The sequence below is a fragment of the Mytilus galloprovincialis genome, chromosome 6 (assembly GCF_965363235.1).
Source record: "Mytilus galloprovincialis chromosome 6, xbMytGall1.hap1.1, whole genome shotgun sequence".
Classification (NCBI taxonomy): domain Eukaryota; kingdom Metazoa; phylum Mollusca; class Bivalvia; order Mytilida; family Mytilidae; genus Mytilus; species Mytilus galloprovincialis.
Window position 1 is genome coordinate 64,278,648 of NC_134843.1, and position 123,587 is coordinate 64,402,234.

The 123,587-nt window shown below is 32.9% G+C and overlaps 1 protein-coding gene and 1 long non-coding RNA gene across 4 annotated transcripts; one reads left to right on the forward strand and one right to left on the reverse strand.

The window, feature by feature from the left end:
- Positions 1-9,716: 9,716 nt before the first annotated feature.
- LOC143080096 (uncharacterized) lies at positions 9,717-85,137 on the reverse strand. 3 transcript variants are annotated; one of them, XM_076255776.1, is made up of 17 exons: positions 84,968-85,137; positions 83,567-83,701; positions 82,382-82,561; positions 80,820-80,915; positions 78,421-78,528; positions 70,598-70,708; positions 31,300-31,392; positions 27,107-27,377; positions 23,608-23,729; positions 22,627-22,832; positions 21,492-21,613; positions 20,274-20,409; positions 18,870-19,127; positions 17,014-17,255; positions 15,986-16,122; positions 14,538-14,821; positions 9,717-11,933 (listed from the first exon to the last, which is right to left on the reverse strand). In XM_076255776.1, exons 5-17 carry the CDS (start codon positions 78,446-78,448, stop codon positions 11,895-11,897), a joined length of 2,049 nt encoding a protein of 682 aa, XP_076111891.1. In that variant the 5' UTR covers positions 78,449-78,528; positions 80,820-80,915; positions 82,382-82,561; positions 83,567-83,701; positions 84,968-85,137; the 3' UTR covers positions 9,717-11,894. The 3 variants fall into 3 exon arrangements, with proteins under 3 accessions (XP_076111891.1, XP_076111889.1, XP_076111890.1); XM_076255774.1 differs by having other exon boundaries at positions 82,088-82,561; XM_076255775.1 differs by lacking the exon at positions 18,870-19,127 and having other exon boundaries at positions 82,088-82,561.
- LOC143078260 (uncharacterized) lies at positions 35,939-46,493 on the forward strand. Its single transcript, XR_012979137.1, has 3 exons — positions 35,939-36,094; positions 37,182-37,289; positions 46,336-46,493. It is a non-coding gene; the product is annotated as an uncharacterized LOC143078260 (long non-coding RNA).
- Positions 85,138-123,587: the final 38,450 nt, after the last annotated feature.

Here is a 123,587-nt window from a genome sequence, read left to right on the forward strand (position 1 = left end):
GTTCTCATTTGTAAAACACATGGCTGTTAAAATATGGAGAAAAGACACATATCTTGAATAATTTTTAAATGTAGCGTTAATATTTGTTAATATGTTAATAAATTGTTAAAAACTATTAAAAAATTTGTCTGGACAGTTCAGGTAAAATAATTGTTTTTTAATATTTGCCACATAGAATATATCCAAAACAAATAACTATTTACGAGGCTAGGATATAGTTAAATTTACAAAGATATGAATCAATCAATTTGCCTTACAGAATAAAAAGATGTTTTAGGCTAAATTCGTTTCTACAATATATTCTGAAGTCTCTTTTTGAAGTGTTTCCCTGTGTTTAAGTGAAAGTTTTATGGTCCCAAATGAAACTGTAGTCAAGTTTACAAGGACAGTCAGTATGTTTAGAATGGAACGATGAACCTTGGAATTGATTGGCGTGTATACATCTAAATATTCAACGTTGATTGAACTTTCCAAGACTATAAAACATCCCTGTCATTGGACGAGCCGACGCTAAGTTGAATGTTTTGACAGTCTGTCACTATCTATGTACTATGTTTGTACTAATACATTTGATCTGATAGCATTAGATTGTACTCGGATTGATGAACAAGTAAATCTTCTAAAATAAACGCAACAGTAGTATACCGCTGTTCGAAATTCATAAATCGATTGAGAAAAAAACAAATCTTAGTGACAATCTAAAACTGAGGGAAACGCATTAAATATAAGAGGAGAACTACGACACAACAGAAACACAACATTAAAATACAACACACACAGAAAAGAACTTTTATATAACAACGGCCATTTCCTGACTTGTCACCGGACATTTTAAGAAAAATGGTTGGTTGATCCTGGTTTGTGGCATGCCAAATCTCCCGCTTTTATGGCAATGTTAAATATAACATTAAAATGACAACATTACATGATAGGACAACAAAACATATAAATGGGAGAACATATAGGATCGAGAAACACACGAAAAATGGCTAACAAAAGGTACCAGGTTTAAAATTAATATGCCAGACACGCGTTTCGTCCACACAAGACTATCCAGTGACGCTCAGATGAAAACAAACAAGTACAAAGTTGAAGAGCACTAAAAGTTCCAAAAAATTGTCTCTAATACGGCTAGAGTTTCCTGCCTGGGATAAAACATCCTTATTATTTAGAATAATTCATAGTTTTGTAAAGAGTACAATTTTATAAAATGACTACATAATAGATATACATGATAAAACCGAGGTAGTGACTAACTACAGAAAATAAAAACTGATACATTACAAAAAACAACCTAAACATAAAAATTCACAGCCGAGTTAGCCAAAGCCATCAACGCACAAAGTGACGTCAATTTAAATTTCTAAAAAAAAATATCCAAAAATAAGATAGAATTAGGATAAAATTCAAGATTAGATTTGTAATACTGATATAACTTTTATTGATAACAATGAAAATTACAATACTTATTAATATCAAATTGTGGTATTATATTATGACTTCAATAATGAGATCTACAGTCAATCAGTATATCTCCTTAGTACTTTTTTTTTTAAACGCATTTCATATATGAATGTTTATTTTCTCATCTGTCAGCTTAATGTTTTTAAAATCCATCAAACATTTGAATTCCTTGCTCTGTTGATTCAAACTTGTTCTATTGAAGTAGATGCTGCCGCATCATCTCATCACCAAATGTAAACAACATAAATGCTTGATCACTGTTTGAATTATAGTAAGGTTAAACACACATATGACTCCCTAAACCTTTGTCAGAGATGTCTTCTATAACCCAGTTGTAACCCTTAAATTATTTATATTTATATGTCTTTTGAATGAATAAACTCATCATAGATACTAGAATTGAATTTTTATATTTACGCCAGACCCGCCTTTTGTCTACAAAAGACACATCAGTGATGCTCGAATCAAAATTTTAAAGGCCAAATAAAGTAGGAAGTTGAAGAGCATTGAGGACCAAAATTCCAAAAGGTTTTGCCAAATACAGGTACGGTATTCTATTCATGAGGTAGAAATTGCTGTATTTTTCTGCTGACCCCAAAATGATCTTCTAGAATAATACATTGTATATGTTCCGGACCATATGAGTATTTGGACCATACGCGTATGGTCATGATCATATGCGTATACTCATATAGTCCGACCATACGCGTATGGTCCGACCGTACGCGTATGGTCGGACCATATGAGTATAATACTCGTTTGGTTTATTAACGGGCCGGACCATACGCGTATTTGGACCAAATAGCTATTTTTTAAAATTACATTATATAAGTTTCAATAAAAAAAAACTTTATATAAAAAAAAAAAAACAATGATGGTTACATGACTATGTATTATTTGTACTTTCCAGTGACTTGTTGTGTAACTGTTCATTACGAAATTTTTGGAATTTATTTTTTTAAGTCGACATATTGCCATTCACTCGTAATAACAAATCGGTAATGACCATCGGTATAAAATGTGTTTATTACAGTTTTGACAAGTAAGTAAAATTAAATATGTGAAACTTCTAATTTTTATTTAGCTAATCTTTTCATTATAATATAATAATAAAATTACCTATATGATAGCGTCTTTTTAATGAACGGTCATACAATATGGAGAGTTTAGAAGTATTAAAAGTAAACTGTTACAGAGTGTCAATTACCCCGACCATACGCGTACGGTCGGACCATACGAATATATACCCATATGATCATGACCATACGCGTATGGTCCAAATACTCATATGGTCCGGAACATATATATTGGACTCAGTTTGGATAATCAATGTAAAATGAACTATTCCATTTGTCAGTCTATTATCAATAACGATATTTTGAGTATTTTATATATTTTAAATTGCACTAAATGGTTTCCTAGTACCGTCCACAATTCTGCATAGATGTTCTTGCTCAAGGCGTTTTGATAAAAACACTTTTACATGCGTATGATTCGTCCAACTTTACCTTTAAAGGTGATTGTTAACGAAAACAAATAAATGAAGATACGACAGATGATGCATTTCTTGAATATAAATATACTGTTGGCTTTGTTTTATATTGTGCACGCATCTAATATCTAGAATCATATTTCCAGAACGTTGTTAGGTACAGTGTGTTCCACCTTAAAAAGTATAAATTCATTTACAAAGGTCACTTCATCTGAGACAATATTCGTTGTTCTTACTTGGACTAAACTATTTTGTAGTGGTCAATAGATGTTTTTTTTTTTTATAAAACAAGAACTTCCAAATTGTCGATGTCCCTTATTGTTAAAATTGAAATTACTGCATTAGATTTGGTCTTACATCTGTACAATATAAATTGTTATTATTCATATATATATATATATATATATATATATATATATATATATATATATAGTATCTGAATTTCTAATACATTGATTAAACATCAACGATGTTTTGATTAATGGTGAATAAAGATTTATTAGTTCATTGTTAAAATACTTTCTGAGCAGATCTCATGTTATTTCAATGTTTAAGTAAAGATTAAACAGGAATTTCGAGCTTAAATGTATATGATTTTGTTTCCAAAGCGGAAAACTTGAAACCAATCTTCTTATGGATAACATCAGGTTTTGATTTCCTGACCAAAGTTCAACGATTGTGTATGGTCTTGATTGTTCGACCTAACGTAGATGGCAATTTATCAAGTGACACCATGTGGATTGAGGACGGTGTTATCGTACTTAATATAACTTACTGTTTTCCGACTGGGTTATCTCTTTTAACATGTTCGTTGACAAATAAGATCCTGTTCTACAAGTTGCATCCATTGTGTTCCTGTAAATTTTAATTCGTGATTAGTGTTTTTCAAAAATGTAATCATATACCTTTAAAAGAGGACTGGACTATATAGACGACGATTGTAACACATTTGTTGTCATCTGTATTTATTACATAACGATCACAACAAATGTCAGCGTCGTCTGTAAGTAGTAGGCAAATAATACAAGAGGGACATTCTAACTCTTAAGAAAATAGTACACAAAACACTATGACTGTTGCATAAGTATAAATGTTTATGCACATAAATAACTCATGCAGCCAGGATCAAAAGTCTGGATAAATATTGAAAAAATAAGCATTCGTCAAGGATTGATTAAACAGGGATCTCACTTCTGTATATTTTCTTAGGTAAATGGGCAGGCAAATGTGATTCCAATATTGATTGAAAAGATATTGGTTAATTGCATTCTAGAAGTGATTTGAAATCGGAAACATTGATTTATGAAATAGTATGATTGAACAGTCATGATTTAACTCTTCGTTTTGTTCATTGATACAAGAAGCTTGATCTTAATATTTTTAACTATACATTATGTTAGGGAACGGATATCGCAAACTTAGTTCAATCTTCACCTGGATAAACATACTTATACATATCAATAAATTGTTACCATGCAAATTTGAAGATTAGCTTTTTTGGATAAGTATACAACTAATAAATCAAGTAACAAATAAGTTTATATTACGTGTAACGGACTGCAATAAATTTTGATTCACTGCAATTTTCATTCTCAAAATGGATTGTTTTGAATCATTGCAAAATGGTCAATGACTATGGATTTTCGCTAAAAATCTAGGAGTTTTATTCTTATACAATGTCATATCTGGAAATCTAAACATATCTCTTGAAGAACCATGTCATAAAGGAACAACAATTCACATCTTTTCGGAAAACCACAGTTTTGCTTATGTTAGAAAAATTACATTAGGCTTAAAATAATACCGCTGAATATAATTTTTCTATTAAAGAAAAACCAATGAAAATTCACAACAGCTTTCAAATCAACCTGCAATAAAAATAAAAGAAATAATACGCTTGATAAAACTTTAGCATTCCACTTTTTATGCCATATGATACACAATGAATGTATAAAACAAAACTAAACTTTTAGCTTATCGAAACTAAAAACTGAGGGCTAAAATTTTAGCTTTCAAACATTTTGGGTTCAATTTTTTCTGCTAAAATTTTAGCCATTAAAACAATTTTAACAAGTACATAAATTTTGTTTTTTTCATGATTTAAAATGCTAAAGTTTTAGTTTTTACAAGGATTTGTATAGTACTATACAAACCCTTGGTTTTTACAACAACATTTTAATTGAAAGTGAATGTTTATCTATTAAAATCAAATTTAACGGATTTCGCAGATGAGATTTAATGTTTGATCTAGACAAATTACGTGTACATGTATACATGTAATTACATGAAAAAGAACTGCATTTTCCACATTCATTGATTACTATGCTGAACATGCTGATTGGTAACCTCAAATTATATTAATCAACGTTTGGTGGATTGCAATTGCTTAATCTATAGTTGTTTAATATGTTGTTTCAGAGGACTTATTTGTTAGTCCTCATTTGTTAATCAACGCTTTTCGACACAGAATTGTCAGTTATTTTAGCTAAATGAATTTTGATGATGCTTCTGGTATTATTCACCTCTTGTATACTATAAAGCCATATACTGAACTAGGCAGTATTGTATATGGTGTGTCCATATAACACTATTATTACATGTATTTTATGACGTTTACTCTACGGACCCTATTTGAAGTCAAAAGTCATAAAAAAAATTATTTTTGGAAATATGAAATAATGTATACCTGCAAATGGACAACAACCAACTATTGGGCGAGCTGCTTGTACATATTCAACAGCTAATTGAACTCGTACATGGCCATCTGAATACCAAAGATATTTTGTTTACATATTGTCATACAAATCAAAAGTAGTAAAACTAGTCAAATATATAAAAATACTTATCTTAAAGTTTGAGAGTTTCTCCTCCTTTTCTGGTATTCCTCTATCTTTTAAATAACATTATCATTTCTATTTAGAAAACACAAACAAGAGATGTTTTTGATACGGCCATAGATTCACATAAATTTGCGCCATTTTGTAATGTTTATAATTCTTTGTCGTTCAAACGCTTTAAATATACAATAAATCTATACATTTTCAAACATTTTGGTGATTTATATTTTTAAAGCGCTTTTATGATAAAGATTTTGTCTCTAAAATGTTTGGATTACCTTTGGATTATTTTGTTTGTTAACATATTAAATATTGTTACTACATTGATGGCAATTCATTAACGTGATTTTTTTTATGTGAAATAATTATGAATATCACAGAGCTGAGAGGGTGATAGAGCAGAGTGCTACCACAAGAAAACATTGTCAAACGCGGTGAAGCCAAGCTTGACAATGCTTTTTCGAGGGGTACCAATATGCTGTATCACCCTCTCAGTTATGTGTTACTTCATTTATTATACTGAATGTCCTATCATTATTGTCTTTTACAGATGAATTTTATTTAAAAGTATTTTCTATGAAGTCACATTCGTAACAACGTTACGGGTATTAGAAAAATCAACAGAAGTGAAGTAAGATGTTTTATTTTTTTCATTTCGGACAGTTAAATAATAAAATCTGAGCCAAAACGTAGAACTTAAGCATTGTCTTTAATAACTTGATGTAAATTCCATTCATTGTCCTTTAAATTACCGATTTTAGATTGGTCTAGAGGAGAGGGTGACATTAAAAAAAAAATACCCGCTATTATAAGCCATGTGATAGACTAAATTAACACCCTCGTATTAGCCAATCAACATATGATTTTTAACGTAAATTATTATAAACTCGATTATTTCGCTTCTCTGTTGTCGTACAACAATGTTGTCGATAACGTTGTATCAATGCACATTTTGTGTTGTGTAGTATTTGCGAAAATCGTATTGTAGGTGAAAGCTTTAAAAACGGGTATTTGAAAAAAAAGGAACGTAAATTTGATTCATGGCACTATTGGCACTCTAATGAATGCAGTTAGTAGCTATAAATCTATTGTCTTTTTCACCACAGCTTAATAATTATAAAAAACCCCCATAAACGGAATGCATATGTGAGCCAAAATGTGTTCCTGTGAAAAAAAGTTCCAGAAGAATAAATATTACAGGAAATATTCATTGGCGGATTCAGAGCTCAGCGAACTTTAATACCTTCGCCCCCCTCCCCTTTCCCCTTTCAAAAATTTGGGTCCGCCCCTGAATATGACCTGAGAGAACCACCCTTAGTTGCATACCAGAAACACAAGAATTTAAAAGAATATCTAACATCTTCTTAACTAAAATAGAGTATTTGCAATTTAATATAAAGAAATATGATTCACCGAGTGTCGTGCCCCAGAATTTTCGTTTATTTATATCATGTAGCTATAAGGCTAGGTTACCTGATAAGAATAATACCTAGGTAATATAAACTTAACAGGAACACCTAGTGAAATTATATCATCAAATCAATTGTTTCTTACCAGCACATATATGCGTGTATTTTTGAATTATTCAAGTTATAATTAAATAGAAATTTGCCTACATATTTTTTTGGTTCAAAGTAAAACAAATTGTTATATTGACCGACTATTTCAAATATTCAAGAATATGAAAATATACAATGTGTGTATAAACTGATGAGATAATAAAATCTTATTTTGATTCTCTGAAGATATATACTGATAGAAAAACAGAAGATTATGTCCGAGAGGTAATATTAAGATGTTTGGATTGCTTTAAAGGACTCGTTGTTATTGCAACATCTCTGAAAAAAATGACTTCACAAGAAAAGGACAATTGTGTCTTTGGAATTGTATGAAGATATTTGGATTGGTTAAAGTATAAAAAAGATGTGGTATGATTGCCAATGAGACAACTGTCCACACGAGAACCAAAATGACACAGACATTAACAACTATAGCACATCGTACGGCCTTCAACAATGAGCAAAACTTATAACGCAAAGTCAGCTATAAAAGGCCACGAGAAGACAATGTAAAGACTTTTTTTTTTAAACAAAAACATTATCTGGTAAAAAGTAATATAACAGTACTTTTATTGTTGCTCATGTCAAACACAAAGTGTGGCCTTTAACACAGAGGAAAAGCTCACTGAAAGCTGCACGATTGATACAGCACAGGTTGGAGTAAATTCTACCTATCACCTATGTGTGAGTTTGCATCTTATTTTTTGTAACCACAAGAAAAAGTGCTTTCAACTCGCATCATATGTGAAAACGTTTTTCAGTGATGTGCCGAAGGTTGATGTTTGGTTTCCAGCACTCAGGTTTTCTCCACAAGAAAAAAAATGATCGCTATGAGATGGTCCATACAGATTAAATTGGCATGAAACCACAATTTAAGGTGGTAGGAAAATGACAAATTTTCTACACAATCACTCCTTGACTGTACAGATATAAGTAAATACAAATCATCTCAGAACTGGGGAACATTTGCAAAAGAGACCGACTCTAGCAATCCGTGAGAATTGAAGGAATAAAGTATAAATAGACACTAACAGAAACACACATATATATCTGCCGAGTTAAAAAGGAAAAGAGCTTTCTAGTGGTGATCTCTGTGGCTTGGTAAACAACTTTGTAAAACCTTTGTATTTCAGATTATTGAAAAGCATGTCATGTTTTTTTTGTATGTTGATTCTTTAGGATTTCTTTTTATGGCAATTAAACCTGCCCTATGCTAGCACAGCTGTTTTGTATATAGTTCTAGGAACTGAAATATGAGCCATTGCACTTCTGTAGAAAGTTGAAAAGTAACTTAGACAACTAACTGAACACCACAGATCTAAAAATGCTAAAAAAAACACCTTCAACTCAACATACATGTAACAGGTTCCAGACCAAATGTAAAATAATTCCCTTTTAGAATTCAAGAAAATAATTTTCCTTGTACAATCTACAGGTTTATTTTCTATTTTACTATTGCAAACAAGTGGCTGCATGGCAGACCTTAAATGTCACAACCTACCATTCATAAGCTCAACACCAAATATAATATACCCCTTTAATAGAAGCCAAAAAAAACTTTGAAAAAAGTGATAAACATAAGTCGATAAGACAGACGGAGCGGAGCCTTTACACGACTTGCTTTCAATCCTCATCTTGGTGAAGCAGGTAAACTATGCTGCATACTTTAATATCACTTCTAAAGAAAAATCTTTGATAAATATAGATCTTTATTCTCACAGACATTCTTGATACAAAGTTACAAAGAAACTCTAAGTAGTACAATACAATATGTGATGTTAGAACAATTGGTTACTTATATATATAATAATAATTTTGGCATAGTAGGATATTATTTATAATGTTGGCTATTTATTATACTATTATGCAAATGAGAGTTTCTGGGATATAATAATTTATCATTTTTTTTCCAGGATAGATGACACCAATTTCATTTTTCGTTTAGCCTTAAAAATATTTGCATTCTTTGTTTCACTGAATATATCAACTTTTTAATTAATATGAATTTTTGAATAATGATTTTTTTAAACTTCTTCCATAAAAAAAACTCAGAACAAGAAAGAACTGGGTTTTGAAATGATGATTTGTTGATAAAAAAGATTAAAATGAAACAAATTAAACAATGAAGGTGTCAGAAGACAGATTTCCACACACTGATTAAATGATACATGTATGTAGTTTCTATACATGTATTTTTACTTGAAAAGGGGTGATAATTAGCTAAATCTATTTTGGAAAAAGTTACTTCCAGTCTGATCTGAAAAAAAACAGCTGCGCCATGAGTGCATGATACGCCCAACGTCTTGTGTGGAAGTTTTATGCAATAATCATAAATAGTTTCTGAGAAAATTTTAATTTAAATTTTAATGTTTTTGAGACACAGCAGGACATGTGAAATCTCCCCCCCCCCCCTGGTTTTTTTTTTAAATATCACTAAAATGAAATTTTGAATCAATCCAAAAAATATACAGATCTTAAGATAAATATAACAAAGAAGTGTGTAAAGTTTCAAGCAATAATCATAATTTTTTTTTGAGATACGGCACGACATGTAAAAAAAAACATCCCCTTTTTTACAAAATACTCAATAACTCAAAAATAAAATTTTAAGTCATCACCAAAAAGTATACAGATATTAAGATTAATATAACTAAGAAGTGTGTAAAGTTTTAAGCAATAATCAAGAATCGTTTTTGAGATACGGTGCGACATGTGAAAAATGAAACACCCCTGTTTTAGTTACAAAGTGCTGTAACTCAAAAAGTTTAAATCTTATTTTCACCAAAAAGTATACAGATCATGTGACCATCATTAGAAACAACTATATTAAGTTTCATAAAATTTAGATAAGTTGTTCTCAAGTTACAGTGTGACATGTTTACGCCGGACAGACAGACGGACGGACACTGGACATTTGTATACCATAATACGTCCCGTCAAAATTTTGACGGGCGTATAAAAAACAACAATAGAAGTGATACAAAATGTATATGAAGAAAAAATTGGTACATTTGGTCCAAAGTCATAAGAAAACTCATAATAGCAAGCATAGATGAGACCATGGATTTTAAATTGAAAGACCCTATGTATCTATGTCTTATCGTTATAATGTTACACTTATATGTCCTTTATGTCATATACAGAAGAGGAAATAACTCATATAGTTTCTAAATGGTTGGTAAAATGTATGTGTATTTTGTGTAGTGACAAAAGACAGATCAAACCCTTCATATATTAATACCACATACAAATTTAATAACCAATATAACGAATTTAATACAAATATCAATTTTGCTAACTAACCTGCCAATAGAAATAAGATGTGGTATACATGCTAATGAAACATATAACAATCCAAATCATGTGTAAAAAATAAACAATTATATGTCCAAGTACGACCTTCAACACAGAGCTTTGGCTCGCACTAAACAGCAAGCTATTGAGTGCCCCATTATTACTAGTGTTAAACAATTCAAACATAAAAGCATATTAAAGGTCTTCTGTGTACACTTTAAAGAACAGCTAGATATATGATTACAAAAAAGGTCTGATTGGACAAATGACAATTCTTGTTTTTAAAACTGTAAAAACTGACATTTTTCTGCTATAACTAGACAAAATGGAGGAAATTCATATATGTTGCTGATATTGCATCTTTAAAATCTGCAAATGTAATTAACATTTTTGGCTGACCACTATATAATTAACATTTGTAAATACATAATCTTTATAACCTAATTACAAAAAGCAAACAACAAATCTTCTAGATTTAATACAGTTTAATATACTCATGCTTATGACTTCTGCTTCAAAGTAGGTCACTTATATTAACATGTGTATATCAATAGTGGTTAAATGCACATTATATAGACAAATAATTCCTTGTAATATTAATATGACAAAGCAGAGCATGTAATGATTATATAGTGGAGGCAGACACCTTGCAGGTAAAAAACAAACAGGAAGACATTTTTTATAAACAAAACAGATAGTACATTTTAGGTTCTAGAAATATTGTTGAGGAATTTTAACTTTAATTTTTTTAATTTTTATTCATATACACTTCTCAATTGCAAACAATATGAAGATTATATCATGCCTATATTCATTTCTTGCAAATGCAGAGTGCAATTGCTTCATACTGGCTAAACGCTAACAGTATGAATAACATTACAAGCCTTATATCTATATTCTATTCGATCCAATATTAACCTTATTTCTTGTTAATGGCCAAAAGCCAACAATAATAATAATAGCATGTTGATACAATTCAACAGTTACATAATTCAAAAGATAATCTCTTAAATTTAAATGCCTTCATTTGTTCTTTGATCAGGTATACTGCCGTTCCTCTTTTCTTAAGTATAAAAGGATGCATCATGCATTTCTATTAGCTCTATTGTTTCCAAGAAAAACATATAAAAGCTGTAAAACATCTTCCATCCTGATTTCAGTAGAAAATCCTGCTTTAGTCACTTTAAGCATCTCTGTAAACCAGCAATACTGCATAAGTTACAGATGAATATAGAAGTCGTCATCAGTTTACTCCTTTCTCTTTCTTTTTCCTTTCCTTGTCTTAATCTTAAAATAGAATATCCTGTAAATTACTATCTCACAAAAACTATGTTAAACCAAAAAAAAATCAATGGTTAAAGGAACATAATTTTCATAAATATCTTTGAGAAATGAAGGCTTGAAATAAAATGCAATGTATTTTGGGAAAAATTAATATTTTCAAGTGGCCTTAAACTCTTTTGAAAATATTTTATCTGCAATGATTTTTCAAATTGATCTAGACATTGCTCATATGAAACTATGATATAAGTTTTATAAAACTCTGGCAAGAGAGCACAAAGAATATAATTTTCCATCTTTACTACTGAAGGACAAGACCTATTTCGTTGAGTCACAACTCCTCTGACACCATACAAAGTCAGATATATTTGCAATATGATGAATGAATGTATAATGTTTGTACTTCCTAAATATGTTTTTAAAACCATCTGTTATACAGAACAAGAGTGCACACGCTGAAATGTCTCGCCTTCTTTACTAATCATTGATATTATGTTGATAGTCCTAAGTATAAAACTTTATTAAAAACTGTCACATAAACTTAACATTAACCAAGATAACTAAACAAAGACCAATGAACCATGAAAATGAGGTCAAGGTTAGATGAACCATGCCAGGCAGACATGTACAGCTAACAATGCTTCCATACAATAAATATAGTTGACCTATTACTTATAGTTTAAGAAAAATAGACCAAAACACAAAAACTTAACACTGAGCAATGAACCGTGAAGCTGAGGTCGAGGTCAAATAAAACCTGCACGACTGACATATAGATCATAAAATATTTCCATACACCAAATATAATTGACCTATGGCATATAGTATTAGATAAAAAGACCAAAACTCAAAAACTTAACTTTGACCACTCAACCATGAAAATGAGGTCAAGGTCAGATGACATCTGCCCGCTAGACATGTACACCTTACAATCATTCCATACAACAAATATAGTAGATCTATTGCATAAAGTATGAGAAAAACAGACCAAAACACAAAAACTTAACTATAACCACTGAACCATGAAAATGAGGTCAAGGTCAGATGACACCTGCCAGTTGGACATGTACACCTTACAGTCCTTCCATACACCAAATATACAAGACATATTGCTTATAGTATCTGAGATATGGACTTGACCACCAAAACTTAACCGTGTTCACTGATCCATGAAATGAGGTCGAGGTCAAGTGAAAACTGTCTGGCGGGCATGAGAACCTTGCAAGGTACGCGCATACCAAATATAATTATCCTGTTACTTATAATAAGAGAGAATTCAACATTACAAAAAATCTGAACTTTTTTTTCAAGTGGTCACTGAACCATGGAAATGAGGTCAAGGACATTTGACATGTGACTGACGGAAACTTCGTAACATGAGGCATCTATATACAAAGTATGAAGCATCCAGGTCTTCCACCTTCTAAAATATAAAGCTTTTAAAAAGTTAGCTAACGCCGCCGCCGCCGGATAACTATCCCTATGTCGAGCTTTCTGCAACAAAAGTTGTAGGCTCGACAAAAACACCAATTTTAAAGAAAATATTCAAATTTAGAGACCATTATTGATTGGTGTCTTAAACGCTTTTGTTCATGCTTAGTCGACATACTGCACACACAATTTAAAAACTTTATTGATTCAACACTTGCCCAATATTGTACCACTATTTTGCAGGCATCTTCTAGTATATTTAATGTTTCCAAGAGGCATTACTCAATATCATTATTAATCCTCGGCACTGATTTTTTAACTTATCCAAGACATTGCTGATCCTAACTTTGAAACGAGTTTTATATGATCAGGCAAGAATTGTAAACTAAAGACTTCATTATACACCTTTTCCCAGTTCTAGTAGAAAGTTATTCTTGACAAGGCTGATATTTGGTTTATGATGAGACTATTCTTTCAATATTTTTAAACGATGAATTGAGATTTGATACTTTAGAAAATGCCTGTACTTAATCAGGAATATGACAGTTGTAGTCAATTCGTTTGATGTGTTTGAACTTTTGATTTTGCCATTTGATTTTGGACTTTCAGTTTTGTATTTTAATCAGCATTTTTGGTGATTTTACTTTTTGGTATATTCTGAGTTCTGGCATTTTGAACATTGTCACAACCTTATCTAGAGACAGAAATATAGATTTCACCACTGCAACGAGTGTTATTTGATATTTCTCCACTCAATACAGTCACAGTTTTTAAAATATTTTTAAAAAAAATGAGGCCTGAAGAGAATTTTATATAATTACAATTCAACTGTTGAGAGTGGACAAATTTCATAATACACGATTTAAAGAGGTGAAATCTGTTTCTCTTATGATTTTTATCCTTCCATTTCAAAGATTTGTAGAAAGTTGTGTTCTTTATATGCAACATCATCAGACATAGTCATCTTTTAACATGACGCCACAAATACAAAAAATCAGAAGAAACCAAGAAAATTTTACATCATAATAAAATTTTGACCAGTCGTTCAATTTGCCAAGATATTTCACTAGTGAGGAAAAATATTTTTCTCACACCAATCAAGAAACATGAAACTATCACAAAAATTAGAGACACTAAGATTAATGTACTTTTAAGAAGTGAATGTAAAGGAAATCATACTTCTCTTATTAAGCCTTCACTTTCTAACATTTCAGAAATGCATGAAGGTTCAGGATCCTCTGTTTGCACCAGCTGTATTGGTATATCTATAATCTTGTGCATTTTCAGTAAATTTGTCAATGGCCATCTGGTTATTTTGGGAGTGGATTTAGTTGGATTGTTAAGAAATTCCATCCACCATGTATATTCTTGGAAATTCAAAAAATTCTTCATTTTCATGACGGCATGTCTGGCCATTTCAATCCTGCTATCATCATAGTGCTGTTGGCATAGTTTAGGTATACCTATTCAATGAAATTATATCATTAGTTTTATAACCTTAGAGCTATTTTTATAATGCTTTTAGTTTCAATGTCTGGTTGGCTTGATTGCTTTGTTTATATATTTGTTTGTTGAGGCATTGTAATTATAGATTGATATCTGCAATCAATAGATAGGCAGGACTTCTTCAGTTTGTATACTTTTGATACTTAAATTTTATTGGATGTTAAGTATAATGCAGATTATAATGTGTACAAGCTGAAGCTGTCAGGGGAATTTTCACAATTCAATTATACTTTACACAAGTAAAGCTATTGTTTTAAAACATCTGAGAGCCCAACATATTTCTTGATATTCCTAACCGGATGATTATAAAAACAAAAGAAGAAGTATACTTAGCAACAAAATTATTTTCATTTACCTGTGTATTATATAATGTAATTTTTTTTCCCAATTTGATGTTTTTCTATAAAAAATAACATTTCACAGCAGTTTTATACTTTGACTTTTAATAATTCATCCCTTATTTTTATTAACTCAGTATTTACATTGCAACATAGATCAAATTTATTTGTTCATTGTGTGTTTATTTGTGTCACTTCGTTTTTTGATTGAGTTAAGTCTTTCCAATTGATATTTTATAGTTTGTCTTTCTATGTTGTGATGTTATACTACTGTTTCAGAAAACGGAGAAGGTTTGTACCATTAAAATGTTTAATCCCACTGCAATTGTTTGCACCTGTCCTAAGTCAGGAATCTGATGTTCAGTGGTTGTGGTTGTTTATGTGGTTCATAAGTGTTTCTAGTTTCTCGTATTTTATATAGATTAGACCATTGGTTTTCCCGTTTGAATGGTTTTACACTAGTAATTTTTGGGGCCCTTTATAGCTTGTTGTTCGGTGTGAGCCTAGGTACTGTGTTTAAGACCACACCTTGACCTACAATGGTTTACTTTTATAAATTGCAACTTGGATGGAGAGTTGTCTAATTGACACTCATACCACCTCTTTCTATATATATATATTTGTGCTGTTTGGTCTTTTTTAACTATCTGTTTGGTTTCAATCAAGGTTATAAACATGAATGCACTCATGTTTTAAAATCAGTATACAAACGATTGCTTTCAAAGCAATGGAAATAAAAGAAATAGACATCCTTTTTTTAAAACCACCTAGGTTGAAACTTACCCTGAGGAATAGTGTTATTTCCTGTTATATCTAAATCAAACAATTCTATTTGGTTTTGGCCAGCCTCAGGCAACCAAGAATCAGTTGAAAACTTCCTATATTTCAAAGTAACATGGTTAGGACGGTCACAATAGAGCCTAAAGTAAAAAAATAAATATCACATGAGTAAAACAAACTAAACAAATGTTGCTCGTTTCTGGATCCTATTTGCTTATATTACATTATCTCAGGTAAATATATATCCTAGAAGTATGAAGTTAAAGTGAAAAGTAAAGGTTTCATGGACCTTTACTTTACTAGGTTGATTTTCTAGGCATTTAACTAACATGACTAAGCTATGAACATGATGAAATTATAGTCAAGGTCATGTCACATGTGACAAATGGAAACTTCTTACATGGCATCTTTATATAAGGTATTGAGCATGCAGATCTGCTGCCTACTGGAATAAAAGCTATGAACCATCACTTTCTGCAGATTAACATTCTATTATCTTGCAATCTGATACTCTTTTCCATGGAATACAATAATTTCTGGGAATTATTTTATTCATCACACTTGGCCAAGGTATAAGTGCGAACATTAATTAATAATGAAGATACTCTGATAAAACTGCAGGTTGTTACTGCAGTTACAAGTATAGATATGGAATATTCTAATATGATCTTTTCCAACATAATGGTGCCCTTCCTATTTTTTTTTCTGATTTTGTCTGTTGTTTCCCTTATTCTTGCAGCTCATTTGAAGAAAATCTGATCAAAAATGCTCTATAAGTATTAGAAATCAGTTTTTGAAATTTCAAAAAAAAAAACTTTCAAAAAAATGATGGTTCAAATCAGATTTTTCTGATTATTCCTAATTTTAATTAGAACTTCATTATCCAAGTGATAAGTGTGAGAAATGTACAATCATTTCTAAATAGTTTGTTACTTTTGCTAATGTTTTTCTTGCTATGAACTGTTACATTTTAATTATGATTAATTTATTTATAAGAGGCTCTAAGCTGTATGTCACTATAAAATACATACCAAAACTGATGTTGGAAGGAATGGAATGACATCTCACAAAGAGAATTGTCTAACCATGATTTGACATCTCGTACACATGCTAACACTTCCTGGTGTGGTTTATCATGAAAACTTGATTCTATTTCCTTTTGTAGCTGAGGAAGTGTCATGGCATTAACCCGTCGTAATCTGTGTGAAATTACTGAAAATCGTTGATCAATGTCCTCATGTGTATGTCCCTTCAGAAGGAAGGACAGATAAGCCTAAAAGTATGCAGAACACAAGAACAATAAATTGAAATTTATCAAGAACTAAGACATATTCTACATATGTATATATAGAAGAAGGGAATATTTGTCTATGGACAGCAACCCAGCAACAAATAATAAAATCACAAACAAACTTCTTTCCTTAGTGACTCAACAAACCTAACAGCGCACCATACACATGTTTTTGAATTCAAGGATCAAGAGTACAAAACTATAGGTTAAATTAAACAGAAATTTTAAATTTATGTTGTACTGCTGCAAGCTTATCCTATTTGACCTTCAGATATTTTGGGACTTGGCATAGATAAACTTGTTCTTACAAGCATGTTGTGTGCAATAAGTTTAGTATGGTCAAATAATTTTTCTATTATCATGATTATGCAATGCACCAATAGCAATTACTGGTATATATATAACAAGAGGCTCACAAGAGCATAAATCACTCACCACTAATATTTTGTGTTAAGGGCATACCATACAGTTACAGGGGAGGTAATGACATTGCTAACGTAAAATGTAATTTTCGCGACATCAAACTATGACATATCGGGAAAAGATGCATTTTTCAACTATTTTTTATCATTCAAACTGATTTAATTTGAAAACGAGTGCATGGACCCCTATTTTTTAAAACGACATGTTGTTTCATTTTGCAGGGAGATTATGTGGACCAAATTTTATAAAACTGTAAATAGAGGATTTTTTATTAATTTTGATAAATATACAGCAAAAAAATACGATTTTTTCTTAATTCATGACCATTTGATAAATATGAGTTATTTCTGAATAAAAAATGCATAATTTTTTAGGATACTTATAAAATACAAAAATTACAAATTATCTCACAAAAAACAATTTGTGTTTATCTTTTAAAACAAAAAAGTGATGGCTTTCTATCGAAAGGAAAAATACGGCCACAAATTCAAATTTTGAGCAAATATACAAAATTTCGACCTCATTTAACTCAAAAAGTAGCACATATTTTTTTTTACATATTTGATTTAATCAGGCAAAAACTAGCCTACATGGAAATTTTCATCAAACTGTAAATTCAGGACCAAAACTGTATTGTATGCCCTTAATCAGTATCATTAGTTATTTTGAAAGTATGAATGTGCATTTAAACATGCCATTTTAAAGTTATTGCAAATTATAGTGTCTGCAAACTAGATCTATCAGCAAATCATTGAACATATCTTTTTTTCTAAATGGGCCAACAAATATTTAATCTTTTTGTATCAGACTATCAAAAATATTTGCCTAAAGTATATCTGACATTTGCCTGAATACACAGTGTTAAAATTTGCATATCATACATATAGACAGCCAGACTAACAATTTGCAATGAATTGCTACATTTACCTGATTGTACACAAATCTAAGTAATTTTCACATCTACACACATCCTTTCATAAACTTTTCTCCAAAATTCTTTTCAAACTTGTTTTAATATTTCATCGATCTATTTCAGTAGTGTGTTTTCCATATTTTATTAGGACACAAATTCCAAGAGTGTGGCATTTTTTTCTCAGATTTAGGAAATTTAGTTTCAATTTGATAATTCATTGTCTTAACTGTACATACATACATATAAACATATATAAGTACCTCTTTGACATATCCACTCAAGCAAAGGTAACCAAGGAATCCTATCACATACTTGTTTTTATTTTCTCTTCCACAATTGTCACATTGTACATATAGTTTTGGGGGTAGCACATTTGTATTACTGGTTATTGCATTAACAAGGCAGGTAATAGTTAAGTTAGGATCATGTGGCCATTGTAGTAAATCTGTATACAGATAGAGTTGACTGCCATGAACTAAGCATCCCGTGATGTGGGTTTTTAAAGCTGGTGCTCCACACTTCAAAAAAAATGTTTGGATTTAGTGCATGGACATGTTGAACTTCTGTACATATGTGAATCCTATAATCAAAGCTAAAAAATTAAAAAGAAGAATGTATCTATAGTACATGGATTCCCCAACCACATTATCATTTTCTATGTTCAGTGGACTGTGAAATTGTGGTAAAAACTCTAATTTGGCATTACAAATAGAAAGATCATATCATAAGTAACATGTTTATTACAATTTAAGTTGATAAGTCTTCATCTTCATCAAAAACTACCTTAACCAGAAACTTAACCGTGAAGTGGGACAGATGGACAAACAAACACACAGACCAGAAAACATAATGCTCATAAATGGGACATAAAAACAATTTTTAAGCCAGATTCCTTTACAGAACAAGTGTCTTAATCACTACTGTTGAAGACAAAGTGTAGAGGTTTCAAACATATGATATTTCTAGAGAGAGAGAGAATATTACATCAGTACTGATTTTTATAGCCAATCTGTTCATTTGTTTTATCCTCTATATCAAGAGAATACTAAATTCTATGTTGTTTCTAAAATATTAAGCTTATTCAACCTCTGAAAATCTGCAAATAGGACTCTATTCTAATGTCAATTAACAAGCTCATATCTGTAATATTAATGGATATTTTGGAATTTCAACTTGTCAAATATATTGATCTTAAACCCACACATTTGTACCATTTGTATCTACATTATCAATGATTATAAAACAATTGAAAAATGGATAATAATTATTATTATGAACATCAATTTAGTGTTATCATTTTTGACACAATTACCCTTTCCAGATGTCACACTACTTACAGATATATGTCAATAACTTTTTAAAGTTGTGCATGCCTTATCAAATGATCAATATTGTTTAATTTGATATATTTTATAGTTTTGGCAATTTGGTAGAAATATTGAACATTATTGTAGACCATAACAATCGCTATGGTGAATTCAATGTTTTACCTTTTACTTTAACCTAACAATTATCAAACCAAATTTAAAATCATCATTATGAGATTTGGTAGTTTCTAATCCACGTAAATTTTAAAAGAAAAAAACCTGATTAAAACTTCATGGTGACTTACTGATCATCTCATATCTTATTACTTGGATAATTGACAATGTACAACTGTATACCTTTGGTTTAGTCCATCCCTTAAAGTGTGGAATGTTAGTCTTTGACTGATCCATTCCATCAATGATAATACTCATCACTTCCTTTGACTTCATACATGCTTCGTCTTTCTTCTTGTAATAGTCTCTTCTTTCACTCCTATAAAAAAAATAAGCATTTGCTTCAAAATATTCATGATATCGGATCTTCACTATTTGGCATTTAGTTTGGTTTGTATGCTGTAGTTACAAAGAAAGTTGAATCAAGGGAATGTACTACAAAATTGATGGCAGCATACAAATATATTGCTAAAACACATCTATAACAAAATATTGGAGAGGAAAATAACAAATGTCATGTGTAAACAAATTAAAGTAGAGGCTCCGCCATGTTGCATTATTTGTGATTGATTGTATAGTGTTCTCATTGGAAATCGAAAAAAAAAATAAAAGACAAGAGGCTGTCAGAGTGACAGCAAAGCAAATTTTTTAACAGTTACTTGTGTCCTGTCATTTTCAATATCACAAAGACCATATCTCATGAACTGTTAAAGTGGAAATTGCCTATATTAAACTTGACATCCATTTTGTCATTAGTAGCAACATTTTTGAAGAAGCTTTTTTTGTCAAATGTAGTACAATTTAAGAGACATTAATATACTTAAACGATTCATTCTATTTTTAAAGTAACACAAGTGAAACTGCAAGCTACTGCTCAATGACGATACCCCCACCGCAAGTGTATATTATTAATAGTGTAAAAATATGCAAGTGTTTGGTAACCAGGAAGTTATTGAGTTATGAATCTGAAAAAGCATCACATGGTATAGCTGACTTATATGAACCCTGAAACCAAATTTCAGAAATCCTTGTATTGTAGTTCCTGAGAAAAATGTGACGAAAATTTTCAACTTGGCTATCTTGTGTAAAATCATACAAGTATTCGGTAAACAGGAAGTTGTCGAGCAATGAATCTGAAACACATCACACAGTATAACTCACTTATATAAACTCTGAAACCAAATTTCAGAAATCCTTGTATTGTAGTTCCTGAGAAAAATGCGACGAAAAATATTCATGGGACGGACGAACGGACTGACGGAAGGATGGACAGTCACAGAGGTAAAACAGTATACCCCCTTTTTTAATGCGGGGGCCGGGGGTATAAAAAGAAATGTGAATTGTATCATATAAGTTTTGGTTCAAGGGATTCAGATTCAATGTTCAGTTGAATAACATTACCTTTGTCTATCAAGGTGAACTTTTAAATCTTTTTTCAGCTGATCTTTTTTAACAGCATCTTTTAATTTATGCATCTCCATTTTAACCTTCATGCATATGTCACAAGGATTAATATTCTTTGTCTAAAAAGATAAAAGTATTCTAAAAGCAGATGAGATTATTGATCAGATATGTCCAAGTTTTGGAATTGAAGAGCCTGAATCACTCAACTGTAATATTTTGTATATCAATGATTATTTTTTTGCTATTTAATGATTACAAATATGCACACGCTATTTCCATTTTCTTAAAATTATAATTTTTAAAGTTGTTTTTTATAATTAGCCTTCAATACACTGTTCAATGACATCTGCCAGCTACACGTGTACACCTTACAATCATTCCATAAACCAAATATAGTAGACCTACTGCATACAGTATAAGAAAAACAGACCAAAACACAAAAACTTAACAATAACCACTGAACCATGAAAATGAGGTCAAAGTCAGATGAAACCTGCCAGTTGGACATGTACACCTTACAGTCCTTCCATACACCAAATATACAAGACATATTGCTTATAGTATATGAGATATGGACTTGACCACCAAAACTTAACCTTGTTCACTGATCTATGAAATGAGGTCAGGGTCAAGTGAAAACTGTCTGATGGCCATGAGGACCTTGCAAGGTAGGCAAATACCAAATATAGTTATCCTATTACTTATAGTAAGAGAGAATTCAACATTACAAAAAATCCTAACTTTTTTTTCAAGTAGTTACTTAACCATGAAAATGAGGTCAAGGTTATTGGACACGTGACTGACGGAAACTTCGTAACATGAGGCATCCATATACAAAGTATGAAGTATCCAGGTCTTCCACCTTCTGAAATATAAAGCTTTTAAGAAGTTAGCTAACGCTGTGCTGTAGCCGCCGTAGCAGCCGCTGGATCACTATCCCTATGTCGAGCTTTCTGCGACAAAAGTCGCAGGCTCGACAAAAATCATAATAACTCAGTTTAAATATGAGGCATATGTTTATAACAGTTTGTAATTTTCCTTTATCAATAGAATAATCAATTTTTTTTTTTTTTAAAAGGTTCAAATATGTATTCTTTCCTTCAAATTTATGAATAAAAGATCAATTATTTACCTTAACAAAACTAACAATTTTCTCAAAATTTTCTGAAAAAAGTTGATAAAAACGTCTTTCTTTTATGCAAAGTCCAGGTATAGTTCTGTACTCATCATACATATACTTTATATTAATGCAATCTGGCAATAACATTACATCTCTTTCAGGGCTTGGATCTCCGTACTCATCTATAAAATTGTCCATAAATGCTACAGCGTGAAGACCTATAACAAAATAAAATACAAATTGTTGAAAAATTGATATATCTATTTTAAGTATTAATCCAAAAAGCAATATTCAACTAGTTCATTGTTTTATATATTACTTTTAATCAATAATTTACAATGGACAAAACGATATAGAAATCTTCAGAAAAATTCAGAAAGGTTAGCATGGATCCTTGCATCATATTACTTAAAATCTAACAGAAAAATCATTTGAATGTTAATACTTCACTTTAATTAATAATAATATTTTAAATGGCTGACATTTCTTTTCTTTTCAAAGAAAACATACCTACAATCAAGGTGTGTTCTTGTTTCGTAATTTGAAATTGTATGCAACTGAAAATATGAGTTTTAAAAGCTATATATATGTCGTGTACAAGTTGCAATTTTGTTCAGGTTATAACTGGTACAAAATTTGAAAATAAAAATATATTCTTTTATCACAACACAAGCATTTAACCGTAAACATTTTTTTTATCATTTTTTTGTTATTGTCCATTAATGCGATACCATTTCGGTACAGTTAAAGAACCCCTTTGAAGCAGTATAAATTATTAACAGCTGGAACCCTAGAAAAATATGGAATTGAACAAGTTAAAACCATGTTTAAGCAATATTTTGTACATGTTATAACTTGTATTTTTGCATTGTACCAATTATAACATGTACAAATTTTTGTACATGTTATATCCTGTACAAAATCGCAACTTGTACACAACATATTTATATATTTATAAAAATAACTATACATGCTATATACGCAAAATCAAACCTTTGATATTATGGTAATGGGTTTTCCTCACTTTCTCTACCACCATTATGTCTTTCTTCAAAAGTTTATATATCCTGTAGTAAGTGGCAATACTAATTCCCAACAGATCAGTCCATTTCCTCCTGTAAAAAAAAATCACCATATAAAAAGCTGATACATTAATCAACTAATACTTAAATATTTTTTTTTTATTTCAACCACAAATCTGTATCTGTCATGTTAATGGAATCAGTATCTGAAGGAAATGTTATCCTTTATTTGTGATTTTTTACAACAAGTTATACCCTGCAGCTCAATACCAAATAACACCTCTGCTTCAAATTAAAACAATGAGGAAGTCTAAAAAATTAGCCAAGGGTTGCCCCAATATTCATTTGGATCATAAAAACAAACAGGTTGATGCCTAAAATTGAAATGTTAGTAAATTAAACAGTTAGAATAATAGTATTTAGGACTTTATCCAGAAATAAATGCAGATTACATGGCAACTTCATTAATAGTTCATAGTAAAACATACAAAAGCTTTTGGAAGCCAAAGTGTTGATTGGATTGTAAAAAGTCATTTGAACATCTGAACTCCTCATGGAATATCTTCAGATCAATAGTCTGTTGTACTACATTATAATTTATTATACTTCACATTAAAATGCCATATTTTGATTGGCTAATACAACAAGGGTGTTAATTTACTCTATCACATGGCTGAGCGGGTGACAATTTTTTTTAATGTCACCCTTTTGTCTAGACCAATAAACAAGAGGCTCTCAAGAGCCTGAATCGCTCACCTGAATTTTTTTGGTTTAATCTCATATCAATGATTATTTTGGCTTTTCAATTTATTTAAATGTTCTTTGAATCGTCCTATTTTCTTCAAAAGCAAAAAAAAAAATCATTTTCTCCTATGTTCTATTTTAGCCATAGGAGCTATGTTTCTTGACATACAAGGAAATGAAATATAAAATTTATACTAGATACTCTGAAACTCTAAAACTCATTTAGCCTAAGTTTGGCTGAAATTGATACAGCAGTTTCAAAGGAGAAGATTTTTTAAAGTAAGTCAACATGATGAACAAATTGTGAAAAAAGTCTTTAAAGGGCAATAACTCCTTAAGAGGTCAATTGACAATTTTGGTCAAATTAACTTATTTGTAGATCTTACTTTGCTTAACATTTTTGCTATTAACAGTTTATCTGTATCTATAATAATATTCAAGATAATGACCAAAAACTGCAAAATTTCCTTAAAATTACTAATTAAGTGGCAGCAACCCAACAATGGTTTGTTTGATTCATCTGAAAATTTCAGGGCTGATAGATCTTGACCTAATGAACATTTTTACCCCATGTCAGATTTGCTCTAAATGCTTTCATTTTTGAGATATAAGCCAAAAACTGCATTTGACCCCTATGTTCTATTTTAAGTAACGGCGGCCATGTTTTTTGACGAATCAAAAATCGAAGCACACACTTTGTGCAGGATACTCTAAGGAACAATCATGCTAAGTTTCATTCAAATCCATTCAGTAGTTTCAGAGGAGAAGATGTTTGAAAAATTGTTAACGACGACAGACGACGACGACGACGGACGCCAAGTGATGAGAAATGCTCACATGGCCTTTTAGGCCAGGTGAGCTAAAAATCGACAATTCAAAGGACAATGAATTGAATTTACTTCAAGTAACTAAAGACAATGCCTAAGTTCTACATTTTGGCACAGATTTTATTATTTGACTGTAAAAAAATTTTAAAAAATGAAACATTTTGCTCCACTTCTGTTGATATTTCTAATACCTGTAACGTTTTTACCCCTGAAAAAGCATTGTCAACCTTGGCTTCGCTGCGGTTGACAATGTTTTCTTGAGGTAACAATCTGCTCTATCACCCTCTCATTTCTGTGTTATTCATATAATGACATCCTTATTTTTTTTTGTAATCATTGCTGTGTTCTAATTGGCAAAACATAGATTGACAATCAGGCCTCTACAATAACTTTTTTTTCAACTTGTCCAGTCGGACAAGTACATACCAAAACTTACTTGTCCGAATGAAATTGTTACTTGTCCAAATTTTTTTTACTAAAAATAACCTTTTTACATCTTAAGTTGATTAAGGAACAAAATGAATTTAAACAATAGAACAGAATTTGATGTTTTTCTTTAGAATACTTTTCAAAAATATGAGTCAAGTACAACTGAATCTAGTCATGTCACAGGACTTACATGACTTAGGTTCTAGTTTTCATCAATGCTAGTCTCATCAGACTCTGCACATGAGGCACCATCTGATAGGCCTGTACACTCATTTGACATTTGTATCCTATATTTTTCTAAGTTGAAAAAAGTGTATTCAAATACTATCAATAAAAAGAAGATAAGGTCTGATTGCCAATGAGACAACTCTCAGCAAGAGACCAAACGACACAGAAATTTACAACTATAGGTCACTATATTGCAAGTATTGTTTTTTTCTACTTATGATCAAATATGATTTTGTGAATTTTTTGGTAAATAAAAAAAAATATTTTTGTGAAAAAATTACTGGTATGGTATGTATTATATGGAACAGAATAAGGTAGCAAAATGAGGTGCTGATTTGTTTTGGTCCCGAAATGTCTCCTGCCTTGCCAAACTGTCTATCAATCATGTCTAATAAATATGTCTCCTACGCCTACGGTGCCAAACTGTCTATTAAACTTGGAGCTAAACCTGTCGAGGTGACGAACTATCCTGTAAAGTTACCTTATCTACAAAGCGCATCATTGATTCGGATCAGTTAGACTGGTTTCCGAAAATAGTATACCTTTTACCTTTTAAAATGTACTTGACAAAGAACCAGTTAAAAATTATCGATTGCAATTAGAAAAAGAAGAAGAAAAAAAACGGTTTTGCATTTGAATAAACAGAATACAGACACATGTCAAATAAATATTTGTTTTCTTGTTTTTTGTTTATAATTACTTTGTTCATCAAAGTTGGATTATTAAAATTTATTTTCTGAAAAATAATTGAACTTGTCCTGACGGACAAGCTTGATACAGCTTTTACTTGTCCGACCTTTTTTCCCTCTGGTACCGGACAATCGGACAAGCGTTATTGTCGAGGCCAGGACAAATGCGCACAAACTTACTGTTCTATCTGGGGTTTATTCATTTGTATCCTAATAAATTATTTATTTTAGCTAAATTTTATTAATATGAAAATAATATGTTCATAATTCATAGGGAGGAAACAGGAACAGCCAAACATACCTAAGGAATTTTGTATACTTCGACCTATAAAGATATCATATTTGTCCTACTAGAATTAAAATAATCCCTTTACAACATGCTTAATGTTCATTTAACATGGGAAGACATTATATTTTATAATATTTACACACCACTTATGTCAAATGAATGTTCAGTGTAATTTGAGTAAATACCGACAAATATAAAGCCTACCCATTTTTAAATTAGCATAGACCTTGACATAAAGGAATTATTTCTTAATTATCAACTTACATACAAATTATTTTTCCATGGAAATTGTGTTTCCTTTCCTTTTTTTTATCTTTATACATGGTATTCCTCATTAATTCAAGGATCTTTGTTGATCGTTTTTCACCTTGTCTATAACCTTGTAAATCAGATCTTATATGTTGGACTCTATAAATGATATTTTCATCTTGAAATAATGCTTCACTGCACTGCTGTTTACATAAACATGGACTTTTAAGGTCTCCTCTGATTTTGTCAGGAAAAAGTTGATAAGCTTCTCTGTTAACTGGAATTTCTGCAAAGTCACAAAAAGTCAATTTATAAAGTACTCATAATGTCAATATTCATCCTTTCATCAAGATTCAAAAGAAGTGCAATCTTAAATGTAATACAGTTTAATTTTAACAATGCTAATCATAATATCACCATGATCACAGGAGAGGGAAGGTCTCTTTCTACATCAAGGAATACACAGATATGTGGAATGGGTCACTTTTTGGATATGCCAAATATTTGAATGGAGTGCAATTTCCCAAGGTGAAATATTTATTAGTAGTAATTGCCAAATTTAGGTGATTTATCAATGGGTATAATATTTTAATTTTGATATTATTAGTTACTTAGTGTGCTAGTGACCTAATATGATATATATGGGGTCAGTAAATTCCATTAATGGGTTTCAAACTTCATGACGTGTTCTTCATATATGAAAGTGTAATAATAAGCTTATACTGTGGTTTTAATCATTATTTGTTGGATACCATTTTTCGTGGGTTTCTTGGGTACATGTGTTCCAAGAATTCCAATGTTAAACGAATAACAAATTTTCTATAGGCTTTTTAATGTAGAGATTGGCAAAACCACGAAATCCAATACCAACGAAAATGCAAGTTTTCCTCAATCGACGAAAATTGATACTCACGAAAATAAATGAATCAACAGTATCATGTAAATACATGCATAAGGTATTGTATATAATTTTTCAAATTCTTAAATAAATATCCCTGATTGAAAACGACTTTTCTACATATAATTGCCGCTTTAGAAACCTATTTGATAGTAAACAGCAAAAATGTGGACAAATGCTGTCTTCACTTAGACTACCTACATCAAATATATTTTGCTTTCTAAGCAACGGTTTGTAGTCCCAACAAATTGAAGCAAATGCATTGGTATGCAACACAAGTATTAAAAGTACAGAATAAAATGAAAACTCAAACAACAATGTTGAAATAATAGGGTTGGTCCTATGTAAGATGCAAATACAATTACAATGTAGAACATGAAGTTTTTTAATGACTATATCAAGGGTATTTGGACAGAGGATGTTTGCTGTATGTCAACATTGGGTATATCTAAATCAAAGAGCTTGCTATAAATTAATAAAATGGGTATCTTTGTCAACTTTTTGAACTCAATATATGGTAATAAATCTAACAAGTTCATGCTTGTGTCAATTTCTTTATTCCAGTTATGATTTTTTTTACCAATGTGTTCCACTATTCTTACACTTGGGAATCATTCACAGTCCAAATTTCCAGACACAAATCATTGTATAAATAAACAAGAGGCTTTTAAGAGCCTGAATCGCCCACCTATTATTTTTTATTTGCTTAAATCTTTCATCAATGATTATTTTTTTTATTGTTTACCCATATGTTCCATTTTAGCCGTAGTGTCTATGTTTCTTGACTTGCAAGGAAATGAAATACAAAATTTATACTAAATTCATTTGAGAAGATTTTTGAAGTTAAAAAACATAAAACAACTTGTGTAAAATTTTCCTTAAACATCTGTTAAAGGGCAATTACTCCTTAGGGTCGATTGACATTTTTGGTCATATAAAACTATTTTGTAGATCTTACTTTGATGAACATTTTTGCTGTTTACTGTTTATCTTCAATAATTTTCAAGATAATAACCAAAAACTGCAAAATTTTCTTAAATCAACCAATTTAGTGGCAGCAACCCAACAATGGGTTCTTCTGTTTGCATGATCATTTCACAGCTGATAGATCTTGACCTTTTGAACATTTTAACCCCATTTCAGATTTTCTCAAAATGCTTTAGTGTCTGAGATATAAGCCAAAAACTGCATTTCACCCTTATGTTCTATTTTAACCATGGTGGCCATGTTTGTTGATGGATCAAAAATTCGATAAAATTCATAAACTAGATTCCTAAAGGAACATTCATTCAAAGTTAAGAAATATTAGGCCCAATAGTTTCAGGAGAAGATTTTTAAATGTTAGCAATCTATGAACAAATTGTGTAAAATTGTCTTTAAAGAGCAAGAACTCCTTAAGGGGTCAATTGACAAATTTTGTCATTTAACTTTTTTATAGATCTTACTTTGCTGAACATTATTGATGTTCAAGATAATAACCAAAAACTGCAAAATTTCCTTCAAACTACCATTTAGTGGCAGCAACCCAACAATGGGGAAGTATTGAATGAGACGAAATTATTGAGCGTTAGGCCTAAATTAAAATATTGTTTGTTTGCCCTTTTCCGACCCTATGTTTTGAAACAGGGTAGGTAGGTAGGTAAAATATTTTATTTTTTTCCCAAAAAAAAATAACTTGGCTCGGTATATTTTTTTTCATGGGTAGGCAGGTAGGTATAATATTTTATTTTATAGATACAAAATCTGCATAATGTCATTTTTGTCTGTTTTGCTTTTGCTAATAAGTTTCTGGGACTACGCTTCGAAAAAAAGTATCATGTAGAATGTGAAGTTTATTCATATGCACTACTATTTTGTTTTCAAATATCAAAATATAGAGCTGTGCCGCATATTTTCAACGTTTAAATATGCCTGGAACTTTGAAGAGTTTTCGCTTGCACTAATATTCTGTACTACGTACCTTGAACGCTTACCTCTACCTAAAGGTTTTCTGTAAGAGATAACTTTGTCCTGGTAAAATATGTCCGGGCAGACATACATTACTAGTAGAAAAAGTCCCTAGAGTGTTTAAATTTTCGTGTGTGCCTATGTTTCTAATAAAAATGCTACAAGACTTAAACTTAATTGTCACATATATTTTACATCGCATTTATAAATGATCTGTATGGAAAACTTGGGCGATTTTACTGCCAAATATTCTCCACTTCACAGGCTTTTGTCATCTTTGGTTCATGTCAGATATAAATAATATAGCAATGCTGGTCGAAGGCATCGTTAACATAATCTTCCTGATCTACGGATCACAAAAGGCCATCCCTACATAGAATACAACGTCCGTTTACACAAAATACTACGGTTTGTACACACGTTGATAATTTTGTATTATAATAAACGAACTTTTTTGTAAATGAACCCTGCTCTTCAAGTATAAAAATACAGAGTTAACGTACGTCATATCATGATTTCAAAGCGTTCAACATCGATTTCAAACAAATGCTTTGAAACTTTAAATGCAAGTGTTCATTTCAAACGCTCACGTGATACCAAACGGACTAGACCTTTCACGATAAAGATAAAACCCGAGGATTCCGGTAAAAAAGTTTTGAGCGGGAAATACAAATAAAAGATTTTTGGTAGGAACGAAAAAATAAAATAAAATAAAATCTTGCTGATAAATACAAATAAAAGATTTTCAGGCGGAACGAATTTAAAGGGTCGGTCGGTAAAGGGCAAACAAACAATATTTTAATTTAAGCCTTAATGTATGGAAATGAACAAAATCCTGAAATCGAAAATTTTTCAAGATAACAAAAATTGGGGCTGGCGAGGATGAAAATCTATCAACTAATTTTAATTGGCCTTAGTTAAAAAGTAACCAATAAATGTTTCATCCAATTACCTTTAATACATAATAAAAACCAAATTGATCTATTTTTTAACAAGAACATGTGTCCACAGTACACTGATGCCCTTCTTTCAGTATCATTTTTCATGTTCACTGACCAATGCAAATGGGGTCAAAACCCTAATTTTACATGCAAATTAGATAGATCATATCATAAGCAACATGTTTACTATGATCAAAGTTTTGTGACTTCAACTTCACCCTAATCTACCTTCACCAAAAACATTAACCTGATTCAGGATCGTGAGTATGGATGGATAGAAGGACGATCGTATGAGCAGATAGACACAAAGACTTAAGAACCATGATTTCCATGTTCTACATGTATTTTAGGCTGAGTATAAAAATTGGTGAAGCTATAAATCCAGAAAAGATCATGACATTATTACAAAATGAATGTCTTACCATCTACATAAGACTGCACACAAGAAGATGTATTACTATCATCCTCCTCATCATCATCCATGTCATCATCGTTATTCTCATCAATGCTATTATCTGTAAATGGAAATGAAATACAAAAAATATATTTCAAAAGAAATCTTTTTGTATTTAAGAAAATTACATTAATTACATATATGGAAAGAAGGCAAGAATGTGTAGATTGACAAAACTGTTTAACATATCCATGGTCACTGTGTTAAAATTCAGTTCTCATATGAAAGTATCCTAGTGATGTGGCAGTATAAGATAATAGTTTTAATATGTTTGTGAAAAGTATTTTCATGAAAATTCTGAAGTGAACAGAAGGGATTGAATTATTTCATCCTAAAAAGAGTTCTGTTATGAATAGTTTACAGTCAAACCTGTACATTATGGTCACCCTCAGAAGAGAACTTAAATAACATAAAGAAAGGTGGCCTATTGAAAAGAGTTTCAAAATGCATAGTTGTAGCTAACATTATCATGTAAAAAACCTAATTTTTAAATCCTTTCAAATTGATTTGAACTAATGAAACAGGAACTTGTCCAACTATTTAAAAAAAATATCTAAGAACATCAAAGTACATTTTATACTTGATTAAACTGAAAATTTGACTCTTCTGTTTTGAAGTGTACAGAACAATTCAGTTTTTAACCTATCTTTTCCATAGGACATGGGGTTCTCAACTGACCTAAGTTTTTTACCTTGACCTATGACCTTCAGAGTTCTGTATAGTGGCCGATCCAGAAATTTTCATAAGTGGGGTCCCACTGACTGCTTAAAAGGGGGCCCACTCCAGTCATGCTTCAATTATTCCCAATATAATCAACCAAGTTTTTACCACAAAAAGGAGGGCATAACCCTTGACAAACCCTTTAAATCTGCCTCTGCCTGCATACATATTGACGCACCCACTGGTGTTAGTGAATAAACATGTTAAGTATAAACTTTAAAAATGTAAAGGTTTTCAAGAAATGAGCAGACACAATATTTTATGGAAGGATAGACTTATCACTGTAGGGCGACCGAAGTGGCGGACCTTAATAATTGAGTGGAAAGAGAACAGAGAAATGGAAGAATTGCAAAGTCTAATTGTACTGTGACAAGACCATTTAATATATAAAACAAGTATGTGTCCACAGTACACGGATGCCCCACTCGCACTATCATTTTTTATGTTTAGTGGACCGTGAAATTGGAATAAATTCTCTAATTTGGCATTAAAATTAGAATGATCTAATCAAAGGGAACATGTATACTAAGTTTCAAGTTGATTGGACTTTTACTTTATCAAAAACTACCTTGACCAAAAACTTTAACCTGAAATTTGCACTATCATTTTCTATGTTCAGTGAACCATAAAATTGGGGTCAAAACTATAATTTGGCATTTAAATTAGAAATATCATATCATAGGGCACATGTATACTAAGTTTCAAGTTGATTGGACTTCAACTTCATCAAAAACTACCTTGACCAAAAACTTTAACCTGAAATTTGCACTATCATTTTCTATGTTCAGTGAACCGTAAAATTGGGGTCAAAACTATAATTTGGCATTTAAATTAGAAAGATCATATCATAGGGCACATGTATACTAAGTTTCAAGTTGATTGGACTTCAACTTCATCAAAAACTACCTTGACCAAAAACTTTAACCTGAAGCGGGACAGACAGACGAACGAACGAACGAACAGACAGACAGACAGACGGACGGACAAACGGACGCACAGACCAGAAAACATAATGCCCCTCTACTATCATAGGTGGGGCATAAAAATTATACATTATCATTGAATCAGTTTAATTGAGGTCTGGAGCTGGCATTTCAGTAACTGCTAGTAGTCCTTTGTTAATTTATGTATCATTATCATTTTGTTTAGTTTCTTTTGTTACCTATATAATTCTGACATTTGGCTCAACCTTCTTCTTTTGAACTGAGTTTTACTGTATGCATTGTTGTGTTTTGGTTTTTCTACATTGGCTAGAGGTATAGGGGAGGGTTGAGATCTCAAAAAACCTGTTTAACCCAACAGAATTTTTGCGTCTGTCCCAAGTCAGGAGCCTATGGCATTTCTTAGTCTTCTACGATTTACACTTTTAGTTTCTTGTATATATTTTCGAGTTTAGTATGATTTTCATTATAACTAAACTAGAAAACATTTTTGTTTAGGGGCTCGCTAAAGCACACCTCTGGGTGCGGGAGTTTCTTGCTGCATTAAAGACCCATTGGTGGCCCTTGGCTGTTGTCTGCTCTTTGGTTGGGTTGTTGTCTATTTGACACATTCCCAATTTCCATTCTTAACTTTACAGAGATTTGTTTGCCTGTCCACATGAAAATCAGAGAAAGACAATCTGATGGACATCAAAATTGCTTATAAGTTCAAATTCACTGGACCATGATCTTGTTGGCAGGGCCTAGAAATGGTAGACAAACTGAGATGTACTGTAAGTAATGCAACTTTAAACAATATATCAGTGATCAGTAGATCCTATTAAACAAATTTCACTACAGTTGACGCCAACGTCAAAGCTGTCCCAGCAGCTGTCACCTGAAAAGAAATCCTTTCATCACAGTCAAGACTAAAATCTGTATATAATGAGTGCTTTTAATATAGAAATGAAACTGATTCATAGCAACTATTTGTTTTGATTGCCGGTGGACAAGATAACCATAAGAATTTAAGTTAATTAGTTTATCATACTGTTTTTCTATTTGATAAAATAATACTTATTGTAACATAATACAGCATTTTTCCTTTAATGTTTTTACATGATAATTTGCTTAATAGTTCGGTTTTTGAAAAAAACATTTTTAGTAATAAATAGATTGATTTGTCATTCCATTAAAAAGAATCATGGCGTACTTTGTCCTTGCAACTTTATGTAGATAGGCAGAGCTTGGACTGTGGTTTAATCTTATATTTTTTATGTTAAACCTTGATTTAAACTCCGCCATTTTGTTACGTCTCCATTTGATTGACAATTAAGTAAATGCACGAGGACAAGAATTTCGTTTATTTTACAAATAGGATTTCTACTTTCCGTAACTGACTTAATTATTTTAACAAAATTTTTAGACACACCTCTTACAACTAGGGGTGGGGAGGGGGCGGCGGTTAATACGAATATTTTTATTGCAATTAAATTTTGTTGCAATACAATTTTGTCAGGGAAAATCTTTTTTTTAAAGATTTTTTTTTATGACAAATCAGAACCGGAATAATTTGCTCTAAAATTTCATAGGCCTCCAAAAAATCAGATGGTATGTGCCTTAGAAGAACCCGAGTCGCTCAATTCAGAACAAGAATGTGTCCATAGTACACGGATGCCCCACTTGCACTCTAATTTTCCATGTTCAGTCGACCGTGAAATTGGGGTCAAAACTTTAATTTGGAATTAAAATTAGAACGATCATATCATAGGGAACATGTGTACTAAGTTTCAAGTAGTTTGTGACTTTAACTTCATCAAAAACTACCTTGACCAAAAACTTTAACCTGAAGTGGGACGAACGAACGGACGAACGAACGAACGGACGAAGGCATAGACCAGAAAACATAATGCCCCACTACTATCGTAGGTGGGGCATATCTGATGTACTGTATTCCCAACTGGATAGGTTTCCTCGTGGGTGTGCTAAGCAGCGGGCTCAAACGACACTTCCAATGGTTTTTTATTGGATAATATATCACCAGGCCACTTTTGAATGATGTTACAAAACATATACACCATTAGTGTTGGATAATCGGTTGAAATCACCAACCGATTATCTATTACAATCGGTTGACAGCAACCAACCGACTATCGGTTATAATCGCATCATAATACCTTGCAATTTTTTAAAATGAAATCATGCATTTAGTCTCATTGTACATGTCTAATGTGTATATTCCATATCATTGCAGAGTTTTATATATTCATATTTGATCTTTTGTTTCCTTTTCATATTTCATTTAGCAATTGAAACAATGAATTAATAAGAATCAAGATTCAGATTGAACATATTTTATCCCATAATTACAACATTAACTACCAACAGTGACACTTAACATTTCTAAATTTCAATGGTGTAACTCACATTACAATTTCAATAACATAGCTGTATAAACATTTGAATGCTTCTAATTAAGAAAAGATATATAAAGTTTTGAACTTTAAGAAATTTAAAATTAACAGAAAAAAATAAAACAATGCATTTGCATTGTAATATATAGGTAGGCACTTAAAGTTAACCATCGAGAGACGTTAACCACCGAGAGTCGGTTTTTAGACCCGCCCAGTGCACCTAAGCACGCCTACTTTTGGAGCTCTTTAGTATGAAGATAAGAAAAATATACGAAATTACGGAACTATGTACCCTGTTTTATCCTTGTTGTTGGTGTTTCTTGCGCATGCGCACAAAGCACGGTGATAGTTACGGTTACTGACTCAGTAGTCTGTTTCCCGGCCGTTATTGAAATTCTTGACAATACTTGTATATTCTGTATATACTGAATGTTTTACGGAGGGGACCAACCTACTGACTCAGGAACCTTGTATATTATATACCTCGGTTTACAGACGTTTTAATAAACTGGATCCCTGTTGTGTTCACTTATCGATACACTACGATGGAATTACGGACCAGTTTAACATAGACATGGTAAATAGATAGACAGCTGATAATCATAAGAAATAACCTGGAAGAAGAAATGAGTTAACTATTGATTATAACAGAGACGAGAATGCCATCGTGTTTGTTCTGCTAAAAAAAGCAGGAACATTGGAGTTTATGGTTAGATTTTAAATATTTATTGTCTCCAAACTGGGTAAATTTGATATGGTAACACCCCCCCTTTTTTTTAATAACTCGAGAACCACACATCGCGCTCGCTTAACAAAGTAACAATAAGAAATAATTATTGTTAGTTTCAAGAATAATTAATAGTCAAAACTTATCCCCTCCCCGACATCAAAGGAAGTTAAATGTATTATCCCAAAATTAGACCAAATTATTATGATATAAGGCTATTATTTTATTTTGTTTTGTTGGTTTTTTTTTTTGCTTTGACGTCTTCCTCCTGTATGAAAAAAAACATAATAGACCCCCCCCCTTTTTTTCCCCATAATATAGATTTTTAAAAAGTCATAATTATTTGGACTACCCCTGAATATATTTCAGACAGACTCTTCTCTAAAAAAATGTAAACATGATTTGAGAGAAATCTTTGGAATAGTTTTTTAAATGATTTAATTATTATGTCATGTATATAATTAACATTAACATAGTTATAAACTGAGACTACTAGTATAACACATAGTGTTATAGTAGTCTCAGCTATAAACTTTTCATTGTATTGACCAATATGACTAACTCATATGCTCTTTCCCATAAATGTCACAATATCAATATATTACAGTAAAACTGATAGTTTGATGAGATTGTTTAAGATTATTGACCTCAGGTCAGCCTAAACTGAGTTTAAAACTGTAATTTATTCATTAAAACAGTTCAAGACATGTACCTTCTGAAATGTGATTGCATCAAAATTAAACCTAAGGCATAACATACTTAGTGTGCAGGAAGTGCCACCAAATAAATACTGATTTGTAAAATTAGATGATGATATTTGTGAAGTCAAAGATATTATAGCTAGTTATAACTGGTTTTAGATATAAATCTGAGTAAAATGTGCTCTTTCATGTTTAGATTATAATTTAAATTTAATCTTTTGAAGTTTTTCTTATAATATTAAGACATTAAAATCACAATTATTTATTTATACACAAAAAATAATTTTTGTCCTTTTTTAGTTGAATGACTGTACACAAACATTATACACACATAATTTTGATAATTCTGTAATGTTTTTTTTCTATAGCCCCAGAATGTGACAAAAGACTTATTAATCCAGATTTACAAAAAATAGAAATAGTTCAGCTACCATAAGACTGCTATGACAAAAATTCTGCAGTTTCCAGAATTTGAGGTAGAGTATAGTTAGGAATAGTTTGATTATGCAGATGCTTAGTTTGCCATAAACAATTATGCCCTTGATACAAAAGCAGAGGAAACAAAAAAGTATGACAATAGTTGAAAAAAGTAATCATTATTACCTAGTCATATACTGTAAATAGAAAAAGAGAAAAGCACTGGTTATGATTTGGTATTTTTAATAGCATTATCATTTGTCCATAACTTGGAATATATACTGGATTGAGCTTGACATTTATTTAATATCATTGACACATGGTTGCAAGAAATGAAAGATGGTAATTTAAACCTAGCAATTTTATTAAGATTTAAAAAAAGTTTTTGATTTGGTAGAATATGACTTTCTTTGTTTAAAGCTCGACATGTATGGATTTAGTGAGACTACTGTTAGTTTTTTTAAGTCGTACCTGAATAACAAAAGGTATACATTTGTAATGTTAACTCTGAACAACAACATGTAAAATTTGGTGTTCCCAAATGTTCTATACCTTGTCCTCTATTGTTTGTGCTATTTATAAATGACATTCCCTTATACATTAAAAATTGTGAAACAGACCTATATCGTTGTATATGCTGATGACACCACTATTCATAAATCAGGGGGAAACATCTAGAAAATATAAATGATGATGTTCAAGAAGATTTATACAGGGTTGAAGAGTGGTGTAAAATGAATAACATGTTCATAGATGTAAATGAAACAAAATGTTTGATTACTGGAACAAAGCAGAAACTATTCAGACTTTTCAACCAAACTTGATAATAAATTAAAGTATTACAAAATTCTTCATGTTAAAATATATTATTTTAAAAATTGACAGCCCACTAAGTAACTGGAGAAATAAAAATGACCAAGGTTGTGCTAATATATAATCCAGAATATACCATCTTTCTTAAATACATTTTTTTTTATATAACTGCAAGAAAATATAATACAATGGGTGTTCTGCCCCTAATTGACTACTGTTGTATTATTTGGGATGAATGTAAAAATTGAGGGATAACAAGAATTTTAAAAATCCAAAAAAAGGGCAGCATGATAAATTCTAGATGCAGATCCGTTATCCCTCTTAGTATATAGGAGCACTATATTCTATGTTAACCTCCGACAGTAGGTATAAACAAATACTGTTGATAGACGGTATATAGGAGCACTATATTCCATGTTAACCACCGACGGTAGGTATAGACAAATATATTATATGTTAACCACTGACGGTAGGTATAGCCAAATACTGTTGATAGACGGTATATAGGAGCACTATATCTTATGTTAACCGCCGACGGTAGGTATAGACAAATACTGGTGATAGACGGTATATAAGAGCAATATATTGTATGTTAACCACCGACGGTATGTATAAACAAATACTGTTGATAGACGGTATATAGGAGCACTATATTGTATCTTAACCACCGACGGTAGGTATAGATTAATACTGTTGATAGACGGTATATAGGAGCACTGTATTGTATGTTAACCACCGACGGTAGGTATAGACAAATACTGTTGATAGACGGTATATAGGAGCACTATATTGTATGTTAACTACCGACAGTAGGTATAGAAAAATACTGTTCATTGACGGTATATAGGAGCACTATATTGTATGTTAACTACCGACAGTAGGTATAGACAGATACTGTTGATAGACGGTATATAGGAGCACTATATTGTATGTTAACCACCGACGGTAGATATAGACAAATACTGTTGATAGATGGTATATAGGAGCACTATATTGTATGTTAACTACCGACGGTAGGTATAGACAAGTACTGTTGATAGACGGTATATAGGAGCACTATATTGTATGTTAACTACCTACGGTAGGTATAGACAAATACTGTTGATAGACGGTATATGGGAGCATTATATTGTATGTTAACCACCAACGGTAGGTATAGACATATACTGTTGATAGATGGTATATAGGAGCACTATATTGTATGTTAACTACCGACGGTAGATATAGACATATACTGTTGATAGATGGTATATAGGAGCACTATATTGTATGTTAACTACCGACAGTAGGTATAGACAAATACTGTTGATAGACGGTATATGAGGGCACTATATTGTATGTTAACCACCGACGGTAGGTATAGACAAATACTGTTGATAGACGGTATATACATTGTTGGAGCACTATATTGTATGTTAACCACCGACGGTAGGTATAGAGAAATACTGTTGATAGACGGTATATAGAAACACTATATTGTATGTTAACTACCGACAGAAGGTATAGACAAATACTGTTGATAAACGGTATATGGGAGCATTATATTGTATGTTAACTACCGACGGTAGGTATAGACATATACTGTTGATAGATGGTATATAGGAGCACTATATTGTATGTTAACTACCGACAGTAGGTATAGACAAATACTGTTGATAGACGGTATATAGGAGCACTATATTGTATGTTAACCACCGACGGTAGGTATAGACAAATACTGGTGATAGACGGTATATAGGAGCACTATATTGTATGTTAACCACTGACGGTAGGTATAGCCAAATACTGTTGATAGACGGTATATAAGAGCACTATATATTATGTTAACCACCAACGGTAGGTATAGAGAAATACTGGTGATAGACAGTATATAGGAGCAACTACCGACAGTAGGTATAGACAAATACTGTTGATAGACGGTATCAAAGAGCACTATATTGTATGTTAACCAGCGACGGTAGGTATAGACAAATACTGTTGATAAACGGTATATAGGAGCACTATATTGTATGTTAACTACCGACAGTAGGTATAGACAAATACTGTTGATAGACGGTATATAGGAGCACTATATTGTATGTTAACCACCGACGGTAGGTATAGACAAATACTGTTGATAGATGGTATATAGGAGTACTATATTGTATGTTAACTACCGACGGTAGGTATAGACAAAATTAATACTGTTGATAGACAGTATATAGGAGCACTATATTGTATGTTAACTACCGACAGTAGGTATAGACACATACTGTTGATACACGGTATATAGGAGCACTATATTGTATGTTAACTACCGACGGTAGGTATACACATATACTGTTGATAGATGGTATATACGAGCACTATATTGTATGTTAACTACCGACAGTAGGTATAGACAAATACTGTTGATAGACGGTTTATGGGAGCACTATATATTTAGATTTAGATTTTATTTTATTTAAAGTGCAACCTGATACAATATACATGAAATTACAATTACATTTCAATACATTAGCTGTAGTATACCATATCAGCGCCAGCCTTTAGAGGCTTATGAAGCACTAACAATATTCATTGTATGTTAACCACCGACGGTAGGTATAGACAAATACTGGTGATAGACGGTATATAGGAGCGCTATATTGTATGTTAACTACCGACGGTAGATATAGACAAATACTGTTGATAGACGGTATATAGGAGCACTATATTGTATGTTCACTACCGACAGTAGGTATAGACAAATACTGTTGATAGATGGTATATAGGAGCACTATATTGTATGTTAACTACCGACAGTAGGTATAGACAAATACTGTTGATAGACGCTATATAGGAGCACTATATTGTATGTTAACCACCGACGGTAGGTATAGACAAATACTGTTGATAGATGGTATATAGGAGCACTATATTGTATGTTAACTACCGACGGTAGGTACAGACAAATACTGTTGATAGACAGTATATAGGAGCACTATATTGTATGTTAACTACCGACAGTAGGTATAGACACACACTGTTGATACACGGTATATAGGAGCACTATATTGTATGTTAACTACCGACGGTAGGTATAGACAAATACTGTTGATAGACGGTATATGGGAGCACTATATTGTATCTTAACCACCGACGGTAGGTATAGACATATACTGTTGATAGATGGTATATACGAGCACTATATTGTATGTTAACTACCGACGGTAGGTATAGACAAATACTGTTGATAGACGGTATATAGGAGCACTATATTGTATGTTAACCACCGACGGTAGGTATAGACAAATACTGGTGATAGACGGTATATAGGAGCACTATATTGTATGTTAACTACCGACGGTAGGTATAGACAAATACTGTTGATAGACAGTATATAGGAGCACTATATTGTATGTTAACTACCGACAGTAGGTATAGACACACACTGTTGATACACGGTATATAGGAGCACTATATTGTATGTTAACTACCGAAGGTAGGTATAGACAAATACTGTTGATAGACGGTATATGGGAGCACTATATTGTATGTTAACCACCGACAGTAGGTATAGACATATACTGTTGATAGATTGTATATAGGAGCACTATATTGTATGTTAACTACCGACGGTAGATATAGACAAATACTGTTGATAGACGGTATATAGGAGTACTATATTGTATGTTAACTACCGACAGTAGGTATAGACAAATACTGTTGATAGATGGTATATAGGAGCACTATATTGTATGTTAACTACCGACAGTAGGTATAGACAAATACTGTTGATAGACGGTATATAGGAGCACTATATTGTATGTTAACCACCGACGGTAGGTATAGACAAATACTCGTGATAGACGGTATATAGGAGCACTATATTGTATGTTAACTACCGACGGTAGAGATAGACAAATACTGTTGATAGACGGTATATAGGAGCACTATATTGTATGTTAACTACCGACAGTAGGTATAGACAAATACTGTTGATAGATGGTATATAGGAGCACTATATTGTATGTTAACTACCGACAGTAGGTATAGACAAATACTGTTGATAGACGGTATATAGGAGCACTATATTGTATGTTAACCACCGACGGTAGGTATAGACAAATACTGTTGATAGATGGTATATAGGAGCACTATATTGTATGTTAACTACCGACGGTAGGTATAGACAAATACTGTTGATAGACAGTATATAGGAGCACTATATTGTATGTTAACTACCGACAGTAGGTATAGACACACACTGTTGATACACGGTATATAGGAGCACTATATTGTATGTTAACCACCGACGGTAGATATAGACAAATACTGTTGATAGATGGTATATAGGAGCACTATATTGTATGTTAACTACCGACGGTAGATATAGACAAATACTGTTGATAGACGGTATATAGGAGCACTATATTGTATGTTAACTACCGACAGTAGGTATAGACAAATACTGTTGATAGATGGTATATAGGAGCACTATATTGTATGTTAACTACCGACAGTAGGTATAGACAAATACTGTTGATAGACGGTATATAGGAGCACTATATTGTATGTTAACCACCGACGGTAGGTATAGACAAATACTGTTGATAGATGGTATATAGGAGCACTATATTGTATGTTAACTACTGACGTTAGGTATAGACAAATACTGTTGATAGACAGTATATAGGAGCACTATATTGTATGTTAACTACCGACAGTAGGTATAGACACACACTGTTGATACACGGTATATAGGAGCACTATATTGTATGTTAACTACCGACGGTAGGTATAGACAAATACTGTTGATAGACGGTATATGGGAGCACTATATTGTATGTTAACCACCGACGGTAGGTATAGACATATACTGTTGATAGATGGTATATACGAGCACTATATTGTATGTTAACTACCGACGGTAGGTATAGACAAATACTGTTGATAGACGGTATATAGGAGCACTATATTGTATGTTAACCACCGACGGTAGGTATAGACAAATACTGGTGATAGACGGTATATAGGAGCACTATATTGTATGTTAACTACCGACGGTAGGTATAGACAAATACTGTTGATAGATAGTATATAGGAGCACTATATTGTATGTTAACTACCGACAGTAGGTATAGACACACACTGTTGATACACGGTATATAGGAGCACTATATTGTATGTTAACTACCGACGGTAGGTATAGACAAATACTGTTGATAGACGGTATATGGGAGCACTATATTGTATGTTTACCACTGACGGTAGGTATAGACATATACTGTTGATAGATGGTATATACGAGCACTATATTGTATGTTAACTACCGACGGTAGGTATAGACAAATACTGTTGATAGACGGTATATAGGAGCACTATATTGTATGTTAACTACCGACGGTAGGTATAGACAAATACTGTTGATAGACAGTATATAGGAGCACTATATTGTATGTTAACTAACGACAGTAGGTATAGACACACACTGTTGATACACGGTATATAGGAGCACTATATTGTATGTTAACTACCGACGGTAGGTATAGACAAATACTGTTGATAGACGGTATATGGGAGCACTATATTGTATATTAACCACCGGCGGTAGGTATAGACATATACTGTTGATAGATGGTATATACGAGCACTATATTGTATGTTAACTACCGACGGTAGGTATAGACAAATACTGTTGATAGACGGTATATAGGAGCACTATATTGTATGTTAACCACCGACGGTAGGTATAGACAAATACTGGTGATAGACGGTATATAGGAGCACTATATTGTATGTTAACTACCGACGGTAGGTATAGACAAATACTGTTGATAGACAGTATATAGGAGCACTATATTGTATGTTAACTACCGACAGTAGGTATAGACACACACTGTTGATACACGGTATATAGGAGCACTATATTGTATGTTAACTACCGACGGTAGGTATAGACAAATACTGTTGATAGACGGTATATGGGAGCACTATATTGTATGTTAACCACCGACAGTAGGTATAGACATATACTGTTGATAGATTGTATATAGGAGCACTATATTGTATGTTAACTACCGACAGTAGGTATAGACAAATACTGTTGATAGACGGTTTATGGGAGCACTATATTGTATGTTAACCACCGACGGTAGGTATAGACAAATACTGGTGATAGACGGTATATAGGAGCACTATATTGTATGTTAACTACCGACGGTAGGTATAGACAAATACTGTTGATAGACGGTATATAGGAGCACTATATTGTATGTTAACCACCGACGGTAGGTATAGACAAATACTGGTGATAGACGGTATATAGGAGCACTATATTGTATGTTAACTACCGACGGTAGGTATAGACAAATACTGTTGATAGATAGTATATAGGAGCACTATATTGTATGTTAACTACCGACAGTAGGTATAGACACACACTGTTGATACACGGTATATAGGAGCACTATATTGTATGTTAACTACCGACGGTAGGTATAGACAAATACTGTTGATAGACGGTATATGGGAGCACTATATTGTATGTTTACCACTGACGGTAGGTATAGACATATACTGTTGATAGATGGTATATACGAGCACTATATTGTATGTTAACTACCGACGGTAGGTATAGACAAATACTGTTGATAGACGGTATATAGGAGCACTATATTGTATGTTAACTACCGACGGTAGGTATAGACAAATACTGTTGATAGACAGTATATAGGAGCACTATATTGTATGTTAACTAACGACAGTAGGTATAGACACACACTGTTGATACACGGTATATAGGAGCACTATATTGTATGTTAACTACCGACGGTAGGTATAGACAAATACTGTTGATAGACGGTATATGGGAGCACTATATTGTATATTAACCACCGGCGGTAGGTATAGACATATACTGTTGATAGATGGTATATACGAGCACTATATTGTATGTTAACTACCGACGGTAGGTATAGACAAATACTGTTGATAGACGGTATATAGGAGCACTATATTGTATGTTAACCACCGACGGTAGGTATAGACAAATACTGGTGATAGACGGTATATAGGAGCACTATATTGTATGTTAACTACCGACGGTAGGTATAGACAAATACTGTTGATAGACAGTATATAGGAGCACTATATTGTATGTTAACTACCGACAGTAGGTATAGACACACACTGTTGATACACGGTATATAGGAGCACTATATTGTATGTTAACTACCGACGGTAGGTATAGACAAATACTGTTGATAGACGGTATATGGGAGCACTATATTGTATGTTAACCACCGACAGTAGGTATAGACATATACTGTTGATAGATTGTATATAGGAGCACTATATTGTATGTTAACTACCGACAGTAGGTATAGACAAATACTGTTGATAGACGGTTTATGGGAGCACTATATTGTATGTTAACCACCGACGGTAGGTATAGACAAAATTACTGTTGATAGACGGTATATGGGAGCACTGTATTGTATGTTAACCACCGACGGTAGGTATAGACATATACTGTTGATAGACGGTATATAGGAGCACTATATTGTATGTTAACCACCGACGGTAGGTATAGACAAATACTGGTGATAGACGGTATATAGGAGCACTATATTGTATGTTAACTACCGACGGTAGAGATAGACAAATACTGTTGATAGACGGTATATAGGAGCACTATATTGTATGTTAACTACCGACAGTAGGTATAGACAAATACTGTTGATAGATGGTATATAGGAGCACTATATTGTATGTTAACTACCGACAGTAGGTATAGACAAATACTGTTGATAGACGGTATATAGGAGCACTATATTGTATGTTAACCACCGACGGTAGGTATAGACAAATACTGTTGATAGATGGTATATATGAGCACTATATTGTATGTTAACTACCGACGGTAGGTATAGACAAATACTGTTGATAGACAGTATATAGGAGCACTATATTATATGTTAACTACCGACGGTAGGTATAGACAAATACTGTTGATATACGGTATATAGGAGTATTGTATTTTATGTCAAACATCGACGATAGGTATGGACAAAATCCGACAAATACTGTATACAGACAGTGTATAGAAGTACTGTATTGTATGGTAAACACTGACGGTTGGTATGGACAATTTCTGTATCATGCATCAATTGTAAATAAAAGTATCATATGAGTGACACAGGCTCATTGAAGACTCTAGTTTTGATATTATTAATGTGGAGATCTGGTCTAATTTATCATTTTCTCTATTACATGCATGATAACTGCAACAATTGAATTGAAATAAAAGTGATAATATTTCTGTTGTAGGTTATCAAGATTTAGTGTTTCCATACAAGTGACAAAGATTGAACAACAAAAACATCTCAAACTTTACAGGACAGAGTAGACTTTTTCACTGTGCTTAGTTTTGTCTTTATGTCTAAATTATGATACCTTTAAAAAAACCAATAAAATATGGAATAACATTTATTTCTATCTTATAAAGTGGAGTGAAGACGTTAGGGGTCATTGAAAACATAAGAATATATTGCTATCATATATGCAGATCAGCAGCCCATACATTTGCTATAGCACATAAATATGGGACCAATAATTTCAAGTTGCCTTTTAAAAAGGACCTTATTAATGTTATGCGAGATACCACCAAAGACCACTAGGTGTTGATCAAATGATATTGTAAATAAGAGGGTTGTCCAAAATATTTCCAACAGCTGTTTGATATACACTACCTTAATCAAACCACAATGGTAAAAAAACAGTTTTGGTCAGTCTTAAAAGAAGCAAATATAATTTAGAAAAGTGCAAGCTGTTGATAAAAACTACAAATAACTTCCAGTCCTAAATGTGGGTGGAGATTACCATTTAGCACAAATGAGTTTCTGGACTAAAGAAAGTAATTTCGGCACAAACCGATTATACCCTTTCAAAAACTATGTGTAGTCCCTTTTATAAAAGTGGCAGATTATCTTTCTATCTAGAGTATCTTTGACAACTAACTGCTGCTCCTAGTGACGTTAGTCTTTGGTTTTTGAAAAGATTGGATATATTGTCACAATTCTTTTCTAAGGTACCGGTCTGATAAACAGGAAGTAGCTAGATTAGCTACTAAATATATGCACACTGAAATATAGTCCCTTAAAATTCCCATGGCTGTGTACATGTTCAGATACGAACTATGAAAATTTTGTTTATATCTTTAGAGAAGTAAAATCAAGTATGTATGTCTTTAGTTTTGTCAAATTGCTGTCTTGTTTTGTCCTGTTATTAGGTAACAGTACTGATACAATACTGTAAAAATACGGAGATGTGGTATGATTGCCAATGAGACGCCTACATGTATCCACTCAAGTTCAAATAAAGTGGATGTAAGCAGTTATATGCAACCATACAGCCTTCAACAATGAGAAAAATCATATCAAATAGACCCTTGTAAATAGGTGTTGATCAAATGATATTGTAAATAAGAGGGTTGTATATTTCATGACGGTATAATACTAAACCCCTAACAGGAGGGATTGTGCCTGATATTCATATGATGAAGACATAATCTTTCAATCAGTTTAATTAAAGTCTGGTTCTGGCATGTCAATAACTGCTAGTAGTCTGTTGTTATTTATGTATTATTGTCATTTTGTTTATTTTCTTTTGTTTCATATTCTGACATCGGACTCGGACTTCTCTTAAACTGGGTTTTACTGTGCGTATTGTTTCGCGTTTGTTTTTTCTACATTGGCTACAGGTATAGGGGAGGGTTGAGATCTCAAAAAACATGTTTAATCCCGCCGCAATTTTGCGCCTGTCCCAAGTTAGGAGCCTCTGACCTTTGTTAGTCTTGTATGATTTATAATTTTAGTTTCTTGTGTATAATTCGGAGCTTAGTATGACGTCTATTATCACTGAACTAGTATACATATTTGTTTAGGGGCCAGCTGACGGACACCTCCGTGTGCGGGAGTTTCTTGCTACATTGAAGATCTATCGGTGGCCTTCGGCTGTTGTCTGCTCTATGGTCGGGTTGTTGTCTCCTTGACACATTCCCCATTTCCATACTCAATTTTATAGTATGATTTACATCTGCAATAATCACGAAACAATCAGAGACAGGTTTGGGTCTAAATCTGTATGTCCCACATAATCAAATTGACCGAAGAGAGAGGCGAAAGATACTAAAGGCTTATTCAAACACATAAGTCAATAATAAACTGACAAAACCACGGAAAAAAAAGAGAAAGATTAAAAAACAAACAACAGAATGCAAAACACAACAAAGAACATCACAGACTGAACAAAACGAACCTCGCCAAAAAACTGGTGTGACCAAATGACTAATTTATCTCAGCCTTACATTATTTAGCAGACCCTTTATTAAACCAAACCAAACAAAGTTCTTTATGGTACAATGTTTTTGATCCATCGGTCTGTCAGTCCTGTTCTCGTTATTGCAACTCCTCTGAAACCACATAACAGAGTTTTATAAATCTTTGTAGATAATGAGGAAATTATGAAATTATCAATTCATTGATTTTCTATATACTCCTACAACAGTTTGTCATAAAATCTGTCTAAAGACCACAACAGAGTTTCATGAATTTTTTAGATAGTTAGGACATGCTATGTAAATGTGCATATTGGCAGAAAATCATGATTAATTTTTTTTATGCCCCACCTACGATAGTAAATGGGCATTAGTTTTCCGGTCTATGCGTCTGCTCCTTCGTCCGTTTTCTCGCTTCAGGTTAAATGTTTTGGTCAAGGTAGTTTTTGTTGAAGGTCAGGTCCAATAAACTTGAAACTTAGTACATATGTTTCCAATAATATGTTTTTTTCTAAGCTTAATGGCAAAGAAGGTTTTTTCCCCCTATTTCATGGTCCACTGAACAAAGAAAATGATAGGGCAAGTGGGGAACGGTGTACGATGGACACATTCTTGTTTTTGTCGAGCCTGCGACTTTTGTCGCAGAAAGCTCGACATAGGAATGGTGATCCGGCGGCGGCGGCGACAGCGTTAGTTCACTTCTTAAAAGCTTTATATTTTAGACGGCGAACGACCTGGATGCTCCATACTTTAAATACAGATGCCTTAAGTTTGGAAGTTTCCGTCTGTCACATGTCCATTGTCCTTGAACTCGTTTTCATGGTTCAGTGACTACTTGAAAAAAAGTTAAGAGTTTTTGTAATTTCTCTCATATTATGGGTAACTATGTTTAGTATTTGCGTACCTTGGTCAGCATGCCCATCAGACAGTTTTCACTTGACCTCGCCATCATTTCATGGATCAGTGAAAAGGGTTAAGTTTTTGGTGGTCAAGTCTATATCTCAGATACTATATGAAATATGTCTTGTATATTTGGTGTATGGAAGGATTGTAAGGTGTACATGTCCAACTGGCAGGTGTCATCTGATCTTGACCTCATTTCCTTGGTTCAATGGTCAAAGTTAAGCTTTTGAGTTTTGTTCGTTTTTTCTAATACTATATGGTCAACTTTATTTGGTGTCTGGAAATATCTTATGATGTCAGCCTCGCAAGTCTCATTTGACCTTGACCTAATTTTCAAGATTCATTGTTCAGTGTTTAGTTTTTGTGCAAAGTGTCATCTGACCTTGACCTGATTTGTATTGAATGATTGTAAGGTGTAAATGTATTCCTCATTTTGGTCATATGACCTTGATCTCATTTTCTTTGGTCATGTTATTAATAAGTTTATGTGATAATTGTAGTAAAACTTTATATTTAGGTCTATCAACATAAATAAGGCGAGAAATTTCAACGTGTGTACTCTTGTTAGGAATTAGGAACTATGCCTTCTGAACTTAGAATTTCGGCCTAAATATACTTCTGCATATCTTCTGAAATTACACAACAGAATTTCATGCGTGTTTGAACTAAATAATCTGTTGAAATTTTGTTTGCTTAGTGACAATGTCGGGCTGTGAAGTATGTGAGCGTGCTCACAAAGGTTCTTTGATTACACACAGTCAATGCATTGTCTGTGCTTCCCAGATACAGTCTGTATGCATTTTCTTTGTTGTAAATTAAATTAAGTTTATGTATTGTACGTCGTTCTTAGTCTTTATACATTGTTTATATGCTTTGACTATGAGTCTAAGATACTTCTATTGTCGGTATATCTTAGATTTAGTCGGTTAACACTGTCTATGGATCAGAGACACAGTATGTATGCATTGTAAGTTGTTCCAAGTTGAAACAAAAGTCTGTATGTTTTGCCAGTTACTGCAAGATAAAGTGTTTCACTGCCTGTGGCTCTTATATACAGTCTGTATGCATTTTCTGTATGCTTTATCTATGGTTGTAATTTTTAGATACAGTCTGTATACAAACTGTATCTCTGACCCATATACAGTGTCCAAAAAAACTCTGTTTTAAGATCTCAGTGTGAAAATGATCTTTGGTTCTAAGATGCATTTTGTTTGATTGGCTGAATGCTTAGTATATATTGGTTTCGATATATGGTCTGTATGTATTGTATGGATCTTATATATTTGTATTTTTTTCCATCTGATGAGTAAGCCTTTTTCAACTGATTTTTATAGTTCGTTCTTATGTTGTACTGTTACACCAAAGTCCCAGATTATTGGAGGTTTGGGATCCCGCTAACATGTTTAACCCCGCCACATTCTCTATGTATGTGCCTGTCCCAAGTTAGGAGACTGTAATTCAGTGGTTGTCGTTTGTTTATATGTTACATATTTGTTTTTCGTTCATTTTTTGTATATAAATTAGGTCGTTAGTTTTTTCGTTTAAATTGTTTCACATTGTCATTTCGGGACTTGTTATAGGTGACTATGCGGTATGGGCTGTGCTCATTGTTGAAGGCCGTACGGTGACCTATAGTTGTAAATTTCTGTGCCATTTTGGTCTCTTGTGGAGAGTTGTCAGTAGTGTTTGTGGGACAGAATGAACCCATAAAGGTGGACGTCGGACGCTAACGCTATATTTGGACCTGGGTGTGAACGCCGACGCCATATTTGGACCTTAACGCGGACGCCATGGTCGACTATGAAATCGGGACGCAAATTTGAGGTTGGACCGTATGATTCGGACATCGAGACACTGACGCAATATTTGGGCTTTAAACTTGGACGCTATACCTTAATGTTGCATCAGACTACCCTTTAAAGTGACGTCATACCCTTAAAAGTGGACGGTATATTCTCGAAAATGGACGAGAATTTGTCTTTGATAAACGCTTACCCAACCCCTACGTAATAAGTCTGTGATAATTCTGAAAAGAATCTTCTACCTCTTAAATAATTAACTGCTTATACATGTTTATAACAACTGTAAGAATTCTCCAAGATATGCTATTTATATTAATCAGGAAAACTGTCACTCAATGCAGTAGGCGGAACTATTCCCGTGAAAAAAGAATTGGATTAAAATGTTTGATATCAATACATAAAATATTTGTCTTTATCTTTTTAATTTTTGGATTTCTTATCTTATTAACATGACAATCGTGAAACATTCAGTAGTATTGCTTTCTACGGAAGCCCATTTAGGACCTCCCAAAAGTATAAAATTATTTGAATTCGAAATCACGAATTTAAATTGTTATCTCGAATTTTATAATTCGTTTTGACAGATTAAATTTGTGATAATGAATTGGTGAAAATCGTTATAACAGATCTTGTAATTCGTTATTAAGAATTAAATTCCTTATCACAATTTTTTTGTAATTTGTGATAACGATAAATTCGTTATAACGAATTGTAGAATTTGTTTAAACTGATTAAATTTGCGATAACGAATTTGTGGAATTCGTTATCACAGTTTTTATTGTAATTGGTAATTTCAGATTAAAATTCATTATCACAGATTTTTAGCTCACATGGCACACAGAATTAAGAGAGCTTTCTTCCTCACTCTGCACCCATCGCTGTTTATTACTTTTACAAAAATCATTAAAACCTTTTTGACAAAGTGAAACAAACTTGACCGCAATCAATTTAGTTTTAACGCATTTTACACTATACCTAGAAATTTTTGTCGTGTAAACGGGTGGGTTTATTAGCCAGCGACCCAGTTTACACACCGAAACTCTCCGGGGGAAAACTTGTCTAATTCTCATATTTCTTGACCGAAATATTTTTATTTTTTATTTTCTACCAAAGTTTTTTTAAGCGGTGAATATCATTAGTGTGTGTACCTGGATACATTTTACATAGATGCAACGGAAATAGTTTCGCCAACATGGTTTATCGAAATGTAAACCTAGGGATGAAAATCTTAGGTTTTACACTTCGATTAACCATGTTGCCGAAACTAATTCTTTTGCTTCTGTGTAAAATATATTGATTGGCGATACACACGAAGGAAATCGCCTGTCTAAGAAGACTTTAAATTAAGAAAAAGGAATATAAATGTTACTGTCACGAATTATGGGTATCAAACACATTTTTTATGCCCCCGCCGCTAGGCGTGGGAGAAGTTTAGTCTAGCCCTTGTCCGTCAGTCCAGTCCGTTTGTCGGGTACGTTCCCAGAAATGGTTTCCGTTTGCCTCAACCAAATGTTATAAATTCAACTTATACACTATGCCAATTACTAAAACACACAGATAAAATTTGAAATTGAAGGGCGTCTCTTTTATAGTTCGTGAATTATGCCCCTTTACAAATGGTCAAAGACGTAGTGCTTATTCTGTAATTTCCGCTCTCTACATTTAGTTTGCCTCAACCAAATGTTATTGAATTAATACACAATGTTTATTAACACAAAACACTGAGTCTGATGATCAAGTTTGAAATTGGGTGACGTCACTTTTACCGTTCTGAACTTGTGCCCATTCAGCGCTAATTTACAAAAACAAAACAAAACCAACAAACAACTAAATTAAGTGTCCAATCAATTTTGCTAATTTTTAAAATAGAAATCGTTAAAACTAAATTGCTCGTGGTCAAGTTTGTTTAACTTTGACCAAAAGGTTTCAGTAAAGAGAAAAAAGCTCACTTAACCCTGTGTGCCAGGTTAGGTAGTTCAAATTTAGGTGAAAATGTTTTTAATCTGGAATCACAAATTACATAAAAAAAAAATGTGATAACAAATTCCACAAATTCGTTATCACGAATTTAATCCGTAATAATCATTTATACAATTCGTTATAACGATTTTCATTCGGTATCTCACATTACAAAAAATTGTGATAACGAATTTAATTCGTAATAATTGGTAACGAATTACAAAATCTGATATAACGATTTCCAACAATTCGTTCTCACAAATTCAAGCTGTTATAACGAATTATAAAATTCGTAATAACGATTTAAATTCGTGATTTCGAATTCAAATTATATTTGTGGGAGGTCCTATGGGCGTCCGTAGCTTTCCGACTTATTTGAACCACTTAATTAATATCCTATGGTCCTGTTTAACATGACATCTCAAATAATTAGATTAAGAGATAAAGCACATCTGGTGATTAAAAATAAGTATCTTTATACAATTTCTTTCAATAACATGTTTACAGGTGTACACTTTTTTATTTGGTTCTAATTAACGGACACCAATTATAGAAATATAGTCTGTGACATTAAATAATTATCTTTATCTTTTAGATAAGCATGAGAACCGTAAACATTGAGTAGTATTGCATTCCAACTCATTTCAACCACATATAATTACTATCATATGATTAGGATTTCAACCCAAATGATTAACTAAAACCACGTCTGGTCATTTAAAATTGTTTCTCATTTAACATAATCTTAACTATATATTTGAAAATTCCACGGTCGTAGTTGTTTTTTATCTTCAAAAATACACGGATAATATATTTAATCAATCAATATTTATATACCAGGAGTTTGGATTGGGTTTTCAGAATAGAGAATAATGGACGAAAAAATAAATAAAGAATGATATGGGCGAGTTTTGTTTATTTATTAATAGCGAAAACTCGCTTTCATCCATCGTTTGAAAATAACGTACGTGGCAATTTCAAAGTGCGCCTTGCAAAACGCTATACGTTGGATGGATCGTGGGAATGTGCATTGAAGGTGTCGTTCATACCGGAATTAGAAGCCTAAACGAGACGTATGTACTTCTGTTTCGATTTCGTGCACCAGTCGTACGTTAGGGAAAATCTCTTCATATTCTCCAGTCGATACGATTAAATGAAGATATCACGGACGTGACGTTTGGGAAACCAGTCTATTTCACGGTAACCAGGAATGAATTGTATCACATCGAATTTGTTTTTAGATACGATCATCTTCAAATATGTCGTCTAAAAGATGACCATGTATTTCTCTTGCTATATTTTCGAAGGAAGTGAAGTAAATCTATAAGAGGAAACTACTCACTGTCATTTGGGAAATTACGAGTATGTTTAATTGCAATATTTGCTGTAAAGTGTATGTGTGGCCGCACGATCTTCAAAGACATATAAGAAGTAAGCATTCTTCCGATGAGCCACTATACCAACCAGGTGTTACCCAGCAGCAGCAAAAGCAGCAACAGCAGCAGCAGAAAAAGAAGCAGCAGTAGAAGGCTTTCGTGTTTAGACACCCTTTCACCATGATTGTGTCCGGTCCAACCTCCTGCGATAAAACTTATTTTATTTTATTTGTTTCAACACATAAAAAAACTGTGGAGTCCTAGTCCAGACAGGATCGTTTGGTTGTATAAAAGGTGGCAACCTCATTACGAGGAAATACAACGAACATGCAGTGCTTCCACGCGTGGAATTCCTTTTGATTTCGAAAGGGACGATTTTTTTTTATCCCAACATTCAAAACATGATCCTATTAGATGACCTCATGTCGACATCGGACAAAGACTCCAGAATAAATGATTTGTTTACGGAAGGGTGTCACCATAGGAATTTATCGGTCGTCGTTTTTAATCAGAATTTATACTTTGGCAAAGACCTCACCCAGAGACGAAACTGTCATTATCTCATTCTCTTTAATAACCGCATTGATCGACAGCCCATCGTGACTCTTGGCCGACAGATGTATCCTTCTCGAGGGGACTTCTTTCTCTGGAAATTTGAAGAGGCAAAGAGGACACCTTTCGGGTACTTTCTTGTTGACCTAAAAGCTAGAACCCCAGAAGCCTCCAGATTGCACACAGAGGTCTTGCAGGTCGGTCAAGGAGAGACACCAGACGGACAGAGGGATGACGACCGTCCCTCGAATACTTTTGAAGACGATAGTTCGGTCTCATCAGACGAAGATATTGCCGACGAGACAACACATAGTTCGTCAGAGGATGCTGAAATACGGAAAGATCTCATCGCCTGTCAGGATTGCGGAGTACTTAGTGTTTGCTCACCTACGTGGATTAGAAGCCCAACGTCAGCAAGGTTGTGGGAATAAAAACGGCATTGCCCTTAACGATGACCGGGAAAGATGTAGAAGATGCTTTGAGTGGATTGCCCGTGACCGTTTGCTGTGCAGAAGACTTGCCTAGAAGGTTTGTGGTCAATACGGACAACTGTGATCAAAAGGGGAGTCATTGGGTTGCATTTCATTTCCCCGCATCGGGTCCATCAGAATTTTTCGACTCCTTAGGACGATTACCGGAAAAGTACCAACGCTATTTCAGAAATGTACTCATCGTCAATGGACCGAAATACTGTGTGGTTTGCAATCAAATCCAACCCGATGATTCAGATACATGTGGTCTGTATTGCATTTATTACGTCAAATTGAGATGTCGGGACTCGAGATGAAGGACATTATCAACAACTTTTCATCCACTGAGACGATTCAGAATGACAGTAAACTCGTAGCTCTATTTGGTTAAATGAAAAATAATGATACAAAAAAAAAAAATAATGAAAAAAGAAAGAAAAAAAACAGAAGAAAAGAAAAAAAAATCTTAAAACACCTACATGGATGTATAGCAGGTCTCAAGTCTTGAAAAACTCTTTCTAGGGTCACTAAAAGTATCCACCCTGGAGGGTAGCCTGGTCAAACATTAAGATATAGCGTCCAGGATTTAAGCCCAAATATGGCGTCGGCGTGTCCGAGTAACATGGTCCAACCCGAAGTTTGCGTCTTGATTTCAGGGTCGACTATGGCGTCCGCTTTAAGGCCCAAATATGGCGTCGGCGTCTGCGCCAACTTTCGAATATGGCGTCAGCGTCCGACATCCACCTTAATGGGGGTCATTCTGTCCCACAAACACTACTGTTGTCTCATTGGCAATCATACAACATCTACTTTTTTATATTATATATATATTATCTATACGTATATATTTTCTATATACGAATTTTACATGTTTAGATAATGCAATAAAAATTCAGAAGATATGTGGTAATATTGCCAATGGGAAACTTATCCACCAAAGACAAACGAATGTGAATCAGTCATGAGTTACACATATGTTTTCATGTAAAATGCTATTAAAACCCATTCCTGACTAGATGTGACGAAAAACGAAAACTAACAGCCCGATGAATGCTGAAACGATAAACGTAAAATCAATATCAAAGACAGCAACCAATAACAATACAGTGCTCCTATATATCGTCTACCAACAGTATTCATCTATACCTACCGTCGGTGGTTAACATGCAATACAGTACTCCTATTTGCCGTATATCAACAGTATTTTTCTATACCTACCGTCGGTGGTTAACATACAATATAGTGCTCCTATATACCGTCTATCAACATTATTTGTCTATACCTACTGTCGGTAGTTAACATGCAATATAATGCTCCTATATACCGTCTATTATCAGTATTTTTCTAAACCTACCGTCGGTAGTTAACATGCGATATAGTGCTCCTATATACCGTCTACCAACAGTATTTATAATGAAATTCAAAACAGTGTGGCTGTGGCCATTGATTGACACATTAAATTCATCCATTGACTGGGACAATTAAGGTGAACGTTTGTATGTACCTACCACTGCTCACTATGTACTTTTTAAAGACACTTAAACTATGGGGTCACCAAAGGTTCTCAACAACTTAATAAAGTAATTCGAAAAACTAATCAGAAATAACACGATGTTTTGATTTATATCAATTATATAAATCAAAACATAAAGGTTATTCCTGATTAATTTTTTGAATTATTTTATAATTAAAGGCGTTAAGAAACCTTTGGTAACCCCACAGTTTAAATGTCTATCGTAGGTACGTCGTGAATAGTGGTCGTTACAGACAAACGTTCATGTAAATTGTCCCAGTCAATGGATGAATTTAATGTGTCAATCAATGGCCACAGCCACACTGTTTTGAATTTCATTCTATCTATACCTACCGTCGGTGGTTAACATGCAATACAGTACTCCTATTCACCGTATATCAACAGTATTTGTCTATACCTATCGTCGGTGGTTAACATACGAATTAGTACTCCTTTACACCGTCTATCAACAGTATTTGTCTATACCTACCGTTGGTGGTTAACATGCAATATAATGCTCCTATATACCGTCTATCACCAGTATTTGTCTATACCTACCGTCGGTAGTTAACATACAATATAGTGCTCCTATATACAGTCTATCAACAGTATTTGTCTATACCTACTATCGGTAGTTAACATACAATATAGAGCTCCTATATACCGTCTACCAACAGTATTTATCTATACCTACCGTCGGTGGTTAACATGCAATACAGTACTCCTATTTACCGTATATCAACAGTATTTGTCTATACCTACCGTCGGTGGTTAACATACAATATAGTGCTCCTATATACCGTCTATCAACAGTATTTGTCTATACCTACTGTTGGTAGTTAACATACAATATAGTGCTCCTATATACCGTCTATCAACAGTATTTGTCTAATACCTACTGTCGGTAGTTAACATACAATATAGTGCTCCTATATACCGTCTATCAACAGTATGTGTCTATACCTACCGTCGGTAGTTAACATACAATATAGAGCTCCTATATACCGTCTATCAACAGTATTTGTCTATATACCTACTGTCGGTAGTTAACATACAGTATAGTACTCCTATACACCGTATATCAACAGTATTTGTCTGTACCTACCGTCGGTGGTTAACATACAATACAGTGCTCCATTACACAGTCTATTGACAGTTGTCTATACCTACCGTCGGTGATTAACATGCAAAATAGTGCTCCTATATACCGTCTATCAACAGTATTTGTCTATACCTACTGTAGGTAGTTAACATACAATATAGTGCTCCTATATACCGTCTATCAAAAGTATTTGTCTATACCTACTGTCGGTAGTTAACATACAATATAGTGTTCCTATATACCGTCTATCACCAGTATTTGTCTATACCTACCGTCGGTAGTTAACATACAATATAGTGCTCCTATATACAGTCTATCAACAGTATTTGTCTATACCTACTATCGGTAGTTAACATACAATATAGAGCTCCTATATACCGTCTATCAACAGTATTTGTCTATACCTACCGTCGATGATTAACATACGATATAGTGCTATTATATATACCGTCTATCAAGAGTTTTAGTCGATACCTACTGTTGGAAGTTAACATACAATATAGTGCTCCTATATACCGTCTATCAACAGTATTTGGTATACCTACTGTCGGTAGTTAACATACAATATAGTGCTCCTATATACCATCTATCAACAGTATTTGTCTATACCTACTGTCGGTAGTTAACATACAATATAGTGCTCCTATATACCGTCTATCAACAGTATTTGTCTATATCTACCGTCGGTAGTTAACATACAATATAGTGCTCCTATATACCGTCTATCACCAGTATTTGTCTATACCTACCGTCGATGGTTAACATACAATATAGTGCTCCTATATACCGTCTATCAACAGTATTTGTCTATACCTACCGTCGGTGTTTAACATACAATGAATATTGTTAGTGCTTCATAAGCCTCTAAAGGCTGGCTGATATGGTATACTACAGCTAATGTATTGAAATGTAATTGTAATTTCATGTATATTGTATCAGGTTGCACTTTAAATAAAATAAAATCTAAATCTAAATCTATAGTGCTCCCATAAACCGTCTATCAACAGTATTTGTCTATACCTACTGTCGGTAGTTAACATACAATATAGTGCTCCTATATACCGTCTATCAACAGTATTTGTCTATACCTACTGTCAGTAGTTAACATACAATATAGTGCTCCTATATACCGTCTATCAACAGTATTTGTCTAATACCTACTGTCGGTAGTTAACATACAATATAGTGCTCCTATATACCGTCTATCAACAGTATGTGTCTATACCTACCGTTGGTAGTTAACATACAATATAGAGCTCCTTTATACCGTCTATCAACAGTATTTGTCTATATACCTACTGTCGGTAGTTAACATACAGTATAGTGCTCCTATACACCGTATATCAACAGTATTTGTCTGTACCTACCGTCGGTGGTTAACATACAATACAGTGCTCCATTACACAGTCTATTGACAGTTGTCTATACCTACCGTCGGTGATTAACATGCAAAATAGTGCTCCTATATACCGTCTATCAACAGTATTTGTCTATACCTACTGTCGGTAGTTAACATACAATATAGTGCTCCTATATACCGTCTATCACCAGTATTTGTCTATACCTACCGTCGGTAGTTAACATACAATATAGTGCTCCTATATACAGTCTATCAACAGTATTTGTCTATACCTACTATCGGTAGTTAACATACAATATAGAGCTCCTATATACCGTCTATCACCAATATTTGTCTATACCTACTGTCGGTAGTTAACATACAATATAGTGCTCCTATATACCGTCTATCAACAGTATTTGTCTATACCTACCGTCGATGATTAACATACGATATAGTGCTATTATATATACCGTCTATCAAGAGTTTTAGTCGATACCTACTGTTGGAAGTTAACATACAATATAGTGCTCCTATATACCGTCTATCAACAGTATGTGTCTATACCTACCGTCGGTAGTTAACATGCAATATAGAGCTCCTATATACCGTCTATCAACAGTATTTGTCTATATACCTACCGTCGGTAGTTAACATACAGTATAGTGCTCCTATACACCGTATATCAACAGTATTTGTCTGTACCTACCGTCAGTGGTAAACATACAATACAGTGCTCCATTACACAGTCTATTGACAGTTGTCTAAACCAACCGTCGGTGATTAACATGCAAAATAGTGCTCCTATATACCGTCTATCAACAGTATTTGTCTATACCTACTGTAAGTAGTTAACATAAAATATAGTGCTCCTATATACCGTCTATCAAAAGTATTTGTCTATACCTACTGTCGGTAGTTAACATACAATATAGTGCTCCTATATACCGTCTTTCACCAGTATTTGTCTATACCTACCGTTGGTAGTTAACATACAATATAGTGCTCCTATATACAGTCTATCAACAGTATTTGTCTATACCTACTATCGGTAGTTAACATACAATATAGAGCTCCTTTATACCGTCTATCACCAGTATTTGTCTATACCTACTGTCGGTAGTTAACATACAATATAGTGCTTCTATATACCGTCTATCAACAGTATTTGTCTATACCTACCGTCGATGGTTAACATACAATATAGTGCTCCTATATACCGTCTATCAAGAGTTTTAGTCTATACCTACCGTCGGTAGTTAACATACAATATAGTGCTCCTATATACCGTCTATCATCAGTATTTGTCTATACCTACCGTCGGTGGTTAACATACAATATAGTTTTCCTATATACCGTCTATCAACAGTATTTGTCTATACCTACCGTCGGTGGTTAACATACAATATAGTGCTCCTATATACCGTCTATCAGTAGTATTTGTTTATACCTACCGTCAGTGGTTAACATACAATATAGTGCTCCTATATACCGTCTATCACCAGTATTTGTCTATACCTACTGTCGGTAGTTAATATAGTGCTCCTATATACCGTCTATCACCAGTATTTGTCTATACCTACCGTCGGTGATTAACATACGATATAGTGCTATTACATATACCGTCTATCAAGAGTTTTAGTCTTTACCGACTGTTGGTAGTTAACATACAATATAGTGTTTCTATATACCGTCTATCAACAGTATTTCTCTATACCTACCGTCGGTGGTTAACATACAATATAGTGCTCCTACAATGTATATACCGCCTATCAACAGTATTTGTCTATACCTACCGTCGGTGGTTAACATACAATATAGTGCCCTCATATACCGTTTATCAACAGTATTTGTCTATACCTACTGTCAGTAGTTAACATACAATATAGTGCTCCTATATACCATCTGTCAACAGTATATGTCTATACCTACCGTCGGTAGTTAACATACAATATAGTGCTCCTATATACCATCTATCAACAGTATATGTCTATACCTACCGTTGGTGGTTAACATACAATATAATGCTCCCATATACCGTCTATCACCAGTATTTGTCTATACCTACCGTCGATGGTTAACATACAATATAGTGCTCCTATATACCGTCTATCAACAGTATTTGTCTATACCTACCGTCGGTGGTTAACATACAATGAATATTGTTAGTGCTTCATAAGCCTCTAAAGGCTGGCTGATATGGTATACTACAGCTAATCTATTGAAATGTAATTGTAATTTCATGTATATTGTATCAGGTTGCACTTTAAATAAAATAAAATCTAAATCTAAATCTATAGTGCTCCCATAAACCGTCTATCAACAGTATTTGTCTATACCTACTGTCGGTAGTTAACATACAATATAGTGCTCCTATATACCGTCTATCAACAGTATTTGTCTATACCTACTGTCGGTAGTTAACATACAATATAGTGCTCCTATATACCGTCTATCAACAGTATTTGTCTAATACCTACTGTCGGTAGTTAACATACAATATAGTGCTCCTATATACCGTCTATCAACAGTATGTGTCTATACCTACCGTTGGTAGTTAACATACAATATAGAGCTCCTTTATACCGTCTATCAACAGTATTTGTCTATATACCTACTGTCGGTAGTTAACATACAGTATAGTGCTCCTATACACCGTATATCAACAGTATTTGTCTGTACCTACCGTCGGTGGTTAACATACAATACAGTGCTCCATTACACAGTCTATTGACAGTTGTCTATACCTACCGTCGGTGATTAACATGCAAAATAGTGCTCCTATATACCGTCTATCAACAGTATTTGTCTATACCTACTGTCGGTAGTTAACATACAATATAGTGCTCCTATATACCGTCTATCACCAGTATTTGTCTATACCTACCGTCGGTAGTTAACATACAATATAGTACTCCTATATACAGTCTATCAACAGTATTTGTCTATACCTACTGTCGGTAGTTAACATACAATATAGAACTCCTATATACCGTCTATCACCAGTATTTGTCTATACCTACTGTCGGTAGTTAACATACAATATAGTGCTCCTATATACCGTCTATCAACAGTATTTGTCTATACCTACCGTCGATGATTAACATACGATATAGTGCTATTATATATACCGTCTATCTAGAGTTTTAGTCGATACCTACTGTTGGAAGTTAACATACAATATAGTGCTCCTATATACTGTCTATCAACAGTATGTGTCTATACCTACCGTCGGTAGTTAACATACAATATAGAGCTCCTATATACCGTCTATCAACAGTATTTGTCTATATACCTACCGTCGGTAGTTAACATACAGTATAGTGCTCCTATACACCGTATATCAACAGTATTTGTCTGTACCTACCGTCAGTGGTTAACATACAATACAGTGCTCCATTACACAGTCTATTGACAGTTGTCTAAACCAACCGTCGGTGATTAACATGCAAAATAGTGCTCCTATATACCGTCTATCAACAGTATTTGTCTATACCTACTGTAGGTAGTTAACATAAAATATAGTGCTCCTATATACCGTCTATCAAAAGTATTTGTCTATACCTACTGTCGGTAGTTAACATACAATATAGTGCTCCTATATACCGTCTATCACCAGTATTTGTCTATACCTACCGTCGGTAGTTAACATACAATATAGTGCTCCTATATACAGTCTATCAACAGTATTTGTCTATACCTACTATCGGTAGTTAACATACAATATAGAGCTCCTATATACCGTCTATCACCAGTATTTGTCTATACCTACTGTCGGTAGTTAACATACAATATAGTGCTTCTATATACCGTCTATCAACAGTATTTGTCTATACCTACCGTCGATGGTTAACATACAATATAGTGCTCCTATATACCGTCTATCAAGAGTTTTAGTATATACCTACCGTCGGTAGTTAACATACAATATAGTGCTCCTATATACCGTCTATCATCAGTATTTGTCTATACCTACTGTCGGTGGTTAACATACAATATAGTTTTCCTATATACCGTCTATCAACAGTATTTGTCTATACCTACCGTCGGTGGTTAACATACAATATAGTGCTCCTATATACCGTCTATCAGCAGTATTTGTTTATACCTACCGTCGGTGGTTAACATACAATATAGTTTTCCTATATACCGTCTATCAACAGTATTTGTCTATACCTACCGTCGGTGGTTAACATACAATATAGTGCTCCTATATACCGTCTATCAGCAGTATTTGTTTATACCTACCGTCAGTGGTTAACATACAATATAGTGCTCCTATATACCGTCTATCACCAGTATTTGTCTATACCTACTGTCGGTAGTTAATATAGTGCTCCTATATACCGTCTATCAACAGTATTTGTCTATACCTACCGTCGATGATTAACATACGATATAGTGCTATTACATATACCGTCTATCAAGAGTTTTAGTCTTTACCTACTGTTGGTAGTTAACATACAATATATTGCTCCTATATACCGTCTATCAGCAGTATTTGTCAATACCTACCGTCGGTGGTTAACATACAATATAGTGCTCCTATATACCGTCTATCACCAGTATTTATCTATACCTACCGTCGGTAATTAACATACGATATAGTGCTATTACATATACCGTCTATCAAGAGTTTTAGTCTTTACCTACTGTTGGTAGTTAACATACAATATAGTGCTCCTATATACCGTCTATCGACAGTATTTGTTTATACCTACTGTCGGTAGTTAACATACAATATAGTGCTCCTACATGTGTATATACCGTCTATCAACAGTATTTCTCTATACCTACCGTCGGTGGTTAACATATAATATAGTGGTCCTATATATCGTCTATCAAGAGTTTTAGTCTATACCTACTGTTGGTAGTTAACATACAATATAGTGCTCCTATATACCGTCTATCAACAGTATTTGTCTATACCTACCATCGGTGGTTAACATGCAATATAGTGCTTCTATATACCGTCTATCAACAGTATTTGTGTATACCTACCGTCGGTGGTTAACATACAATATAGTGCTCCTATATACCGTCTATCAAGAGTTTTAGTCTATACCTACTGTCGGTAGTTAACATACAATATAGTGCTCCTATATACCGTCTATCATCAGTATTTGTCTATACCTACTGTCGGTAGTTAACATACAATATAGTTTTCCTATATACCGTCTATCAACAGTATTTGTCTATACCTACTGTCGGAAGGTAACGTACAATATAGTGCACCTATATATCGTCTATCAACAGTATTTGTCTATACCTACCGTCGGTGGTTAACATACAATATAGTGCTCCTATATACCGTCTATCAGCAGTATTTGTCAATACCTACCGTCGGTGGTTAACATACAATATAGTGGTCCTATATACCGTCTATCACCAGTATCTGTCTATACCTACTGTCGGTAGTTAAAATACAATATAGTGGTCCTATATACCGTCTATCACCAGTATTTGTCTATACCTACCATCGGTGGTTAACATGCAATATAGTGCTCCTATATACTGTCTATCAACAGTATTTGTCTATACCTACCGTTGGTGATTAACATGCAATACAGTACTCCTATATATCGTCTATCAAGAGTTTTAGTCTATACCTACTGTCGGTAGTTAACATACAATATAGTGCTCCTATATACCGTCTATCATCAGTATTTGTCTATACCTAATGTCGGTAGTTAACATACAATATAGTTTTCCTATATACCGTCTATCAACAGTATTTGTCTATACCTACTGTCGGAAGGTAACATACAATATAGTGCACCTATATATCGTCTATCAACAGTATTTGTCTATACCTACCGTCGGTGGTTAACATACAATATAGTGCTCCTATATACCGTCTATCAGCAGTATTTGTCAATACCTACCGTCGGTGGTTAACATACAATATAGAGCTCCTATATACCGTCTATCACCAGTATTTGTCTATACCTACCGTCGGTGATTAACATACGATATAGTGCTATTACATATACCGTCTATCAAGAGTTTTAGTCTTTACCTACTGTTGGTAGTTAACATACAATATAGTGCTCCTATATACCGTCTATCAACAGTATTTGTCTATACCTACTGTCGGTAGTTAACATACAATATAGTGCTCCTACATGTGTATATACCGTCTATCAACAGTATTTGTCTATACCTACCGTCGGTGGTTAACATACAATATAGTGCTCCTATATACCGTCTATCAAGAGTTTTAGTCTATACCTACTGTTGGTAGTTAACATACAATATAGTGCTCCTATATACCGTCTATCAACAGTATTTGTTTATACCTACCGTCGGTGGTTAACATGCAATATAGTCCTCCTATATACTGTCTATCAACAGTATTTGTCTATACCTACCGTTGGTGGTTAACATGCCATACAGTACTCCTATATATCGTCTATCAACAGTATTTGTCTGTACCTACCGTCGGTGGTTAACATGCCATACAGTACTCCTATATACCGTATATCAACAGTACCTGTCTATACCTACCATCGGTGGTTAACAAGCATTACAGTACTCCTATATACCGTATTTCCATACTATTTTTTATAGACAGTATTTGTTTATACCTACCGTCGGTGGTTAACATGCAATATAGTCCTCCTATATACTGTCTATCAACAGTATTTGTCTATACCTACCGTCGGTGGTTAACATGTAATATAGTACTCCTATATACCGTATATCAACAGTACCTGTTTATACCTACCATCGGTGGTTAACAAGCAATACAGTACTCCTATATACCGTATATCAAAAGTATTTGTCTATACCTACCGTCGGTGGTTAACGTAAAATATAGTGCTGTCTATTAAAATTATGTGTCTATACATACTGTCTGTGGTTAACATACAATGAAGTGCTCCTATAAACCGTCTATCAACAGTTTTCATTTATACCTTCCGTCGATGGTCAATATAACGTATTATATGGTCCGTATATAGTGCTCATATATACCGTCTGTCAGAAGTATCTGAATTTACCTACCGTCGGTGGTTAACATACAATATAGTGCTCCTATATACCGTCTATTAACAGTATTTCTTTATACCTACCGTCGGTGGTTAACGTAAAATATAGTGCTCCTTTATATACCGTCTTTCAATAGTATTTCTTTATACCTACTGTCGGTGGTTAACATAGAATTTAGTGCTCCTATATACCGTCTATCAACCGTATTTGTCTATACCTACCGGCGGTTGTTATCAAAACAAACTATTTTCAATCGACAGTCCAAAGTTTCGTATCTATACTTCACTCTGAATGACCGATGACATTTATTTGACCAGTAACATTCCCTATTGTATTCATTATTTAGTTTTCTCCCTGAACTTGTCTGAAATATTTGCGGCTGTACTGATGGCAAACAACAATCAATTAATTTCTTAAAGTACTTCTTAATCTAAATAAAAAATAATTTTTTATCTAACCAGTAATATGTGATCGGTGAATGTACGTATGACAATTACGCCAATTTTGAAAAAGCATATTTTTTTTCATTTGCGCACATTGACATTTTTTAATTTGCGCCAAATTGATTCGAAAGGTTAGGTCTGATAAATTTAGATGATCAAATTAAACTTGTTTAACCAAACGCAGCAATTCAATGAACACAAGCTACAATATAGATAAATGTGTGTATAGACACATGTTGAGCTCATGGGTATCATCATTTAATCACACTTCTGGTACCCGAACATTTACTTTCATATATGGAACCGATGCCATAAAGAAAAAAACAGGCTTTAACTTATAAAAATTTTGATAAAAAAGGGGATGCTTTATTGTAGGGAAGATATCACAAGGTTGCAGTTCAACAGAAGTGTTGCATGACAATACTCAGTTAAAAAAGATTTGTGCATATGCAAATGTGCTTTTTATGTCAAACTGTTACAATCTTATTTTACAAAGTGCTACTTCAAGTGTGATGTACACTTGCAATAAACTTATCCTGCTTTCAATCCCCCTCCTCCTCCCCGTCACGTGTGAGCAAGTGGCAGGTGGCAAAAGGCCAGAAGGAATATTTTTGTTATTATATAAATAAATTCTATACATCTTATATGCCTCATGACTTGTGTTTACCTGTTAATTTGTGCAAATGAAGAAATAAATTTGGCGCAAAGAAATAAAAAAAAATAGGCGCTAATTAAGTGCAGATTGGCGCAAATGGAAAAAGCCGAAGCAAATATAATCTTTTCTCGTATCAAGATTTCAAGATTTTATTCATAACCTCAGACACATACTTGTGTACAAGAGGACAATAATATATACAACCATATTAAAATAATATATAGCGAGACAGGACAAACGAAACACAAATACATAGTATATTTTAAAAGACAATTGGTATAATTAGATTAAGTATTTTATGATTTTCTTCACGAAAATTGATAATTTCCTTTGAACTTATACGTTACATCTAGACAACAAGCCAGTGAATTTCTTCTTGCTTGGATTCATTACATAGTAATTTGGTACAAACTTTGATCTAAGAGCAGAAACATCAGCATTTTTACAGGTAAACAATATATGAAACTCATCCCCTATTCCCTCATTACATAATGTACATATTCTATTTTCCCTCGCGATCCCCGCCCATCTACCCGTCTCAATAGGTAACTTCAAATTCGAGCATCGAAGTTTAGATATGTAATATCTGTCCTTGGGTAGTAATCGCAATAGATACGGTTCCAAACCAAACTCGAGTTTGAATAAAGAATAGAATTCACCCCTATCAGATCAAATTGGTGTTTTCTTTCTTTTTTTCGTTCAGTTTCATCTAGTCCATTTGTTCATTTGACTCTGTCTCCATCACGACTAGGATGCATTTTAATTTATAATGTAAAGTCGTTCAGGTTTTTGTTTTATTATATAAAAAAAGAAGATATGGCATGATTGCCAATGAGACAACTCTCTAAAAGAGACAAAGTGACACCGGAATTAACTATTAAAAAAAACTTTAACAGATCACGGTACGCTGACGGTACAGATGTCTGTAAATTCAGAAATTAATGCGAGGTTTTTATTATTGCGACAATAATTAAGACTCGCATTTTGAAGTATTGCGTTTGAATTAATCAGGATTTTTTCTTAATCGTTGTAATCAAAATCTCATTTCAGGCTATAATGACACTCATCGCATTATATATTTAACAATTGCACGCAACAAATTTACATTCAAAGACTATGAATTTGATGTATATTTCATTTGACAAGATTAGTTCGTTTAACTTGCCAAAAATTCTATAATTAGTGTATTATTCTCCCAAGTTTATTTGAAAAGGTATAATTCCTCTATACAAATGGCAAAATCTTTCATAAAATATCCAGTAAGTTGGATAAACGTTTACCAAATCATCCCAATACAGTTTGATTTATATATTCACCTTGCTATTCCGTTCTTGCACAGTGATATAGTTCATTTTGCGTCATCCCATATTCTAGCAAAGGGAGAGTATCTAAGCATCACCGTTACATTAGTAATTATAGCTCTCGTACATAAAATAGTTAGCTCGAACTGTATGATCCTGTGTGAATCTGATCTTTATATTAAAAGTGCATAAATGGTTCACATATGGGTCTTATTTAATCATTAAACAGTATCAAAACAATTAGTGCATTATAATATAACCAAATAGGCATGCAAAAAAGAATCAATAGGCAAAATATGCTTGTCTACCGTCTAATTCTAATTGCTAATATTTACTGTATTGTACATAGCTCAATTCCATTCCATTCCATTCCATTCAATTTTATTTATTTTTTAATTTTCAGCAGAAAACAGTATTTCTATAACAATTAAATTGAAGTAATTTGATATGACGTTGACACACGGTAATCACTCTCATGTTTTTATTTACATCGCTGTCAATCATCCGGTAAAGATGAATATTCATTACTACCCTCGGTAGTTAACGTCCCTCGATGGTTAACTTTAAGTGCCTACCTAATATATACAGTAAACAAAGGGGATTAAGCCAATGTCTGTAAATTCGCGTAGAATGTTTTTATTCACTTTTGTGATCATTATTTTTCTGTAAATTGTGTCATTCGTGAGTCTGAACTTATAATTGCAAGAATGCGGAATTATTACATAGCTGAACCGTATCCGATATGTGATTTTTATATTTTTCAACGGCGGACAAATTTCAGAAAATTTACAAAAATAAACGATGTCTGACAAGCAATTTGGAAAGAAATATGATGTTTTTGATACTACAAATGGATGAAACATTAATAAAAGGCAATTTGCAACACGTTGTAATGAAGCAAAGAAATTATTTTGTCTAAAATCAGAAGGATTTTATGTACGCTCTCAAGTAACAAGTACCGGTATTGAAAGAAAGTATTTCATACAAAGTTATTAATTTTAAATAACATTCCATCAATCTGTATATATTTATAGTCAATGCTTTTGTCACGTTTATAAAGAAGGAAATTGGTTGTCTTTTAATTATAGGATGTTTGAGATTGTTATTGTCATCGACTGATATTTTTTGTTATTATGGTGGCACGGTAGTATTTGCTTCCAACGTTTTAGGTTGCTCCTTTGTGTACCCTACTTAGGTGAATACTTATGACACTGTGATTGGACATTGAAATGGATTATCAACCAGAAACATTTTTTTCAAGTATTTTAACCATTTATGAGTCTGAAAAATAACAATTTTTAAATGTAACTTTTGAAATAAATTTTTTACATTTTTTTTAGAATATTACATTTACTGCGGTCAAATATGATGTAAATGACTGGTTCCCTTAGACTGGTGACAATAGCTAAAAAAGTAAACGGTCATGATGGTGTTTCTCATTTATTTTTGAATATCTGAATGAAAGTCCTTGAAGTTTCAGTAGGTTTTGGATCTTGGGGAGTGTTAGAAAGTCATGAAAATCTGAAAAATGTTAACATTGTCGCCTATGGCAGGGAAATACTACCGTGCCACCTTATTTGTTTGACTGCGCATATAAAATGCAAACCGCAAACGGACCGGAAGTTGATAAGCTAAAGGTCCGGAAACTTAAACGACAATCGATTGAACAAAATCCCAATCGATTATCGACATCACTAGGCTAAACCAACTGATTTCCGACTTATTCCGATCATCGGAACAACACTATACACCATGCCTTACTCATTAACATATTTAAACGAACTCATCCTGCAGTTTCATCGTTTAAATATGTTCAACTCGTAAATAGCGTGGTATATATAATACTTACCATTTGATAATCCACCATCCTCAATCATTTCTGAACATGCTGAATCTGTGTCATCATTATCATCATTACCAATGTTATCATCAGAGTCCAAAAATGGAGTTAAATCAAATACTTGAAAATAAAGAAAAATAAAAAACTTAAAATTTAACCATTCTGTTTAAAGTGACATGAATAAGTAAGCAAAATTTCCATTATGCCATAATATAGACAAAATATTGAGTAATATTCATTTTCTACTTTGTAAAATAAATTTATGATAGTAGAATAGTCACTTCAATGCAGCTTTTCTCAAAATATGACATACAATTAAACAATTCTATTACATGTATAAAGCTTAAGGATATGAATATATTTGTAACATTTATTAACCAATTGTTTACAATCTTTACAGAATCTAAACATTACATTGCTATAAAACCAAAAAAAGAGTGCAGACACTGAGATGTCTGGCCTGCTATGCTATACTTTATTAAATTTTAGTGTTTTTTAAGGTCTTGAAGATCAATGTGTATCTGTATAGTTATTCATCGTCTTAAAGACTTTCAGAAAATCTCATTTTGGGAGTAGTAAGCTAAAATTCATGTATATAAAATCATTTTTAAAACAAGAATGTGTCCACAGTACACGGATGCCCCACTCACACTATCATTTTCTATGTTTAAAGGACTGTGAAATTGGAATAAATTCTCTAATTTGGCATTAAAATTAGAATGATCTTATCAAAGGGAACATGTATACTAAGTTTCAAGTTGATTGAACTTCTACTTTATCAAAAACTACCTTGACCAAAAACTTTAACCTGAAATTTGCACTATCATTTTCTATGTTCAGTGAACCGTAAAATTGGGGTCAAAACTCTAATTTGGCATTTAAATTAGAAAGATCATATCATAGGGCACATGTATACTAAGTTTCAAGTTGATTGGACTTCAACTTCATCAAAAACTACCTTGACCAAAAACTTTAACCTGAAGCCAAAAACTTTAACCTGAAATTTGCACTATCATTTTCTATGTTCAGTGAACCGTAAAATTGGGGTCAAAACTCTAATTTGGCATTTAAATTAGAAAGATCATATCATAGGGCACATGTATACTAAGTTTCAAGTTGATTGGACTTCAACTTCATCAAAAACTACCTTGACCAAAAACTTTAACCTGAAATTTGCACTATCATTTTCTATGTTCAGTGAACCATAAAATTGGGGTCAAAACTCTAATTTGGCATTTAAATTAGAAAGATCATATCATAGGGCACATGTATACTAAGTTTCAAGTTGATTGGACTTCAACTTCATCAAAAACTACCTTGACCAAAAACTTTAACCTGAAGCCAAAAACTTTAACCTGAAATTTGCACTATCATTTTCTATCAGTGAACCGTAAAATTGGGGTCAAAACTCTAATTTGGCATTTAAATTAGAAAGATCATATCATAAGGAACATGTGTACTAAGTTTCAAGTTGATTGGACTTCAACTTCATCAAAAACTACCTTGACCAAAAACTTTAACCTGAAGCGGGACAGACGGACGAACGAACAGACGAACGAACAGACGGACGGACGAACGGACGCACAGACCAGAAAACATAATGCCCCTCTACTATCGTAGGTGGGGCATAACAATCAGTGAAGCATAAAGGCCAAGAACAAAGATCATAGATGCCAGCAGAAATGTCTTAACATAAAGCACCTGTACACAAGATATGAAGTACCATTTGACAGAGTTTCTGAAAATCTGTTTTTCCCTGGTGGTCCTTCATGTCCTTAATGAAAACCTGTTGGTCCTCATTTTTAATTCAGTCTCCTATATTGGACATGTTGGAATTCATATAATTATTTTGTCATATTAATAACAAGAGTGCACATGCTGAAATGTCTTGCCTTCTCTACTAATCATTGATATTATGTTGGTAGTCCAAAATATAAACCTTTACTACAACGATCACATAAACTTAACATGATCCAAGAAAATGAGATCAAAGTTATATAAATCAAACAAGAAATACATGTACACCTTACAATCTTTCAATACACTAAGTATAGTCCTGATACATGTGATAGTTCACCTATTACTTGATAGTTTCTAAGAAACAGACTTAACCATGAAAACTAAACATTGATTAATGAACCATGAAATTAAGGTCAAGGTCAGATGAACCATGCCAGGCAGACATGAACAGCTTACAATTCTTCCATACAACAAATATAGTTAACCTATTGCTTATAGTTTTAAAAAAACAGACCAAGATACAAAAGCTTAACACAAAAGCAATGAACCGTGAATATGAGGTCAAGGTCAAATAAAACCTGCCAGACTGACATACACATCATAAAATATTCCCATACACCAAATATAGTTGACCTATTGCATACAGTGTTAGAAAAAAAGACCAAATCTCAAAAAGTTAACTTTGACCTCTTAACCATGAAATGAGGTCAAGGTCAGATGACACCTGCCAACTAGACATGTACACCTTACAATCATTCCATACACCAAATACAGTAAACCTGTTGCATACAGTACATGCAGTATAAGAAAAACAGACCAAAACACAAAAACTTAACTATAACCACTGAACCATGAAAATTAGGTTAAGGTCAGATGACACCTGCCAGTTGGACATGTACACCTTACCATCATTCCATACACAGAACATACTAGATCTATTGCTTATAGTATCTGAGATATGGACTTGACCACCAAAACTTAACCTTGTTCACTAATTCATTAAATGAGGTCGAGGTCAAGTGAAAACTGTCTGACAGGCATGAGGACCTTGCAAGGTACCCACATATCACATATAGTTATCCTATTACTCATTATAAAAGGGAATTTAACTTATTGTTCAAGTAGTCACTGAACCATGAAAATGAGGTCAAGGACAATGGACATGTGACCGCAGAAACTTTTTAACATGAGGCATCTATATTCAAATTATGTAGCATCCAGGTCTTACACTTTCTAAAATGTTAAGCTTTGAAGAAGTTAGCTAATGCTGCTGCTGTTGGATCACAAAGGTCGCAGGCTCGACAAAAATCTTGATTAGATATACATTTATATAAACTGTTATCACAGAGATATGTCTCGCCTTTTTGTAATTTTGATAATGCAAAAGTTGAAATTAAAAAAAGCTATACCTAAACATGTAAATTATGCAAATATTGTAAGTCAATGAACCATGACTTGAGGATACATGGCTAAACACATGAAACAATCTCAACCGAAATGAGATGTACCAATGCTAATAGAAATGCATACTAAATACCATGTAGGCTTACCTGAACACAAATATTGTAAGTTGGGAAATTTTGGCGGTTTCCCCTTAAAAGGCATGTGTTTTATTTTGGTGTGTGTAATTTTGGTGCCTCGCCCAATTGATGTGTTTGATTTTGGAACAATAGAAGTGTGCGAGCTCATTCGTACTTGCCCTTATTAACCCGTTTATATATATTGACAAAATATCAATGATACACAAACTAGAAACACGACACAATTAACTAAATAAATTAACGAATCGGATTTGAATGCAATTGCAAAATAATTCCGTATGTCGGGGGGTTGAACGCTAAAAGAAAGGGATTTTAAAAAGATTGATTAAAAAAAAAAATAATAAAATAAATTTTAATCATTATCTCTATTGCAACTACATGAACTAAATGGCAGTACATGTTAATTAACAGAAGATAAAGGATTCGAAGGTGTTTTCATATTCTAATTACAAATAACGGTGTCTAATCAGCAATAGCTGGGCATATTTATGACATATGTGAATACAAATTCATATTGTGTTTTGTTAACAATTTTAGAAAATTGACAATTAAATAAAAATTATATAGTGTTGTTGTCAAATTATACCCGATATTTATTTGCAGATTTGGCTATGCATAGAATTATTGGAAATACGGAAGACATGATAATTACATAAGATATTTCCCCCAACAATTTACATTACGATATCGTCGTACCAGTCCTCGATTTTGGCGTTTCAATATTTAGTGTTTGCTTTATTTTTGTGTGTTTAATTTTGGCACTTTCATTTGAGGCACCAAATAAACCAAAGTAAAACTACAACCAAAATAACCCAATTTACGATAATGTATAATGGGGTATACCTGTCAAATTGGGACAAAGGATTAAATTAAGATGTAATTATTCAGTTGTTGGTAATGAGGTTTTTATCAAATATGAGAGAAAAATAAGTTAAGAACTGTAAAATAAAGTAAACTTTATTTGATTCCCAGAATGATAAAAAAAATGGTGTCTTCAACCTATGCCAACATTTGATAAAAATATATTCAACCTATGCCTACAAACAAAATACAATAGGTGTTGTTATAACAATTATCAATTAATAAAAGGTAAAATACAGTCAGTATTTTTAAGCATTAAATATTACTCTTTAACAATTCACAAACAAAAATGAAGTACATATGTATTTGCAAAATTGTGTTGTGGTAAAAAATGGAATTATAAACAAATTCTAAATAGATAAAAATTGTAAAATAGAACCCTTGATACTAGCAAAATTGAGTTGAAATAAATATTAAATTATTATAAAAATGAAATAAGACTAATTTTCTAAAATTAATCACATCCAATACTTAAGAAAAAAAGTGACAAAAAATTTCAATTGTACAATTTGTTTTTTAAATTTTTTTTCATTATTTTGTTGTATTAAATACGAAACATACTCTAACAAGCAACATAATATACAAATATAAGATACTTCAACAGAAACTTTTTTTTTAAATCAAATTTAAAAAATTTAAAATAAATATAAAAAAAAAAATGATTGTTTGGTTCATTTATAATAGGCAGCAACTTTCCAGTTGGACATTGCACTTTTGTTTTACGGATACTGGTTTAGAAAATTCAAGTACTCTGTGTTTGTTTTTATTCATTATATATTGAGTTGTGAGCTTCTGTCCATGTTTGGTACAAATCCATGATAGTTTAAGAAAGTTATTAAAATTTAAAAACTTTGACAATAGAGTGAATGTATTGTATCCTGGCAGAAAAACTAAGTCCTTTTATAAGTAAAATACTGGAAAAAAAATGATCTTTTCTTTTACAAAATTTACTTCTGGATACTATCTAATGATCATGAACAAGCTTCTGTCCAAGTTTGGTACAATCCAGGATAGCTGAAGAAAGTTATTCAAATTTTTAAAACTTTAACCACAGGGCGAATGTAATGGATTACAAAATTTACTTCTGGATACTATCTTATGATCATAAACAAGCTTCTATCTAAGTTTGGTAGAAATCCAGAACAGTTTAAGAAATTAAGTTATTATTAAAATTTCAAAAACTTTAACACAGAGTGAATATTAAATTTTGTGGACCGCCGACGCCTACAGAATATAGGATCGCTATGTCTTGTTTTTTTTACGAAAGGATAACAACATGACACCAGTATATATCTTAAATTATGACTTTTGAGTCAATCGTATTAGTGAAATTTGTCTTATTCTCTGAATGTGTTGGAATTAATAGTGAACATTTAAAACATTTCAGGTCTTATGAAATTCATGAGTTTCAATAGTGGTGTATGCCATTGTATTTGAAGGAATATATTTTACATAAAATTGAATATTTTTATCATATATTTCTATATTATTTATGAAAATGACACTCATAGATATTCAATATGACTAGATGATTGTTCCTTAAATAAAATTCATAAAATCCCTCCCCCCCCCCCCCCCCCCCCCCCCATTATTTCATTTATATACAAAACTTATTCCTTTATGAAATAGAGATCCTCAACACACACAATTGCCTACATTTTCACTAGTAGTTGTAAAAGAAATTGTATATTGAATAAACATCAACGCTAGGTTTAAACTGGTTGTAGATTGATTAGCCCCTAATTAATTTATGTTTTTATAACACTTAATCTGTAACAAATTATTCAACCTATGCCAACATTTTTTCACACAATTTTATACCAAAATTTAAAAATGTTGGCATAGGTTGAATGAACCAAAAAAATAACTTTCACCATTAACTTAAGACTGATATATATCATTATCAGTGCTCTAGCTAGAAATCAAAAGGGGCAGGGTGCCAGTTGAGGGCAGGGCACTTTTTATGATAAGAAAAGGCACTGCTCATTTTTTGTCAACGTTTCTGTGTGTATCACAAGTTAACGAATCTCTTTTTTTTCTTACTGTATATGTTGTTTTTTTTAAATAAAGATGCTTTTCAACTATAGTCTTTATTTCATTGTTTGTGTAGTTATGAATGATATAGTACATCGACATCAACATATTATGTTTTTACAGTTTAACTTCACTCTACCCATTATCAAAGAATATGTGGTTTTTTTTTTATCTATATAGGAATTATAGCTTTTAATACATCATATGATCTGAACCTGAGAGCATTACTGATTTACCAATGTTTAGAACATGGATTGCTAAAAGTATAATTATCAAGTAGAAATTGCAATATATATTTTTTAATATGTTCAAAGACAATTAATATCTTTAAGGTAACATTATTATGTTATTATATATTCAATTGGTCATTTATTCCTTTTTTTGATACTAGATAATATTTTTAGAGCAAAAATTTGTAATAAGCTAAAACAGGGGAAGTAACTCCAAAATCAATTTCCACCACGTTTGAGTTAATTAAAAACTGTGCTTGTCGCTAACAAGTTGAGATGGAAGGCATTTCTGTAAAGGCATAGTTTTATTTTGATGACTTAAATTCAATTCTAAAGTCATGAAAGTCTTCATTTATATACGCTCTTCCATTGTGACTTGGAGATCGATAATGCCGACCAAAGCTAAGACCAAAGCTAAACACACTCGTTGACACATTCATGAAAAGTATGACAAAAAGATACATTGTTCTAATTAAATTACCTAGTTATTAACACCTATGAAGTCTTAATCATTGTAATTGATTGTAATGACATGATTAACCTGGGGGCAATCACACAGGTGTCATATATGTAATTAACTTGGAGATCAGAAATCGATGAAACAAAATTTTACCAAAACGGCACAAGCTAATTTTGGAAAAAGACGTCAGGGCAGAAGGGCGCGGCTGAGGGCACCCAGGGCGCGGCGCCCTTCTATTTTGGGCTAGGGAGACCACTGATTATAATCTGTTAATGCTTTAGATCTATCCTATCTAGAAGTTTTGGGGGGTTTTTTTTAAAAGAAGTCAACACCTCTACAAGAAACTCTCAATCCTCTTTCAAATAAGTTTAAGAAATATACTCCATTTTGTGAATTATGTAACTTTGTGCTTTCAACAGTTAATTTTTTTATGAGCAATCCCTCCCCTGCAATCAGAAAAATATTATTTGGCACAAAAACATGTCAATTTCTTTTCAACTGTCTCCCCTCAACATACCTTGGCAATATTCTTGTCATTAATACAACATACAAACGCTCTACATTTACATGGACTTTTAACAAAGAATAAACTTAAATATTTAACAAAAAATCATGAATTAACTTTAGGTGGTGTCAGGCAAATGTCTGTTTAACTGTAACAAACCATATGTAGGGAAAGTTCCATGACGGACACCACCCCAACCCCCAGCCCTTGCTTGAAGCTCTGGATCAGCAATTCATATATAAAAGTTTATGCAAAGGAGCTTTCAATGCCACAGGCTGATTAGCAACCCTATGTTTCACACTTTGAAACTTTTTTCTGAAGGCAAAACAAAAAGAACATACCATTCATGCCATTATATACCATTCTATTCTAAGATATAAGAATACACAGTAAACAATAACAAGTGTGTCAATTTTACATAATATCACATTTTCATGAACATAAAATAGTACCACACTTACCATTTGATAATCCACCATTCTCAATCATTGCTGAATCTGTGTCATCATTATCATCATTATCAATGTTATCATCAGATTCCAAAAATGGAGTTAAATCAAATACCTGTCCTGTAAATAAAACAAAAAAGTTCATTTAAACAATTTTATTTTCATTGACACGAATGTGTGCACACACTGATATGTCTCGCCTTCTTTACTAACCATTGATATTAAGTTGATAGTCCTAAATATAAAGCTTTACTACAACAATCACATAAACTTAACATGATCCAAGAAAATGAGGTCATAGTAATATAAACCAAAAGAGAAATACATGTACACCTTACAATCATTCAATAAACTAAATAGAGTTGACCTATTGCTTAAAGTTTCTAGAAACAGTCTTAACCAAAAACTAATTTTCAACACACTACATATTACAACATTTGTATAAACGTAATGCTCTAGCCATGTCAGTTTATCTTCCTGTTTCAATGTTCAGCTTTAGTGTACAACTATGCAATTTAGTTAAAATGTGTGAACTATAACACTAATCTAAATAATGTTTAAACATAAATTCTAGCTTTATACATGTATTCTTATAAATACTAGGTTTATCACTCCTATCTACAAATGCTAACCAGACACTGGTTTCTAGGTCTGTATGAATGTTCCATTAAAATAAAACATCATACATGTCATACTAAGAAACATGCATGTAATGTAATTATATACACAGGGGTCACCACACTTCAAAATTATAGGGAGAAGTCACTTCTCCCTGGCAGCCAAACAGGGAGAAGTGAAGACCCAACAGGGAGACTTCAGGGAGAAGTGAAGGCCCAACAGGGAGACTTCAGGGAGAAGTGAAGGCCCAACAGGGAGACTTCAGGGAAAATCGACAGATCACGTTTATTCTTTTTATGAATAAAATTTTTTGTTACTTTTCTAATAATTTTTTCATGATAATTGCTAAGGAAGTACATTTTGTAAGTCCTTGTCTTGCCATGCTTGTAGTCTGAAATACTTTTTTTATTTACATGTGGTCCTATGCAAATTGTCAAAAAATATCATGACATAAGGACCACAAGTTAGTGGCACAAGAGCTATATTTATTCTGGTAGGTCTGAATGAATTGAAGATTTGACCTGGATCAAATTATGCTGCATAAGATTTTAAAATTAAACCAAGTCCAAGAACCTTTTAAAACAAAAATGATAATCAATTAAGAAAAGTTAAAATACGGTTTCACTGTCTTTCATAGCTAAGATCATGATTCAAAATGCATTTGTTCTGACATAAAATATTATTTAATAAGAATTCAGAGAGAAAAATGTTTGACATGTGTTGAAAACGTAAAGTAAAACTGTTAATTTCAAATCGTGTACATGAAATCGCACACATTTGCGGTATTTTCATGGAAATGCTGATTTCCAAAATCAAGTTGCCGTTAGAAATGTATGTTATTGATTCTAAAACACTTCACGAGTGTTTAAATATGACTAAATCACAAAAAGTAACATCGGAAAAGTCGTATTTTTCATAACCGATATTGTATAGGTACTTGTAAATCAAAAACAAATATGGTGCAATCCACGTCAAAAATTTTCACTTTATATTTTTCAAAAATATACGACTTTGGAAGTAAATATTGCCGTTCCTTATCAAATTAATGAGCAGATATTCATTGAAATACTGTTTAAAGGACCTTTAGCTGAAACAAAGCACATGTATCAGTCTGTAAAACAAAATCCTGAACAAAAAACCGACTGTGTTTTGTAGTTTATAATTGTTGTGCTGGTTCCCGGCAGTGTACTAAACTACATACGTAGTAAAAATACAAGCGAATACCGTTTTTGAAAAGAAATCTGAAATTTTTCATGGGACATCACAGTTTGTCAGTAAATATAAGAACATCAAAATTAATAGTACATTTCAATATGGATAAGGTAAATGATGAGAGATAAAAAGATGAAATGGCGCCATCTACAATTTTCAACAACAAAGATGGCGGACAATAAACAATCAACAAAATCTAGATTTTTCTTTTTTCTTGCTTATACATGTAGTACATCCGGGCATGCAATTTTCACGTTGATGTATGATACTATCGCAGAGAAATCAGTTCTGAATTTGGCGAAACATGCTTTGTATTTCTATACCTATCGGTCGTTTAACTTTACGTTTCAATCGAGAATTTCTCAAAAATCATGAGGCGACATTGGGGAATTTTACTGAAAATCGAGGGCGACATAAACTTCTCCCTGGAGCTTCTCTAGAGCGAAGTGGGGAGACCTAGAGCGACAAATAGAGCGACTTTGTCGCTCACTTCGCCTGTTGTGGTGACCCCTGTTAATACATGTACTCACCATGCTAACGTTCAATCAGAGTAAAATAATACTAATCATTTTGCTAATTACCATTTGAAAATTCATCATTCTCAATTTTTCCTGAATCCGAATCTGTGCCATCATTATCATCAGATTCCAAAAATGGAGTTAAATCAAATCCTTGTCCTGTAAATATATACAATACAATTTTAAATCTTATTCAGTACATCACATACTTTTTCTGGGGTACTTATTTTTCGTGATTTTGGTATTGTAGATATATTTGCATGTACATGGTGTAGGTATAGGCCAAGTGAAAACTGTCTGACAGGCATTATTACGGATCATGTAAGACACATGTATGCAAATAGCTAGTAAAGTTATCCTACTACTCATGATAACATGAACATTAACATAACAAAAAATCTTAACTTTTTTTCAAGTGGTCAATGAAACCATTTAAATTAGGTCAGGCACAATTGACATATGACAGAAGGGATGTTTTTAACATAAGGCATCTTGTACAAACATGACAAAGTAAAAAAAGTTCAAAAGACATTGATTTTAAACTAGATGTGTCAAAGCAACACGAATGGCCCCGTCCCAAAAAGTTGAAAAATCTGCAGATTCAATATAAACACATGTTGACACAAACATGATGGTAGCCTCACATATCAAAAATCAGCTCAAAATCTGGAGGGGAATAGAGAAAAAATCCGTATAACTGTGATTTTCAATAATTTATCAAAGTCCAAAGCCTGTAATTTCAACGAAAATTAGCGGAGCAGAACGAAACTTTAACTTGACCTATAACTCATCATGGTTAACTCACATACCAAAAATCAGCCCAATATCTGAAGGCTTTTAGAAAAAAAGTCCGTATAACTGTGATTTTCAATAAGTTCTCAAAGTCCAAAGCCCGTAATTTAGGCAAAAATTAGTGGAGCGGAACGAAACTTAAAATTGATCAGTAACTCATCATGGTTAACTCACATACCAAAAATCAGCCCAATATCTGAAGGCGTTTAGAAAAAAACTCTGTATAATGGTTAGTTGCGGAATGACAGAATGACGAATTACGGAAAGACGGAATTACGAACAAGGGTAAAACTATATGGCACTGACAACTTCATTGTGAGGCCATAAACATGTATATCCCCTAAACAAGTCTGTTTTTCTCGCCCGATGACGCTACGTACATTAACATGATTAAGGTATGTAAGGTGTTAATTTTTTATATAGCTGAATATATAGACTAAGTAATACCATATGCACCATACACATGATAAGCACTAAAATAAATGTATATCATCTCTATTCTTTTGACAGAAATAAAAGAGAAGCAAAAACAGACAAACCTGATTCTAAGTTGGAAGGTCTGTGTGTCAAAATAAATGTAATAGTGCCATGAATTAGACTTGGTACATCAGGGTGTTGCAAGGTGATTTGTTGAAAATTGTCACATAAATATTTTGTGAGTGATGATCTTTGCTCCTCAGTCAAATTCCTAGTTTCATCATTGTAGTCCTCACAACTATCCAAGGGATCTCCTATTTTTGGCATTAATTTAATGTTTTTTGAACAATTTTGAATATATTTCAAAATATCTAGATGCATATTGCTTATATCCAGCATTAATTTTGAAAAGTCACCTTTAGTAAATTTCTCTCCTTGCTCTGACGTATCTTTGGGACAACATAGAAAGGTTTTTGTGTTGTTTGTCCTTTGTTGATGAGTTTCATCAATCTTTTGAACATTAATTGATTTTGTTTCAGAATTGTCTCTTCTTTCAGGGGGGTTCCTTTTTATGTGAATTTCTGATGATTTCTTCTCTACAAATAAATTTAGATCTTTAGATAAAGTAAAATTGGAAAAAAAAATCAAACTATTTATAAATGTAAAATGGAACAAACATTAGTATGATTGTTCATGTTGTTATGACTTGATGTAGATCTTTAGAAGTCTTATGTTTAATAGTGATGTTGGGTTTCCTCTCTCATTCATTTAAACTCGCATACAAATTTATACATGTTATAGATAACACTTACAAGTTACATCCTTATATTCTGATCATAATGCAAATCATCTGAGAAAATGAAATATTGTTGAAGTCCAGCATAAAATAAAATGTGAAGTATATCAACAGAATTTGTGAGAAAGTTTTTAAAATTTAAAAATTTTCCGATAATAAAAATAATGCAATGTTCATTTCTGTAATCTGAATGTTATTCTTCTCTTGTATGATTTTTTTCATAATGTTGTGCTTCAACATATAGATTTGAAAACAATACATTTATTTTAGTATTTCTGTTCTTTACCCTGTAAATGGTACAATGTACATGTATATTATAACACAATTTCCTCCATACATTGACATACAAATAATAGGTTTTTTTTATTAAGAGGTTAACACTGTAAGCTGTACATGTAGGACTGTTCTTTCCTGAGGACCTCAAGAATATACATGTATTATTTAGGTGTACACACATTTTAAGATCAATTTGTACAGTCAATTTTCAGCTCTTTCATTTCAAAGATTAGTGCAAGAATACTTTAAAATAGACCAAATTCTTTTGTCACTATAATGTATATATTTACTAATTTACATTTGCTTTTTATTGATTTTGCTATTTTCTAATTATTTTTTTTAAATTTTGTGCAATATATATATCAGTATACATGCACAATTTTATTTTTTTTTAAATTAGAAAATAGCAAAATCAATAAAAAGCAAATGTAAATTAGTAAATATATGCATGATAGGAACAGAAGAATTCGGTCTAACTTTAAAGTTCATACCAAACTACATATATACATTCTCATATCATTTACACTACCTTCAAGGCTATTTCTATTACTTTCTTCTGCATGACCATTGCCATGAAAGTTGCTTGTGGAAAGTATGCAGAGGTCACAATTTTTCACATTCACATTGTTGTCATTTGTCACTGTACATGTACGATTTATAGCCTCTGAAAAAATTTTCCATACTGTAGTATTATCATTTACATTTATTTTACATACCTAGTACGCACATACATGTATTTTGAACATAGGCTAGCTTAATATATTAAATATAAACTTAACCGTGACACTAAAAAATCCATGGACATTGATGGAGGTCCACAAATAGTAAACTTTAAACATAAGGCTCACCTGATTTTTTTTTTATTTGCATCAATGATTGTTGCACTATTTCAATACTATACACATTATCAATGTAAATGTACTGCAAAATCAGAAATTATTGCAAGGTTTTTATTAAATTATGAAAAATGTGACAGAGCTGTAAAAGCATTAATTTGAACTCTCATTTTGAAATATGTCATATTTATCATGTTTATAAACTAAACAGGATTTTCTCAAAATCGTAAAAATTTAATCGCATTTAAATCTAAAATGACAAAATCGCAATAATAAATGCATGCAATAATTTCTGAATTTACAGTACATCATGTTTCATGAATTAAATAAGAAAAATTGAAAAATCATCTTCCAGAGGAATTAAAAGTTTAACTCCTATACTTCAAGGAGGGTGGTAAAGAGTTATTTTCGTGCACATGTTTTGCCATTTTCATTTCACATGCAGCCGTGCAAAAGGTTCGTTATTCACCGTGTTTTACTGAAATTGGTAAAAAGATCAACGTGCAAGACATTTTTAATTGTTCACCGTGAAATGGCAATTTTATTTCGCATTCTTTCATGCAGATACCATCCCTTTAGGCCCCTAATTTAATAATCAAATAAACAGCGAAGTGTCCCCACCCCCATTTTTACTCCGTGATATCGTAGCCCATTACAAAATCACCAAAAATTAGAATATATATAAAGAATATACATTGATATAAGAATACAAAATATAAGTTTACTGTGTCATTCATGTCATTGTAAAAAACAATTTTATTGAGGATAATGTTTACCTCTAATCTGCTAATGTCTCTAATACATTGTTCACTCAGTTGTTCACATCCTTATTTATCTGTTTATAAAATTATATAGATAAAAGGTATTCTATTATAGTTTTAGACTACTTTCGCTTTCCACTTGTCCATATTTTACTTTTAGGTAGACCAAATAATAATGACTTCTTGAAAGGCTATTATATTGTTTTTTTCTTTGACGCCTTACATAGGAAGGCGTCAAAGCAAAAAATTAAAATAGCCTTCCAAGACGACATAATTATTTGGACCAACTTTTAGGATGACCACGAAGTCGCTTCAAATGTCAATTTTACTTACATTGTATTCGGTCGGTAGTTATATCCTGCATTCCTTGATTGTCTATACATGTATTAGTCCATCTTGACATGTGTGGACCCTCATAGAACATCAAATTTGTTGTAATATTGTGCAGAAGTCCCCAGCGGATACAAAGGAAGGGCACCATCTTGGTGCAAACTTGGGGCGTGTTTTATTCAATCCGGGTCTGTTCGGGGCACTTAATTTAATTGATAATTATTTATCAAATAGGAAACAGTGTGTAAAAGTCGGTGCATATTTTAGTACCTGGCAAAATATCTATAAAGGTGTACCGCAGGGCTCGATTTTGGGTCCTGTGCTTTTTAATATTTTTCTAAACGACATTTTCAATTTTGTGAAAGAAAATGAACTGTATAATTATGCAGACGATAATACATTGTCACACTCAGGACCAGACCTAAATGGATTAGTTAAATCTTTGGAAAAGGAAAGTGCTGTTTTAATTGATTGGTTTGCTAATAACAAAATGAAAGCTAATCCAGATAAATTTCAGGCTATTGCTGTTGGGAATAAATCAAAAAGTGGGAATATTAAATTCAATTTGGATGGGAATGAAATTTTATGTGACACTGAGGTAAAGCTCCTGGGGGTGACAATAGATTATCAACTCAAGTTTAAAACTCATATCTCTGATATTTGTAAAAAAGCATCAAGGCAGTTAAATGTTCTTAAAAGAATTGGAAAACATCTATCTAAATTGGGAAGGTTAACTATTTATCATTCATATATCATGTCTAATTTCAACTATTGTCCTGTGGTTTGGCATTTTTGTGGGGAGGGTAATACTAAAAAGATGGAAAAAATACAAGAACGTGCCTTGAGGTTCATATATGAAGATTTTGATAGTGATTATGAAACTCTGTTGTTAAAATCTGGTTTACCATCTTTAAAAATAAGACGCCTAAGAATGATTGCAATAGAAACTTTTAAAATATTACATAAAGAATCACCGGTGTATCTCCATGATATCATTAATTTTAAAAATGTATCTTATACTTTTAGAAAACAACAAACTGTTGAAATTCCACAGGTGAGAACCACACATTTTGGCCTTCATTCATTAAGATATGCTGGAGCTACACTATGGAATGAGTTGCCTGACACGATCCGTGCACAGACAAACCTAAACCAGTTTAAAAGTATGATCAACAACTGGAATGGCAACTCATGCAGGTGTGGCTCCTGCAGATCTTAATACCTTTATTTTATTGTGTTAAATGTTTGTTCCATGTAGCTTATAGAAATTAGTTTGCTTTATTTATTTCATTCTGCTTTGCATGTGCTTATGTTTCAATTTTTAGTGCTTTGCTTGCATGTGCTATGCTTTTTATTTATGAACTTTTTACTTGCAATATAGCTATCATAATTTGTATGTCTCATATGTGTGTTTTATGTATCTTAATATGTGTGTTGTTATTGTTATTAATGTCGGCAAAAAGCTCTACAGAGCTTATGTTTGTATTTAATGTAACCCGACTTGAAATAAAATTTCTTATCTTATCTTATCTTATCGGGGTTACACTAATGACTGGACCGAATGACCGGAACGAATGACAGGACTAAATGAAAAATGCTAATAACTTTTTCATTTCTCAAAGGATCAATCTCAAATTTGAAATATAATAAGATTTAATCATTTAATATATACTAGACTAAAGAAAAAAATTATATATATTTTTTTAAGAAGCTTTAGAAAACGTGACCTGACCAACGCTGATAATGACAGGACCAACATCGACATTGAGAGGGGATAGGACCTTTATCGGGACTCCGGGATTGGGTGTTTTTAAGCTCGGGATTTCGGGATTGACCCTTTCGGGATCCGGGAATTCTTTTTTTCTAATTTCGGGACTTCGGGATTTAGATTTTTTTAAATCGGGACCTCGGGATTTCGATAGTGTTTTTTAGCCGGCCGTGATTTCGGAATCAGGACCCACATCCTACCCCACCCCCTCCCCCCTCGACAATGCCAGGACCAAATAAAAATGCTAATAACTTTTTTTTATTTTTCAAAGGAATTATCTCAGATTTGAAATATAAAATAAGATGTCACCTTTAAATACATAAATTTTATAAAAAATCCTTTATTGGTATTTATTACCAATTTAAATAATTTTATTCAATCAATTTATGCAGTAAAATAATACATAAACTGAAGTTTTGTAAACATACACGTGATTGTTTAACATTCAATATAGTCACTCATTGCCAGTTAAGTACATTTTATACACGAATTTTTTTTTAATATTATTTAAGGAATGAATGTAATATTTTTTTTCTGTCTATTCGAAATAAAATCAAACATGTGGTGCACACTTCAAATAGATAGAAATAAATATCACAGTCATTCCTTATAATTCAATTCTTGAAACTTGTGCGCAGAACTTTAAAGCTTGTGCCCGACGCGCTAGCCTGACCACTCGACCACCTACCCTCTAGGAACAGTATATCTAAGTTAATCATGTTAATATATATGTTCCTGCTACCCTCTAGACAAATTTTACCAAACATTGAAATTGAATATATAAAATGAATCGATGAATTATTTTATACCTCGACTACTTACTTACCCATTGATAATTGAGATTTGACATGTAATATAGAAGCGAAATAGTTATCCGGTCAACCAAGGGTTCCCTAGAATCCTATCTCTCTTGGTCTCTCCATAGTCCCAAACCAATTCTGCACCTTTTGGTATATCAACTTTAGACACCAAGAAAAGTTTCTTATAACTTTGTCCTTTATCATGCACCACAGATATAAGTTTACAATTCGGAAACTGTTTCGAATGGTTGAAATATCGTGCTAAATTTTCTTCTTCCTTAAACAAATCTCCGAGCTTATTCCGATTAGCATCTAACACTAAACTCTTTACAGGATCAAATACTGCTACTGGAGGCAAATTGTTCTCTGCATATTCCTTCTCGCGATCTTTATTTTCGGATTGTGTGATCCATTGTCCTTTGTATTCTGTTAAATGAAAATTCGATGGAATATTGCAGAGAGCGAAAACGCCACATCCAACGTTCTTGTTCACAAATTTTCTTTCATAAAATTGTCTCCCGGAAATTGATTCTGTTGCAGAATGAATTGTTTTTCTGGATATTCTAGGCAAGTCTACATAATACCCCCTTGGTTTTGTACATTCTTTAATCTTGTGTATAATTGCAAGCTTTTTGAATCTTCTATAAAATCCCGAACTTGCTTGATGATGAAGGTCTACAGCCTCAGTTCGAGCACTTACGTATCTAAGGTAAATACGCTTTAAATCAGTACTTTTCACTGCAATGTCAGACGACTTCAGTAATTTCACAAAATCTTCAATATATGGAACAAATGCTCCAACGTCCCTTGGGTGTCGATTTGTTCCTCTTAAATTGGGATTCCTAGGCATTTAGCGTGCAGATGTACAACATTAGGGAATTCAAATTAGGCATTTCAAGTGTTATGTAACACGTAGGTTAATTGACCATGTTGACATATCAAATGTAATTTAGTAATTGTATGTTGAAAAGTTTACACAGTGCTGGCTATATAGTTTCATTGGGATAGCGGTATTTGTGTACAATTGATAAGGTCATGCATATGCTTTTCCTTTGAAAAATTATTATGATTAATACAAAGGTGGGTTTACGACAGCATCCCGTTGGCCTTCATTTAAAAGAGAAGCAGAAGATACCAAAGGGACATTCAAACTCATAAGTCGAAGACAAACCGACAAAATCATGACAAAAACGAAAAACGACGACAAGGCAAAAAGCACTACACAAAACACAACATTGAAAACTAAATTATAAAGACTAAGCCACACGAACCCCACCAAAACCAGGGGGATCGCAGCTGCTCCGGAAGGGTAAGCAGACCCTGCTCCACATGTGGCACCCGTCGTTTTACTCATGCATATATACAAATTAGGTGATCTCATATCATTTGTAACGGTCAACCAACTCGTGATGGCGTCCGTAAAATTTTCGCAGGGATTACTTCAACTTTACCACTTGGAACCCTTAGTTTAGTAGCTTCCTGGTAAGCAGCAACCCTCTATCAAGAAAATCATGATAGGAAACGCAAGCCTCTGGAATATCGTATCAACTGTGAGATATATTCTCCATATGCAGGCGCTGCTGGATAGTAACTTAGAAATTGCAGTATAGAAGACAGCCTGCATAAAAGCAGACCAACTCTAAATTGACTTGGAAGCAAATATTTACCAGCGAAACTACTGTATTCTAGCACGATCAGCACAATTAAAAACAAACAAGGTTGAATGAAATAAAAAGCATGAGTTGCGTAATTTTTTATTTTTTTTTTACTAAAACATGAAACAAGTCATGCAATCGTGAGTACTAATTTAAGAAACGGAACGAAACGAAAAGAAAATAGTTCGTTCCATATTTTAGGAAAGCACAATAACATTTCTAAAATAAGAAACGGAACTGTTTCGTTTCGTTTCGTTTCGTTTCTTGCTATAACATCACCCGGTTTTCTCGTTTGAGAACTTTGTGTAACCGGAGAGCCAGATTTGTCTCCAAAATTTGCAACTGCACCAGCCGGGACCCGGCCTTGCGCAGTGGTAGAGAGATGGTTTACTTTGCCAGGGGTCCCGAGTAAAGACCAAGACTGGTACAGTGGGAATTTGTGAGGCAAGTCATTATCTACATGTTAAATATGGTGCTTCCATTGAAAAATCTACGATGAATATCAGGGAATAAATAGTTTATCATGAGTTTGATGTTGATAAAGCCTCTTTAGGTTGGGAAGTGTCGTTCCCTTGACCTAGTAGATATATAACCGCCCTCCAAAAGCTGCGCCAGTGGTGTCTCCCTTATCTCAATTAAAGGATGGCTTACTGTGCCAGGGTTCCCGGGTGCGAACCCCGGAAGGTATATAGTGATAATTTTGGAAGACAAATCAAGATCTCCGGCTACATTTGTTTTACATTTTGTCATACTCGGACATCCTATAGCTTACAATACGGAATGGGTTTTGCTCATTGCTGAAGGCCGTACGATGAACTATAGTTCTTTTCAACCACATCCTTTGGTCCTGGTGAACAGTTGTCTCATTGTATCTTTTTCTTAAGAATTGAATGCTTCTTTTTATCATTTTATTGGGGTGTAAAAGCGTGGACCGAAGCACATTTTGTATGTAGCGCGGAAGCGCTTCATTTTAAAAATGTGCGCACGATTAACGCTTTTACACCCCTATAAAATTATAAAAAGAAGCATTCAATTCTTATAATTATATTTGTATGCTACAACCATGAATTCGAATTAAGAGTTATATATAAAGCTTTTCATTTGTTTTTTCTTTGGTATTGTTTTAACATTGTCACGGATAGCACGTGCAATAAGAGCTGTAGTATTTTATACGGAAATAAAATTTTGACATTGGAGTGCCTTAATTTGCGATTGTTGTCAGCCAATCAAAATTACGGATTCTTATGAAACATACATGTAATGTAATTATTTACTAATAAAGACACAACAAGAGGTACAACTGATACAAGAAAACATAAATATAACCTATCACAGTCTACAATATTAGCAGAACTTCATTAGGCTGGCTAATTAAAACAACTGCAAATTAATGATCGCCCTTTCCTATCTTTTACAACACGATAGTGGAGTGCATCAAACATATAAGCTGGAAAAGCGGAATACAAAAATGATCTTAATGTTTTCATTCTGTCATGCATAAACTCCTTACTACGAAAATTTTAAGTTGTGACGATAGCGCTTTTCTTCCTATAAGACGATCATGGTACAGAAACACAAACATCACAGTATAATTAACAAAGGGGAAGCATTGTAGTTTCCTTTTCAGTATTTCAAATATATCTTGTTAATTTTCAGATTAAAAAAAAGAATCACATAATCCTACCGATTTCGACACAAGCTCATTAGGATCTATAATTATAGTGTACGTACAATCAAACAATCAAAAAACACGCTTACATTTAACTTTCAAAGTAGCACTGCTAAAAACCTTTAGAATTAATCATTCAAAAATTAACCATCGCTTTTCCTTTCCGACGGTGATGAAACCAAAGATATCATGTGATAAGGCGGAGTACATAACGACGCTAAAAGATGGTCGTCTTGTCAATAACACCATGCACAGTCCACGCACTTAGCAAAACTGCATAAGGCCTGTTCAAAAAGATATTTCCACTAAGATCAACTTTATGCCGCACAATACATGCCTAAGGAAGTTCTGTTAATAATGTAGACATCGTACCTGATTTTGTTTCGTAATTGGTAGAAAAGTGCAATAGTAAGTTGTTGATCTTTTTCCGGCAAGTAAAAAATGACTTTTAGAATTTAAACGTGTGAAGGTAGGAAAGAGCGATCTTCAACTTAAATTTTTCAAAGTTAGGGGTTTATGACAGAATGAAAACATAAAGATCATTTTTGTATTCCGCCTTTTGTTAGCTTATATCTTTGATGCATATCACTATCCTATTGTTATGGATAAGAAAAGGCGATCGTTAGTTTGTGTTTGTCCTTACCGGTCATATGACGTTCTGCTAATAATGTAGACAGTGATATAAAAAAGAAGATGTGGTATGATTGCCAATGAGACAACTATCCACAGAAGACCAAAATGGCACAGACATTAACAACTATAGGTCACCGTACGGCCTTCAACAATGAGCATTTTTTTTTATTTTTCCTTGTAATAATAGTCGTGTCGTAATTTGTAGGAAAGTGCAATAGTAAGTTGTTGATGATTTTTCAGCAAGTGAAAAATGACGTTTAGAATTTAAACGTGTGTAGGTAGTAAAGAGCGATCTTTACTACCTACACAAGTTTAAATTCTAAACGTCATTTTTCACTTGCTAAAAAATCATCAACAACTTACTTTTGCACTTTCCTACCAATTACGACACAGAAAGACAATTAATATAAGGAAGAATAAAAACAAACTATCGCTGTTTACATTATTAGCAGAACTTCACATGACCAGTCAGGACAGACAAACTAAATCAAACACAAACTAACGATTAACCTTTCCTATCAATAACAGTATGATAGTGATGTACATAAATGAAATAAGATGAAAAAGGCGAAAAATGATCTTAATGTTGTTGTTCCGTCATAAACTCCATACTAACAAAATATAAAGTTGACGATCGCTCTTTCCTACCAACACTCGTTTAAATTCTAAAAGTCATTTTTCACTTGCAGAAAAAATACCAGTAACTTCGTATTGCAGTTTACTGTCAATTACGACACAAAAAGGGGTACAATTAACACAAAGAAACATAAAACAAACAAAAAATGGCTGTCTTCATTATTAGCAGAATTATATAAAACAGATTAGGACCGACAAATAAATCAAACCCAAACTAACGATTACAATTCCCATCAATAACAGTATGATAGTGATGTACATCAAAGGAATAAGCTGAAAAAGGCGGAAAAAGATCGCTTAATGTTGTCATGCCGTCATTAACCACATACTAACAAAAAATAAAGATGACAATCGCTCTTTCCTACCAACACATGTTTAAATTCAAAAAGTCATTTTCACTTGCTGAAAAAATATCAGTAACTTACTATTTCAGTTTACTAATTATAACGACACAAAAAGAGGTACAATCAATACAAGTAAACATAAAACAAAACTATCCCTATCTACATTATTAGCAGAAATTCATAAGACAGGTTAGGACGGACAAGCTAAATCAAACACAAACTAACGATCGTCTTTTCTTATCCATAACAATATGATAGTGATATGCATCAAAGATATAACATAAAAAAAAAGGCGGAATACAAAAATGATCTAAATATTGTCATTCTCTCATACACCCCTTACTTAGCAACAAAATAAGTTGACGGCGCTCTTTCCTACCTACATACGTTTAAATTCCAAACAGCTTTTTTCCCTTGTCGAAAATATATCAGTAACTTACGATTGCACTTTCCTACCAATTATACGACACAAAACAGGTACAATTAATATAAGGAAACATAAAAACAAACTATCGCTGTCTACATTATTAGCAGAAGTTCATCAGACAGGTTATGACGAACAAACTGATCTCAAAACAAACTGATGATCGCCTTTTCCTAACAATAACAGTATTTTAGTTATGTACATCAAAGAAATAAGCTGAAACGGCGGAATTCAATAGTGATTTTAATGTTGTCATTCTATCATAAACCACTTACTAAGAAAAATTTAAGTTGACGATCGCTCTTTCCTACCTACACACGTTAAATTTTGAACAGAATTTTTTACTTTAAAAAAAAAAAAGAGTTTCCTACCAATTACGACAAAGAACGAGGTACAATCAATATAAGGAAATATCAAAACAAACTATCTCTATCTACATTATTAGCAGAAATTCATAAGACAGGCGAGGACGGACAAGCTCTTTCGATCGCCTTTTCCTATCAATAAGAATATGATAGCGATGTGCTTCAAAGAAATAAATCGAAAGTTGGCGGAATACAAAAATGATCTTATTATTGCCATTCTTTCATGCACCCCTTATTTCGAAAAATTTAAGTTGACGATCGCTCTTTACTACCTACACAGGTTTAAATTCTAAACGTCATTTTTCACTTGCTAAAAAATCATCAACAACTTACTTTTGCACTTTCCTACAAATAACGACACAGAAAGACAACTAATATAAGGAAGAATAAAAACAAACTATCGCTGTTTACATTATTAGCAGAACTTCATATGAACAGTTAGGACAGACAAACTAAATCAAACACAAACTAACGATTAACCTTTCCTATCAATAACAGTATGATAGTGATGTACATAAATGAAATAAGATGAAAAAGGCGGAAAATGATCTTAATGTTGTTGTTCCGTCATAAACTCCATACTAACAAAATATAAAGTTGACGATCGCTCTTTCCTACCAACGCACGTTTAAATTCTAAACGTCATTTTTCACTTGCCGAAAAAAAGACCAGTAACTTTGTATTGCAGTTTACTATCAACTACGACACAAAAAGGGGTACAATTAACACAAAGAAACATAAAACAAACAAAAAATGGCTGTCTTCATTATTAGCAGAATTATATAAAACAGATTAGGACGCACAAATAAATCAAACCCAAACTAACGATTACTAATATTCCTATCAAAAACAGTATGATAGTGATGTACATCAAAGGAATAAGCTGAAACAGGCGGAAAAGAATCTCTCAATGTTGTCATGCCGTCATTAACCACATACTAACAAAAAATAAAGATGACAATCACTCTTTCCTACCAACACACGATTAAACTCTAAAGTCTTTTTCACTTGCCGAAAAAAGATCAGCAACTTACTATTGCACTTTCTTACCAATTATGACACAAAAAGCGGTACAATTAATACAAGTAAACATAAAAACAAACTTTCCCTATCTACATGATCAGCAGAAATTCATAAGACAGGTTAAGACGGACAAACTCAATCAAACACAAACTAACGATCGCCTTTTCCTATCCATATAACAAAATAATAGTGATATGCAACAAGAATATAAGCTGAAAAAAGGCGGAATACAAAAATGATCTTAATGTTTTCATTCTGTCATAAACCCCTTAGTAAGAAAAATTTAAGTTGACGATCGCTCTTTCCTATCTACACACGTTTAAATTCCAAACAGCTTTTTTCCCTTGTCAAAAATATATCAGTAACTTACGATTGCACTTTCCTACCAATCGTACGACACAAAAACAGGTACAATTAATATAAGGAAACATAAAAACAAACTATCGCTGTCTACGTTATTAGCAGAAGTTCATCAGACAGGTTATGACGAACAAACTGATCTCAAAACAAACTGATGATCGCCTTTTCCTAACAATAACAGTATTTTAGTTATGTACATCAAAGAAATAAGCTGAAACGGCGGAATTCAATAGTGATTTTAATGTTGTCATTCTATCATAAACCACTTACTAAGAAAAATTTAAGTTGACGATCGCTCTTTCCTACCTACACACGTTAAATTTTGAACAGAATTTTTTACTTTAAAAAAAAAAAAGAGTTTCCTACCAATTACGACAAAGAACGAGGTACAATCAATATAAGGAAATATCAAAACAAACTATCTCTATCTACATTATTAGCAGAAATTCATAAGACAGGCGAGGACGGACAAGCTCTTTCGATCGCCTTTTCCTATCAATAAGAATATGATAGCGATGTGCTTCAAAGAAATAAATCGAAAGTTGGCGGAATACAAAAATGATCTTATTATTGCCATTCTTTCATGCACCCCTTATTTCGAAAAATTTAAGTTGACGATAGCTCTTTACTACCTACACAGGTTTAAATTCTAAACGTCATTTTTCACTTGCTAAAAAATCATCAACAACTTACTTTTGCACTTTCCTACAAATAACGACACAGAAAGACAACTAATATAAGGAAGAATAAAAACAAACTATCGCTGTTTACATTATTAGCAGAACTTCATATGAACAGTTAGGACAGACAAACTAAATCAAACACAAACTAACGATTAACCTTTCCTATCAATAACAGTATGTTAGTGATGTACATAAATGAAATAAGATGAAAAAGGCGGAAAATGATCTTAATGTTGTTGTTCCGTCATAAACTCCATACTAACAAAATATAAAGTTGACGATCGCTCTTTCCTACCAACGCACGTTTAAATTCTAAACGTCATTTTTCACTTGCCGAAAAAAAGACCAGTAACTTTGTATTGCAGTTTACTATCAACTACGACACAAAAAGGGGTACAATTAACACAAAGAAACATAAAACAAACAAAAAATGGCTGTCTTCATTATTAGCAGAATTATATAAAACAGATTAGGACGCACAAATAAATCAAACCCAAACTAACGATTACTAATATTCCTATCAAAAACAGTATGATAGTGATGTACATCAAAGGAATAAGCTGAAACAGGCGGAAAAGAATCTCTCAATGTTGTCATGCCGTCATTAACCACATACTAACAAAAAATAAAGATGACAATCACTCTTTCCTACCAACACACGATTAAACTCTAAAGTCTTTTTCACTTGCCGAAAAAAGATCAGCAACTTACTATTGCACTTTCTTACCAATTATGACACAAAAAGCGGTACAATTAATACAAGTAAACATAAAAACAAACTTTCCCTATCTACATGATCAGCAGAAATTCATAAGACAGGTTAAGACGGACAAACTCAATCAAACACAAACTAACGATCGCCTTTTCCTATCCATATAACAAAATAATAGTGATATGCAACAAGAATATAAGCTGAAAAAAGGCGGAATACAAAAATGATCTTAATGTTTTCATTCTGTCATAAACCCCTTAGTAAGAAAAATTTAAGTTGACGATCGCTCTTTCCTATCTACACACGTTTAAATTCCAAACAGCTTTTTTCCCTTGTCAAAAATATATCAGTAACTTACGATTGCACTTTCCTACCAATCGTACGACACAAAAACAGGTACAATTAATATAAGGAAACATAAAAACAAACTATCGCTGTCTACGTTATTAGCAGAAGTTCATCAGACAGGTTATGACGAACAAACTGATCTCAAAACAAACTGATGATCGCCTTTTCCTAACAATAATAGTATTTTAGTGATGTACATCAAAGGAATAAGCTGAAAAAGGCGGAAAAAGATCTCTTAATGTTGTCATGCCGTCATTAACCACATACTAACAAAAAATAAAGATGACAATCGCTCTTTCCTACCAACACATGTTTAAATTCAAAAAGTCATTTTCACTTGCTGAAAAAATATCAGTAACTTACTATTTCAGTTTACTAATTATAACGACACAAAAAGAGGTACAATCAATACAAGTAAACATAAAACAAAACTATCCCTATCTACATTAGTAGCAGAAATTCATAAGACAGGTTAGGACGGACAAGCTAAATCAAACACAAACTAACGATCGTCTTTTCTTATCCATAACAATATGATAGTGATATGCATCAAAGATATAACATAAAAAAAAAGGCGGAATACAAAAATGATCTAAATATTGTCATTCTCTCATACACCCCTTACTTAGCAACAAAATAAGTTGACGGCGCTCATTCCTACCTACACACTTTTAAATTCCAAACAGCTTTTTTCCCTTGTCGAAAATATATCAGTAACTTACGATTGCACTTTCCTACCAATTACGACACAAAAACAGGTACAATTAATATAAGGAAACATAAAAACAAACTATCGCTGTCTACATTATTAGCAGAAGTTCATCAGACAGGTTATGACGAACAAGCTCCTTGTATTAAGCTTTGTATTTCAGAAGGAATAGGAGTTTGGTATACAGATGTCTTATGCAAGTTATGGTCTGAATTTTCCATCTGGCATATGCCCATTGTTTTTTTCCTCATTTTCATTGTTCAGTGACTTCTTTAAAAAAAATGTATTTTATTAGAGCCCCGCCTTTAGGTGGGTCGCCCTATAGTGATCAGTCCATCCGTTCGTCCGTCTGTCCGAACCACTTTAACTTTGTGTCCGCTCCATATCTAGAGAACCATTATGATTTCATACTTTATACTTTATACTTTACATGTTTATTAACCACCACCAGAGGGCGTGTCATGATGTATGTACAACTTCCTAGGTCAAAGGTCAAGGTAAAAAAACTTTGGTTTCAGTTGACAACCCTGTCCTGTGGTGAAGATCGTGTCCACTCTATATCTTGAGAACCGTTTTGATTTCAAAGTTTATACTTGACATCCATTTTAACTAACACCAGAGGGTGTGTCATGATGTATGTACAACTTCCTAGGTCAAAGGTCAAGGTCAAAAACTTTGGTTTCAGTTGACAACCAAGTGTCCTGTGGTGAAGATCGTGTCCGCTCCATATCTAGATAACCGTTATGATTTTATACTTAATACTTAAATGTTTATTAACCAACACCAGAGGGTGTGTCATGATGTATGTACAACTTCTTAGGTCAAAGTTCAAGGTCAAAAACTTTGGTTTCAGTTGACAACCCCGTGTCCTGTGGTGAAGATCGTGTCCGCTCCATATCTAGATAAACGTTATGATTTCAAAGTTTATACTTGACATCCATTTTAACCACCACCAAAGGGCGTGTCATGATGTATGTACAACTTCCTAGGTCAAAGGTCAAGGTCAAAAAAACTTTGGTTTCAGTTGACAACCCCGTATCCTGTGGTGAAGATCGTGTCCGCTCTATATCTTGAGAACCGTTATGATTTCAAATATTATACTTGTCATCCATTTTAACCAACACCAGAGGGTGTGTCATGATGTATGTACAACTTCCTAGGTCAAAGGTCTGTCTGTCTGTTGGTCTGTCCATCGCTAACAAATTTGATCAACTTATTTACCCCACGTTATTGGCAACGGGGCCCACAGAGATGGCTCCCATCTCAATGGTATCTAGTTATTCTGTGATTTTCTCTTCAGGATGACTCTTATACTACTTTTTCTTAAAAAAGGACACTTATTACATAGCCTTTTATTGTCCAAATCTGATCATTCGACATTTTAAGGTGATATTTTTATAAAATCTTTTCAAAACAAGATTTTTGCCAAATTGAGGTAGATTTTCAGTAGATGTAGTTTAGAAAATCAAAAATAATTTTGTTCATGAAAGTAAACAATTACATACAATGAATTCATATATTGATGACAAAATGGTGCCAGTTGTAAAAAATCATTGAATACAGATGTCATTCCCATCAACATCTAAATTTCTGCATTTATTTTGTACCTTATCAGATATTACAGACTTCTTTTATAAGTTTGAAAAATGTTAGTATGTTATATAGTTTAAATTAAAAAAAATCATGAATTTAATCACATGTAAATACATAAACAAAAGGTGTATACATACTGTTATAATTTATATTGAACCTGTTTTAACGACTATGTTTAAAGCAATGATTTTATTATTTCATTGTATTTCAGCTTTTATTTGATAATATTTGTTGGAATTTTTTTAATGTTGATTCTGTCGTCAAACATTGTAATTATTTAAAATATATACATATAATTTTTATTTTACTTATCAAGTATCAATCCATGTCAGTCCATTGCATTATTTTTATACTCTGAAGTTTGTAAACAATAATGTTATCTCAATGTACATGCAATTTATTGGCATATATTTATATATATATGAATATATAAAATTTAATATAATAAAATCATTAATAACATGATCATAATGATATAAGTAGACTCAATTTCATTACAAAGGAGTATTGCAGTAAGGGCACTCACAGTTCCTCCATATCTTATTAACTTATTTCAGTTGCATTCGAATATTTTTATTTGCTTGATAGACTTTTTTATGTATTTTACATAAGCATGTAGGGACATTAGCTTCAAAAATACAAACCAGAACCCGAAAATGTCTTTACAGTGGTTTACAAAATTGACAAGTTGAGAAAATTTAAAGTTCTGATTTCACTTTTTAGCTCACCTGTCCTAACACTTGGCGTCTGTCGTCGTCTGCTGTAAACTTTTTCAAAGATCTTCTTCTCTGAAACTGCTGAACTAATTTCAACCAAACCCAAGGAAAATGATCCTTAGGGTATCTAGTATAAATTTTGTGATTTTTATTCATTTTCATCAAGAACCATGGCCACCATGGCTAAAAATAGAACATAGAGGTAAAATGATTGAAGATATTGATTTGATATTTGGTATATAGTTTTATCATGACAAGTTACAGATCAAGTTCGATTTTTGTTCCGGTCTGATGATTTCGTGCAGAGTTATGGTCCTTTGACTTAGAAAATTCACTAAAATAATCAGTTTTAAACACTCTTTTTCATCATGCTTGAAGATATTGACTTGCTATTTGTTATATAGTTTACACCATGACAAGTTATAGATCAAGTATGAATTTTTTAACCGGTAGGGGACTATGTATTGCCATGCAATACTCACAGAATGCTTGTTTATTTTGCCTCAACCAAATGCTATGATTAATATAAACAATGCTTATTACCATAATTAGTTATCAAAGATACCAGGATTATAATTTAATTCGCCAGACGCGTGTTTCGTCTACATAAGACTCATCTGTAACGCTCAGATCAAAATTATTATAAAGCCAAGCAAGTATAAGTTGAAGAGCATTGAGGACCAAAAATTCCAAAAAGTTGTGCCAAATACGGCTAACGTAATTTATTCCTGGAATAAGAAAATCCTTAGCTTTTAGAAAAAAATCAAAGTTTAGTAACAGGAAATGTATAAAAAATGACCATATAATTGATATCCATGTCAACACCGAAGTGCTGACTACTGGGCTGGTGAGACACTCGGGGACGAAATGTCAATCAGCAGTTGCATCGACCCAGTGGTGTAAATAGTTATCAAAGATACCAGGATTATAATTTAATATGCCAGACGCGCGTTTTGTCTACATAAGACTCATCAGTGACGCTCAGATCAAATTAATTATAAAGCCAAACAAGTACAAAGCTGAAGACCATTGAGGACCAAAAATTCCAAAAAGTTGTGCCAAATACGGCTAAGGTAATCTATTCCTGGAATAGGAATAAGAAAATCCTTAGTTTTTAGAAAAAAATCAAAGTTTTGAAACAGGAAATTTATAAAAAAAAAGACCATATAATTGATATTTATGTCAACACTGATCACACAGATCAAGTGCGATTTTTGATGGCGTCACTTTTATCGTTCTTGAGTAATGACCCTCCTTTCTAATGTTATATGTAAGCGAGGGCACTATATCCATTATTTGGTTATATTCAGTAGTTCACAGAAGGTCTGAGTAAAATCAGAAATTTAAATTATGTTCTAATTCACTTGTTCAGACAAACATAAAGAATATATTTGCACATCGCTACTTAATTTATGAAACCTACCGGTACTTCAAACCCAAACTGTATACTCTTATCATTCTTGATATAAAATAAGAAACACATTTCTGAAATTGTCCAGCATGGTGACCATGTAATTTAATTAAACATTATACAAGCTAATTCAAGCATCATTTTACTGTCTACAAAAACATTGGATTCACTACATATGCCACGTGAAATAACGTCCAATAAATACACTGCAGACAGAATATCTAAAAATCTCTAGACAGAGAAATTTGTTTATTACTGAAAAATTATTACACAAGGGTTTTCGATATCACAAACTAGTCAAAACATTTACTAAATTTTATCATCGGTAGAAGGACATCATTCGTAAATATAATTCAACATGCAGACTTCTTATACTAGCACATTCCGGTATTCCACATCCAATTTTTATGGTAATATTCTTTACAAGGCACAAAAAATGTCGACATTCACCTCAAAAGCTAACAAAACCTTTAAACAGACTTATTAAGAAGGAATATATTTACGATACTGTTGTCAGGTCATTAAAGATTGCATATTTTGGCTTTAATATTGATTCACTTGTAGGGTCTTTCCATCAGAAATAAACACATGTATTCTAAAATCAGTTGCTGGCATGATACGGGTTATGTTCTTCTCATATATTTTATTCATTTTTACACGTCCGTTTACGGGACATATTATGGTTGGTATACCGTTGTCCGTCCGTCGTCAACATGTTGGACATTAACTCAAAAACGCTTTAACCAATTTGCATTAAACTTTGGTGAATTGTTTATATCTTTTGACGTGAGCTCCCTTTCGTTTTTTATAAATTTTAGATTTTACGTTTCCGAGTAATGGGGTTTTTATTCATTAAAAAAGGGGGATTTTCAAGTTTTCGGACAATAAATGTAACTCAAGAATGCTTTCACCAACTTGCAAGAAATTGTGGTGAATTGTGTATATCTATTGAAATGATCTCCATTTTGATTTCTATTAATTTTAGATTTTACGTTTCCAAAATACAGGGTTTTATTCATAAAAAGGGGAATTTTCCAGTTTTCGGAGAAAAACTCAAAAAAGCTTTCAGCAGTTCTTATGAAACTTTGATGAATTGTTTATATCTATTGATGTAAGCTCCCTTTTGATTTTCATAAATTTCTAATATGACTTTGAGAATTAATTGAACTTTATTTGTTTATAGTCTGACAACAGATTTACTAAGTATTGCGCAACAGCACAGTGTATTGCACAACACCAAGAAATCTTTAATTGAATATAAATTCAATTCATATAACCAATTTCAAGTTCTTTGCTTACATTTATTCAGAAACCTATAATATGTCAAATATTTAATTTATACAATCCAAATTCAGACCTGTATCAAGCTTGAATATTGAGAGGAGTATTGTGTTCATTTTTGCTCCAACTGTTCAGGGTTTGACCTCTGCGGGCGTAACCAGCTGCGCTCAGCGAAGCAGTTTATTGTTTAGGGGCCAGCTGAAGCACGCCTCCGGTTGCGGGAATTTCTCGCTGCATTGGAGACCCATTGGTGGCCTTCGGTTTATGTCTGCTCTTTGTTTGGGTTGTTGTCTCTTTGACACATTCTCCATTTCCATTCTCAATTTTAAATATCATTATTAGTACACGTCAGATTGATCTCTGATTTACATAACAATTATACACTACTGTAAATATGTCTACGCTGTAGTAAACAATGTGGTCACCGCCTAACCTCGATAACTGAAAACAAACGAGATCCTTTTCTTATATACTACCCGCGAAATTCAAACCAGTTCTTACAATAGGTACTACTAGACTAAAACATATTACTCGTAGAGCATATCGTCGCTGTTATGCAAAAACCTCGTATCTCAATTTTTTGCGGAAATCTTTTTATCGATTATTTAAGATTAGATAGGTATGATCCACTGTATGCGAAAATATCTGATCTTCTAACCAATCATTTACTCGAATTCTGACACGAGACGAAAAAGTGTAGTCGGATCGGTGAGACATTTTGTTGTGCGAAAATATCGTATCTCAAAAGAAAACACATGGCACGGCAGATTATATTATAACAGGTACAGTTTTATCAATTTCAGGTTTTCAAAGCTAATATAGCTTAAAAATAATGAAAAGCTTTGAAAAAACAATATAGGTGCAGAAATATTTGCTCGTCTTGGTAATTGATTGGTTAGAAGATCAGATATTTTGGCATACAGTTGAACATACATATTTAATTCTAAATAATCGATTAAAAGATTTCAGTTTTTAATGCCTGGTGAAAAATTATCAAAACCTTAGATACGTGGTTTCTGCATAACAGCGACGATATATACGTCTTAATAATCTAAATGGATTTGTTGGCAAGGCAAGGTTCATTGCTGTGACGGAACTTAAAGGGAGCGTAGAAGACGATCAAGAAGGCGTAGACAGCAACGTGCGCTGAGAAATCTAGGTGAGACAGTGGCTGACACGGCGACAACTGTATTGACAGACAGAGATACTTGAAGGAGATCAACAAAGAAGATCCCCATGGTTATAAAAAGTTCCTCTGAGTGGACGTTGATATGTTATGGTAGTTTTCACTGCTCTTTTCTTGAAAGTGACACCATTAACTGAGATTCGTCACCAGATTGGTACGCATGTTAGATAGAAATTTATATAAATAAACTCATAATAGATGCCAGGACTAAATTTTGTACATACGCCAGACGCGCGTTTTGTCTACAAAAATCTATTCCTGAGGTAGAAAAGCTTTAGTATTTCAAAAATTAAAATTTTTGTAAACAGCTAATTTATAAATATAACCATATCAATGATAATTCATGTCAGCACAAATGTGCCGACTACTGGGCTGGTGATACCCTCGGGGAAATAAATCTCCACCAGCAGTGGCATTACTTACTGTTTGTTTCATATATGTGCATATATATAGGTCTTATCAGTATTTTTCATAGATTTGATATCCAGAAGTTGATTGGTTAAAGACAATTTCTTTTTGGCGTATCCATGGTAACAACCCATATGTTTTTGATAAAATATATTGCAAAAAGGGGATAAAGATGTGATATATATCCCCAAATTTGGTCAAAAGTAGACTTTCAATCCTTTGGAGTGATACCTTTTCTGAAACTGTTTATATATATACATATATATATATATGTATCTATCAAGAGATCAAATAAAAAAAACATTTGTCGTTTTTTTTTGTCTCATTTTTTTTATAAAATTGCGTCAAAAAGATCGTGTGAAAAAATAGTGTTTGTAAACATTTTGCCCCGCCGCATTTTGTGCCAGTCCAAGGTCAGGAGCCTCTGACTCTTGTTAGTCTTGTATGCCTTTTTTTTTTTTTTTTTTTTTTTATCTTCGTTCATTTATATGTTTTGGAGTTTAGATTACGTCCATTTTCAATGAACCAGTACACTTTTTATTTAGGGCCAGTTGAAGCCCGCATCCTGTTGCGAAATTTCTCGAGTTGACCCATTGGTGGGCTTCGGCTATTTTCTCTCTTTGGTCAGGTTGTTGAATCTTTTCCCCAATGTCCCCATTTCCATTCTCAATTTTTTGTTGGCCGTATGCAGTAAGTAAGTTTATTCCGAAAACCTTTGTGGATACAATGGTATTACAGAAAACAATAACAACAAAGTAACCCTCTGTCACAGCGATGGTGAAACAAGAGGTTTTCATAGAAACATTTAAACATGTACCGGATTGCCTAAAAATGATTAATAGCAAAGCAATAATTTAAAGAAATAATGTTCCCTTTTGTTTTTAAAGTAGAATAACTTGGTTTCATGTTTAAAACACTGTTAATTGTTAGGTATTTCTTCCAGAATCGTCTACGTTCTTTATTGTTTGGTAGTCAAATCTTGTTTGAACACATGGAAACCTTTCAAGCTGTGATATTTGAGGTTCATTTGTTGATCTTTCGTATTGGTGTGTTATATTTCTCCGCTGTATAAAACTCAAAACATCATGTACATTTTCGTTTCCATCTCCTTCAGTGTTTGGTTTGTACAAATCACAATCAATGTACAATTTGTCTCTTTCCATACGTACTTTTCTTTTTTCTTTTCTTGCCTGTTTTGCAACTGGGTATACAGTTTTTCGTTGTTGTGCGATTTCTTTTGGAAATTGTTCTTTAACTCCGAAATGTGTCTTTTAATTTTTATCCATTTTTTAGCACAATTTCTTTGTCCTTAATTGATACAAATTTTGCTAATATCGGACGATTACCTCTGCGACCTCTTTTTTCCGAATCGATGGACGCATACGAAGTTGACTCTTTTGTCAATATTCAACTTTTGTTTGATAAAAGAATTAAGTTTATCCTCAGTGTTTTCTTCTGGGTGAAATTGGATGCCAGTAAAGATGAGGTTGGTTTTCATAGAGCGCCACTTGAGCTCTGTCGCATCATCTTCCATATTACACAATTTAGAATCTATTTTTTCACTATGATCTTTATGTTGTAATACTGCAGTTTCCAAGGTTGTGATGTTTGAAATGTTCTCTTTACATCGATCTACTTCTTTGTGCATTACATGACCAATGTTTTCAACGCTCCCCTCAATTTCATTGCTTTTATTCATTGCACATTCGAGGTGCTTTTCAACATAGTTAAATTTTTCGACGAGTATTAAATTCACCGTGGATTGCATAACATTTATCTTCTCCATTTGCTGTTCAAATTTGACAAATCGATGCTGAAGATCTTGCACAACTTGTAATAAACTGTCAAGAATCGTAGCAGTTTTGGTGTCAAAACAGTATTCAGACATATTTTTTTTATGATAAAGTCTCAAATTCAGCTAAACAGCAAGTATATATATATATATTTATTTATAAGTACGTCTGAGTCAGTGACAACCCTACAACAGATGTATCCATCGGATCGCCATCAATGATGCATGGTGATACATGGCTGCATGTGTACATAATGTATATACAACTCGTCTAAACATCAACCCAACAATGTTAGATCTGTAAATTTGCTTTCGCAAATTTTTGGTTCTTCCCTCGCCGGGATTCGAACCCATGCTACTGTGATATCGTGACACCAAATCGCCTGCACTGCAGCCGTCCCGCTAGACCACACGACCACCTGGGCTCTTAAAAAATAGAGCTTTCGCTGGCCGTGTGTTACCTTTCCACGTCAGTTTTAATCTAGCGGCGTACTGCAGTACATGATATATAAGGCATGAAGATGTTACATATATATATGTAATTCTATATTGAGGTACCGCTTCGAAGGCGCCATATTGAAAACAATCTTTAGAACAATAGGATACTATTGGTGCATTGCAACGTTAGCGTCGTCAAATTGAAGATCTCGCTCAGAGAAGAATTTTCAAATTCTTCACGTTTACCTTTATTTTTTGGATAAATTTGAATTGCTTTTTACACGAACAATCATAATATTAAATATCTCTCAACTAATTCATTCAGAATAACGTAATATTCTATTTTTCTGGAGCTCAAATTTCGTGACCGTTCCTTAGCAGTACACCCGGGTCTTTCTTCCTACGGTGACCTATAGTTGTTAATTTCTGTGTCATTTTGGTGTCTTGTGGAGAGTTGTCTCGTTGCAATTATACCCATCTTCATATTTTTTACTAAAATAATTTCTGAGCCTACGGAAAATACGGACATTCAAACAGAAAATAACCCATACAACGGGTGAAAAATAATCTTGATGTTCTTATAAACACACTTTGAAGGCTAAATTAATCATTAGCTTTCTAAAAATGAATTTAATTGCAAAATTACTTTCATATATTTGAAAAATCCTCCGTGGCCAAGAGTGGCTATTTGTTCGGCTATAGCCGTACGAAGAGTGTGAGGACTATTTGTCCGGCCATTTCAGTACGTGCACATGCCATTTTATGTGCGTGTGGACTGAGTGCGTGCAATATTATCTTGAGAAGCACCAGAGGTCGCGTGTAATCCGATCACTGATGTTGAAATCAGAATTCGTGATAATTTATCCAGTTTTTAGAATTTGATATGCGAATACGATAGTATGAACTTATAAGAAAGATTTAATTTTATAAAAGTGACTCAAAAATAATTGAAATCATGAGGGAAAGGGGAATTAAAGGGTAATTCATCAGATAACTAAAATTCGAAAAAATAACCGTATAAAAAGTAAAAAGTATCACAGAAGAGTATAATTGAGAAAGGCCTTTAAAGAACGGGGGCTTTACAAAGTCATGCCAACCCAATATAATTTAATTATACTCCGAAAATGAAACTTGCAATTAAGTAGCCCGAGAACTCGGTTGAAGGGATTTACACGCTCTTTGGGAGATCTTTAAGTGGGATATAGGGGTTACAAAAAGTAGATTGTAAAAAGATGGGATATGAACTAGTATAGAGGACAACAAAGAGGAAAAAGAAAAGAAGGATGGATAAGAGGGACACCCTATGTGTATCGACCCCCCTCACCCCTCACGTAGCGCATTTCTATGGAACACTAAATGCATATGTTCCAGACCGTATGAGTATTTGGACCGTACGCGTACGGTCTGACTAATATCAAGAAGTTGGTCAAGTTTATTAGATACAAAAGCATATAACAGATCAACATAACTTAACTTTCAAATTGCTTTAAAAAAGTTCAATTGTAATTGAAATAAAAACTTTATATTTAAACTATATAAAAAATTCACGCTAATTAAATCTGTTAATCTCTTGTATTTAGCATATCGATCAGTAATACATTAATTGAATTATGATCACTGAAATTGAAGATATCGGAAGTAAACATAATTTGTGAGGACAATTGTTTTAGAATATTTAGCAACTTTACGAAAAATGCAGATGCAAAGGAACATGCATGAACTGCAAACATGTAAATGTAAAAAATATTACGTTAAACTTGTGGTAGCAAGTGTCACCTTGGGAGAGAGTACCAAAATAGGATTCAGATATATAATTGAACAAATATTTAATTTCAATTGTTCCTTTGTTCATTTTATCCATCTATTTGTAATAATAAAAATTTGTAATTGAATTTGTGATAAACGTTTGTTTAAATTTAACCAATATAACCCATAACATGTATGGTCAGCTCAAACTGGACCATACGCGTATACTCATACGGTCCGACCGTACGCGTATGGTCGGACAGTACGAGTATACGTATACGGTCCGGACCGTACGCGTACGGTCAAAATACTCATATGGTCTGGAACACATATAAAAACATCCCTCTTGGGATTTCATAATTGAAATAATAATATTTTTCAGTGTTGTATATTTTTTTTGTGACAAATTATATAGAAATATACACGACTTTAATTCTGACTCTATGGTAAGGGGTGTATAATTATGTTCAGGGGCAGCTTCAGACATAGCAATTTTGTTTAGGACGGCCATTTGATATTCGGTGAATTTTTTTTTGGGGTGGGGGAGGGTTAAAAAATTTCATTATCACTTTATACTAAGCCGGCTTAATTTTTCGCGAGGCTTTATCGTGCATCAGTTTCTTTTCATTATTTTCAAGACGTAATACAAATACTAAAACAGAACAGAAAGTTAAGCTTGAAATAAAGAATATCAAAATACATATATCGCAAAAATAACTAAGCTGTTTTGTATATATATATAAGCTTCACTGCAGTAGACATGCATATTTTGTCGAAATTTGGATCTTGTGCTAAATGATAAAATTTATATCCATATTATGTTTGAACCTTTGTAGTCTAGGTACATGTAATCTTTATTGTTTCTTGATTATTCTTCGTAGAAGGTCGTATGGTAACCTATAGTAGTTTAAATTCATATCATTTGATCTCTGCTTGATAATTGATCATTGACAGCTATCTACTTCTACGGGTGTGTTTAACTAAATTGACTACCCATGAGAGTCCCGTGAGTCGGCAATTTGACTATTATACCACATTTCCTTTATCTTTCTATCAGGTTTTGGTCTATTTTGTATGCAATATTTGCCACTGAACATTAGACACTTATATATCAATCCCATCTTTCACTGTTTGTACTGTGGTGTCTTTTTCACGTTTTTATATACCGTCTCCTATACATGTTCATGTTGAAGCTTTCTTGAGCAGAATTTTTTTATGTGTTTCGCATTTCAAAATTAACGAATATAATTATATAGGCCGTTGAAAATGAAAATGAAAATTTTACGGACGTTTGTAAGATGTTCGGATAGAAGTAAGAGTCGAAGCCTTATGGGCTATAGCTAGGACATAGTATATTGTTCCATGTTATAGTTAAACGAAAAAGAGAGCAATTAAAGTCAATCTTTTGAAAAGGATAGAGGGTCACTGTGGATTGTTAGAGAAACTTTCTAGAGTTCGCTTCGAAATTACAAAGTGTTGAAAACAATATTTAGTGTAATTTGTTTTAAGTTCAACGGATGTGTGTACCACATTCTTAGTCATTTTATAACATTAAAATTACATCGACCCAATATATTTGTTCGTAAATTCCATATTCTGCAAGCCATGCACTTGTCTGTCAAAATCGATTAGTGTTTTACTACGCAATGTAGGCATTTTAATTATATAATTTTAGAAATTGGCCGTTTCTTTATTAAAAATGACACATTGAATTATCATACCAAATAATTAGGTGAACAAAAATATGATAGAAACTTAAAATAGGTGCATATCCCTTGTTGATGTGTGTGAAATGTCAAATGCTTATTCAGCAAAGTGAAATTTCCTTTTAAATTTGTTACTCACTATATTTTTTTGAAACGTATACTTGTATATTTAATTTTCTGAAACCTATTCGGTTGCCTTTTCTCTGGGGAAAAAAAAGGAGCTGTCATAATGGTACGTCGCTTGAAATCCATTAAAAAATTATGATATTTAGAAATAAAAGATGTAACGAATTTATCACTGAGACAGCAATCTAACAGAAAAAAATAAAAATAAAACACATGCGTTTAGAATCCATCTTCCGATATTCTGCACTGTTGGGCAACTGCCCACTAGTTCAAGCGGGTGTAAAAAGTAGTCATCAAATCTGATGGAGCGATCTTCCATAAATTATCTTAAAAAAGCAACAACAACAAAATAGTCGATATGACGACGGTTACCAAGGTTTTGACTTGAGATTTGTTTCGAGGTTTATCAATATTGATCATTTAAGGTAGCATAATACAAAGATTTCATAACTCCAACTCCCAAGTTTTAAAATGCTGCAACTTTCTCAATAATGCTTGAAAATTTATAGAAGTGGTAGTTTTGGATAGCTAACAGATTACTCTTTCAAATTAATGCAATGTTAGTATTATGCAACAATTATGTAACCAATTATAATGTTAACTGTGTCTAAAATATTTTTCACCAAATTTCCACTTTCAAATGAAATTAGCTTCTGCATAGGTATTCCTAGAGGGTTGATTTTAGTATATGTTGTTCCTATGGCCATTATCTACAAAAGGGTGTCTCAGATTTCAGATAGAATGTATAGAACAAATTTAACACCTAATTAAACATTATTTTCTTTTATGTGGCTAGAATGTTTACATGCACTAATTACAGAGGCCCCTCATGGGGGGTCCTAGTAATCACATAATCACCATTTTTTTGCCAATATAATCACATAATCATTAAATATTTGCTTATCTTTAGTAATCAAATAATCATAAACTAAAAATACAGTCCTAGGTAATCAAATAATCATGAAATATTTGGCTTAATAATCAAATAATCATTAAAAAAACGGCCAAGTAATCACATAATCAAAAACCCCATGAGGGCCCTCATTACAGATTTATGAGAGAATGGAATCCCCTAGGGACAATTTGAGACACCCTTTTGAAGCCCATGATGTGTTGATTAAGATTTCGTATATATAGTTAGAGAGATGATAGAGCTATATTCATTCAAGTGAACTGACAGAGATTTGCCACTTATTACATAATAATTGATTACATAATGATTGTATATTAAAAATATTGCATTCATATAAATGAGTAATCTTTTATCTATCTATATATACCTCTTTTATTATTTTTTATGCATTCATAAGAAAGTTACAGCATTTTAAAGGTTAGTGATTGGAAGTAAAAAAATCTTTGTATTGTGCTACCTTAACTAAGAGAAGGTTAATTAGAGATCATTCCTATAGAATGCGGGTATGGGGTTTTCTCGCTCTGTTGAAAACCTATTGAATCGCATGGTTGTCTTATGCTGTTTATATATTTAGACGTTAAGCACGATATTGCGTTTCAAATGGTAACGTCAATTTCTTACGTTTTACGGCGATAAATGATTTTTTGGATAAGTTTTTTTATTTCGCTTGTAATTTTCGTTTTGCATATCAATATGGATACTTCTTCATGATTCGGTGTACTGAATATGCATGAAATATTTCCCACTGAAAGTAACGTAAGCAACAAACAACAAAATATATCGTATTTGGGTAATGCATAAATCTATATGAAATGAGAAGATATATACGGTATGATGAGTGCCAATGAAACAACTCTCTACCAGAGACCAATTGACATAAAACGTAATAAAATGCAATGTTTCCCCATTTAGATCCGAAAAGGAGGAAGATATATATATTGCTTTACTATAAAAAGTTTGTCTGGAAGTTAAACGGGTCTTGCTTATAAAATTCAATTTACTAATAGCGGTACAATTAGATTACGAAATGAAACGATTGTCAGAAATAAAAGGTTAATTATAATTCATCTCATATATTTACAAACTTTGTATGATGTGGAGAGGTATATATAGCCAATGGCACGCTTTAGGCCCAATTTTATTTTTACTTTCAAGTTCTATACATATGAATCTTATTGCAGAGAAATAAAAAAAAAAGTTTTACGCTTCCCAAATTTGAAAATTTGAAAAAGAGGATTTTTTTATCCTCTCATGATACATGTACTAACTTTTTCACAACTTAAGAACCTCATCTAAACGAACAACCCTAGTCATCGGATTTTTTTTTAATATTTTGTCTGACCATCAAGAAAATTCTGTCTGAGGAAATATACAGATGATCCACCATAAATAGCGTACCCCGAATAGACAACGTTGAAAACGTATGAAAATCGTCCAGTAGACAAACTTGCAAGACATTTCATTTCTTTAAAGACGAAGTCGTTTTGACTACGCAAATTATTAAAAACTATGTAGCTGTTTTGCAAAGTTAAAGCACAATTACGGAAAAGCACTATGTAGCTTGCAACTAATCTAATTTTTCAATGAATAGCGTCGCAAATGCCAATTTATTTGTAAAAAGCGGCAAAATCCGACATTGGACATCTTGCAAGACATTTGCCAGAAGCCGTTGCATTTTCATATGAAGTGTGAGTGCTGCAAAAATTCGATTCTGATATGGTCTATGTATGTACTTTTGTGAGCATAATTTACACAAACGAAATATCATATAATCTTATATTTTAAAACCTATAAATTTTGATAACTTAACAGTTTCCAAAATCTGACCATAATGACCACTATTTGTTTTTACCAAAATATAGCGTTGATCGTTACAGTAACGCATATTCAGTAATATTGTAATACTTTATATATAAAGCATATCATTCATTCGAATTTTCGTGGATATAACTCTGTTTTAAAAAGCACAAACACCCCTGCTAAAGTTATTATGCGTATAGTCTGTTACGTCTGACACGCATATTTTTGACGTTTTGTCAATATGTTGTCCTTATTTTAGACTATAGTAAAGTATGATAAAACAATTTGCACTTTTTTTCGAAATAGTATTTACCTGTCTAGTCTATGGATATAAGTTGTATATATCTTTACTGTTATGATTTTATAGAAAAGCTGTTTATTAGTGTTGACTTGTTGAATACACAGTATTGACGCAATAACGTGCGTAACGAGATAGCTCTTTGGTCGGGTTGTTGTCCCTTTGACGCATTCTCCATTTCCATTCTCAATTGTATGGATGTATGCATAAAAGAGGGGCGAAAGATACCAGAGGGACAGTCAAACTCATAAATCGAAAAATAAACTGACAACGCCATAGCTAAAAATGAAAAAGACAAACAGGCAAATAACAGTACACATGGCACAACATAGAAAACTAAAGACTAAGCAACACGAATCCCACCAAAAACTTGGGGTGATCTATAGGTGCTCCGGAAGGGTAAGTAGATCCTGCTCCACATGTGGCGCCCGTCTTGTTGCTCATGTTATTACAAACCCGGTAAATAGTCTAATTAGGTAGGTCACATTCATGAAATGGAAGGGGATTGTAGTTACAACGTAAGGAACATACCCGATATTATCTATGAAACGGTTATTCCATAACGGTCAACCAACTCGTGATGGCGTCCGTAAAATTTACGAAGGGATGATTTGGAACTCTTGGTTTAACAGCTTCCTTGTGAGCATCAACCCTCTATCAAGAAAATCATGATAGGAAATATAAGCACGGGACTATCGTATCAATTGGGATACATAAAGTGTTTAATAGAGATAACAAACACATGCACACACAAATAGCGCACACGCACAAAAACAATGGTGTAACTGTAATTACTTATTACGTGCATTTGTTTGCACGTGCGTGTCCTAAGTCAGGAACCTGTTGTTCAGACCTTTGTTGGTGTAGTTCGTAAATGACTCCCGTTACTCTTTTTTTAAAAATAAATTAGACCGTCTCTTTTCTTGTTTGAATTGTTTTACACTAGTCATTTTTGTGTCCTTTAAAGCTTGCTGTTGGGAATCAGCCAACTTAAAAGGTTATCTGAAATCCTTTGTACTATGTTACAGATAATGAAGACTGTACTATGACTTTGACTTTTTACACATTGTGACTTCAAGGATGCACTCATTCCACATCTCCTTTTTTTCTACATATGTGACCACAAACAAAAGTATAAATATATTTATAAAGTATGCGCACGGAATATATATATGCATTTGTTCCGCACTGAAAATATTGCTTCCGGCCGCGTTCCAATTTAAATACGATGTGTTTGGTTATTAACATTAGTGTTCCACATTAAACGTTGACGTGTTAAAATATAAAGAATATAACACATTGTGTTCAGTCTTTTAACGCATATGTACAAGAACAGTAGTCTGAATTGAACACGTTAGTGTTATGATACTGTAATTGGGAGTGAAACAATACGAATAATGGTGATTCGTATTATGATTTGACGATAAATGTTTTTTAGTTGTATCAACATACTAAGCAAATTATAGTTTGGTCAAATGAAATTTGAAATATGTTACAGGAGCGTATTTAAAAACATGTAAAATGATCGATTTTTAATATATTTTTTTTTCAAAACGACTTAAGTTCTTTGGGTATGTTTTTGAACAATCTAAAGAAAAAAGTATTGCAACACCTTGATTTTTTATAAATTGAAAATCAGCCTCTTATTTTGGATAGAATATAATAAAATATTTGTAACATAATATTGAAACATAGTTTATGATAACATGGGCATTTAAACGAACAAAATATAAATGAAAAAAAAAAATGTTTTATCTAACCACAATTTTAATAACAAAATGAAGTGTTTTTTGTACAAAAAAATGCATTTTACAACTTTTACTGTAGTCGAACTTTACAATGTCAGGCATTTCAAAATTAATCTCAAGATGATTGCTCACATGATGGTTGATCGTTAAACGCCAAAGAATTAGTACTTTGTGCACAGCCTCCATTCAAACGGATAACCGCCGACTTAATTGTTGCCAAGGTAGCAGCAACCATTTATGATGAAGGGCATTGTTTATTTCATGACGTGTTTGAACTGTGGTGTCCTTTCGTGCACTTTGCGCCCAATAGTGTCCCATATATGGTCGATATGGTTCAAATCCGGGCTACGATCGGGCAAAGGAAGATGAACCGAATTCCATTAGAACAATGGATCTTCCTCCACAATGCTAATTTCCAACTTTGGCGAGCTCTGCACTACGTTGGATACGGACACCTGTGTGTCTGATCGTAAGCAAAGGTCTCCGAAAAGGTTTTATCGCACGATAACCAGGAGCGATGAGCTGATCTCGAACAGTTCTTGTTTAAAGGCTCCTGTATGGCCACCACTCTCTTTTTTGGATTGTATTTTATGCAATGGGTTTCCTTCTGATCAACCTTCATTATGCTTGATTTTCCGAAGTTAATGGTATAAAAGGTCTGCTTGATCTCGGAAGGTCTTTAACATCGTTTGTTGCCTGATTTTTATTCTCAAAACGACGTATAGTGGAATGGTGATGACCAAAAATGCTTGCAATTGTCACAGCGACATACCTGCTTTTCCCATGCTGATAATCTGCCATCTTGCTGCAGTCAAGAGTTGTTGAGGACCCATTAAAAGGTGTCAATCACATAACTTTATAAACTTGGTTATTTAATGTGTTGAAAACAATGAGGATAAAAACATCTGTTTTGTTGTTTATGGGTACAGTAGCTGCATGTGCAGATAAGAAATTATCGAGTCGATATTTATTGATTAAACTCAGGTGATATTTAGATACTGTTTAACTAGTTCTATTTCAGCAATTTATATCACCAATAAATAAAGAGTGTTTTTAATTTCAATTTCAATTTGGTGTTGCAATACTTTTTTCCATGTGTATAGGAAACAAAATTATAAGACGAGTGCCTGTGGTAAATGCTAATGAAAGAGTTGCTATTGTAAAAGCGTTCTGGTGTCGAACATGATGCGTTCAAACTAATAATTTCCCCTGAAGTTAGAACGCCATGTGTTCTAAACCTGTCCGCGTAAAAATTAGCGCGTGACGTATTAAAGATTCGCTCCGTTTTGCTTCGCACCACGGTGCGGAGCTATTAGTTTCAGTCGAAATTCACGCCATCTTGAATAAATTACTTATCACGTATAGATTCTGATTGGATGCGGCTGAGATACAGCAACAGCTATTGGCTTAAAATAGATAAAGAATTACAGATTTTTCTCGGACAGGATAACACATCAAATGCCGGAAAATTGTCTATGTGTATTTCAGTTCCGATCAACTGTCATTAATTCATGTTCGTTTCATTATGTATATATTTCACAGATAAATTCAATATTTAAATATCAATTATTAATACGCGTTTATTTGCTTTAATTTTGTTACTCTGCAATTTGCACGATTTGCTTTGCTAAACACTGTATACAATGTTTACAAAAATTCAGGAGCCTGTAATTCAGTGGTTGTCGTTTGTTTATGTGTTACATATTTGTTTTTCGTTCATTTTTTTTTACATAAATAAGGCCGTTAGTTTTCTCGTTTGAATTGTTTTACGTTATCTTATCGGGGCCTTTTGTAGCTGATATGCGGTATGGGCTTTGCTCATTGTTGAAGGCTGTACGGTGACCTATATTTGTTAATGTCTGTCATTTTTGTCTTTTGTGGATAGTTGTCTCATTGGCAATCATACCACATCTTCTTTTTTTTTTTTTTATATTATCTGAAGTTTATAACTTCTGACAATCTAGACACACCTCCAGAAAGGCACACCTCAAGAGTAATGTCTATTTATAATTGTTTTATTTTTCAACACGAAATTTAGATTTTTTAAAAGCATGGGTGTAAAACGCACACTCTTAAAGTACATTCATTTTTTATCAATCAATATCTAAAAATACCACATTAACAATAATTATTAATAACCACAAGCACACATATTTATACCTTAAATTAGGGTAAAGATCGTTAAAAACTTCCATTTGTTGGTAGAGCGAAGCAGTTTATAGCTTTTTAGAAAGCCAAAACTTGTTTTTTGGATTTTTTTGTCAGATATTCGTAATTCTCCGGTTTTATCTATGTATTGCCAATATAATATTTTGCCCGCAAACCCATACTTTTCCCTAATTTTGTTACATATATTTTAAGAAGCCATATTACGGAAACTCTTATAAAATCTTTGCTATTTTTTCATAGTTTTTGAAAGCAAACAGGTACCAATGACAATTTGACGAAAAACCTAGAGAGAATCATTACCTGCCAAAGTTTCAATAGCTTTATATATCTTAAAAACAAGGACACGGCTCGATAATTTTTCTCCTTTTTTTAGTTCTGTTATTGATCAACTATCAATTATAAGTTTTTTAAAACGCTTGTTTTGTTTTAAACAGAGTACTTAGCAAACATCCTTTGATTTCTCCTTAATGTACCGGAGTTTTTGTTTAGAGTGCTTGATCATTGTATTACATGTAAAAAGCTTCACTGAAGAAAATTAACAGCAAAACTTTATTTAGCAGGTACGTATATCTATATCTATAGCACATCTCGGCGAACTTAAAACTAATTATTTTAGTATTAATCAACAAATTCATACTTTGTCAGGACACACTGAAATATACAAAGAAGTAGAACATTTTGTTTGAACACATAACTGTGCTGTAACGTCATAATTCGATTAAAAAAGGAGGAGGTTTTTTTGTGAGAATACATTAAAATAATCATATTTTCTTATGGTTAAACAATTTTAATTTATTACAGAATTGTTTTGGACAATGAAATATGTTTAAACTATATTTATAGAAGGTATAGAAGCTATTGAAACATAAAGCGTGTGATGAAAAAATATATAGTACTATCATTCAATAAAGAACAATTTTGATATGTTTTGAAAAAATAATATGTTTATTTCATCCCATTAAGGCGTTTGCTATTTGTAACATATATATACATGTAGAAATTGAGTCACTATTTTTTAGGTTATTTTTTCTTCTTTGTTTTGTAAACGCAATATGGTATCATTCCTGTAATGACATTTACTTCATGAAGATTTATGCTAGCTAAAAATGTGCTTGATCAGCAACTGGGCGTGTGTTAATAATCCAATTATTATCAAATTACTTTTTGTGAAACAGCGTCGAGTATAAAAGCTAATAATTTAGTTATTGTTAAATCTTTTCTTGCAACTCATGAATTAGAGTGTTGCAAGCGTGATTGCGCAATTTCAACACAAAAGATATGCCGACGTATAAACATTGGACGATTCAACTTATTAATGAAATTGAACTTCATCTGTTTTTAGATTCAAAAGATGCTGGGCAGTACTTTGCAGGTACGTTTTGTATGGTAAACTAAGTATGTTCAGTTGTAAACTTTTAATTTTGTTTTTGGAGCAACGAAAATAATTTCGAAAGATTTTTTAAACAAAAAGAAAACTATTCAGCATTTTAAATACACAGTATTACGAAGATGTTGTTCTAAAAGTAAACGTTAACATGATTTTTTTTACAAATCACATGCTATTTGGGAATGGACCCACTTTTTCCGTAAAATAAAAATATTTATTCCATATCGGTATCATTTTAGAAGGTTTCTCTATTTGATTTTTAAATTAATAACATTTTTTCACCGAGGTATAGAGCCGATCACAGCATTTATCGTCAGAGTGATTTTACATGTAATGTTTTAGTAAAATGATTGATGTACATTTTTTTTTGTTTTTTTTTTAAATATTTGTCATAACAAATATTGTTTTCTCTCGGAATATGGGTTTAGTCACGTTTCTCCAACATTTGATAGTTAGACTAAAACAACATTAGGGATTAGGGGGTCCTCATAAGGACTGGCATCGTGATAATCACCTGTAATTCACCTATATCAGGTCTTAACTAAAATATTGTAAAATTGGATATTGTTAAAAAATATTTATATTAAAACATTAACAAACCATATGGAGAGTTGTCTCATTGGCACTCACACCACATCTTCCTATATCCATATGTTTTTGGTCGAGTATAACTAGAAACGGTTACGTAATTATTTTCATCCGCCGTATTTGATTTACAAAATTAAAAAGGTTAGTGGCGACAAAAAAATCCTTAAATAAACAAGGGAAATTCTAATCAAACTGAAAATTTCATAAAACATTATGAAGAAATAATCTCGAAATTTTTTTTTTTAAAAGATTTTTTTTTATTAAAAGTAACATGAAAAATCGAAATGTTCACTGACTGTACCTCATTTTAGTAATTTATTCTATTACTTGATATATTTTTGTATTTGTGTTAGACCCTGTTCACACTAGCATTTTTTTTTATCGATCTAACTTGAATCGATCTAAATAAAACCAGTTAGCGTTCACATTATCTTTAATCATATCGATCTCTATCGGTCTAATATGAACCACTGCGTTCACACTACAATTAAAAACGCAATCGATCTAACCTTTTTGCCCGTAAAACTGTAAACACTGTGTATAAATAGAACTGATTTATCAAATTCATGTGCTGATACACTGATACACACACTTGGGGGGGGGGGGGGGGGGGGGGGAATGGATATAGTTATTGTTTCTCTTGAATCACAATTTAAAATTTTGATACTGGTGTTATTGTAGTTTTCTTTAATTTTGAAAAAAATAACTGTAGCAACGAAGCTACAACACGACGCCGGAAATACTGCGGTTCCTTCAAAGAAAAAAAATCAACATAAGAAAAGAAGACACAGATTTCGCAAATCTATGCTATGACGAAGACAACATGTTTACAGTTTGTTTTAAAGGTCTTTTAACAGAGAAATATGGGTTAAACAACGAACCTCTGAGATAGTTTTGCCGCTATACATGCGCAAACGTTATTTTCGATTCAATCGTACTAGTTTAAACCGATCTCTGCGTTCACATCTAAAGTAAGATCGGTTTACTTTAGATCGATTCAAACTAAACTACCTCTTTTGGTGTTTTAGTTTAGACCGATTGAAGATCGATTCAATGCGTTCACATTAGCTCTTACACCGATCTAAAGTGAACCGATCTAGTTTAAATCGATAAAAATGTCCTAGTGTGAACGGGGTCTTACATGAAGATGTTAAAATCTAAACCGATGCAAAACAGCCAAGTTTTATTTATGTAAAAAGTCACAAAAGCGATTGTCTTCTAGTGCGAAGAACCGTATATCTACCTAGACGTTCTGTCTGTATATCACTAGAGCCGAAGCCAGTTTTCGTGGTATACTGTCTTAGTAGATGAATAGTCAGTCGTATATCTATCCACTTTTTCCACGAAAACGGAGCTGATACAAAGTGGGTACATCACATCGCGTCGTGATCTATATAGTGTTTAACTGTGGGAACTGGCTTGGTGAATATTGTGCACTACTAGTATTTTCGATTTGTTACTTAAGTTTTGGATAATTAATGCAAGTTGACTAAGAATTTTGAATAAACTGTATCGGTGATAATAAACTGCGTTTTGTACTTTTATATAAGATTAATGACTCAAGATATATAAATTCTTAATAGCTCTCAAAATATAAAATGTTAATTTTTATTCAAGATCGCAACATTGTAATCTATAATACATTATTATGAAAAATAGAGAACAAAAAAGTACGGAAACGGATACTGGATGTGTAGTGATTGATAATTTAGTCTTAGATTATTTGTTGCTTGTTTATGTATGTTTTTGTATAGTTCTTTTATCGTTCTGTTGCACCAATGTCTCAAGATAAATATGTGGTTGAATTTTGAAAACTAATATAAACTTCGGCCGTTGGTCTCAGTGAACATCAGTTTTTCAAAAGTCAATAAAACAACATATTTACCACACCAAAATACAGTAAATGTACATATCTACTGTTATTATAATATCGTATTCACAAAAACAAGAGCACTTACAATAAGTGAAAATAAGATGAAATTATATATTTTGGAATTTGTTATGAAAAAAAAAAATAGAGAAGGGTCTTTCCTCCTAGAGCATGTTAAACAATGTGCAAATGGCAAAAAAAAATAAAAAATGACGGTCTCCCTTTTGAGAGGCGTCTAGTTAAATGTAAATACATGTTAATTCTTCAAAATCGAAATTGTTTTGTTGTTTTGCACGTAGTGAATGTGCATCTGTGATCATCTGTGGAGCGAACTCCATTTTCATACCAACCGTAATCTTGATAAACAGTGATTATAAAATATTTACCAGAAAAGCTGAAAACAAACGTCATAAACAGTTACTATAGTCAGAAACATATAACATATGTCTCTGCTATAGTCAATAAGATCGAACTTCACTGATATTTAAAGTGGGGTGAGTTTGCATGTTTAAGATCGTTTAAGTTCATCGTGTATTTTTCATAGGTGGGATGAAATCGCAGACCTTTATTCAGCGGTATTTCAATCCTTTTCATAAGTTTTGTTAGACTAATTTTCAATGGGATTTTACCCTTTTACATAAGTTTGTGAGAATTCGTAAACAAGAGTGCAGCCACTGTGAGTGCAGCGATGTTTTAGAAAGGTGCCTTTTAGAAAGTGGGCGAGTTAGTGAAAAGGGCGAATCGGTGTGGGGCGAGTCATCATAGATTCTTTAACAACTTAAATTCCCCTATATAGATCTATATATATATATATATATATATATATATATATATATATATATATATATTTATAGAAGGTATATAGAAGCTATCCAAACGATAGCTGTAGTCAAGGACATGTCATAAAATATGTTATATTTATTAATAAGGAAAACGTATGATCATATCAACAACAAAATGTTCAATACAAAAAGGATCAAAAAGTTGGTTTCTCTCCCCCGAACTATTATAGTGTTCTATAACTACAGAGATCTACAGACACTCGTTGCTCGGTGAAATCTAAATGTATTTCCTCTTCAAAAGACGACCTGTCACTGTCTTAAGTACTATATTTGTGCTAATTTATGTTTTAAATATGTTAGCACAAGCTTGTACTCTGAATGTTACTCCGGTCAATCTTCCGTTTTTTTGCTCCTGAGTCCTGGTCGGGTTGTCTCCTTGACACATTCCCCGTTGGTAATCTTTGGACTACTATTCTCTATTTCTGAAGATTATTTAAATGAATTGCCGTTTACTATGTAGAAGGCAGAACAGAGACTCTCCAGGGGCGGATCCAGCTATTTAAAAAAAGGGGGTTTCAACCACATGTTTCAACATGTTCAAATTCATTGATCGTCAAAAAAAAAGGGGGTTCCAACCCCCAGAACCCCCCTCCCCTGGATCCACCACTGGAGACATATTGCAGTTAAGTACAATTTCACTGTATTGCACTGTATTGCACTTACATATAATGTCTTAATTGTTTTTAAATGATGTCAAGTCAAGAAGACAAGAGTGAAATACTTACAATGACTTAATAAATACTCCTGAGTACAGTTTTAAGAGGGTGGTAAAGGGGGGTGCTTGCATGAAGAAAACGTGAAATAAGACATAATTTCACGTTGAACGTGAAATAATTTCTGTAATGAACGTTGCACGAAAAATAAATACTTTTATTTCAACCTTTTGTGACTGAGTCACTGTCTTCTTGTATATATTAACTCTTTGTTTTACTTGATATTCCCGATTTAGTATACACATTTATGATATAATTGTTTTACGGCTTTTAAAAAAGTATTTCTTGACGATCCCTGCCAAGTCTTTGAATTTTATTTGAAAAATACTGAGCACGCAAAATAAGACTTTGAAAATCACGAAGCACGTAAAATTAAATAAGCAGAACACGTTGAACGAGGCACCCGTCATGCACGACTGAACGTCAAATAAAAAAGTAAAAACATGTTGAACGTGAAATAAAAAACGGCGATCACGTTGCACGAAAATAACCCTTTACCACCCCCTCTTTTAAGATTCCTGTCATCTGTGTATTGTAAATTTTCTATAACTTTCAGAATTAAAACTTTGAATTGAGAAACAGAATGTGATAAGGCCAAAAATAAAATATTGTTTGTTTCCCCTCACACGACCGACCCGGTAAAATCACCGCGACCCGAAAAATTTTATTGGCCATTCTTGTCCACTATTTTTTTTTGCTATGTTGGTTTTTGGTGATACCTTTATGATGCTGTAGTCAACGAGCGTTTTAAATCAAGGCATTTTTGCAAGGATTAGCTTCTACATGATTCGGAATCAAGGAAACAAAGCCACACGATTTGTGGGCAAGGGTGATCTTTTTTGAAAATCAAAAAAAACCTGAAGCATCTTTCAACCCGCTGAGTGCATCTTGATTTGTTTTGTATCTAACCCCTGTTCCTGAATCGTGCTTTAAAATCTATCTACTGACTTTGTCTTTGAACAGGTTGGGCACAAGTTAGGAAATGTGGGATACATGTATTCCCTGCTTTCAGGGAACATCCCTGTTTTCTGGTGTAAAAAAAACAGTTTAAATGGGATTTCCTTTTTCAATTTATGGCATGAACATTACAAAAGGGCACGTTTTAACATTATAACTGCATCCGTAGATTTCGTAAATACTTATTAAAAGTATTTTAGGAAAAACAAAACATTAATATAAAGTGAAGCCGTGTTTCTTCTAGAACTCGAAAAAAACATACAAATCTTTGTTTAAGAATCAATTGACCAAGCTGCATGATCCAGGTGTAACTGAACATAACCAGTCTTCACGACGAGTGGCAGCCCAGGCAGCCCAGGCTGGTAAAATTACTCTCGGGCCTGTAAAAATCAGACTTACAGCTGCGGGCCTGTAGATTTAGCAGTTCAGCGTGAAGACTGCATGCATAACTAAATTAATATGTTCACTGCTATTGAAAATTTTTATTCATTGAATTTTAGTGATAAACATACATGTATCTTTTTGTCATCTCATAATTGATGATCAAGGTATGCATTGGTAAACAAAGGAATTGTTTTGTTGTGAGTTATGCATCAAATTTGACTTGAACTAAACTTGATTTTTTAACTAAAAACACACTTGCTATCATTAAGCATTGTTATCACAAGTAGAATATGCGCTTTTGTAGATTTCATTACATTAAATGAATAGGAAAAAAGGAGGTCCCTGTATACTGTTTTGTTTTATCACCAGAAAACTGGGGTGTACACTGAATTAGAATACAGGGAATACCCCACTTTTCTTGA

Excerpts from the sequence above, each read along its gene's own strand:
- LOC143080096 (XM_076255774.1), bottom strand. The coding sequence starts at position 82,364 with ATGCTGGATATAAGCAATATGCATCTAGATATTTTGAAATATATTCAA. Across the intron at positions 22,833-23,607 it reads CCATTACCATAATATCAAAG|GTCTTCACGCTGTAGCATTT; the intron begins GTTTGATTTTGC and ends ATTTTGTTATAG. Across the intron at positions 21,614-22,626 it reads AAATTGTTAGTTTTGTTAAG|ACAAAGAATATTAATCCTTG; the intron begins GTAAATAATTGA and ends TTATCTTTTTAG.